The sequence below is a fragment of the Triplophysa dalaica genome, chromosome 9 (assembly GCF_015846415.1).
Source record: "Triplophysa dalaica isolate WHDGS20190420 chromosome 9, ASM1584641v1, whole genome shotgun sequence".
NCBI classification, from domain to species: domain Eukaryota; kingdom Metazoa; phylum Chordata; class Actinopteri; order Cypriniformes; family Nemacheilidae; genus Triplophysa; species Triplophysa dalaica.
Window position 1 is genome coordinate 609,411 of NC_079550.1, and position 121,468 is coordinate 730,878.

A 121,468-nucleotide genomic window follows, 5' to 3' on the forward strand; every position below is an offset into this window, starting at 1 on the left:
AGTGGGGGTGCCAGAGCCGGCATCGAAGAGTACCGAGGCTGCTGGGAAACAGACGGTGCACAGGGTCTCGACGGCCGGAGGGCGGCCAAGTCAGGGCGGGGGAGAATATGTTTGATAGCCTCTGTCTGCTTCTATACTGTCGAGAACTGATGCTCGACAGTATCACCGAACAGCCCCCCTTGCGAGATGGGTGCCGTGCTCAAAACCGAGGTACCACGTATCCAGCCGCGAGCGTTGGGGAAGAGACAGTGTGTTGCACTGCAACCCAATGCTGATGGCGGCCCGGGAAAGCATGGCTTACATTTCGACGTCCGCTTCTTCCTGGGCAACACCCCGTAAGGGAGGGAGCTCCGAGGAAGCGTTGGAGTCGGATGCCAGTAAATCACCCTCTGTTGCTGAAAGGGACATCTCATAATCATCACGCACCATTTCCGAATACATGGTTGAGGAACAAGACTGGGTGGTAAAGTCTCTTGGGGAATGGTCAGACGAGCGAGAGTGGCTGACGGATTAACGCTCACAGTAATCATCATATCAACCTCGCTGCTCGCCATACCAGATGGCAGGGCCATAGCCACTGCTGTCACAGAACGGGAAGCAGACGAGATGATGGCTGGGTCTAGAGGGAACACAGCCACCCGTGACAGAACGTCTGAATTGTCATCTGCCTACAGTGCGGGCAGGACATATCCACAAATTCTGCGTGCTGGAAACCCAAACACTTGACGCAGACATCGTGTCTGTCCCCCTCCTAGATGAGTGTGTTGCACCGACGAGAACAGGGGACATGCCAAGCTGGAGAAATGAGCTCTTTTAGAGGAAAAAATCAAACACATCTGGAACTGCCGAGATGCCCAGGGGAAGTCACTGCAGGAAGGGTCAGTCCGCGGCACCACGTCATAAGAATCTGGCAGAAGTGTAGTAGAAAACACTAGTTCTGAAGTTGATCATGAATCGAAGGCTTCGAAGAACAAAATGTGAATGAATAGCTGTTATGTGAACGCCCCTTAACTGTGATCGCTTGTTGCTCCCTAACTCTTTGTAAGTCGCTTTGGATAAAAGCCTCTGCTAAATGACTAAATGTAAATCTAGAAATGATATTTACTTTGATACTTAATGTAAATGTAAATCTTGTAAATCATATGCACATTTTAATACTGTAAATAATATACTTCAATTAAACAATCAATGTTTCATCAATGTAAATTGTATAGAGAAAGTGTAGAATAATACCTTTTGTATTTTATACCATATTTTGTCTTTATTTGATTCTTCATCTGTCATTTTAATTCTAATGTATGTTAATCTGATTTGCAACAATGAAAACTGTAAAGCAGCAAACTGAATCAAAAGTGCTTTGTAAATTGTAAAACACAGGATACATGAAAAATCAAGTGAAGCTGATATTGATAGCACATAGCTCACATACCAAAGATCAGGTAAACTGTAAACATACTGAATAAAATGCAAAAGATTGTAAATGGTTCCTTCATGTATGGAAGAATATGTTGGAATGGCTGAAGAAGAACTGCTGCTTAGCTCAGTCCAATGGCTAATGCGATGATGACGGTGATTAGACAAACAGCCACACAAGCCCCTATCAGCATCAATTTCTGTGAGGAGAAAACAGTTTTCTATTCAATTCACACTATTTGTTTTCTGTATGCCTTTAAAATCACAAAACACAGCATTAATTTAGTTGTAAGGGGTCCCTAAAACCCTTTATACACCACGGACCTGTTTTGGGTTTAAATTTTGTCTGCGGACCTGGGGGTTGGGGGCTTGGGGAATTAGGGTGGATATGGCACGACAGTAGCGTTTTAAGGGATGTTTGCGCTGGAAAATTCTTAGTTTTTCAGAAGCCTGAGGGGGTGATGTCAAAACCATATGTTTCAGCCCTTTGCAATCCGATCCTCTTCATAAAGCAACACTAATGATTCGCGACGTACATTAGCAAATGATTCATTGAGCAATTTCTGTGCATTTCTTGGATCGATAGTGTTTTGGAAATGCGCTCAGACTCTGTGAAATCGGACGCGCTGGAAGTGAGACAGTCCTGGTACAAAAGTGGAAGCGAGGTTGTCTGAGTCACGCCCACTTCTGTATGTAAATGTGGATTGTGGCCCTTAGAGGGCAAAACCCACGATAACTAATATAGTGCTTTTACGCAGCTACTTTTCCAGAAAAACTTGTCCAAGGCCCCGTCCTGGGTTGTGACCTGTTGTTTCGGGACACCTGCTCTTTGTTATACTGTAACTTTAGTATTTCGCACAAAGAATGTGATGGCAAATGGTACACAGAAACTACATTGTTTTCCAAACATGTTACTTTTCAATCCTGCATATGAAAGATGCCTTATGCCATATTACTCATCGCGATTGTTTGACCTCATGGGGGTGATTTCAGATCACCTCAATTATTGCACATCTCTCTAGAAAACAAAGGGGGGAGCTATACATCCACCGCTCTGTCGTCTGCGTGGAAAACAGTGCTGTTGTTTTAGCTCACGGGTATCATCTGACTCTGAGTGGTACAGTATCCGCATTTAAAATGGATCTAGTTTCAAAGCAGAATACGATGGCACTGATCTGGAAATATTTTGGTTTCAAACCAGACGAAAAAGGACAACCCAAAGACATTGATACGACAATGTGTCGTTTGTGTAAGAGAGTAATAACCGCAAAACACTCTAACGCCACAAACTTACGGACCCACATGAAGTCACATCCACTGAATTTGCCGAACTGGTGAAAACATCACCGACCACGCATACTTCTCGTCAATTGCCTATAACGCAGGCTTTTGATCGAACGACTCCGTTTAAACGAGACAGTATCAGATGGCGCTGCTTAACTGACAGTGTAACGCGATATATTGCAAAGGAAATGCAGCCATTCAATACGGTGGAAAAAAATGAATTTAAAGAAATGCTGCAAAACTTCGATAAGCAGTATGAACTGCCAGGGAAAACATACATTTCCAAAACATTTATACAGGGAAGTGAAGGATGCTATTCTCCAGGATTTGATAGGAATTGACTTTTTTTGCAGCCACTACAGACATGTGGTCCAGTACTAATATGACCCCTTACATGAGCTAAATATGTATTAAGTGTATTTATATTTAGGGACAACTTGCAAAAGATTACCTTAAATAATGACAACAATGTGTGAAAATGATTTCATCAATAAAGAAAAAATATGAGAATTAAATGCCAAAGCCATAAAACAGACAATTAGTCAAAGCCCCAAAACAGACAATTAACTGTTATAATCGCCATTATTTATTAGACAATTAAAGCAGCAGTCCACAAGTTCTTTTGAGTAAAAATTGGCTAAAACTAATTATTGAGCAAATACACGAAAGAACAGAGTTTAAAACTGTGTCATTAACCTTGCTGGATTTATCGCGGAAAGCTTGAAATAATGGTTTGTGATTTGCCCTGTCGGGTCGTCTTTCCCGGAGATCCTTGTATGATGTCTTTCATCTTTGCGTAATTTCGTCAAATTCCAACACAGAATGAAGAGGATCCGGCTGTTAGCCAGCGCGTCGATGCTGCGAGTGACAGACGATTTATAAATGTGAACTCACAACTGCTGGGTAGGATTTCATACAAAGTTTAGTATTATTTATTGCAGCGTTTATTACTTTTACTTTTAAATGCCAAGCAGTGTTGACATCTGGGGATTCATCATTCGTGAAAAACAAGAAGGAACGAAATGATGACAGTTTACAAAGAAACAGGGAATGTGAGCAGACAAGTGCGAAAATTAATATTGGCGAGGCATTTCAAAGGTGGGGTGAACTCTGTGATCTGAAAGGATTGTAAACAGATGCAGACATGGCTTTATTTCTTCGGAACAGGTTAGACATTTCAATATTTGAATAGGCTACGTTAGAAAACACAAAACCGTTGCGCACTTGTTGTGTTAACACAGACGGGAACTGTTTCATCGGTTGTTCTTTCTCTGTTTGTTATGATCATTATGATAAATGTAATTTAAGACCTTTTCGAACGGGATTAGTATTATCTGGAGACCTCGTGTGATTTAGAAATTAGGCCTACGTTAATTCACCTCCCCACATCTGTATTTCATGTGGCGTGAATTAGCGCGGATTTACAGAATTAAATCCCGGATCTGATGGCAAGGCTAGGCATATAGTATATATAGTTGTATGGTGTATAATGATTTATGACCGTGCCTGTCAGCATTTGAAACCCGCGTTCGGGGATCTTCTATGCGGTTCCCTTCACGTGAGTTTCCATGAGAAATAACAAAATGACCCAGCACAAAATATATCAAACACATGCGCACAGCACTCCTTTGCTCTATTTTACTCTGTTTGTGTTCTTATTTTGTTTCGTGTTATATCATTTGCCATGTTATCTTCTGTGTTTATTATGCGGGGTTTACTCCCTCATTTTCTCAAAACAACCTATTGATTTATAGTGTGTTGCTCTGGCCTGTTGACATCCCCAAATGCATTTGAGATATCTCAGCCTGGATGAAGAAATTCTATTTTGAACTGAATAAGATTATTATTGCTTGGCAGCTGTGAGACATGTCATATCTTGAAAATCATCTGGAGAGGGTTTATTACGCTATGATTGCCCCTCAGTACATATATTATCTTCTTGTTCCGCACAATGTTTCAAGATCTTTACGCTCTTCTAACTTTTTGTTCCTCATTCACGTTACAAAATGAAAGGTGATCGGGCTTTCTAGGCGGCTGCTCCCAAGACTTTGGAACAGTCTTCCTCTCAATATTAGATCTTCCCCTTCTGTCTCCATTTTCAAATCTTCCCTAAAACATATCTGTATTCTGAGTGTTTTAATTGAAGGTGTTTATATCTTTACATATGTCTTTATAGATTTGATCCAGTGTGATAATTTTGCTTCTGCTTTTAATTTTCTTTCTTTTAAATAGTATTTTAATATATCTATGGTTCCAACTTCCATTGTTTGAAATGTGCTTTATAAATTAATAAACATAACTATAATGAGAAAGAAGAGACTACCCCTAATCCAGACAGGCGGCAGTGATTCAGTCATTGGCTTTCTTCAGGCCTGAAACTGCCTTCCAAACGTAATCCACTGAGTGCTCCACATATTTTATCTATCATCTCCAATCGGAGATAGAAAGCAGCAGAAAAAGGGAAAAGAAGAGTTGAGTGGATTGGCTGTGCTGTGCTGTGCAGTTTCTCACCGTCCTGTTTGTCTTCTTCATTTTCACTGCTGCTTTGGTTTCTTCTTTGGCTTTCAACACATAATCCTGAGCACTGCATACATTCTTCTCTATATTATTCATTAACTCGCCCTGCAAGACAGAACAAATGCGATAAAACAATGTGTTTATATTGAAGTCATGGTCGAACATTAAATATAATTATGACACATGATTTTGTTTTGGTAATGAAATTGTGAAATTAACCAAACAACGAAAACAAATCATTTAATGTCAACACAAAGTGTCATAAATATATCTCACAAGAGAATAAAGCAGACACACATGTTGGAATAAAGAAAATCCAAAAACTGAAACCACAATTCAAACAGGTGATGGATCAGATTATTGAAAGTTTAGGATTATCTGACGTGTCATTAGTAATATCAAAATATCATTTACTTCAATACAGCAAAGCAGAATACAGCGCCACAGTACTCAAGAGAGTGTCTAAAAATGTGCTTGCGCTATGAAATGCAATTTACAATGTGAGATCAACAAGAGTGCATTTAGCATTGAATGTCGGTGATGCAATGATGCAAAACAATTGACACCACAGGTTGTAATGTCTACTCTTTCATATATGTTCATCTTCAACACAATTTCAGACATGTGCTCTGACCTGACTCTCAACCAGCATCATCATATCCATGAACATGTCGTGCAGCTCTCGCAGACTTTTCTCCAGCCGGATGATCTGACTGTGTCTCATCTTCATCTCCTTCACAGCCTCTTCAGTCACACTGGACTCTATGATGACCTGACAACATTCACGTCGTTGAATTATTGCTGTCAAAGGACTATCACGAGTAGTAATAAATGGAAGTGGATTTAGTCATGAGCGCAAGATGAAAAGGTGTTGCTCTGTAGAGTGTCTTGTGTTCGATTCTCAGGCTGATGAAGTCAGTAAAACTGTTTGGATCAATCGCTCTGGAACAAAGAATCTACCAAATGAATAAACCATGTAAAAACACAATGTTTTGTTTAGGGCTGGTGTAATTTTTTATTCACATTTTGTTTTGCGTTACAAATGACAGGTATATCATTTCTCCCATATCCTGCTGATAATGTATGCGAATAGTGCTTGAAAGTAAGGGCACTATAGCGATTGATTAATTTGTTTACTTAGTCCACAAACTTTTATGTATGGTCATCTGTCGGTTTCTCCACAGCAAGAAGTTGTGTCGTATTTAAACACAATTTCAGATATTTGCTCTGACCTGACTCTCCACCAGCATCACCATATCCATGAACATGTAGTGCAAAATTCAAATTTGCAAAGGTCACATGTACAACAACCAGCAGTATCCCCCCCACACACTTTCTTAATGGGGGCTACGCCAGTGGATGTGTGGATAGAGCCCAGAAAAGATCCATACCTGTGGATGAATATATAGCATGGAGAAAATGAATGAGAGTTTACGCTTACCCCTGACGTGAAGACGGATGGATTGTCACTTTCCAACATGCTCTCCAGCTCCACATCGTTTGTATTTCGTCCCGCTGAACAAACGAGAGCATACCGTTAACAGCTGCTCACTTTTACAAGACTTCATGTCACGTAAGCAAAGGTGTATATTTGTTTTGGAGTTGAGAATATCAATGTATTTTTTTATCCTAAATGACATCTTTTAGCAAGCTCCGCCCATGAGTGTGTGCGCGTGTGTACTCACTGATCTCCAGCTGTCTCTGGATCCGTCCTTTACAGCGCTCCCTGTAGTCTGACTGCGTGGCATTATACTCGCACATCACTTCAACAAATTTCCGTGACAGGGTGGAGTGCTGTCAAACCAGCGACATGTTGTACAGATGTAAACAGAAGAAGATCTGTGTTAGCGATCTTACCTGTGTTTCACGTATCCTCACATTCACGGTCTCCTCCTGCTCTACACTCTGTTGCATAACTGCAAGAACAACAGAAAACAATACAGAAAAATAAAGAAGAGCATGCAAAATAAACCACCGTGGCTCTTGTTTGGCAGAAGAATTACATACACCTAATGACTTATTTACCAAAAAAGAATCTAATGTCGCAGGTGAAAAGAGAATATAAAAGACTGTGAGGATTTGAGTTCACCCTGGTATTCAGACATGCTCAACCTGATTTTGCCAAGTGGTTGATGTCCTCAGGATAACTTATTTTGTTGACCAAAGGAAAACATTTTTGTAAATAAAACCTAAACCCACACCAAACCCCTTCCCTAACCATAACTTACCCTAAAATCAGAGTGAAATGATAAATGAAAAACAATGGTCTGAAGGACCTCATCCTTGTGAAACTTAAAATAAACTAAACTTATTTCTGAAATCTGATTGATTTAAATGTTGTCTCAGGGTCAACATGATGTTGTCCTAAGGATATCAACCACTTGGCAAAAACAGGAGAGGGGTTATACACATCGTTGACATGTATATGAACACTTGACACTAGACACAGTCCAGACATTTGCAAGCGTTAAGCTTCAGACACATGACTGAGACTGATCTGTGCAGATATGCTGCAGAGTTTGAGACGCTTCAGGAATGTCAATCTGAAAGACTTCCAGCATCATCTTCACTACTGACACTACTGAGCAGAGGTGGAAAGTAAAAAATTACATTTACTTGCATTACTGTATTGAGTAGGTTTTTTGTGTACTTGTAGCTTTTAAAATCTGTAATTTACTTGTACTTAAGTATGATTTGTGTGATGTATTGTACAACGTTATATTTAAAATCACATCCATGACTGAGTAAAAAAATAATGAAAACATGGCAAGGAAAAAAGAACGCGGAGTAACACTGGAACTACTCCAGTGAATAATGGGTTTGAGTTTGCACCGATACCAGAAGAGCAATGGCGACAGCGAAGTTAAACTTCAGCATAGTGCACATATAGGTGCATTCTAAACTGAAACCCTATCGAACTCTAACTGCTGAAGACAATAAAGTAAACCCCTGGCCATATTTAAGCAACGACTTCAGTTTTGAAGACATGATTATGGACACTGTGCAAACTAACATCTTATAAAAATCTTAATGTGCAAGAATGTAGAGGTAAGATAAATAATATTTGTTTAAATAATGCTCATACCCTTGTTGCATTGGTAACTAATAAGAAGTTTGAATTGTATTTGAGTATAATATTTGTGATGTGGATGAGGAACTCACTCTTTAACTTGAAGTGTACTTTATTAGCCAGCGTCTTGATGTCTGTCATCAGCTCCTCTAGTTCAGCTTTTGTTTCTGTTCCAAGAAGACAAAGAGACAAAGACCTCATGCACACAGTCATTATTTGTGTTCATACCAAGACTTGATATTTGATGATGTAAATGTTCATTACAAACAGGATCGACTCTCTTTACAGAGGCACAAACATTTATTCCCTAGATTAATCAAGTTTTATTGAGTCTAACGCAGTTTCCTTGCTTTGTTTGTGTCCGCTGAGTCACGTTTTGATAGTTGCGTTTGTTTCGCGTGTTATTGGGAAATATTGGAAGGCGTGTCCAACGCCAGCTAAAGAATTTAAACAGTTGTTCTAAGCCCAGTTTGTGGGAGGAGCAGTTTGTTGCAGCTTAAGAATCAACTGAAACTCGTAAGTGTAATTGATTAATCGTGTCTTATTGAGTCTAACGCAGTTTCGTTGCTTTGTTCACGTCCGCTCAGTCACATGTTGATAGTTGCGTTTGTTTCGCATGTTATTGGTAGATATTGGAAGGCGTGTCCTGCTGAATTAAATTGCGTGATTTAAACGGGTATAACAGTGCCGTCTCCAATAACTACACTTTCTCCCACAGATCTCTCCCTTGATCTTATCTACACATGCTATTGCTTCACCCATCACTCCCAGGTCACACCGCTGCACACGTCGGATCATTTCCTCATCACTCTTAAACTCGACTTAACTTCTCCAGACACTACACATGCTTCCCCACTGGTCACATTCCGATGCAAGCTACGATCACTCTCTCCCTCCCACTTATCCTCTGCAGTCTCTGCCACTCTCCCTCCCCCTAAACAGCTCTCTCTCCTTGATGCTAACACCCCCACCCACACCTTTTGCACCCTAACCTCCTGCTTAGACATCTTATGCCCTCTTACATCTAGGTCATCTCGTGCATTTCCTTCTGCCCCCTGGTTATCTGATGTTCTCAGTGAGCATCCTGCCACTCTCAGGTCTGCTGAGAGAAAGTGACTCAAATCAAAAGAACCTACCAATCTCTCTCTCTATCAGTCTTTTCTCTCTTCCCTCTACTACCACGCTAAAATCAACAACTCTCCTGACCCTCGTACCCTCTTTAAAACCTTTTCTGCTCTTCTTTACCCCCTCAACCTGCATCGGACTTAACAGCTGACGTTTTTGAATCGTTCTTTGTAAAGAAAACGACCACCATCAGCAATCAATTCTCTGCGCCACCGTCTCTTGAACATGCCCAATCCCCAATCTTCTACCCGACTATCTGCCCCCTAGATCCCATCCCCACTCATCTCCTCCAGGCCATCTCTCCATCGGCTGTTCCCTCTCTGACTCACATTATCAACTCGTCTCTCACCACTGGTACATTTCCTACACTCTTCAAAGAGGCCCATATTACCCCACTACTAAAGAAACCTACTCTTAATCCTGCACTGTTAGAAAACTACAGACCGGTATCCCTCCTCCCCTTCGTTGCGAAAACTCTAGAACGTGTTGTATGTTACCAGCTCTCATCCTTTCTCACCCGGAACAACCTCCTGGACAGAAACCAGTCTGGTTTCATTCCACTGGGACTGCGCTGCTCTCTGTCATTGAAGTCCTGAGGCTGGAAAGAGCTTCCTCTAACTCATCTGTTCTCATCCTACTAATCTATCTGCCGCCTTTGACACCGTTAACAATCACATCCTCCTGTCCACCCTCAAGGGTATGGGGGTCTCCGGAATGGTACTACAATGGTTCAGGTCTTACCTCTCAGGGAGTTCATTTAGAGTAGCTTGGAGAGGTGAGGTGTCTGAGTCCCAACATCTCAACACAGGTGTGCCTCAGGGCTCAGTGCTTGGTCCATTGCTATTCTCTGTATACATGTCATCCCTAGGCTCTGTCATTCGGAAACATGGCTTTTCCTATCACTGCTATGCGGATGATACACAACTCTACCTGTCTTTTCGGCCTGACGATCCGACTGTTTCTGCACGCATCTCAGCTTCCCTAGCCGACATGACCTTTCCTATCAGAGCATGCTACACAAGTCCTAGTACAGGCTCTGGTCCTGTCCAGACTGGACTACTGCAATGCGCTACTGGGTGGACTTCCAGCTTGCACAACCAAACCTCTACAGATGATCCAGAATGCCGCAGCAAAAGAGATATCTTTAATGAACCGAAGAGAGCACAAGTCACTCCTCTATTCATTAAGCTACATTGGCTCCCTATAGTCGCTCGCGTCAAATTCAAGACTCTTCTCTTCCCTACAAGACCACCAGTGGTTCGGCACCACCTTATCTTCACTCGCTAATGCAGACATATGTACCCGCCAGATCCCCACGCTCTGCAAACGAACAACCTCTTGTGGTGCCATCCCAAAAAGGTAAAAAATCTCTCTCACGTACCCTCTCCAGATCGGTTCCACCTATGTGGAATGATCTGCCCTCTGCTACAAGAATCTGCAGATTCTGTAGACATCTTTTAGAAACGTCTGAAAACTCACCTCTTCCGTCAACATCTGACTGATCAGTTCTGACTTCTATTTCTTCTCTACTCTATATAATTTTTTTTTAAAAACACTAACTTAGCTTTGTATACTGTGTTAGGTTATATGAGACTAGTCTTCTTTTTCTATTGCACTTTTGCTTTTGTTGTACTTATGCTGTCCCAATTGCTTCCATAGCTTACCCCACCTGTAAGTCGCTTTAGATAAAAGCGTCTGCTAAATGACTAAATTTAAATGTAACTCAATTTCAATTGTTTACTGCTGCTGACAGCAACATGATCTACTGTAGCTCAAAAACTAATTCAGCAACACCAGCAAAGGAATCCCAGATTTCTTTCCTGTCCAGGCATTGAAAGAAGAACGCTTGGATAAATCATATCAGAATGAGGTGACCCTTGGAGACTTTTGTCACATTAGCTATGTGAACACAAAAAGATATGAACATGATTCCTATAGGTTAAAGGGTCAGACAAAAAAAATTGTCACACTTGCCTGCTTCACGGTCAAAAATGACCAACATAGGAAATGAATGGGAAACAAAAAAAATATAAAACGCAGAGAATCTTTTGGTGGTTCAAACTACAAATCAGCCACTGTGCAGAAAAAAAGTGCACAGCAATCGAGCGGGGACACTCTAAAATATCATTAGTGCAAAATTGTCACCCATGCACAGACACAATCGCACACACACACAAATGAACTGGTAAGGCTGCAACAGAGCATATTTTGAGAATATTTTAAAGAGTAAGTAGCATATGATTTTTAAGGTCCTACTTTGGCTTATTGAGTGTCCAACAACAAGTATATGTACATAGAAGGTGTAAAAACACTATTATGTCATAATAATAGGTAATAATTCTTACCTTACTTCTTGACTGACTGTAAAAATGATTCGTTCCGCGATTCATCTGTCTAATCCCCTCCTATCCGCTAGCCTAGTGTCATGTGATTGGTCAGATGGTGTAGTCTGCTGTGATTGGCCAAACCCGTTTGTAATGAGCAAGGCGGGACCAGAGCAAGTGATGATAATGAGTGTCAGCTGTGTTGCACAGGGATTGGGTCTCTTTGGAGGAGATCGGAAGCATAAAAGGACAAGTGACCAGAGAGTATGTAACATAGGACCAGGCCTTGATTTTATGTTTTATTATATTTGTGTGACCGGCAGTCAACCGAGTGGGAACTACTGGCATTTTACTTTCGTTTTGTGGTTTGTTTATTTTTTATTAAAAGTTGTTGAACATTCGCAAATGGAACACCTACCATCATTGCTGGATTACGGTTTACAGGTTATGTAATATATACAGTGTATAGATAGAGATGGCGGGGATTTTACCTCACCGAATTGAGCCCGAGTCTAACGAAGAAACATCTGAAGAAGATAGTAGATAATAGTGAACCATATTAGATGGAACACTTAAATTAGATAGATAAACATACTGTAACACCCCAGAAATAACGGTACATGTTAACGTTAGGGTTATGTGCATTAGCTAAACACAGACATAAGGTACACAAATATTTCTTGAAGTTCAGACAAAATAAATAGTCACACTTACAGGTTGTGATTTGGTGGAGCTTACATGTCGAAATAAGGAAAGTATTTCCCCCTTTCAAGGATAGTCTTTTAACATATCCTGCAGTGAATGCGCCAATATTATTGAAGCAATCTTCGGTGAAATAACGTGCGCACAGTTAAACCCTGGGATTATACTCCTCTGGTGTCATTCGAAAATGAATTGACACCATTGTTTCCTCAGAAGTTCTTCCTTTGGTAATTTAAATAAGACGCACTTAGTTTCACAATGTAGAACACAGGTTTTAGACAGTACACACATCATGAACGAGCAACAGTGTTTTGGGGGAGGAGAGAGTGAAGTTTTCGCGGCAGTCCCAGTAGGCGTCTAGTGAAGTAGATACGCGGCAGTACTCGTTCACGTCTCGTTTGCTCGATTCAGAGTCGACTTTCTTTTTTCCAAGCCAATAACTTTGTTATTTATTAAACCTTCGGACTTACAACTTGGCAGACAGCTTACTTTCAAACACGGCAACGTAACACACTGGATGAAATGTAATTTTCATGATCTAATGCTACTTACTCTTTAAGTAAGGGATAATGTACATTCAGCTGGTTGTTATCCCGGAAATAAGCCCTGACAGTGTGATCAGGTGTCACACTGGAAGGGCTTATTTCGGGATAACAGCCGGCTGCTTGTACATTACCCTGCTTAATACATGGCTACTTGCCACATGAGGAAAAAAACTGAACATGAAATGTGAATTTGAAATATTTTATTAGCTATTATTTACTGAATGCAGACCTTCAGCGAAGAAAAGCTGTTTACTTTCGGTTTTAAAGTAACGACATTCAAATGTCACGAACATTTAATTTGGTTTAATCATTTATAAATATAATGTCATATATGTGATTAAAAGACATATTTATATTTAATTTTGTTTACTATTAAACTCCACCTGATAAAATAGTTAGCAGTATCCGGGTTCCTGGGTGTTATTCGTTTCGAGCTTTTGTTATCTGAGTATATGTGAAAAGGCATGGACAGAGAACCCAAGTGCAGACGAGGTCAACACAAAAAATATTTATTTGAATAAAACACAAAACAATGACCAACGAGGGGTTAAAACAGCAATGACAAAGAGATTTTAATAACAGACTACACAGGAACGTAAACTAATTAAACTAACACAATATTTAACAAAAACTCAAACTTGACTCTATGAAAAGGAACACGACTCACTGTCACAAAAGACATGAAATGCAACGAACTAGCACAGGACAGAAGACACAAGGGCATAATAAAGGGAACCAAATCAAGAGGGGAACTGGTGCGGGGCATGAAATCATTAACAATCAATAATGAGGAAACAAGGGAGCGGGACAAAGAAGAGACCTGAGAGATTGCTTTGCATGTCAATACCAACAATGCATGTCTCTCTCGCACTAAACAAAAGGGTTGGGGTTGATTAATAAATATAACAAACATGAGGGGGGTGGGGAAACAAAAGAGTCCAAGGGGCAAGTCCAAATGTGTTGGGGCTAGGTGGGGCAGTCCGTGGGGGGCAAAAGGTGGGGAAACCAGAGCTGAGGTGCCTGCTAAGGTAACTGCTGGGCTGCTGTGTGGACTGCCAGCAGGATGCCCAGCTGGAGCACTGGCGGAATTGCCGACTGGATCACCAGCTGGACAGGTTTGGAAGCCTGCTGGACATGTCTGGATGCTGGCTGGATACCGGCTGAACTCATATACCCCGTTAAGATGTACAACTGTTTCTGTTTTTGCTGTGTAGCTTACGTTAATGATAATAAACAATACTAAGTCAAATCGAACACATTTCTTTTTTTTGGCGTTTATTTTCAACCAAAACTGAGTCCTAGGTGCTGTTGTTGTTTTTTCTTTTCATTACTTTCATTGAATGCAATTCATCTCAGATGTGGTTTGATGCATGTTCAAATAAAGATTGTTTAAATGTTCTCCGGTCTTGTTTTGTGTTGATTCTTGCCCTATAACAATTCAAATGAACATTGAGCAGGAGATAGGTGTTCATGGGTGTTTTCCCTGTGAGTTAAAATGCCATTTAAGAGAAGGGAGAACTAACAACAAAATTTAAAATTTTTACATATTCCCCATAAAAGGCTTTGCTTCTAGTACTTAGACAAACACACACACACACACACACAGATTCAACTATTTCCATTTTATAAATGCATAAACACATGCAACAATGCATTAGACGTTGTATGCGTTATAACAATGTATGTTCTCTCTGGATGATCAATCACAAGAAATTAAAAAGTTAAATAAATAAACTGAAATAACACAAATTAAAACTCAGATATATCTAGATTTTGATAAAAATACAGATTTTGCAAGAAACTGCTGGCACACTCAGTTCATGTTTTATGTGTGTTTAGGTATATGTTTGCACAGGAATATGTTCGCACAAATTTTCATGATTCCGCTATCATGTCATGTCTATTCTTGTTCTTGGAGCGGAGTCATGGCAAAGCCTTAAATTGTGTGGAGGGAGAGATAGTTTCCCTAGGGGCCTTCTATACTCTCTCTCCGGTCTGCATCTTTGTTCCCGCCCCCTTGTTTCCTCGTTAGCTTTCCCTCAGTGTGTAATCCCCGTCACCTGGTCCCAGCATATTATCCTTTGTCTGTCTCCCCTTTAAAACATCCTCGTGTTCATTGTCCTGTGCGCGTTTATTGAGTATGTTTATGAATGTATCAGGAATATTATTGGATTTCCTTATATAGCTGTTTCTGTTTGTACCTTGCCGTGTCTTCCAAGTTCATGCCTTCGTGTATAGTAAGTGTTGTTTAGTGTTTGTATTAAGTGTTTGTTTTCTTAGTTTAGTTAGTCCGTGTCCTCGTTTTAGTTAATAGTTTATTCTGTTTTGTTTTCCCCCTCGTGAGTTTTGTTTTGTCATTTTGTAGTGTTCTTGTATATTAAATATTCTGTTTAATCCCTTACCATCGTTCCGTATCTGCCTGCAATTGGGGTCTAGGTAGAAACTAACGTAGGTAGTTAGGTAGAAAATAACGTTTTCACATGTACATACATTATTAATACTAAATTAATCTCCGTTAAGGTCTGGCACTGTGCTGCCTGCCAGTCATAGCAAACTCAAATTAAGAACCAAGCTGATTATAAACCTATTGAAGTAAGGTTGAACATGTAAAGTTATCCCCAGGTGATAGAGCCATGGGACATTGTTGGAATGGATTTAGTGGGAAAGCTCACACCAACCGAGGATGGTAATCAATACATCTGTGCAATGGTAAATTACTTGTGGTGTGAGGCTTTCCCACTAAAAACTAAAAGTGCAGAGGAGGTCACAGACCATATTATTAAGCTATTTTACAAATTTGGTGCCCCAAAAAGGCTGTTAACGGATTGTGGCGAGTCACCCTTGCGCAATCAGCGTCACCAGGGAAACGGACGAGACACAGCTGCCGATCGTCAACTCGCCAATCAACTGGTCATAAAAGCCAGCGTGACAGAAGACATGCTGAGCTACGACGCCAAGGCAAACGTGAGTTAACCCATGTGTCTTATGGCCCGCAGGCTCGGACGAGTGACGACCGAGGTGGACGGACACGCACCTGGGCACGGAGGTCATGAAACACTGAAGAATATTTCCAGACACACTCCCATGCCAGGCATCCATCCACCCACCAGACGGCACACAGAGCATTCTCACTATTGAACACCTGAATAAAATCTCCCCTCTGGGGCAATAAAAACACCTTTTGTGTTTGTGTCGTCTATCCACCTGCTACAGGATCAAGGCAAAGAATTTGGGAACAAGGTAAGGGCTTTGATCACGGCCACTATATACTGTGGAAGACAAAGGGTTTTTGGGACTCGTATCACAGGCTGCTATGTTTTATAATATTTTAATTACTAATACTCATTTGTTAATTCATTACTCTTTCTCTTCTCATAATTTGAATAATTGATATAAATTGTTAAATATAGTTACTGAGAAAGCTTCAAATAGCTCCTGTAATCGGTGATCGGTATCAGCCGATACAGCTTTCAGTGATCCAGGATCGGTGATTGGCCCCAAAAATCCTAATCAGACCACTACACCATACCATCCTCAAACAAATGGACTGGTTGAAAATCTCAATGGTTCAATTCAAGGGTATGAAATTGACATTTTGTAACTACAGTAGAATAAAAACCTGGACAAGTAGAAGTAAGACATGTGAAAATAGAAGCATGATAAATGATAAGATAATGGATTTTGAGCTTGATGAGGTAGAGAAGGAAATCTTTAAAGATCATGAGCGTCTCCTTAAAGTGCCTGCATTGAAAAGAAAATCCATTCCTGTGAAAGAGCTAATGAATCTAAGAAAAGATGCAAGATGAAATCAATACACAAACTTCTGATTCAGAAATTAAGCAAGAAATGTCTGAAGCCTCCGCTGAAGATAATGAAAGGAAAGATGACAGTTGCTAGAGTTTAGGACGATTGAAGGACTTCCTACAATGTGCAAAAGGAATGAGAAATGTTGAGGTGATCAAGTTTTTTACTCTCTGTTTGTTGACTCAGCAAAAATCCTAATGTAACAAAATGGTGGAAAATGTTTGTCGAATCGGTTAAGGAAGATTCTGCAAGAAGAACGTGCTAAGAAAACACAAGATGATTCACAAGACTTATGCAATTTCATCATGTTGTTTTTTCCTTTTACATGAAAAGACAATGCAGAAAAGCAGAACGCATATGGCGGAAGACAAAACTTGTAGTCCATTATAACATCTACAAAGACAGCCTACATGCTTTTAATATGGAACTAGGCAAAGCTAGACAGACTTTCTTCTCAAATATTATAAACAGTAATTTAAACAACACACACACTCTTTTTGCTACTGTAGAGAGACTGACAAACCCGCCAAACCAGATTCCCAGTGAAATGCTCTCAGACAACAAGTGCAGTGAGTTTGCCTCTTTCTTCTGTGAGAAAATCAATAATATCAGAAAGGTGATCAGCACATCCTTGAGTTGCCCTGGGGTTAGACAGATAATCAATCCACCTGAGAAAGTTGTTACTATGTCTGACTTCAAAGAAATTGATGGCACAATTTTGGAAGAAACCGTACAACACCTTAAAACATCAACCTGTTCTCTTGACACACTTCCCACATCATTTTTCAAAAGTGTGTTAAACAGCTTAGAAGCAGATCTTCTAGAAGTGGTAAATGCCTCACTTCTCTCTGGGAGTTTTCCAAACTCCCTGAAAACTGCAGTTGTAAAGCCCCTCCTGAAAAAGAACAATCTGGATAAGACCATATTAAGCAGCTATAGACCGATCTCAAATCTTCCTTTCATAGGCAAGATCATTGAAAAAGTTGTCTTCAATCAGCTGAATAAATTCTTATGCGCGAATGGATACTTTGACAATTTTCAATCTGGTTTCCGACCACATCACAGCACAGAGACAGCGCTCATAAAGATAATAAACGATATTCGCTTAAATACTGATTCAGGCAAATTATCAGTGCTGATACTACTCGACCTCAATGCTGCATTTGACACTGTCGATCATAACATACTTCTTGACAGGCTGGAAAACTGGGTGGGGCTTTCTGGGATAGTCCTAAAATGGTTCAGGTCATACTTAGATGGGAGAGGTTATTATGTGAGTATAGGAGATCATAAGTCTGAGTGGACATCCATGACATGCGGAGTCCCTCAAGGCTCAATTCTTGCGCCAATCCTGTTCAACCTGTATATGCTCCCAATGAGCCAAATAATGAGAAAGAACAAAATTGCTTACCACAGCTATGCAGACGACACACAGATCTACTTAGCTCTATCGCCTAACGATTACAGCCCCATTGACTCCCTGTGCCAATGCATCGATGAAGTCAACAATTGGAATTGTCAAAACTTTCTTCAATTAAACAAAGACAAAACTGAAGCAATTGCATTTGGAAACAAAGATGAAGTTCTCAAGGTGAACGCATACCTTCACTCTAGGGGTCAAACAATTAAAAATCAAGTCAGGAATCTTGGTGTGACACTAGAGTCAGACCTTAGTTTCAGTAGTCATGTCAAAGCAATAACCAAATCAGCATACTACCATCTGAAAAATATTGCAAGAATTAGATGCTTTGTTTCCAGACAAGACTTAGAGAAACTTGTTCATGCTTTCATCACCAGCAGGGTGGATTACTGTAACGGACTCCTCACTGGCCTTCCCAAAAAGACCATTAGACAGTTGCAGCTCATACAGAACGCTGCCGCCAGGATTCTGAGCAGAACTAGAAAATATGAACATATCACACCAGTCCTCAGGTCTTTACACTGGCTCCCAGTTAAATTTAGGATTGATTTTAAAGTATTATTACTGGTATATAAATCATTCAATGGCCTAGGACCTCAATACATTGCAGATATGCTCAATGAATATAAACCCAACAGATCACTCAGATCACTAGGATCATATCAGCTAGAAATACCAAGGGTTCACTCAAAGCATGGCGAATCTGCTTTTAGCTATTATGCCAGCCGCAGCTGGAACCAGCTTCCAGAGGAGATCAGATGTGCTCCTACAATAGTCACTTTCAAATCCAGACTCAAAACGCATCTGTTTAGCTATGCATTTAATGAATGAGCACTGTGCCAATGTTCGTCCGACTGTCTGTACTGTACTGTATTTTACTTTTATAAACTGTTTTAATTACACTTATTTCGTTTTATTATTTTAATTTCTTCTATGTAAAGCACTTTGAATTGCCACTGTGTATGAAATGTGCTATATAAATAAAATTGCCTTGCCTTGCCTTGCCTTTACAGCTTTACTCCCTCATGAGAAGTACTTTCATATTGCTCCTCTAAATGTTAATGGTATGAGCCAGTATTCCATCGATGCCTTTGACTGTATTTATAAAAATGTCCTGTAAGAGCTTAGAAGAACCCTATCATTTAGCCACTGCTGTACAAACAGAGACCCACCGGTGGCAAGCCGCTGGTGGCCTGCCACCAAAAAAAAGCTGGCAGACCAAGAGTATTTTTACATTGGTTGGCTTGCCGACAGTGTCCCAATGGTGGTCTGTCTGTGTCTAGCCGCTGAACCTCTGCCGCCCAGTTTGCCACTGCTGTACCAACAGAGGTCAAGCATTGGCAAGCCACTGGTGGCCCACCACCAAAAAAAAGCTTGCAGGCCGACATCATTTTTTCATTGAACGGTGTCATGTCATGTCCTTCTTGATCTTGTGGCAGAGTCATGGCAAAGCCTAAGGTTTTATGTGGAGAGACACATTTTGACACTTACGGCCTACTATACTCTCTCTCTCCAGTCTCATCTCTGTTCCCGCCCTCTCGTTCCTCGTTTATCTCTCCATCAGTGTTTCATTCCCGACACATGTCCCTTGTTAATTATCTTTAGTTAGTCTCCCTATATAATGCCCTTGTATTTGCTGTCCAGTGCTCGTTTGTTTTTACTTGCATGTCGTGTATTGCCTTGCATTGTATTGCCTTAGTTTTTGTAGTTTAAGTATCTTGTCTCCTTTGTTTTTGCCCCCTTGTGGGAAGTCTTTGTTTTGAGTTTAAACCACCTTAGTTCGTTTTCCCCAATGTTGGTGTTTTTTTATTTGCATTTTATTAAAAGTCTTGCTTGTTTCTCCATTCCGCTGCCTGCATCTGGGTTCTTCCCCTGCGATACGCAGATCTGCTAATTTACAGTGTGCCAACGGCGGTCCGCCTACGTTAAGCTACTGAATCTATGCCGTTTTGCCCCCCAAAATCTGCCGGTGGATCGCCGGGTCATTGTTTGCTGGGATGTTAAAATCGATGCAGCTTTATGATTTAATCAAACTCAAAACTATAGACATCATGTTTTTACAAGAGACGCGTAGCAAAAAAGAAGATGAAGGGAATGGCTAAAAGACTGTTTCAGTATTAAGACTTCTTGTAGTGCTGGGGTAGCTGTGTTGTTTTCAAAAAACTTTCTGCAAATGTCTTGTGATGAAATTGAAAGAAAAGAGGGTAGCGTACTTAAATTAATAGTAAGGTTTGAAAATGTCACTATAGAATTGATGAATGTTTATGCTCCTGTTAAACGGACTGAAAGAATGTATTTTTTGCAAACGATGATGGTAATGATATGATATGATATGATAATCATAAACAATGTGTTATGGACAATTACTTGATGGTGATTTTAAATGTACATGTGATGAAATTGCTAGGAATTATAATGAACCTCATACACCTTCAAGACGCAATTTGTTAAACATCATTAAAACATAAGAAAGGCAAAATACTTGGGCTCACGTGCAGGACCATTGTGTTTCATTAGCAAGATTGGATTGTTTTTATTGTTTTAAACATCAAAAGCATTTTTATAAATCTTGTTGGATATGTCCTGTTGGTTTTTCTGATCACTCAATGGTAGAAAGTTGTGTATTTATTAAATCTGTAAAACATAAAAGTGCATATTGGCATTTTAATAATGCATTACTTTTGGATGCTGCTTTTGGACAATGTCTTTTTTTCTTTTAGATGGGATTGAGAGTTCAAAAGACCAAATTTGTCTTTGCCAGGTGGAACGAGCTGGTCACAGCATAGATTAAAATATCTTATTTTATGGTTATGAACATTTTTTTGGGGGTGATTAAGGAACCAATCAGAAAAACTGGGAGAATATTTGTAAAAATGTTGATGGAAGACTGGAAATGTTTATTGCCTAAAATGTCATTTAGTGGAATGGCTTTGATAATTAATAATGTGGTTGTCAGGGTTTGCGTGGGAGGAAGAACCCAAATGCAGGCAGCAATACAGGGGGGTTAACAAAAAACACTTTAATATACTTTAAACACATTAAAAAACTAAACTAAAATTTAAAAAACTTAAAACTTAAAAAAAAATAACATCCCACAAGGGGGCAAAAACAATAAAGATTGGAGAAATTTACAAAAATGAAGGCACAACTGAAAACAGAGACATTCAAGGGCAGGGCAAGGTAATCCAAAAACAAGGCACACAAGCACAAAGACATACATGTTATACATGCACATGAAGTACATACAAGTATAACAAGTGCGTACAAGAGCGTACAGATACATACAACGACCGAGCACAGGACAATAGACAGAAGGATGTTTTATAGCGGAGACAGACAAAGGATAATTAAGAAGGACCAGGTGATAGGGATGAACACTGAGGGAAAGCTAACAAGGAAACGAGATTGCGGGAACAGAGACGCAGACTGCCGAGAGAGTATAGCAAGCCGATAGGATCACTATCTCTCCCTCTACGCACAACCTAAGGCTATGCCATGACTCCGCCCCAAGACCAAGAATAGACATGACATGATAGTGGAATCATGATAGTGGTAGCATCCTCGCTGTGGCAAAGATTATCGGTTCTAGAGCATCCTCTTGGGGTTTTTGAGGAAATACAAGTTAAAATGATCCATTTTTTCTAGGATATTTACACGGGATGCCCAGGGCTGTGCTATATGTCCCGAAGGAAGAATGTGGATAAAGCATTGTAGATCATAAGAGCAGGAAAGCAGCCTTTAGGCTACAATTTGTTCAGATATTTGTATAAAAGTCAAATGTGTCATGGAATGTTCTAGATGCTTGTCTTCTTGGTTGGTGGGTGGGGATTCTAAGGTTGGTGGGTGGGGATTTAGGAAAAATCTCTTCTGGTCAGACCTGACCTTCTGATTTGAAGTTAATTTCTCCTTTTTATCAAAGTATGAGAAGAGCTTGGTTTCTGGTGCTTATCCTTATAAGATAATTATAATAAATCTGTAGTATTCTCTACACTGGTTTTTAAAAGAACCTCTGATGGATGGAGCGCATTTGGATTTTTGTGGCAAGACAACAACTTCTGAAACGGGTTGTGGTAGATACCGACATTCTAAAAACGAATAGTCTAATTGAAGTGGCTGATAATCAGGGATGGGAACCGAGAACAGGTTCTTCTTTAGAACCGGTTCCCCGTGAATCGATTCCTTGGAACCGTTATCGTACCTGCTTAACGATTCCGCTTATCGGTTCCGCTCGTTGCAAATGTGTCACGACGTCATGCGTGTGTGATGTCATGACGTCACACACACGCTGCGTTATTTTGGTTACGTAGCAAACATGTCATCGAGGCAGAAGCGATCTAAAGCGTGGTTATATTTTACAAGAAAAGACGCCAATGCGGTCATTTGCAACAACTGTAAAAGTTTAATTTCGGCAAAGGGAGGAACTACCTCCAATATGCAGAAACATTTGGCCACACAGCACGCAATTCATTTGCAGGACTGTCGTGTGTTTGATACACTACTACTTAGTGACACAGCAACAACAAGTGAGTCAAGCAGCAGGGGAGCTAACGAGACATCATCTGTTATTAATGCCGAAGGTAACTTCTCTATTAAGTTAATGTGAGCGCCATTTCATTATGTAAACTTTTACTATATGAATAATAATCTCCATTGTCAATCAAATTTAGATGATGATGATGACGGCCATCAGAGTCTGGCTGGCTCAGAGGCTGCAGCAACTATCTCTCGTCGTGCACCTCTAGCTACTCCGTTTACAGAGGCAGGGAAGAATAAAATGACCGAGGCGAGGATAACGAATGTCACAGAGCAGTGACTAGGTTTGTGGTAAAGGGTTTGCATCCGTTTGCCATAGTAGATACCTCTGCATTTCGGTAGGTTAATTTGCTGTATTTTGTCCAGCATCATGTCTTTTCAAATGAAAATAAATGCATGACCAAAAGTTACATGTTTTTATGTCAGTATAGTTCTGTTTTATTAATTCCTAGTCCTACCATATATTTTCTGCAGTGAGATGATAAAGACTCTCAACCCAAAATACAATGCCCCAAACAGAGACAGTTTAACAAATCATCTGATTCCTGCTTGGTATGGGGTTGAAAAGAGCAATCTGATCACAGACCTGAAACATGTCTCACATGCAGGCATCACAGCAGATGAATGGACTAGTTTCAGTCAAGACCACTACCTCACCGTAACATTGCACTATGTCAGGGAAGGTCAGAGTAAAGAAAAAGTCCTCCAAACCAGAGCAGTGTACAAAGCTCAAACAGGGATAGCTGTTGCCGAGGAGATTGATGGGATCCTGGAGGAGTTTGGAGTGAAAGAGAAGGTGGTGGCAGCAACTGTGGATAATGCAGCAAACATGGATGTAGCTGTGAAAACGCTAAATTTAATCACGTTTCCATGTCCTGCGCACACACTTAACATTGGAGCTCAGAAGCTGTACAACTGCAATACAGTTTCCAACTGGGCAGCAAGGATTCGTTCTGTGATCGTATGGATGAAGAGATCCCACATGGCTAAAGTAGTCCTGAAGGAAAAGCAACAACTCCTCAGTAAATAGTGATAGGCCTACTGTTTAAATACTGTACTTTAATTGCAAGCTAAAGACATCCAAATTGTAACATATACATTAACAGATAAGGATCAATTAAAAAAATTAAAGTATTACAATATTATATTGTTTAATGTAATCTCATAATTGTGTGTGTGTGTGTGTGTGTGTGTGTGTGTGCGTGTGTGTGTGTGTGTGTGTGTGTAGAGCTGCCCCAGCACATGCTCATTTTAGATGTGCAACAAGATGGACAAGATGGAACTCCCTGTATTTGATGATGGAGAGATTTTGTGAACAGTTTCCTGCTATCCAAGCTGCAGCTATAGACCAACGGCTTAGAAAGCCCATGGAGAAGGAGAAGTAAATAGTGTTTGAAAAAAATTAAAATTACTTTAAAAGCCATTAAAAGGATTATGTTGTTGTTTAGCCAATATATATTTTTTGTTTGGTTTATGTTTCAGACTGGCCAGAATGGGCAATGAGGACCTCAGGAAAGCAGAGGAGTTTGTGCTGCTGATGAGGATGCATTACACATCCACACTTGCTGTCTCTAGCGAAAAAAGTCCAACCTGTGGCCAGATATTGCCCATCCTCCAGAAACTGTGCAAACATTACACAGTGCAGGCAGACGACTCTGCATTCGTCAGGAGCGTCAAGGAGAACATCTGGAACAATCTTTCCAAATGTTACCAGGTACAGTCACTGTCTGACATGTAATGATGAATTACTTAACGAGTCATGACAATTAATCATATACACTAATGGTTATTAATTGTCGTTCACATTTTCCTCTAAATTTGTGTTGTTTGTCCTCCATTTTAAACTTAAGGATGATGATATCCAGGCATTCCTGGAGGAAGACACTGTGTTAGATCCCAGATTTAAATCTAAAAACGACAGGGATGAAATCTGGGATAGGGTCAGGGCATCAGTAGTGGCAGCAATTGAGAAGGTATTTGAATTTGACAATGCCTTTAGCATATATCTGTTGTGAGACCCTTTCTTCTTACACTGTAAATTTCTTCTCAAGGTGTCAGAGCCAAGAGAGACACAGGTGCATGCAGATGAAGAGGATAGAGAAGAAGAAGATGAGAACTACGTAAGTTTATTGTAGCTAATTGTGATGAATGATGATAGATGGCATGGATTATTATTACACTATTTCATTTAAAACTAAAGCTTGTGGTTATGTCATTATTTCAGAGGCCACCTGTAAAGCAGAAAAAAGAGGACAGCCCTAGAGGAACTTTTCGAAGAAGAGGAGAGCAAGTTGCTTTCCATGCAGCAGCAGCCCCCTGTCTCCACAGCCCAGAGAGTGGAACAAGAAATACAGTTTTATAGAAGCCTTCCCTCCATTCCAACCAAAGACAGTGCCAGTTTCTGGTAGCGGAAGAAGAGTGACACATTGCCAGTGTTGTCAGCTCTAGCTGAGAAGTATCTCTGTGTCCAAGCTTCCTCCACCCCTTCTGAAAGGGTGTTCTCCACTGCTGGAGATACCCTAAGTCCAGAAAGATCTTGTATCCTTCCTGAGAGGGCAAACATGACCATTTTTCTTCACAAAAAATGTTAATTTGCCTAAGTTGATAGTTGTGGTCTTTACAGAAGACTTCTTTTTATTGTGTATGTCAGTTGAGTTGAATATTGTTTCAGGTAGAATATCCCCAAAGGCACTAGCTCTTCCTTGACTGTTTAGTCTGTGTTTTTCATTTTTATGACACTTAAATGGCAGTTTCATTTTTTTTTTGTCTGGACAAATGCTGAATGTGAATTCTATAGGTCCCTGGACTTTACTTTGTAGCCTAATTTTAGGTTTGTTCTAAGGTTGCTACACATAATTTGTGTATACTCTGAGTATCTGCTGTGTTCTTTTCAGATATTAAAGCGAGTTAATACAAACAAACAAATTTGTACTTATTCCCTCACCCAATGAGAATCGATAAGAGAATCGATAAGGAATCGGATCGATAAGCAATATCGATAATGGAATCGGAATCGTTAAATTCTTATAAATTCCCATCCCTACTGGTAATGCTATGGACAATACTATTGTGGTTGCACAGAAATTGGATATAAGATCAACAAGGATCTTCTTTTGGAAAGATTTTGAGATAAATTGAGTAAAGAGGATTGGATTTTTATCATTACGAACCGTCACAAATGCAATGGATTGCTTTCCAAGTATGTTGATACCAAGACTATCTTGTAAAGAAGGCCTAACAGAAGTTATACTTCCTCTGTCAATTGAGGAAGTTCAACCTACCACAGGAGATAATGACCCAGTTCTACTCAGCGGTCACTGAATCTGTTCTGTGCTCTGCAGTAACCGTTTGGTATGGCTCGGCCACCAAATCAGACTTACGAAGACCGCAACGGACAGTTCGTAGTACTGAGATGATTATTGGTGCTCCTTATTATTGGTACAAACACCAGGACTTCCAGACACAGAAGCAGCTTCTTTCCCCAGGCAATCTCCATCCTAAACATATAACTGCTCCTTAAGAGCAATACTACACTTTCACTCCTCCTATAGTGTGCAGTTCCTTATTATATGTTTATTTTATTTCTACATGTATATGGGTCAATGACGTGACATGTATTTTTTGTGTCCAAATTCATTATTTTCCTAAAATGAATTTGAATAAATACATGTCATATATCAAATGGATCTACAATATGTCCTTTATAAGAAACCCTTTTCATTTTATTGAAATTCAATAGATTTTTTGAGTTTTGGTGTTTGAAAGACCAAAAATGTCAGGTGGTGTGTACATACAATCTGTTAATATGCATATTCTACTATAACTACTAGAAGCTTCCAGCACCAAAGAAAATTATTTGTGTGTGCATTCACACTTGGCAATAAACCTCTTGTGATTCTGATCTTCAACATGGAGAACTCATCAGCTACATCAAAGGGTTTAAGAAATATGGTGTTTGATTCAATGGGTGGCATAAGTTTGTATCAAGTGTATGTTAAAATGATAAATAAGGAGAAATTACAATGTGTGGATAAGCCTTGGAGAGATCATTTAAATGTTGAGGATGATATTAAGCCTTTTTGGGGTTTTCGTTTACAAGACGAGAACCCCTGTAAGCCGATCTAGGAGATAGAAACTCCGGCGGGTGGCTCGAGTCCTGGGGATTCCAGTTCCGGTGGTCCAGAGTCAGGTGGACTTAAGAACATGATCATACTTCTGTTAATATGCGGTTTGTAAGCCAGCTCACACGCGCTGCACGTGACAAATAAAAATAGTGTGACCATTTTTATAAGCCGGGTGACCGGCTCCAGAGAACTGATGGGGACCTCGGCTGACCCCGCACTTGAAGAGTCGGACGGGGAGTCCCACGACTCCCTCTGTCCGTGCCTGCCACGGAGGCTAGCGGGAGGTGGTGCGGTGACATCGGACGAGGTGGAGGGTGCAGAGGGCGAGGAGAGGCCCACGACCCCAGTTTGCAGGGTACGGCCCTCGGGGATGGTGGCCAGCGGGGGGGAAACCTAGGCTGGACTGAGACCCTGGGCTCCGGCCGATTCATGGCATACCTGATCAGGTCCGTGAAGCCCAGCGGTCTCTGCATCTCCCAACGGGCCAGTGGTTGGTTGAGGCCGCCATTGAACAGGACCATCTGTTCCTGCTCAACGTGGACCATCTCCCCTGCCGTCTCAAAGAATCGGTCAGCAAACTCCAATACGTCGGAGTGACCCTGGTGTAAACTGCACTGACGATGAACCTGGATCGATCACCTTGCAATTACTAGGTTAATTAATACCTGATCTAGAGTCCATCCCAATTCCCAAAGCTGATGTTTCATACTTTGTAGATGGATCCAGTTTCAGAGATCATTTGGGAATTCATGCAGGATATGCGGTAATACCTCAACAATGCATACAGCCTTGCTCTGCTCAACTAGCAGAATTTAAAGCCCTCATAGCTGCGTGTCAAAAAGCAAAAGGACAAATAGCAAACATCTACACAGATTCAGCATATTCACACGGGGTGTGTCATCTATTTGGATCAGTATGGAAAATATAGCTTCAGCGCAAGTTCTGCCAGGAAGACTCAATCCTGTATCACTCACTACCAAAAGACACCCAATATCCATCTTTATTATAACCATATATTCTGTCTAATAAATGTTCAATACTCAACATTCTCCTCCCGATTCTTACTACTTAGTCATTAGATAGATATTGTGAGCTGTATCATGAAACAGTATTCTGCGAAATGGTACGTAAATAACGTATCAAAGGGGGAAATGAAGATATTTTTGAATAATTGAAGAATAATGTATACAATTGTTTACTATTATGAAGTCATTTCAAGAGTTTCTTATCTGGGGGGCCGAATGCTAGTTGATACAAAGGACCCTATGTAGGCTGGGGAGGAAAATACATCTGTTTAACATCATATTGGGGGCCTCAGAGGACGTGTGTGTGTGTTAAGCACACTTTATAAGGGCTTCTCCAAAAACGGAGAAGAGAGTGACATTGCAATCCTACTCCATTAATTAAGTGGTTTTCGTATCAAAATTCGATACTCAAGAATAATTCTTCAGAACACGCAAAGAAAATTCACAACAAAACGTCATATTCAGATAGGAGAGAGGAAGTGGGGAGCAGGCATGTGTCAGTGGTTGGGGCATGATCAAGAGGCGGCGGCACAGAGAACTGACTGCTGGTGGTGGTCATTTTCTTTACGAAGAAAGATGCAAAATCTTCAGCTGTTAAGTCCGATAGAGGTGAGGGGTTGGCGTGCAAAGAGTAGAGAAGGTTTTAAAAAGAATATGAGAGTTAGGTGAGTTGCTGATTTTAGCGTGGTAGTACTGAGTTTTTACAGAGGATACAACAGCAGGGAAAAAAGAGAGGAGAGACTGATAGAGAGAGAAGTCAGTAGGTTCTTTAGATTTGCGCCACTTACTCTCAGCAGACCTGAGCATGGCACGATGCTTACAGAGAACATCAGATAACCAGGGGAAAGAATGGGATGGAAGAGATGGCCTAGATGTAAGAGGGCATAAGCTGTCTAAGCAGGAGTTTAGTGTGGAGCAAAGAGTGTCTGTTGCGTTTTTATTGTCCAAGACAGAAAGCTGTTCATAGAGAGTGTTCGTAGGTTGCACCAGAATGTGACCAGTGGGGAAGCATGTGTAGTGTCTGGAGAAGTTAGGTAGAGAACAAGAGTGATGAGTAAATGATCCAACGTGTGCAGCGGGGTGACCTGGGAGTGATGAGTGGAGGAGTAACATGTGTAGATATGATCTAGTTGATTAGCAGACTTTTGGGTTGCTGAAGTGGGAACTCGCTTGAAGTCAAACGCCGCAGTCAGCCTGTGGTTTTTCAAGGTGGAGGTTGAAGTCTCCAAGTACCACCAGAGGATTACTATCCACGGGGAAGGATGACAGAAGGGTATCCAACTCCTCCCAGGAAAGGTCCAAGCTGACCTGGGGGACGACAGATAACTACAACATGAGTTTTAACAGGGTGGACAACGGTAACAGCATGTGACTCGAAGGAGATGTTGTCACATGAGGGTGCCAGCTGTTTGAATTTCCAGTCGTTATGGATAAGTAGACCGGTTCCTCCACCCCTCCCTGATAAACATGGGCTGTGGAAGAAAGCGTAGTAATTGGAGAGGGCAGCCGGTTTGGGAGTGTCCTCTTGCTTGTTTCCAGGTTCCAGTAAGTACTAAAAGAGAAAGACCAGAATGTTCAGCAATAGCTGTGATGAAATCTGCTTTGTTTACAGCAGATTGGCAGTTCCATAAATCAATGGGAAATGTAATTTAGGTAGATGTGGATGCTGAAAGAGTGTGCAGATTATTAACAATGCGTGATACAGGTGATTTACGAACTGTAATGACAGTAGGAAATTGGAAACACATAAACAAAATGGAGAATAAGGAATGTACAATGTACAAACAACAACAAGATAATAAATAGAAGTGCCAAAAGTTAATACTGAAGTGCAATGCTCAAGTGCCTTTTTGGTGGCCTTGTTCGGTGGAGTCGTGCAGGTAGAGTCAATTGTCTCCATATACACAATATACACACGTAATAAACATATTACGTTGTGTTTTGAATGTCGTGAGATACGTGGTTGACCGGACTGCATTTGGAAGATCATCCCACCAGCAAGAAGTAGTGAAGGAGAATGAGCTGGAAAGTGATTCAGTACCCTTTTGTGAGGGTATTACAAGGTGCAGTTCATTCACTGTGTGCAGGGCTCTTGATGGGGTGTAGGAGTGGAGGGAGGACTGAAAGTATGACGGTGCAGAGCCAGTGATGGTCCTGTAGGCAAGCATTAGTGACTTAAAGCTGATATGGGCAGCAATCAATGGACAGTTGACAGAGATGAAGAGGTGCATCACATGAGCTCTCTTAGATTCCTTGAAGATGAGCCATGCTGTTGCATTCTGGACCAGCTGGAGTGGTTTGATTACCTTTGCAGGAAGACCAGCAAGAAGAGCGTTGCAGTAGTCTAACCTAGCAAGGGCCTGGACAAGAAGTAGTTGAGTAAAAGTATGACATTTGCTTTATAATGTAGTGAAGTACTATTTCCAAAGTAAAAAGACTCAAAAGGTACAGATTAGTGGTGGGCATTGATTATTTTTTGGAAGTAATCTAAATTAATCTAGATTAACATGGCTCATTTGAATTCTGCCGAAGGCATTCAGAATATGTGTGCTACCCAAATAATGACTAAAAGTAAGTCTTTGAGAACGGGTGTCTCAAGCCAGGTGGCGCATTAGACCAGGGGCTCATCTCCTGTTTCCAAAATGCATCACAAACTGCTTGAGAAAGCTGTTCTACTATGATAATTGGTGATGAAAATAAATTATGTTCAATAAGATGTACTTGTGTTTACTTCCGCATTAGCTAAGGCAGTGGTTCTCAACTCTGGCCCGCGAGATCCATTTTCCTGCAGAGTTTATCCCCAACTCTGATATAAAACACCTCAACAAGCTAATCTGTGTCTTTACAATAGATGCGGTCAATTTAATGCGGCGCTGCGCAAATCTGTCATCGTATGACATTTAAGTACTGCAAAAGAGATTCAAGTCCAGATTGCGCGGCACGCATTTGAATCGGTCTCGCAGTATTTTAATGCGATATGCCATCTGCGCAGCCGAACATTAAATTGAACGCGTCTGTTCATGATTTCACTGATTAGCCTCTTCAGGTGTTTTATCAGAGTTGGTGCTAAACTCGGCAGGAAAGTGGATCTCGCGGGATTTACATGTTAAGTCAATGCAAAGACGTGATAGACCTACTTGCGGTGCGAATCGCGCGAATGAAGCCCTGGTCATGAGATGATGAGGCGGCGCGAATGATGGGAATTGCACGAATTGCACAAATCACGCAAGTTGAAAAATCTCGGTTTTCGCCTGGTACAGTGCAATTCAGCTAGGTATACATCCGCGCTAAAATATCAAGGTGAAAGTCATCATAGCTTTCGTAGTATAGACCCAGCTCCCAACCCAACTTTGAGAATAGATTAACGGCGACATTTTTTTTATCGCGCGATAAGAGTCTCATGTTAACGCAGCACGTTAACGCCGTTAACGGCCCACCACTAGTACAGATACTTGAAAAATGTAAGGAATTAAAAATACTTAAGTACTGTCGACCTCTGATTTACTTTCCGTGTAGTTTGTATGGCGACCGTTTTGTTATCAAAAGTGTGCCTCGAGATCATCGCATTCTGCACTGTGCTTTAAAAAAACATTGCTGAGTGCTCAGTCTCGCGTTACTAAACTCATAAATAAATTCATAGCCCCTGGATCTTAATAGTACCTGGGTACATTGGGCCTCCTTAAGTGATTTAACATTATAAGGGTAGAATTTTTGAGCATTGTGTCAAGAAGTGTGGAAATATGTTTAGAGTTTCCATCAAACCAATCCTGAATGCTGTTTCGTCTAAAAGCAATGGTTCACCCAAAAATGAATTTAAAGCCATATTTTACTCATTATCATGCCATGCTATGTATATATGACATCTATATATGCCATGCTATGTATATATGATATCTAACACAATCTATTCATTTGAAGTAACATCCTTGAAAAATTCAGCAGAATCAAATGTTTTTTTCTGAGGATGCAACACATCTCATGACAAGACCTGACGACTAAATCTTACATCCCTAAGAAACAACGATAAATTTCTGCTAGTTTATTGCACAACGGGTTTAAAGATGTATTTATTTCAAGGTGTTTGTTAATGCCCTCATCATCTCCATCCAAGCATTCAAGTTGATTGTGAATCGTCTGAGTCTGTCAGTTTTTCATAGATTTCTCTTTGTGAGTTTATAAAAGAAATTGATATAGTTACTCTCGTCCGGAGTTGCAGATGCCAGAATGGTGGTGTGTTTTCTCTTGATTTCTTCTACTTTCTCAGCCAGCGAGTTGATGAATCCTTGAATCTCTTCCACCTGAAAAGGACACAAAACTTTTGAATTGGGGATGTAACGGTTCACGGAAAAATTCTGTACACTTCAATTAACTCGTCACGGTTTTAGACGCGTGCATTGTTTGGTCCTGTCATGCGCAGTGTGACATGCTATTTTTTCAATTTGGCACAGTCAGAGGCGAATGTACATGTACATTTACATTTAGGCATTTGGCAGATGCTTTTATCCGAAGCGACTTACATTGCTTTATCCTATACATTTTACATAGGTATTTGCGATCGAAACCACAACCTTGCGTTTTTAACGCAATGCTCTTACCACTGAGCTACAGGAAAGCAGACTGTACCAGCTTAGTTGCCATGTCAGCTTATAATACATGACTTTGGGCTTCTTTTTCTGTCAAGTCGCGTTAACAAATCACGAATCGCGGCTTGCGGGCTTGTCAAAATAAATATGGTCGCTTCATGGTTTTCTTCAATGCATTCAATATCACTCTTTGATCACAGTTAGGCTTTCTGGAATGCATATGGCGTGAATACTTCAAAGACAAAAAATAAAATAAAAAACGGGTAGTGGTCTAGCTTTTGATGAAACCAGTAACTTTGTATTGGCACCTATCGTATTATTGCTCCAAAATGAAATATCACGTATTGCTCTCTAAACTCTTTGTAAATCCCTTTGGATAAAAGCGTCTGCTTAATGATTAAGTGTAAATATGGCGCTGTGCAGACCGATCTTTTATTTTCAATATTTGGCATGTTTGTGTGCTGCTGCGCTTCCCTCTGTGTAAAAAAAGGGACAGCGTGTTGTGGAGCCGCTCAGAGGCATTTATTCTACTATCGTGCTCTTTAAATTACAAAAAATTATATCTATTTTCAATTCCTTAAAATAGCAACGCTCCAACAATGTGGCTGAAAACACCTCTTTTTTAGACCAGCATGCCCAGGGACGCACAGCTAACACCTAGAATAACTAAATCCACCAAAAAGGGGGTCGAGATTTCTCATACATAGCACCTAAAATCTGGAATAGCCTTCCTGATGCAATTCCAGGGTCAGACACACTCTCCCAATTTAAATCTAGATTAGAGACACATCTTATTAGCCAAGCTCTCACTTAAAGGCAGGGTGTACGATTTCTGAATTACGCTTGTTTAGACAAAGTCGGGTTGAGTACCAAAACAACCTTGTAGCCGATCAGCAATAAGGTTCACAGTCCACAGGATGGACATAAGTCGAGCCGAAATCTGACAAAAGCGAAAGATTGGGGTGTGTCTGCTCTGGTGATTTGCCCATCCCCAACCCGATATTACGCCAGCTACATCAGAAAATCCCGTCCCGTCCTCCTGGGAGAGCCTGGAGACTAACTGACCATCCCAGCTCCATCTCAGGCAATTCCATCACCACCCAAGAGAAAGGCGACCATCTGACCATCCCAGCTCAGGAAATTCCATTACCAAACCAAGAGCAAAGACGGACAACTCGTCACAATAATGCAAAAGTTACAATACTTGGTATTTAATGCTAAACTTACATCACATGTCAGCAGTTTGAAGTTACGGCTGCATCAGTGGCCCTGATTGGAGGTTGCTGGGTGGGTGTTTGTGGGGAGTGGGGCGCTTGTTGGTTGTGGCTGGGGGAGGTTTCATTTGTTGGGGCTGTGTGGGTCTGGTTTGGTCTTGTATAGTGGTAGATGTCGGACAACAGAGGATTAAAGTTACATTATGCCATTACTATTTTTCCCTGGGTTTCCCTCTGTTTTCTGGTGACGATCGCGGACTGGGACTGGGTTGAATGGTTTTCGGCGAGTGGGACATCCTGGGTAACGGGTGGTGGGCTCTCCCTCTTCTTCGTGGATGTTTGCTCGGTGGCTTTTGGTCGGGATTATTTATCATTGGAGTTTGGTTTCCTCGCCACAGCAGGGCAGTGTTGGCTTGCTCACAGGGAGACTGGATCTATTTATTTATTAGATATAAATTATTAGAATGATCACGTTGTTCAGTAAACACCATGCACTGTGCTGTGTTTTACCTTTCTGTGTTTTTCTGTTTTCCTGATTTGCTCCTGTAAAGCTGCTTTGGAACAATGCACATTGTGAAAAGCGCAATATAAATAAATTGAAAAGAAAGATCGTGGCGCAGGACGGGAAATTGTGAACTGCTTTGGGCTGAAACTAGCAAAAACACTTGCGGTTCGGCTTGCGCCGTATTGTGTAGAGTGTATGATAGGGCTCAAAGCTTTCTTTCCAATGTTTCTAAAAATAGGTTGCGTACCTTGTCTCACTCAATGTAACATTATTTAACACTATGATAATTTAATTTCTTGAATAACTTAATCGACGTATAAAATTTAACATGTAAGCTCTTTACACAGAATGCAATGTGGGGACACAAATGAGTGCAGTAGTGTTGCTCCCGCAGGAGCCTTTTTCTGTACTCCGCACTGCCACAGTAGTGCCTCGCTTCACAAGAGCCTTACCTTCCTTAATAACCTGCCACAGCATCGCTCGCTACAAGCAGAGCCCAGTCCTCTTCCCTCGAGGCCACTGCAGCTTCTCCTACCGTCGCTCCTTCAGGAGCCTTCTTCTTCACTCCGTACTGTCGCAGAAGAGTCTTTCCCACAAGAGTCTTTTCTAAACTCCACACGGCCGCATTAATGTACCGCTCCATAACTTCCTTCCTCACACCCACAGCAGTGCTCGCTTACGTAAGAACTTAACTGTTAAACAGACTGCAAAGGGACAACAACCTCAAGCCATCCTCTTTTGGGGATCACATTGTTCGGGCTGCTGTCCCACGATAAATGCATCTTTTAGGGGGAACGACCCGAGTTCGGGCACATACCGGGCCCGATGTCCTCTGCCCGAACATAGGGCAAGCGCTCCAAGTTGGGAGGAACTACCAAGCTTGGTGCCCTCTCCCCGGGACAACATGCCAAAATACGCATATTATCTATCATTTTTCATCCATACTTATTATCTGCAAGCTTTTTCGTTTTTGCATTACTATATTTACACCACAAGTGCGCAGTATACAGTGAAATACAGTGAGCGCTTAACAGAGCTATTTCAACCTCATCAGAACACATAAAACAATTCCATACAACTTGCAGCACTGACGCTGCACATCATTATCATCATTTAAATCATTTCTAATGATGTGTCCCAAGTATTTTATTTTATACACCACTTTATCCCCTTAATAAAATAAAGGAAAATTTAGCTTTAAGTCCTCTTTTTTATATTCATTCAACTCTATAAAGAGATCCTACATTTATTAAACAGAAGAGGTGACAATATTCCTCCTTGGTGTGATTTGAATAGTTCAAACTTGTGGAAAAGTTTTTCATGAAGGAACATGACGTCATAGAGTGCATTCGAATTTAGTTTCTACCGCGTATGGTTCAGAAGTTATGATAAAAAATGTATGGGAAACTTTGGAATGTTTGTGGCACTAGAGGGATTGAGTTAGAGACCATCCAAATTTGCTACAGTAACATATTAGGCTGTTCTCTATCTGTGTGCCAAATCTCATAAATTTTCTATGTCCGGTTCTATGGGCTGCCATAGACACAATGGAGGAAGAAGTTATTTAATAAATGCTATTTTTATTCGTTTTTTAATAGTATTTTAATAAATACTATATACTCATATTTATTTAACATATGTTGTTGATATAATATTCAGCTATCCACATTCCCCTCCATAACTTGTATATAACACAGTATAATTTTTATGTAGCACATCTGTACATACAATATACTGTCCTTTTTCTAATGTGTATTGTCTCTCCCTGTATTGTTCCATTACGTATTTTCTTACGCTTTGTTACCTGTGCACTGGAAGGTTCTGTCACTAAGACAAATTCCTTGTGTGTCCATGCACACTTGTCAATAAAGCTCTTTCTGATTCTGAAGAAGAAAGATAACGGATACAATAAGGATCTTCGCCCCTTTGGGGCTTGACCCCTTATAACACAAATTTGATTGGTAGCGCATGTTTTATTCATAGCCAATTTTCCAATGGCAAAGGCCACCTCATCAGGTCTGATAATCACACCATTGTTATTCAGTACGTGATCAACTTCATATTCCTGTCTCTCAACACAATTAAAAATGAACCCATGATGTAATCTCCATAATTTAACTCGATTCTCCTCCAGGATCGGGGTCTAGCCGGGGTCAAGTCCGGTCCAGCAGCGCCGGCACCCTGGCAACTGATAAAGGTAACATCTCACTCCTAGTCCTGCTTGACCTTAGTGCTGCGTTCGATACTGTAGACCATAAAATACTTTTAGATCGTTAACACAATTATAAGGGTGTTCAGGGAAAGGCACTGCAATGGTTCAGATCTTACCTATCAGACAGATATCAATATTTCTATTTAAAGGGGGAATCGTCAAATCTAACACAAGTAAATTATGGATTAGGTCCCCTGCTTTTCTCCATATACAGTTGAAAGAAAAAGTATGTGAACCCTTTGGGCTTACTTGGATTTCTTCAAAAAATGGTCATAAAATGTGTTCTGATCTTCATCTAAGCCACAACAATAGAGAAACACAGTCTGCTTAAACTAATACCGCACAAACATTATACGTTTTCATGTTTTTATTGAACACAACATGTAAACATTCATAGTGCAGGGTGGAAAAAGTATGTGAAACCCTAGGCTAATGACTCAAGAGCTAATTGGAGCCAGGAGTCAGCCAACCTGGGGTCCAATCAATGTGATGAGATTGGATGTGTTGATTAAAGCTGGCCTGTCCAAAAAAAACACACACCAGTTTTGAGTTTGCTGTTCTGAAGAAGCGTTGTCTGATGTGAACCATGCCTCGCACAAAAGAGCTCTCAGAAGACCTACGATCAAGAATTGTTGACTTACATAAAGCTGGAAAGGGCTACAAAAGTATATCTAAAAGCCTTGATGTCCATGTGTCCACGGTAAGACAGATTGTCTACAAATGGAGAAAGTTCAGCACTGTTGCTACACTCCCTAGGCGTGGTCGTCCTGTAAAGATGACTGCAAGAGCACAGCGCAGAATGCTCAATGAGGTGAAGAAGAATCCTAGAGTGTCAGCTAAACACTTACAGAAATCTCTGGCACATGCTTACATTTTTGTTGACAAATCTACAATAAGGAAAACATTAAACAAGAATGGACTTCATGGGAGGACACCACGGAGGAAGCCACTGCTGTCCAAAAAAAACATTGCAGCACGTTTGAAGTTTGCAAAAGAGCACCTGGATGTTCCACATAACTACTGGCAAAACATTCTGTGGACAGATGAATCCAAAATTGAGTTGTTTGGAAAGAACACACAACGCTATGTGTGGAGAACAAAAGGCACAGCACACCAACATCAAAACCTCATCCCAACTGTGAAATATGGTGGAGGGGGCATCATGGTTTGGGGCTGCTTTGCTGCCTCAGGCCCTGGACGGATTACTGTCATCGATGGAAAAATGAATTCCAAAGTTTATCAAGACATTTTGCAGGAAAACTTAAGACCATCTGTCCGCCAACTGAAGCTTAACAGAGGATGGACGATGCAACAGGACAATGACCCAAAGCATAGAAGTAAATCAACAACAGAATGGCTTCAACAGAAGAAAATACGCCTTCTGGAGTGGCCCAGTCAGAGTCCTGACCTCAACCCGATTGAGATGCTGTGGCATGACCTCAACAGAGCGATTCACACCAGACATCCCAAGAATATTGCTGAACTGAAACACTTTTGTTAAGAGGAATGGTCCAAAATTTCTTCTGACCGTTGTGCAGGTCTGATCTGCAACTATAGGAAACGTTTGGTTGAGGTTATTGCTGCCAAAGGAGGGTCAACCAGTTATTAAACCCAAAGGTTCACATACTTTTTCCACCCTGCACTATGAATGTTTACATGTTGTGTTCAATAAAAACATGAAAACGTATAATGTTTGTGCGGTATTAGTTTAAGCAGACTGTGTTTCTCTATTGTTGTGGCTTAGATGAAGATCACAACACATTTTATGACCAATTTATGAAGAAATCCAAGTAAGGCCAAAGGGTTCACATACTTTTTCTTTCAACTGTACATTCTGCCCCACTGTTTTAGCTTCCACTGTTATGCAGATGATACTCAGCTTTATATCTCATCAAGACCAGATGATTCCTTCAAGCTATCCAAATTGGCAGAGTCCATCGAAGATACAAAACATTGGATTACTACAAATTTCCTTCTTTTGAACTTTAACAATACGGAAGTATTATTTATCACACCAAAAACACGTAAACAGAATATCTCCAATTATAACATGCAAATTGAAGGCTTTACTGTAACTCCAACAAATACAATATGATCTAGGCGTTATATTAGACAGCAACCTGTCATTTAAAAATCACATCTCAAATATCACAAAAACAGCCTTCTTCCACCTTAGAAATGTTGCCAAATTATGAAATATTTTATGTGTTGCTGAAAAGCTTATTCATGCATTTGTGACCTCAAGACTTGACTATTGTAATGCTCTACTTAGTGGTTGTCCTGTGTCGTCAATAAACAATCTACAGTTAGTTCAGAATGCAGCCGTCAGAGTTCTAACCAGGTCAAGAAAATACGATCACATAACCCAAGTTCCCTTTCTGTCGGTCTCTCGACGTTGTGTCGAGAATGACAGATGGGGTTCGCCCTTGAGAACCAATCAACTCTGACTACTATAGAAAAGGCCAATGAAATTTGGCGAATGAAATTTGCATGCCAGGCTCCGCCCTCGGATATCTGGTATAAAAGGAAGCCGGCGTGCAGCATTCATTTACCTTTTGTTCTTCAGAGCCTTCGCTCATGACTACGAACAGAACGAATTCAACGAATTCTTCTTCTTCTACATTGCCGGATCTACGACGTGTAGCAGCGGATCGTCCCTACCTGCAGTGACCTTCCCCTGGGCGTCTCGGCAGTTCCGAGGTGTGTGAGATTTTATCTAAAAGTCCTTTTCAGGACTGACTGAGCATTCTCCAGCGCGGCTGTTCTCTTTGGTGCGGCAGGGAATGGGCACGATCGCTGCATTAGGTGTGTGGGCGTCCAGCACACTGAAGCAGCGTTCGTTGACACATCTGCGCGCACTGCGGGCAGATTGTCATTTAGAAGTAGCGGTCACGGGTGGCTGTCTTCCTACGGGAACCAGCCACCATTTCGTCTGCTACTCGGGCTGTGACATCTGTGGCTACGGCCCCGATGACCACCCACGTTAGCAGCGTTAGTGATATGGGGAACTCTGCGAACGTAAACCCGCCAGCTAAGTGCTCACGGGCCGATCGCACCCCGATTCGCTGCTCTGAACGTTCCGCAACCGGCGGTGGCATACCGTCCGGATTCTCACGCACACAGGAACGATGTGTGACGTAGATGAGATGTCACTCGCAGCATCGGAGGGAGACTGACATCCGACTCTGACGAATCCGAGCTCCACCCCCAGTGGTCGAGTTAGGAGGAAGCAGAAATGAGGTCATTCATGCTAACCCGGGTTTCCGGAGATGAATGAGGAGCTGTGTAAAACTTGGAGCGCTCCACTCACGGACCGCTCCAGTAAAAACCAGCTCCACCTCCCTTACTTCCCTCAATGGTAGGGCAGCCAAGGGCTGCCTCCTCTCTCTTCGCCATGGCCTTCAGGTCCGCCAAGGCCAGGCGTTGAGAGAGCCCCACAAGGGTAAGGCCGACCTGGGTATAATGCAGGATCTCCGTGCCACCGCTGACAGCGCTCTACGGGCGACTAAGGCGGCGGCACGGGCCCTGGGTCGAACGATGTCCACGGTAGTGGTCCAGGAGTGACACCCCCGGCTATACCTTGTGCAGAAGAGTGACACCAAGGAAGTCCGCTTTCTTGATGCACTCATCTCGCAGGGTGGGTTGTTGGTAAACACCGTCGAGGGCTGCGCTCAGCAGTTTATGACGGTGAAGCAGGCAGTGGCAATTAACCACATTTTTCTCACCGCAACTAAAGGCCTCCGAGATCTCACGTGACGTCTGCTTACCTGCAACCCAGGACCCCTTCGACATCGATTCCGGTTCCTGTGCCCCCACAGGCGGCACCCCGGAAGCAGAGGTCGAGGGGGAAACCCTCCACCCCGTCAGCAAACTTCTCACGAGAAGGGACTCTGACGGGAAGACTCCAGGGAGAACAACATCGGGCCCGAACCTTCACAGCCACGGCTCTGTTCGGTCGGAACGAGACGACTCCTGTCTTGTCGCCAAGGCCGGGACCTTTTCAGGGCCTGGCGCCCACTTACTCGCAGAGTTTTTCCGTTCTCCCCGGGTGTACTTGCAGCTGATCGCACACTCCACTGGACTGTGCTCGGCGAACCGACCTCACACCCTGGCGAGGTGTGAGGTCGTACACATACGACAGCTGTCACCCCTCTTAAACCGACAGTGCGTACCGTTGTCCCGCCAGGCAGGTAATAAGGCGGAGCCAACCTTCCCTCCGGGGACCCCCCGCGACAGATGGTTAGCTTCGCCAGCCGACGAACCACCCCCTGTTGTAATGATGAAGCAGACTGCCCCCTTGGTCACCCTGTACAGTCCCTGGGAGCTCGAGAGCTGCCCACACTGTCTCGCTGGCTAATGCGGGTGGTCCGTCTTGGTTACTCGATTCAGTTCGCCAGAGACTCTCCCAAGTTTCAGGGCATCATCTCTCCTTCTGTCAGAGGCAGGGACGCCTCCGTACTTTGGGTAGAGGTCACCACCCTTCTGGCGAAACAGGCATTGAGTTCGTTCCTCAAACCAAGATGTTCAGTGGGTCACGACCCGCACTTCATCATTCCCAAGAAAGACGGCGGGTTGCGCCCCACCGGTCTGCGTACCCTGAACAAGCACCTTCACAAGCTGCCATTCAGATGTTCACGCAGAAGCGCATCATGACATCTATCAGGTGTCAGGATTGATTCGTGGCAATTGACCTGAAGGACGCTTACTCCAATGTCTCGATCCTCTCGACACCGCCCGTTCCACGATTCGCGTTCGAGGGGTGGGCATATCAGTACAGAGTCCTCCCTTTCGGTCTGTCCCTGAACTATCTCGACCACCTTCTTATCCTGGCACACTCGTGGGATCTGTTGTGTACACAAAGGGACCTGGTGCTCCGGCATCTAGATCGATTGGGATTTCAGGTCAACCGAGAACAGAGCAAACTCTCCCCAGTGCAGAGCATCGTCTTTCTCGGTATGGAACTAAACTCTGTCGGCGCAGCTGTCCGCAGCACGCGCCCAGTCAGTGTTGGAACTGGAGGCTCCTGGGACACATGGCATCCTCTGCGGGGATAATACCCCTCGGGTTAATGCACATGAGACCGCTTCAACACTGGCTACAGAGTTGAGTTCCGAGGACAGCGTGGCACACCGACAGCAGGCGCATGGTGATGTCGCCCTGCTGCCGACCCACCCTAACCCCTTGGTCTTCCATGACCTTCCTCCGGCGGGGTTCCCTTCGGGCAGATTACGAGGCACGTTGTGGTGACGACGGACGCCTCGCTGCAGGGGTGGGGTGCAGTGTGCAACGGGCACGCAGTAGCGGGGCGCTGGACGGGCCCCCGTCTGCGCTGGCATGCAATTGCCTAGAGTTGTGGGCTGTGCAGCTTGTGCTGAGAAGGCTCCGGCCTCTAGTGCAGGGCCAGCACGTGTTGGTCCTCCGGGACAGCATGACAGCCGTACCGTACATCGCCAAGGTGGCGTACGCTCACGGCAGCTAACACAACTTGCCCGACGCCTCCTCCTGTGGAGTTAGCAGGTGATCCGCTCCCTGCGGGCCACACACATCCCAGGCAAACTGAACCATACAGCCGTCGCGCTCTCTCGTCAGTATACGCCTTGCGGAGAGTGGCGACTCCATCCCCGGTCCAGCTCATTTGGGTGCTGTTCGGACAGGCACAGATAGACCTCTTTGCCTCCCGCGACACCACCCATTGTCTGCTTTGGTACTCCCTGTCCGAGGCCCCCCTCGGCACGGATGCCCTGGCGCTCAGCTGATGGGCGGAAGCACACTTTCATCCCCAGGAGCCTCCTTGCACAGACACTGTGCAAGGTCAGGGAAGAGGAGCACCAAGTGTTATTGGTTACACCGTACTGGTTTAACCACACTTGGCTTCTTAGTTGATGCTCTGGACAGCGACTCCCCCTGAACCATTCCCCTGACAGAGGACCTGCTCTCTCAGGGGAAGGACACGTTCTGGCATCCCAGGTCAGACCTCTGGAACTCCCATGTCTGGTCTCTAGACGGGATGAGAATATCCTGAGATGGCTACTCCCCCTATACGGCAGAGACCATCACCCAGGCTAGGGCCCCATCTACTAGGCGGTTACACGCCTCTAGACAGTGCCTCTTCTCGTCCTGGTGTCTTTCTCAACGAGAAGGACCCACTGAGGTGCTTGACTAGGATTGTGTTCCCCTTCTCACGAAACTGGAGACTAACATCTCCCCTACACACTGGAAGTGTATGTAGTCACTATTGCCACTCATCCCGAATCAGTTGATGGAAAGTTTCTAGGGCAACACAACCTGGTCACCAGGTTCCTAACGGGCGCGAGAGGGCGGAATCCGCCTCATCTCCGCTCCATACCCTCTTGAGAGCCCCTCGGAGGTTCCGATCTTCCTCACCTGAGTAAGACGGCCCTCCTGTTTGCGCTCGCTTCCGTCAAGAGGGTAGGGGACCTCCAAGCATTCTCTGTGTCCCCAGATTGCCTTAAATTCGGCCCTGGCAAACTGTCACGTTATCTTGAGACCCAGGCCCGGATGCGTGCCCAAAGTTCCCACTTCTCCCTTCGGGGACCAAGTGGTGGACTTGCAGGCACTCCCCACTGGGGAGGAAGACCCAACCCCATCCGTGTTGTGTCCTGGACCGCACGGAGAGCTTCAGTAGCTCTGACCAGCTCCTTGTTTGTGTTGGAGGACAGCAGAAGGGGAAGGCTGTCTCCAAGCAGAGGCTGGCGCACTGGTTCGTGGATGCCGTTACGACGGCATTCCGATCTCAGAATCTCCCATGCCCATTTGCAGTGAGGGCTCACTACACAAAGTTTAGCCACCTCCTTGGCACTGGGAGAAGCGCCTCTCTAGCAGACATCTGTAGAGCTGCGGGTTGGGCTACGCCCAAACACCTTCGCAAGGGTTAACAACCTTCGCGTAAACCCGGTGTCAGCCCACGTCCTGCATGGCGACATCTAGGAGTGGCATCCGGGGGGGCGTATGCCTGTGAAAGCATCTTCCCACCCTCCAAGAGGTTGGGTCAGTGTGCTATCTAACCTTTTCTTCTTACCCAAACACATGGCTAAGAAAATTGGTACCTCACCAACCTTCCTTCTTACCCAAACACTGGTTAAGAACAGGCATTCCATCCATCACTAAGCAAGCACCCCCTGGGGGTTGGCTGGGTAGAGCAGCCTTCCCTCTTAGGGCGGGATACCATGTGACCTATCACAGATAGTTCTTACCGTCCTGGTGCTATCAGACGCAGTAACACCCCCCCGTGGGCTGTTTCCGTCTGCTATACCCTCATGACAATGGTTCCCACACATGGTAACCCATGAGCTTCCTCAGGTGGACCTCCACCTCGCGGTTAACTACCCAGTCCACACGTTCCATGCGTTCTCCTCCAAGGACGAGACCATTTATATATCTCCACCATATTCCTCCCCACGGGTAGGAGGTGGCCTCTGCAGCGCTTCTCTGATTTAGAGTTGCGCTCACCCGGTGTAAACCCGAGCCAGACGGCCTCTCGCCAGTAGAGAGCTAAGGCCCCGTCCGTGAATGGTTACCGGTCAGGGCTGTACCCATCTTTCTCCAAGAAAGCTCTGGGAACCCCCGACCACCACACTGGAAGGTTACAAGTTTCACGAAGCTTCGAGCTGACACACCCATGCTCGTTACCGTTGCTTCGCTGAGATTGTGACGCGATACAGCGTTGTGGCGTTTTCCATAGGCAACCCCATCTGTCGTTCTCGACACAACGTCAAAGACCGACAGAAAGGGAATGTCTTGGTTACGTATGTAACCTCAGTTCCCTGATGGAGGGAACGAGACGTTGTGTCCCTTATGCCACAAACACGTATCGTATTCTGCTGCAGTCGTGAGAGGCTCTCAGGCTCTTCAGAACAAGAGGTAAATGAATGCTGCACGCTGGCTTCATTTTATACTGGATATCCGGGGGCGGAGCCCGGCATGCAAATTTCATTCGCCAAATTTCATTGGCCTTTTCTATAGTAGTCAGAGTTGATTGGTTCTCAAGGGCGAACCCCATCTGTCGTTCTCGACACAACGTCTCGTTCCCTCAAACAGTGAACTGAGGTTACATACGTAACCAAAACGTTTTATCATCGCTTCACTGGCTACCCATTAAGTATCGTATTGATTTTAAAATTGTTTTAATTACTTACAAAGCCCTGAATGGTTTAGCCCCAACCTACTTAACAGAGCTTCTATCACATCACAACCCATCACGCTCTCTATGATCTCAAAACTCTGGAGTTTTGACAACACCTAGAATAACAAAATCCACCAAAGGGGGACGAGCTTTCTCATACGTAGCACCTAAACTCTGGAATAGCCTTCCTGATACTATTCGAGGGTCAGACACACTCTCCCAATTTAAATCTAGATTAAAGACACATCTTTTCATCCAAGCTTTCACTTAATGCATAGTTAATGAACAGCAGCTACGCTAATTATTCTCTTTCTGCCTCCGCCTCGGGATGCCAATCCTGAGGTAGGGAGAGATTCTGCCAGATCCAGGTGAACCTCATATACCCATCCCCAACTAGAGATTGGCCATATGGCCCTCCCGGCTGAGCCTGTTTTTTTTTCTACATTAATCAATCATTGGAGTTTGTGTTTCTCGCCACAACAGGGCAGTGTTGCTCACCGGGAGACTACATCTATTTATTTATTAGATATTATTTTTTATAATGATCTTGCTCGTTCTATAAACACCATGCAGAGAGCTGTGTTGTACTTTTCTGTGTTTTTATGTTTTTCTGATTTGTATAGCTGCTTTGGAACAATGCACATTGTGAAAAGCGCTATATAAATAAATCTATGAGACAAGCTCCTGGATGACAAACTAACAGGAGAATTTTACGTCAGTTACCAACTCTTACCATTTCCAGTTTAGTAAGCATGAGGAACCCATGTAACTCAGTGTCTCAAGACTCTCCAAGGAGGAACGAGAGAGGCGTAGTAGGCAACGCATATGTTTCTACTGTGGAGAGGCAGGTCATCATAGTCTGGGATGTCTGCACAAATCACAAATCAGGGTAAATATTGAACATTTTTCGTTACTCAGCAACAAATCATTCAGTGTACAGGTGTGTGTTTAAAGACTGATACTCTGTCTCTTGAATTGACAGCGATGATTGACTCTGGGGCCCCTCTGAATTTAATTAACAAGGAGATTGTCACTAAGTACAACATTCCTACTCAGCCATGTAATCCTCCAATCAAGATTAAAATCATTGATGACACCCTTATTGGGGAGGGGATTACCGATCAGACTAAAACTCAAATTTTCTAAGTAGGCCTGCTACATCAAGAAGCTAACTCACCCAAACAGGAAATTATCCTAGGGTTTCCCTGGCTCTCTGCCCATGACCCTGACATTTCTTGGCATCATGGTGAACTCACACATTGGTTCCCCTTCTGCCTACAGAACTGTTTCCCCACAATCCCACACCCATGTATATCCAAGAGTATAGAAAGCTGAAAGACCAAAACAACCATGAACATCCCAACCTACTACAACGACCTCTCTGAAGTATTCAGCAAAATCAAAGCCACGCAATTACCGCCATGGGCGCCGTAAAGGAGTGGAAGGTTAGGATGATTCTAAGGGCCCAGGCTGATTAAGGGCCCAGAAGAGCAGACCCCCTTTTTATTTTCCTATTTGTAGGGGGCCCAGAAATTTTGGTTTCCATAGGGCCCAGAATTTCTGGCGGCACCCCTGATTACCGCCACACCGATCCTGGGACTGTGCCATTGCTCTTCAAACCACTTCAGCTGGTTCAGAACGCAGCAGCACGCCTCGTCTTCCTACAGCCCAAAAGGGCTCACGTGACTCCCCTTTTCATCTCTCTTCACTGGCTACCGGTTGCAGCCCGTATCAGATTCAAGTCACTAATGCTGCCTACAGGACTATCACTGGATCTGCACCGGCTTACTTCCACTCTCTCCTGCACTCCTACACCCCATCAAGATCCCTGCGTTCAGCAAACCAGCGGCGTCTTGTATTGCCTTCCCATAAGGGCAGTAAATCGCTCTCCCGCTCTTTCTCATTCACAACTCCTTCCTGGTGGAACATTCTTTCTATCTCTGTCTGTTCAACCACATCTCTCACAACATTTAAAAAACAACTTAAAACCCAAATCTTCTGTGAATACTTGACAAAAAAAAAAAAAACACTAACTCTTTCTCTCAACAGGTAGTGGTCTAGCTTTTGTTGAAACCAGTAACTTTGTATTGGCATCTAATGTATTATGGCTCCTGTATGAACTATCGCTTATTCCTCCTAAACTCTTTGTAAGTCGCTTTGGATAAAAGCGTCTGCTAAATGTCTAAATGTAAATGTAAATGAAATGTAATGTAAATGTAAATCACAATCCCATGCCCCCTAAAAGTAAGATTTATCCATTGTCCAGGAATAAAAGTCAAGCCATGGAGGAGTATGTTAAGGAGGCATTAGGCTCTGGTTTCATTCTTACATCCACGCCACCCACTGCTGCAGGATATTTTTTGAGAAAAAGGACAGGGGACTTCGACCCTGTATCGATAACAGAAATTTCACAGTAAAATTTCACTATCCACTCCCCTTATTCCCATCAACTCTGGAACAGTTACGAGAAGCCACTATCTACACTAAACTAGATTTCAGAAGTGCATATAATCTGATTAGAATTAAAGAAGGTGACGAATGGAAAACAGTTTTCATCACTACCCAAGGTCACCACGAATACCAAGTCATGCCCTGTGGACTAGCCAACGGCCCAGCAGTGTTCCAATCATTCATCAATGATTTTTCAAAGATCTACTCAAGCGTTTTGCAGTTCCCTACATCAATAAGATATTCCAAGACTGAAGCTGAACATATCGACCATGTCAGAACCGTTGTTTCATGCCTCCTGGAAAATCAATTTGCAGAAAGACAGAAAAATGTGAGTTTCATGTGAGAACTTAGGTAACAGTTCTTTTAAATTATATCTGGTGGTGTTTCCTTGCCAATTATGAATGATTTTATTTTGATAAAATGTAACTGCCCTTACTTTACCAATATTTAGCCTTCATTATTAGATAATCCACAGTGTTTTTGGACAAATGGACAGATTTAAGTATAATCATTGACAAATAATGCCCATTTATTCTTAGAAAAAATGAAGATGAAAATATTTGAGAATTGCCATTAAGAATATTCCTAGGAACTTTCTGTAATTAATCCTAAAAAAGTTATTATATTTTCTTATATTTAAATCCTGTAAGACGGAGGATGTGTACTGGTGGTGATATTGTCCTTCAGGTTGTGATCATAGTTTGTAACTTGTCTATGTGATCCTGTATAAGATAGAGGAGTTTCATACACATAGTACCCTATAGGCTAATATAAACTTTATTGTGCACATGTGTTTGTATGAGTGGGCTCCGGGCCTGCCCCTCTGTGCATCATTTGTCATTTATCAAATAAGAAATACAGCTGATGGAAAATGAAGATTCATCCAAATGATGATGTGATGAGTCCCCCAACACATTTCATCAATCTTTTTTTTCATCGAATATTCGGAGTCAAAATCACGCTTGAGAACTCGAAACAATCGCAGAAAAACATTTTACCTGTTCAAAGAACTCATCCATGTCAATATGAACAGGCACGTGAGTGTTCTCCTCTGGAGCGTTTCCCTGAGAAATACAGATGACACATGAACACACTTCTACCCTTCATTCATGTGTACTCTCATATGCTGTAATATCTTTAATGCTGATTATATTCTATCATATTTCATCAAATCTTAGGTAAAGGGAGAGCAAGAGAGAGCAGCTGCAGGTAAATGAGTGAATCAATACATGAATCTCAACGGGACTGAAAGTGTCTTGTGTCTGTTTGTTCAGTGGTCAATGATTGTACTCGGATCTGTAAACAGTTCTGAATCAGCCAGAAAATAATGTCTGTCCACCACATAAGCTTCATTTATTCATCACCTCAAAACCTAGCATTCAGTTCATAACATCTTTACATTTCTGTTTGAGGAGAACAGTCTATGATGATAAACATGATTTGTTACAGGCTTTAAAAACGAATGCTTAAAGAACATCTCTACCATCTGATTATTGACTCTTGAAAACGATGTAATTACATGATGTGTTATCACGCCTATGTTTGTCTTACGTATGAGCAACATTTAACAAGAAGTGAAATGATTAGATTGTTCTTACCACTCTGAGTTCTTGCATGCGATCCTTCATGTTTAATCACAGCGGGTGAGATAAGAGAACCCTCGTGTCCACCGCTCAGTTATCTCAACCCTCCGCGTCACGTCACCCTTTCATTCGCTTATACCTGTTCCAGGGACTTCAGGCTTTGTGTTTCCTTTTGGTCTGCATGTGAATTACAGTGTCATGAGTATGTTTGATTAAATCCTGCTGAAAAACACCTGTTCCAAAACAGAGAGTCGCATGATCCACATAGCCTTAAGATTGTTTCAGGAAGTTATGTCTTGTTTTTTTCTTTTACTTTTTGATTCATGATTCAAATGATTTGAGTCTTTAATTTTGTTTAAAGTTCTTCACAATTTGTCTGTTTAGTCCAAAGCTGTCAAACTCAGATCTGGGGGGTGGCAGCTCCGCACAGTTTAGCTTCAACCAGCTCCTGCTCACACCTGCTTGGATGTTTCTAGTAATCTTGAAGATTTTGATTAGCTGAATCATGTGTGTTTGATTAAAGCATGACCTAAACTGTGTAGAGCGGCAGCCCTACAGGAACAGAGTTTGACAACCCTGGTTTAGTCGCAGCTCCATGCGTTACTAGTAACTTCTTGGAACTATTGAGAGGCTCCATGAACCCAGGCACGCAGATGGCACTGGGGACGGGTGCGACATGACCCCCTCAGATTTCGATCCGTCCCCCTCACTCTCCCTAGGAAAGGTGAGAAAATCTGTACATCTGAGGAATAACCCATGTTTCCGCTACGTACTGCACATTGGTAATTAGCCTCTTATTTTGCCTTCAGAATCGGGTCGGGGATGACGCTCAATAATAAACTATCGGTCTGCATTACTTTGTTCCCACGTTCTCAAAACATGCTGTTCTGTTGTCAATAAACACACACGATGGTGGTGCCCCCAACGATTACGTTCTCTGTGCTCTCTGTAGCTGTGTCCCAATTTGGGTGTTGCGAAGGCTGCATTTTAAGACAGATTGTGTCACACCAGCACGACTGAAGGCTGGTAAGGCTTTCCCGATTCAAAGGTTGCTTCAAAAGCAGCCAAAAATGTGACCTCGTGAAGAACGAATCTATCCTTCACAGCTGTGGATATCCTGAGATCCATTGCGTGCCTGTAACGGCTTTAAAATTTTTAATAATCATTCAAAACTTAAATAAAACATATTTTCGTGCAACATATAGGCCTACTGTATTTACACTCTTGTTCACCTAGACTTAGGGTTGTGACGGTGGCTGTTGTTTACCAATGGACAAATCAAGCGCGGTGCCGCGGTGCTTGGGAAATATATATTATTTATATAAATATAAACCAACCTTGGCTTTCCTATTCAGATTGCCATAAGAAACTTTTTTTTCCAACCCTTTGATTGAAAACTAACGTGTTGACAGTGTCCAGATTTAGATCTGTAAAACTGCACTAAGTGCGCGTTCAGAAGATGTGCACAGAAGCGCAAATGAATAGATGTTACTGTTAAAATGACAATACAAGTGACTATAATCTATATATTAACTGAGAATATATCGAAAAGCTTCTCTGTATGCTCTGCCTCTTGTGTAAAACTATTCCACGAAATTCCGCAGATTTACAAGAAAAATAAGCGCAGAATTAAAAAAAGTCAGCAGATTAAGACTGACCATTAATAAACTATCAGCAGATGAAGGTGCCTGTGAAGTACAGACCAGTAATAAGCTGTAAATACGCAGTAGTCATAACTTAGAGTTTATTTAATTTAAATTGAGTATTAATGCGTTTTATTTTCTATACCAGCTTAACTTCCCGTCAAAGAAATTGTGTTTTTTGCGAAAAATCAAGCTGAATTTTTGTTTTTCATTGAGGAAAAACAAAAAAGGAGCCGTTTTCTTACTTTTCAACTTTAATAAAAAAAAATGATTACATAAATTTATGCTTTATGAGTGCTTATTTCTCTACAAAAAACTAGATGGGTTGAGCAGATTTTGAGTCTGATAAAATTATATTTTTACTAAGGTTATCAACAGATTAAAGTTTTTAATCGCTCCCATTGTGCGATTAATCGCACACTGAAATTCAACATACACTAATTTTATTTAACATATTTATTTTAGTGCTGTGAATCGATTAAAAAAATTTACTAACTATTCACACACAGTATTTATGTTTTTAATTATACTTTCACATTCTACAATTTCACATTTTATCTCCAATTTAATGTAGAAACATCACATTTCTTTAACAGAATCATTTTGTGAATGAAAGCCAACAGTCTAATATTGTTGGCTTTGGAACTGATTCTACTCATCAAACCCATAATAATAAGTGTGCCCTTCCTACCTGTCTAATAAATTAAGTTCTCAAAGACTTTAGTGTTGACTGCTAAATACATGAAAAACAGCAGAATACTCATTAAAGCTACAAAATGTTTCAATCTATACTGGACCTGTCAGTACAACCAATCAAATAGCGCCTAAATAGTTTAAAAAGGCCTAAACTATTTAAAAATAGTTTTTTTTCCATTCCATTTTCTACCGCTTATCCGAACTACCTCGGGTCACGGGGAGCCTGTGCCTATCTCAGGAGTCATCGGGCATCAAGGCAGGATACACCCTGGATGGAGTGCCAACCCATCGCAGGGCACACACACTCACTCATTCACTCACGCACTCACACACTCACACACTCACACCCTACGGACAATTTTTCCAGAGATGCCAATCAACCTACCATGCATGTCTTTGGACCAGGGGAGGAAACCGGAGTACCCGGAGGAAACCCCCGAGGAGAACATGCAAACTCCACACACACAAGTCGGAAACGGGAATCGAACCCCCAACCCTGGAGGTGTGAGGCCAACGTGCTAACCACTAAGCCACCGTAACCCCCTAAAAATAGTTTAAAGGCATTTATATGAATATGAGTTTGATTATATAATGAAGACAATGATGTCAGAAAAAAACATGTTGCGTTAAATATTTTTAACGCGTTAATCTGAAAACATTAGTTCATAGCCCAAATTTTTACATACCTAAAGGATTATTAGGAACACCATACTAATTCTCTGTTTGACCCCCTTTCACCTTCAGAACTGCCTTAATTCTACGTGGCGTTGATTCAACAAGGTGCTGAAAGCATTCTTTAGAAATGTTGACCCATATTAATAGGAGAGCATCTTGCAGTTGATGGAGATTTGTGGGATGCACGAAGCTCCCGTTCCATCACATCCCAAAGATGCTCTATTGGGTTGAGATCTAGTGACTGTGGGGGCCATTTTAGTACAGTGAACTCATTGTCATGTTCAAGAAACCAATTTGAGAGAGAGAGAGATCCACAGAGCCCTCAGATTGTTCCAGGAAGTTATGTCTTGTTTTTAAATGCTTCATTTCTTCTACTTTTTTATTCAAATGATTTGCGTCTTTAAATTTGTTAAAAGTTCTTCACAATTGGTCTATTTAGTTCAAAGGTGTCATTCCGCAGAAAAAATAAGCCCAGAATTAACAAAAATCAGCAGACACGAGTAGTGGCCGGTGTCAATTTTCCACGGTTTTATTCTGACGAAAACTTCTGAAGATGAAATTGAGATAAAACTCGACACCAAGAAGATTATCATTAAACAAATTACAGCAAGTGTAAAATAATTTACGTATGTCTAATTAAAAATAAACTGTGCTTCATTGAAAGGTTGATCACTGTTTTTATTTGATCAGTTAACATTAAAATGTAATTCTGATCAAACTCATTGAGCAGTAAGTAAATCACATAATGTACACAATGGCCAGTGAAGCAAAAACGTTTATGATTATGCTCCTGCTGTATGAACATCTTTAATGTATCTTTAAACACTTCAGTCATTACAAAGGTTTTGCTCATCTCCTGAGACAATACAACTTCATCACTTCAGAATACATCAGGATGGGTTATATTCAGAGCGACTGAGGTGACACAGCTGAAGGCTCAGAATCGAGGTCTTCTCTGACGGCCCGTGTACTTTGTGTCACCTCTCACTTCCCTACAGACAGGAAAAACACCAAAGCTGCAGATCACATGACAAAATGCAAAACAGTATGAACTGTTCAAAAACACACTTTGCGAATGAGCCGCCTGTCTGAGCCCAGAATTAATTTAAGGTGAAAAACAAAAGACAACTCTTCAGAGTTCTTAAAATATGAATAATAACCATATAAAATGATGAGTGCATTAACAACAGTGTTTAATGTCTGTGAAACCAGGCCCTGATTTTTTTTGAAGATTTATTATTTTTACTTTAATAATATTAGTAACACATACACCGAGGTGAATGATATTTAAAAGAATGTCAGACATACTTTCCCTGTCGGCGTCGCCGTTGCTTCTTTTCTAAGACCCAGTCTTTACTCTTCTTCACTGATTTCCCCTTCAAATTCTTAAAACGTGACCTTACAGACAGATTGAACAAATCACAATAATGCTCCATGTGCTACTTACACAGTTGTTAACCCAAACTAAGAAACTTCTTCGTTTTCATTTCCAAGTTATACTTGTGATGCACAGAACACATGAACTAACATTGACAAAGATGAATAAAGTGGGGGAAAGTGTTTACCTCTGTGCTGTAAACTGAGCTTGAGATGATAAACATCTGTCAGTGGACTCTGAATCCAAACCCTGAAATAAAACGCAGTAGCTCAGTGGTTAGAGCGTGGCGCTAGTAACATCAAGGTCACGGGTTTGATCCCAGGTATTGCACATTATCAGAAACAAATATATAGTATTGTGCAATGTGAGTGGCTTTGGATAAAAGTGTGTGCGTGTACACACCTTGGGTAAAACACCTGATACTCCAGCAAATAAACACAGGAAAAACCTTCACGAGACATAAAGATTACAATCAGCAAATATATCAAATATATCTGTGCTGAGCAACAAGAAGGAAAGAGACTGACGGCTGGAAATACTTTTTGGCTTTGCTGCTGTTGGGATAATCCACCACCATCCCACCGGTGAATCCTGCCTTCATGGCCTGAGCTGTGATCAGCTCCAACTGTGGAGAACAACATCATCATCATCATAATTTTGTCATCATACAGATTCTGACAATGATGGTGCATGAACGTGCCGGCACCACTGCTCAGCAACACTATATACAGACCTGTTCCGAGTTTTCAGGATAAATCTGGAAGACAGCACGAGCACCTCTTGCCTTAAAAAAAACCCCAACACGATCAAGGTGAAAAAGGGTCCAGATGTTTAATGACGGAGCAGATGAAACGTGTACTCACCAGCGAAGAGTAGAGCGTGCTGAAGAAACGGTAGAGTCTCTTCGGAGGACTGTGCGTTTTCTTGTCTGCATTACACAACCACTGCAGAGCTGAAATACTGACGGCACAAACATTCACAATCAACCCACACAAACATATCCCATCAAACCATGAAGACTTGACGTCAGACAGACCTTACACAGCCGTCAAATGTTCCCGCGCGGAAGGGCATTCCTTCACCCATGTCTCCCAGCACCAGATCTCCTTCCACATCTCGATCTAAAGCCACATCTGAAGAACACACATGCACAACACTTCATTCTAATTCTGCTCCATCGCACATTTTGGACACTTCTAGTCTAGCGGGATAATCTCTGTTGTGAATGTCCATCCGGGTCACATATTAGAAACACAAGGAACATTTCTACTGAAATATGAAAAGAAGAAGTGGAGGAATATGAAGGACACACAAGTTGAAATACAATAGGAAGTCATCCTGGTGCAGTCGTCATTGGATTTTTGTAACGCTTTCACACTGCCAGTGAATAATGAGCTAGAATCAGAATATAGACCCATACGGTGTCATGCGAACAAGCAAAATAAGACCACAAGGCCTTACTTCAGTGGAAAAGAACAATGGCCAAAATCAAGTATCCAAAAACAGAGCCCAACACTGGACAGCGGGACAAAGCGAGAGCAGAATTGCGTGCCGACGACAAAGTCAGAACTTTCAGAAGGGTCTTTGCATGCCATCCATCCAGCCCCATCTCATTTCCTTCATGAACAAGATGAACCGGGTCATTCAGTTGGCTCTCCAATGAGACGACTGATTTGCTTATTGCGTTCATGAACGAGATGTACCAGATCACTCTAGTTCAGACTCAATTGCTCAGTACATTTTACCATTCATTACTCCCCAATCATTCTGGAACGCCATTGGCTCGTGCTTTAGTTTTGCTTTTAGACAGGAAGCTGCACCTTCTGCACATACAGCAATTCTTTCTCAAGAGATTTCATTGAACAGCAGATCATTCAGCTTATCCGCCATACGCTTCATGACGGTCAGTGTTTGTGTGTGTGTGTGTGTGTGTGTGTGTGTGGAGTCTATTTACCCAGCATGGCTGTACTGATGTCCACACCAACCCAGTAGTGACCCACTTCAGTTAAATAATCTCCACTGAGTCCAGAGCCACAGCTGAAAATCATTGTAAACATCATATTAGACAGTGAAGACAAGAGCGTATGTGTGAATCAAACTCATATATATACACACATACCCAACATCCAGCAGATAACACGGCTGGTCTTCTGGAAGACACAGGAGCTCAACGGCACGTTCTGACATCTGCGTCTGGATCTCGATCATACGAGAGCTACATAACACACATTTCAATTTGTATCTTTAGCGCTTTTACAAAATCATGTTGTTGCAAAGCAGCTTTACACAATACATAATTTATATTACAAACAGATAATACAGGGTAAAAACAAAACTAAATGTAAGATACTGTGATCACAACACATGTCTATTGGATTGTAATCAGAGAGTCACATCTGGGTTTTATTATTGTGAATTATACTACAGATGAATACAGATGGACTCAAGAGAAGTGCTTTAATAGCAGCATGCTCACTGTGATCATGTGTGAATTAACATCAGTGTATTATCATCAAGGGCAGGGCATTAAAACACTGGTGTCTGTTTGCCATGTTGTCATCACTTACTTCTGCGAGTACTTTTTGGCCTCCTCCTCGTTGTAGAACTGTAAAAAAACAGCACTGCTGGTATTATTGTTAATATCTCGATTTGGATGTTTTAACTAAAGAAAAAAATATGTACATTTTCCTTCGTCTAGCATTTAGACAACGTGAATACAACCTAGCAAGCAAAGGTAACTAGCAAAAGCAAGAAAGTGTCATCACACGTGACATGTGTAAACATCCGCAATAGAGAATACGCATTATAAACTTATTATTAGAAAAAAACAGCATATACATAGAAACGCTAAGGTAAACATATTTAAAGGAGCAGTTAAGTTTCTAGGTATAAGTGAACAGGGTAATGCAGTGTAAGTCCGTTTTAAATGTGGCGCACACGTCATTACTCACCACCTCAGGTGGACCCGTGTGTTCAGGTCTACGACAACTTGAAGACATGTTGATATTTACCCAGCAAAAAATCTATAAAAAAAAGACAATGTGTGTTGTTAATTCATATCACACAACACCCACATGCACGGAAGCGCGTGGAGCACGCTGATGGCGTCATCTTCAGGCGACAACACACACGCACCCGGCACACATTTACGCACAACGAGTACAAAGCCACGTTTAGCATTGTAATACTTAAACATCATTTAAACAGATGAACGGCTGGTTGAAGTTAAATTGGTTCAAGCTTTTTCACGCAACTATGACAGTTTTTGGTTAATAAAGACAGCAACTCTTTGTATGACATTACGTGCCCTGGGGTATCTGCAGGTCGGAGAACTGGGCGTACTGAAAGTCAGGGGAGTGCCGAAACGAAAGCTGCCTGTTCAACATCATCTTAAACGCTATTGATTTATCACTTAAGTGGTAATAGGATAATAACCTTTAGTTTTTGTTACATTTCATAATGGGCAATAATCTGATGAATCTATTAGTTTCGAGACTAATAACTATACACAGCCTGTCTGAATGTGTTTATTAGTAAAAGTCATGGAGCACTTCCTGCGTACTTTTGACTGAATGTTTTCCCTTGTGCAAAGTACTTCTTATCCTTTACAATAAAAATGTTTTGTATTTGATCAAAAATGAAAAAAATCACATTACCTTAACCATATTTAAAATGAAAACGAGAAGAAGTAGGTGGTAATGTCATATTACGTTTTATTGTAAATGTAAGAGGAAGGTACAGTGGATGCAAATATTGGATTTGAACTATTTATAAATAACTGGAACTGCTGATAAGTGTCTCAATCAAATGTGGATTACAATTACTAAATAAAGGGTGGTAAAAAATGTCTCTACAATAATAACACTAACAACTGCACTAGCGTTTAATAAATTCAAAATAATTTACTTTCCTTGGTGTCGTAATGTAAAGTGCATTTCTACCGTTTTAGTACAACTATGATTTAGTATGATTTTAGTATATGTAAACAAAAACATGCAAAAGGCGTCGGAGAGAGGCGCGTTTGTGCACAGCACGTCATCGAGGCTTACCTTTCAGTAAAAAAAAAACATTATACAACTTCTCTCGAAACATATAATCGTTGTAGTTTCAACATTACTTTGAAATATAACGGTTGCTTTTCTGAAATAAAACCTGAAATAATTAACCTTGACGCACAAGATAAATTGATATATAGAACCTGTTAAGAGAATTCTTCCAAGGTTTAGAGATGAAATTGAGATTCTTGTTCTTTTTGCTCAAACTCTGATGAAACGAATCTTATTTTGGTCTTATTTACAGGTTTTGGAATGATGTAAGTGTTTTTAATATGTGTAAGATTCTGCCTAACTTTTCAACATGTATGAGATATATCATATTTGGATATTTTGACTCAGATCCCACAAAAAAAAAATGTTTTTTTATTAATCAATTTTTTCTTAATCAAATGTTACATTCATAAATAGTATATTTTAGAAAAACACAGGTTTACTATTTGAAAATATACATTCACGTATGATCTGACGATCTGCAAACTGAAAAGCTGTAAGAACTGTTAATTTATTTCTGAATTTGACTTAAAATTAACTACATAATGTATGTTACTATGATTCTGTTCTTGGCAGCAAAAAGAAATGCATCCAAAATCCTCGCCAGGACGCATCCGGGAAAAATGGCACGTATGGTCAATTAGTCTTGATATTCATAAACGTTAAGTGAAATTATCTGCATACAGTAAACAAATCCTGCCATATCGGAAACAAGCAAACACTCATAACTTCACACGTCCACAAAACGATTAACTTTTTGCCAGGATAGGTTCTATAAAAATATTTGGTCTAAATGATATTTTCGATGATGCTGGAGAGTTGTTGGATTACAATGTTTTACCCATAAAAATGTTTTTTGCATGCCATCCAAAGCAAATTACACAGCACCCAGCAAACATTTAGACCACTGATGTTTGCGCATAGAATGCTAAACCAACGGCAGGAGGTTAAGCCACCGGTGTGCTCGAGCCGCCATCTTGGTGTGCCCAATTGACATAGGCATCATTGATTTTCAGTCAAAATAACCATCTAAAATAACCCGTTTTGCAGCAAACCATGCGCACGATTCAGCTTTATTTTACACGTATGTTTGAGTCAATTGTTTTCCAATGTTTATGGTTATTTTGGGCAGAATAGTGATCTATAGAAAGTGTTAAGGTGAGAGTTTATCTGTTCTATGGTTAAGGCAGGTATAAGTTTAATGTTTAGAAACTAAACTTCATGACTTTAAGAACATACACAGTCTATATTTATCTGTATTTAGAATGGTAAGGGCTAGGTTTAGGGTCTCGTCCATCTGCTGATCTGTTATGTATGCTACTGTAATGAAGATAACACTCTTAGAATGGAAAATTCCTGACTTTTTAACGACCCTAACCCTAACCCTGACTTATCTACTCCTAATAACTCAAAACAATAAACATAACATTTTGTATTGTGGATGTGGAAACGTTTCCTGTTTGTAAACAAGTCAAACTCTAAGAGTACAAGCAAGTAAGAAAATGCATGTGCACGCACACAAACATACACATGCACTTTCATACGATAATACTAAATCTATGTGTAGCTTGTTCAACTTGTTGCGGTACCGCAAGATCCGACAGGTGGATGGCATCAAATAACGCAAGAGCGATTCGAAAGCAACATTTTATGGAGCAAGTAGGGGTTAAGGTGCCTTGCTCAAGAGCACCTCAGTCATTACCCGCCGGCCCTGAAAATCAAACCCGGAATTTAATTGTATTGTATCAAAGCTGCTATAGGACTTTTACTCAGATAACATATCAACATTGCATTAGGAAATGCAAGAAAAGAAAGAAGTAAGGGTCAGACATATTTATTTTGTTCTCCTAGAGGGATAATATTGGGTGTGGGAGGGAAATATCCTGTTATAAAGTCATAAGTTATAAAGTAAAGTTATAAAGATGTGGTTTCTGAACTTGTATTTGTACAGTCTAGCAATTTGGCAACATGATGTTCCAGATAAAACTACTGAGCTTGAGACAGAGCATTTTCAAAGTTGTAAATTTCTATGTAAGCACCGTTTTTTATCTTTATACAAAAAATATATATATTAACACTGTTTGCTTCAGCTTTACTTTAAATACTTAAGTATATTATTATAAAAAGTACTTAATATCTGTTACTTTAGACTTTTAATCAAGACTAAAAGGTTACTTTCACCTCTACCAAAGTCATTTTCTGAAAAGACATAATGTACTTTAACTCAAGTATTGCTTTTAGGTACTTTATTCATTGCTGCCTACCAACTTATACGTATCATCGTTCCTTTGAAAACTATCCACGTCTGTCACATTGACAGAAAAAGACTGTCTTGCTGAAATTAGGCAACAGAGCTGTCCAATAGATGTTAAACAGAAAAAATGGTAACATCATTCATTATGTTTACAAGGTCTTTCTTATTATATAGGCTTTTCTTAAAATATTTAATATATTTTAGTGGTTATTATATATTATATATTAAATGAAACGCATATTAACTATATATCATTACGCAAAAAACAGCGGATATCTGGTTGTAATGATATCATAAAAGCTGTGTGCAGGGTACTCATTAAAAACTCAACTAATAAATGTTGTGTGCTGATGTGTTATTGTTGTAAGTCTTAAGCGTTTCTTTTAAATAGATTAAATGCATTTATTTAAAAAATAAATCAAACGGCTTAAACATTGGAATTTAGCCTGATTATATTTTGGTACTATCACAGCGTATTCAAACGTCTCATTGCAACGTGGAGATTTTAACACCTAAATAAAACGTGTAACAAAAGTTACTGTTTGGCCTGGTTTCATTTTCGTGATGTTTACGTTTTTTAATGAAACTACCATAAGAAAACATAGCCTACCACTTTGGTATTTTTTTAAACGTTTTTAAAACGTTTCATTTTGGTTGCATATTTTTTAATTATAGGGTGCTGTTTTTTTAAAAAAACGTTGTAGTGGAACATTACCTAATTGTAACCTAAATGTAACATTGTTATAAGTTGAAAAACGTTTTGTGTTTGCTGGGTACCTTACATCTCATTGGTCAGTTCATGTCACAGTGTTGCCGGAAGTAGCGTTCAGTTATAGCGACTGAGGTCATGAGCTATGTAAGAAGCAAAGTCTCCGCCTTTAAAACGCTGCGCACGGGCGCGTGGTCTCCAGGAATATTGTTCTGCGATCAGTGTGTCATGAGGAACACAGACATGCGCCTTCACCTCAGAAGTTACTGCGTGTTTCTGACAGGAACACGCGCTTACAGTCGCGGGAGAGACTCTGACCCGTCAGCTTCACCCCACAGTAACCGAACCGCGTATTACGACATCCTGAACATTTCCCCGAACGCGACGCAGGCGCAGATCAAGACAGCCTATTATAAACAATCCTTCATCTATCATCCGGACCGAAACCGCGGCGACGATGCCGCGCGACGCTTCGCTCTCATCGCGGAAGCGTACAGTGTGCTCGGTAGCGTCGCCCTCAGGAGGAGATACGACCGTGGAGTACTGACGCACACTGACGCGCAGGCCGCCGGGCGACCATCATCATCACCCCGGCACCAGGTGTCTCGACGCGCGCCGGACGCTTTCGTGAACGCTCCCTTCGACTTCGACGCGTTCTACCAAGCTCACTATGGCGAGCAGCTGCAGAGAGAGAAACAGATGAGACACAAACGAGAAGAATTTCAGCGTCAGCAGCGGGAAGAGTTCACGAGATGGAAAGTGAGAAAATTGACTGAGATGACAGTGGGATTTCTGCTGCTGTCCGGAGGAGTTCTCTTCATCAACTTAAGATCAACTTAAATCATCATTGTTATCAAATCTCCTGAAACGAGTTGTTTTCTTCTGTAATATTCGAGTCACTGTCTCGTGTTGGACTAAACCTCGTTTTTTCAAATCCAAGAAACACATTTTATTTGCCAGAATGAAAATCTTTGATTTCTGCTCTTTGTATGTTTCGTCTTTATCTTTGCTGTGTCTTTATAATCCTAGCTCGTGTGTTGTCATCTCTAACAAGCCTCGAGATCGAGAAGAAAGGACAGGGATGAATAATATTCCTAAAACATCTAAAGCCTCCAGCCTGATGATGCAACCACAATGAGCTGGGCCATGCCAGCCATGTAGGGCAATTCTGTATTGACTAGACACACCTGCCCAGACCGTAATGCCACCACCCCCAAAGGCTTCTGTAATTACCTTGTTAGAGAATACCATGCTATGCAATAAGTACTTAAACAGTGGACAAATTAAGTTCATCTGTTTAGATAAGAGTGCATTCTAAAATTTCACCCGAAAGTCTAATATCCCTAACTTAAGTGTATATATAAAAAAAGACAAAATTTCAAAAGCTTTTGTTTTTCTCCAGCTGCTTTAAAGGAGTCAGAAAACACATGACTGTCACCGTTCCATCACTGAATCTCTCTCTTCATGCACTAAACTCCATTCATTTCTTAATTGTTCACCCGTTTTATTCACAGACGTATAAAGTTGTACATGAGGTTCATCATATTATACAAAATCTTTCAAAATGGTTAAACGCTTCATTATTAGCATAAAGCAGGGGTGTGCAACCCCACTCCAGGTGAGCGACCCTCCTGAAGATTTCAGCTCTAAGCGCAATAAAACACATCTGAAGCAGCTCATCAAGGTGTTGAGGGTTGCTTGATGATTACAGACAGGTGTGCTGGAGCTGCGGTCTGCGGGAGGGTACTGTAAGCTCTCCACAAGCAGGGTTGGAGATCTCTGGCATAAAGGTTTTTACAATAAAACCAAACTAATAGTACACAACAAATCATGAAGAGAACTAAAGAACTACAAACGTGTGGAATGAAATTGTTTAGTTGCTTTAAAACCGTTTTGTATTTCCACTCCACTACACAAAATAATAAATGCATGTGAGTGAATGAAAATGGGAATCGTGAAGATGAGAGCTCATGACTCACTGCTTCACCTACAGTCTCTCTTATTCAATCTTATACAATCTCTCACAAACTGTCTCTATTGTTGTTCACACGGACGGCGATTGTGGGTTGGGTTGTGGCAAAGACGGCACTTTCAGACAATTTAGCACAGATCGCCTAAAGAGAGGTTTTTCAGTTGATGTGAAAGATGGGGTGCGTGGTCTCATGAAGACATTAACTATGCAAATGTCTTAAACGTCCTGATGTAAATTTGAATCATTTTGGCCACAAGTATCCGAGTGCTGAGGATCATGATGAGAATCGTGACAAAGACAGCATCTGATCCGACAAAGGATTCATTTGATGCTTACGGTTTCATAGAAGTGATAAAATAGTAAACTGACATGAAAATTTTGTGTGCTCCCATGAAAGAGTTTGAGAAAGGATATATTCATCTGAATCAAAAATGAAGACATTTAATGCCCACCTAACAGAATTCGATAAAGAAACGTATAAAGCGGCAACATGAACGCAGCCTCAGCAACTCAAACTCAATCATAACCCCACGCTTGAGACAGGATCAGCCACGGATGTGCTGCAAGCTTCTCCACTAGATCGAGAAACTACGGTTGGTTTGTACAGTTTGCCGTGTCACTTATGATGGATTTATTTTTCTCTCTGACTCTGCGCAGCACCAGGGCTAAATCCTTGCGAGGGGAAACGCGTCCCACTCACAGTAGAGCCTGACAGAAGAAAAAAAAGTGTTCTCTTTGGTCCCAAACAGCTTCTCTGATCTAAGGCCTACACTCGTCTCTCGGCAGCACAAAAGACACAATAGACACAATTTGCTGCAATATACAGTAATTGTCACCAACTGGCGACCGAGCTGTTGAAATACACTGACCAAAACAAAAACAGACATTCCGGCACAGAACTCACATTTCAGAGTGGAATAACAATATGACAAACCAATATATGAACTTCTACGATGAATGCCTACGAACATACTAAGCTATTTTGTTTTTAAGTTTAAGATTTGATTTAATGCAGTAAAATTATTACATATCTCTCCTTTAATGTGCGATCGTCATTGTGATAATATCTGCTGAAGCTCACCACGCTATTAGAACGTGATAAATGGGATTGTGAGACTAAAGCGCTGCAAGCCGCTACTTTGTCAGGGGAGCACTGTGGGTGTGAGCCAAATGCCATCTTAATCTTAATCACCTCCTTATGAACGACGGACTTGGATGAAGCCCGTCTCCTCTGGGTGGTGGCCCGTTGAAGGTACAAGGCTTCCAGGCTATTTCTCACCAGATCTTCGTCAGCTCCATACAGCCTCGGAGTGTGGCACATCCTTTTAAAGTCAGCTCTCTGTCCAACTCGCCCGCCTGAAGCCTTAAAGGAGATAGCAGCCTCACAAACTGGTGTTCCTTCAGACATTTGTTGAGGGACACCTCTGTTTTCCTGTTGCACCTGCTCCACTTACATCTCCAGATTACAAATCATCCATAAACATATTCCGTTTATTCAAAAGCTAAAGGACGCTTTAACATCTGTGAGATACCAGCAAGCAAATCTATTCTCAGCCTTTGAGAAGTCAAACACTGCAAAACTAGAACCTTCATTTCACAAAGATCTATCGACTTCAGGGAAACAGAAACAAGTTCAGTGAGGTAATGCTACAACATTTTAGTCGGGTCTGTTGTTCATGACATGAGAAAACATGAGGAGATCACGCGTACGTGATAATACCACAACAAATCATTAACAGATTCACAAACAAATGGCTCAAAAAGATATTCTTTCAGACCTTCAAACAATTCTGCCGAAACGCAATTGACACGTGCTTTCATTCCTCTGCCAACAACTTTTTCCTTGAAGTTTTTAAAGTACTGTAAGTGATCAAATAATCAGCCACATGTGTTGACAAAAACTGTTTCATAGGGCGTATTAAGCGCTGCTAAAGGCTTATGACGAAGAACAAAGAACCACAAATTCAAACTGCATTTTATCTGCAAGCAGACTGATGCAGAGTTTGATTGACAGCAGATGTCAGTAGAAGGAGTACTGGTTCTCTACAGCTCGAGTCCGCCTTGAGCCGTCGGTGTCGTGGAAGTCGTCAGCACTGCCACCAGCAGCTTCCAGGAGCCTTTCTGCGCTGTTACTGCGACTGTGGAGACCGCTGGCGGACACCATACCTCCTGTGCTCGGCTGAGCCATCGGCGACGACGACGAGCTGGATGACAGCGTTGCATCTGTGGTGGCAGTGACACCGGACAGCTGATGTGCTGATTGGCTCAATTCAGTACGACAGACAGGGGCATCCCGCAGGGGTGAGGACACATCTGAGGAGATGACAGGCAGGTCAAAGTTAATAAGGCTGTATATGAAACAGTAGACAAAATGCTGCATTTGTGTTATGAGTTTAATGTGTACTCTATTCTTTAGCTGCTTGACACTCTGTCTCTTGTGGGTGATTGTGAAAATGAATTAGAATTCAATGAAATTAAAAAAAGTTCATACAAATTTAAACAATCTTGGTTTTACTCAAATTAGCTTTGAACACTAGGGATGGTTACAATCATTGATTCGCATCGGTTTATCAGCATAAATTTTAGCAATGCGATGCATCGATTTATCCATCACAAAGGCTACAAGTATACACCATTGCTGTTACCGTTAAAACCAATACAATTCCCATAATAACCATTAATCCATAAAATATTCTATTGTGTTTTGGGGAACGTTCTATAGTTTTTTTCCCTGCAGGGGTACAATTTAAAATTGCATAGCATCATGCTTTTTAAAATTGCTTTGAATCGCATTATACTGTATGTTGTGTATCGTATCGACCTCAGTATGGACATGCACATCCCTAATGAACACTACAGTTTATAGAGACTTACTATAGGGCCAATCTACCACTGGTCACTGACAAAACACTTTTTCCACCTCTGAGAAAAAAAAATGATCAATATAAAAGTACAAAAATATTATACTCAAATACAAGTCCTACTACTTCGGTAATTTTACTTGTACTCAAGTAATATTCTATCAGTCAAAAAATCTACTCAAGTAAAATTTAAAAGTAGTTGTTTAATTTTCCCAAAGTTAAAGTTACTTTTAGCTCATCGATGTACAGCTGGGGACATTTTCTAGACTCCATTTCTCTTTGATCTAGCTCACTCATATAACTCTAGTAACATTTATAAACAAACCCTGCAGTAACTGAAGAGAGACGGACGGGTAAAACACTTCAAACAACACAACCATTCAAGTGGTGTGATTTCTGTATGCCACCTTTCTTTTCCTCACCAGCAAACTACAACAAAGTCATAGTGCCTGATTTTATATATTTAAACGGGTTAAAAGTATACTGCAACAAAAATAATTTTGCAGAAATATATAAAAAAATCATATAGCAGAAATGTTAACTAAACCATTCTTAAATCAATATAAATTTTCTTCAGAAGCCAAATTAAGCCTAAAAAGAGATATTAACCCTTATTTTCCTGACAATTATCAACGGTACACACTGCTAAGTTTCTTTAGCAAAACCACGTAAAAATGGTTCCACACAGGATTCCACATTTGTGCGTATTGAGAGTGAATGTAATGATTGACAGTCGTTACCGTGGACACATTTTGCTGTTGATCGCAGTGAACAAGAAACAGAGCTAATAGGCCCTTTTCACATGACGTAACGCATCTTATGATCTGCCGCGAAGCAGTGTATCATTACTTCCGCTAGCGCCTCAGAATGGAGTGTACAAAGTCCCTTGTACAGCTGCCACAAATACGGCTAGATGATGTACAACGTTTTGCAGACAGATTTTTGTTTACGACAAGACCAAAGCTAGATAAAGAATACAAATTCATAGTTTTTTTCACTGTTGTTAAATTCCAGCGCGACAATGAAACGGAAGTTCTTCTTCTTCTTGTTTGTTGCAAGACTGATGTTTTGATCAACTGCTTTGCGAAAAGGCAGAAGTTAAGTTACATCATTGTGAAAAGGGCCTATTAAGAGTTTAATCTGTTTGATACGTATCTGCTGTTTTAAGCCAAAGACTGGTTAAGTGAGGTAATTTTAACCAAACACAGACAGAGACGCTGTGTTTAGTTTATGTTCAGAGCTTCACAGCGTGCTCTCGCAGGTCTTTTGTTATGAAGCTACATATTCATCCTATAGATAATAAAGTGAACAGTTGTGTAGAGTTTTTTTTGATGCCTTATTAAATGTGTCAATGTGTAGGTTTATTTTGGGGGTTCTCATTGTTCTTTTCAATGATATGATCTAGCAACATTGTCCTTTTACAGCAGACCAGTTGAGTTAATGAAGAGAGAGACATTTGATGCACGTTTAAATATTTCATTAAAGTCCGGCCATCAGAGACATTCAGAGCCGGTCCCGTCCGGCCGTCTAGAGGCCTTCCAGCCGGTCCCATCCGGCCTTCCAGAGGCCTTCCAGCCGGTCCCGTCCAGCCTTCCAGAGGCCCTCCAGCCGGTCCCGTCCGGCCTTCCAGAGGCCTTCCAGCCGGTCCCGTCCGGCCTTCCAGAGGCCTTCCAGCCGGTCCCGTCCGGCCTTCAAGAGGCCTTCCAGCCGGTCCCGAGCAGCTGTGACCCCATGTCCAGGAAGCCCACCCCTCCTCCCCGGTTATAGGTTGGCGCGAGGTCGCGCCTTCCGGGAGGGGGGAGTATTGTCTCATTCCCGTTTGTCCCTTGCTTGTTTTTACCTGTTCCTCATTATTAGTTGATCCCCAGCACCTGTATATCCCTCGTTATCTGTTGTATTTAAGTTCTCCCCTTGATTGTATTCCTTGTCCAGTATTGTGAATGTTCGTGGTGTCGTGTGTTTCCCGCATTTCCTTGTGTTCGCCATTTAATTAAAGAAAACCTATTTTGTTATCTGCTGGTTTGGAGTGTTCCCTGCACGAACCTGTGACAGTTAGCTTGAATATGCGCAAAAAAAAGGTTAATGTTATGTGAAAAATAACTTCACTTGTTCCCGGGGTCCTGATTAGGTGGGGATACATGATAGGTTTTTAAAAGCATACCCAAACTATAATCCATACCAACAAAAGACAATAGTTTATAATGTGTGTGCTGCATATACAAGCATCTTTGGTGATCGTTTCTGTGAAGTCTGCTAGTTTTATTGTCTTTAACTACAACTGTCGTTGTTTTTTCTGGTGATAGTGTGTCAAAATGTCAGATTAGGTCCTCCACTCTGTTGATTCTGGCACTCAAAAGCAGAGCAAGATGATATTTTAAACTCCTTATGTAGCCGACTCCGTGCTGATTTGTTTTGGCCTCCTTAAGTTTTCCTATCTTGTTTTACCTCCACCAAAAGGGGTCTATAAAATGCTAGTTTGCACAGCATCCATAATCCTGTCTTGAAGCTGAAAAGCCAGGGGTCTACTTCATTGTCTTCAGCATTCAGAGTTTAATGGGGATTCACCTTTAGGACAGTTGCACTACCGAAGTCTAACTTCTCCATCACTCTTCTGGTATTAAAGCAAACTCATACTTGCGGCCATTATTCACTGAAGTAATTAGCAGTCTCGTTTTTTTCCTTGCAATGATTTCTTTTTTTCTTCTTCTCAGTAACGGATGTGATTTTAATATAACGAAGTACAACACATCACACAAATCATGCTCAAGTAAAATTACAGATTTTAAAAGAAACTTAAAAAAGTACACAAAAAACAAACTCAATACAGTAGCACGAGTAAAGGTAATTTGTTACTTTCCACCTCTGCTTTTTCTAGAGAATGAACAACCCTAAATATTAAAGATATGGATGATTATTTACAAAGTAATCCACTAGCAGATTTTTCACTCCAGTATTTTTGGGTTGGGGTGTTAAAATATGATGGGGGGGTTTCCCGGACAAGGATTAATTCAAGCCAGGAATAGGCTATAGTAAAATTAGGTTATTTTAGTCGTTTTAAAAAACTCTTCTGAACTTGACACTTTGCGGCCTATACAGCGTATACCTTTATAAAATCTTGTTTTACATAGGCATAAGGTCTTCACCATATTAGAGAAACAGAAGATTCTGACATTCATCAGTCACCTATTTTTTCATATTCTCTTCACTTTACCTTTCAACCTTCATATCCTTTAGCATTTTAGTACCACTTAATAGTTGTTAGTTTTCTTGTATACCTTTTGTTTTATTAATTCTGTGCCGTCACACCTGTCTTCCTTGTGTTGATAATGCAGTAAAAGGCTCTTCAAATTGAAAGCTGGATCTCACAAAATCCTTCAGGCGATTTACTTCCTCCAATTGATATAATTTTTCTTTTTATAATGATCTATTTGGATAATTTTGACTGTTAGGGTGAAATTCTCTAGCTGAGGGAGTGGTCATCTGACACACGTGACGTGACTCACAACGCCTCTTGTGTCTGGCATCCTACACCATTGGTGCTAGTGTAAGGATCACTACACGGGTTTCAAAGTGCAAGGTTTTGAAAACATTGCCATAATCGTCTCCGTGTAAAAGCAAAACATGCATTCGTGCGTGCGTGAATGCAGAAAATTTTATAACAATGTTGTGTGTATGTTAAAGTTTTCAGAAAAGCAAAGTTTTCAAAGTTTTCTGTTTTTGATGATGTAAACATGGCATTAGTTTATGCATGTGTAAACTGTAGAATTGTACTAGAAAACCAAATGCTGTATGTACCTGCATACAGCTGATATTTTCGCATCGCTGCCGACGGCTAGTTTGTATCCTCTGACACTTGCTTCACCTCACATTTGTTCTTGGTCTTAATATTAGTATATTTTAGTATCGTTACCTATCACTGTTGTTGCCGAATTATTTATAACTTTATATTCTAAACCTATATTAATTGAAACGTAACGCTGCTAGCATAGTATTAGCGTGTTAGCTTGCCTTCTGTCTAAACTGTGGAATATCATCTCCCTCTATTTGTCTTGTGTGCAAACTGTTTCTCTTTTTAAGCGTATATACTAAGACTCATCAAGCAACCTTGGTAAGTTAGGATTGCACTTCATACCCGGTGAGTTATGGCTTCTATTCCTATTGTTGTTACTTGCACATCATGTCATATGTTTAGATTAGCCTTCTCAGCGGCGAGGGTTTTACATGCGATAAAAGGTGGGAAGTAGTTAGGCTGACGGAGAAGATCTTAGAATTAGAGTCTTGCATCCCACCTTTATTTGAGGATAGTAAGAGTGTTAGGAGCGTAGAAAACACTTTGGATGCAAGCAATGTTAGCGCACACAGCTCGGTTCCGGTTGAAAATCCCCTGCAGCTGGGAAACTTTTTGACCGTGAGATGGCATAGTCGCAGGACAAAACATCACTCAACCGTTCCGATTAAAGTCTCGAACAGGTTTGCCCCGCTCAGTGACGCACCGACTGAGAAACCTGCTGAAAGTGCCCTAGTGATCGGTGAGTCTATTGTTCGGAACGTTAACATAGAGGCACCAGCCACCATAGTCAAATGTTTACCGGGAGCCAAGAGCGCCTGACATCAAGTCAAATTTAAATGTAATGGCTAAGGCTAATCGTAAATTCAGTAAGATTGTTATTCACGTCGGCACAAATGATGTTAAACTCCGTCAATCGGAGATCACTAAAGATAATATTAAAGAGGTGTGTGAGCTCGCAAGCACGATGTCAGACACTGTAATATTCTCTGGCCCCCTCACTGCTTACTGTGGTGATGAGATTTATAGCAGATTATCATCACTAAATGGCTGGTTGTCTGAGTGGTGCCTGCAGAATAAAATAGGTTTTAAAAATAACTGGAAGAGTTTTGAGGGCAGACCTGACCTGTTGAAACAAGATCGTCTCCATCCCTCCTGGGATGGGGTTTCCCTCCTCTCTAGAAATTTGGCACACAGTCTTGCTAACGGCTGACTACCTGGGGCCCAGGTCAGGAAGGAGACAGAATGGCTTAACCAACTGTCTGCTTGCCGTCTCACGTTACGGAATACACAAAATATACAACATGTAATAATCCCTTCTCACAAACATCATAAAATAGAGACTGTGTCTGTCCCCCGGATTAGCAAACATAAGATAATGCGTAAACCTCTTGAAAGTAATTTAATAAACGTTAAACAAATCAAACATGAACAAAATACAGATAATCAAAGGTTATGACTCGGATTGCTTAATGTTAGATCTCTCTCAAATAAAGCACTTTTTGTTAACGATTTGATAACCGATCATAAAATAGACATGCTTTGTTTGACAGAAACATGGCTAAAGCCAGATGATTATATTACTCTAAATGAATCCGTTCCCCAAGATTATTACTATAAACACGAGCCTCGTCTAAAAGGTAGAGGGGGAGGTGTCGCTGCACAATAATTATTTTATCACCTCTTTGAAGTCTAATTTTAAATACAATTCTTTTGAAGTCATGGTACTTCACGTATCAACAGCTAATACTATGGACAAAACATTTTTTTAAAAATGTTCTAGCTATTGTATATAGGCCTCCAGGGCACCACAGAGATTTTATTAAAGAATTTGATGGGTTCTTATCATAACTAGTACTGGCCGAAGATAGTCCTTGTCGTTGGTGACTTTAACATCCATATAGATAACGATACATATGCCTTGGGAATGGCTTTCAAAGACACTCTTAACTCCATGGGCGTTAGTCAACATGTGTCAGGACCCACTCACCTTCGTAATTATACTTTAGATTTAATACCATCTTACGGTAGAGTGAAGACATTTCGGATCATTATCTGATATTATGTTTGCTTCACTCGCCTACGGCTGCAAATCAAACTCCTTGTTACAAATATGGTAGAACGATTACTTCAACTACCAAAGATGCGTTTCTCGACAATCTGCCTGAATTGTCTCAAATATCTAGCATGAGTAAAAACAATGACAATCTTGACATTACTATTGAAAATTTTAACTCTACCTTCTCGGAAACATTAAACACAGTTGCTCCCCTGCGTTTAAAGAAGATTTAAAATGGCAGCCCAACACCGTGGTATAATGAACACACTCAGGCTATAAAGAAAGCGTCCCGTAAAATGGAGCGGAACTTTAAGAAAAGCCTAGGTTTTTATTGAACACCGTGGCTAAATAACAAAAAATAAGTCGTCAGCGACATCAGATTCTGATTATCAGCATAACAGTGATGAATTTATGAACTACTTCACAAGTAGAATCCAAGATATTAGAGAAAAAATTAAATCAATGCAACCATAAGTGAAACCCGCTGAACAAACTAACTACAGCACCCCTAAGGAGAAATTGCAATTATTTTCTAAGGGAGATCACGATGAACTCTCTAAAATCATTAGATCATCCAAATCAACAACATGCGTGCTAGACCCTATACCTACAAACTACATTTACATTTAGTCATTTAGCAGACGCTTTTATCCAAAGCGACTTACAGTGCACTTATTACAGGGACAATCCCCCTGGAGCAACATGGAGTATTGCTTGAGCTAATTTTACTTGCTCAAGGACACACTGGTGGTGGATGCTGGGATCGAACCAGCAACCTTTGATTTACCAGTTCAGTGGCTTAACCCACTAGACCACCATCTCCACTAACTACTGAAAGAGATGCTCCCAGAATTTTTAGATCCACTTCTTAGTATTATTTACTCATCTCTGACATTAGGACATGTGCCTAAAGCCTTTAAGGTGGCTGTTATAAGGCCCTTTGTCAAAAAACCCAAACTCGACCCAAGAGAACTAAGGAATTACAGGCCTATATCGAATTTACCTTTTACATCTAAAGTTCTTGAAAAAGTAGTTTCAACTCAGTTATGCTCCTTCCTCCAAAGGAATGACATTAATGATGAATTCCAGTCTGGATTTCGAGCATGTCACAGTACAGAGAGTGCTTTGATCAGAGTTACAAATGATCTGCTTTTAGCGTCTGACCGTGGCTGTATTTCGTTATTGGTGCTGCTAGACCTTAGTGCTGCATTTGACACCATTGACAACAGCAGACTCCTACACAGACTCGAAAAGTACGTCTGCATTAACAGAATGGCATTGAAATGGTTTAAGTCTTATTTATCTGACCGTTTTAAATTTGTAGCAATAAACAATGAGGTGTCCCGCAAATAGCACACATCCAACGACAAATTATATACTTGTTGCATCAAAGAGTGCAGAACAGTACTCTACTCTCAGCCAGTCTTGTCTTTTGTTCCAAGGTTACCGAAGGATGCAGTTCATGCCCAGACCTGATGGCAGAGCTGAGAATGGGAAGCGGTGACCTGACAAGAGCTGTGATAAAGGACGCGGCAGCTTGACACAATTTTTCTACAACACTTCAAATGCTATTAGATTGTTAATGATAATCTTAAATCTATAATTTATCTTATTCGTAAGTTTATTTATTTTTTATTTAGCCTTGTTGTGCAAGCACTGTTGAGCTTGTGCAGAGGCAGCATCTTTTGCCAGAGGGGAACTGGAATCCCCTGGTTGGGCCTGGGTTCTCCTGAGGTTTTTTTTCTCGATTGGAGTTTTGGGTTCCTCACCACCATTTGCATATTGTTTTGCACTATTTGCCTGGCGGGGGGGGGGTGGTTTAGAATTTAGACATAATTAATATTGCATATAAGAATTTATAGTCCGTTTAATATTTGACCTGTGGTTCTCTCTCCTTTATCTCAAATGTGTGCTTTCACTGTGCGTGTGTGCGAGTGTGTTTGCGTGTGTGCGTCTATGTCAGTGGGTGTAAGTATGTATGCATATTGTGTGTGTGGAGCATTTGTATGTCTGTCTTTTGTTGTTTTCACCTTTTTCTTGTTTTTACAGGTATATGACCTTAGTTGTTTTTCTTGTATTCAATGTGTCTCATGTACAGCTGCTTTGTAACAATGAAAATTGTAATCTTATTTATCTTATTTATCTTCTGTCATGGAAGTCTATGGCCGCCCCTAGAACGGTGAATGGGAAAGTTGTGAAATTTGACACGCACATAGAGACCAGTCTGAACGGGTACCATGGCAAATCTGGAGTCTCCAACCCCCACTCCATAGGGCCACAAACAGTCCAAACAACCACATACGGTTTTGTCTGTAACATTCCAAGAAACAGAATTCATTCCATCTGAACCCTTTGCTCATGCTGATTCGAATGCACCGTATGAGGATTAGATTTTCCTGCCATTTTGAATTTTTCAAAAATAACTACTTCAAACTCTGATATGCAGCACCTGACAGCAAGTTATTAAAAGATTTTAGATCATCTAATCGGTTCTCACAAAGCACGTCTGTGAATTCGCCGACGAGCATGCCACAAGGGATTTGATGCTGTACCAAACTTTTATGTATTTACACAAATCTTGGTACATGTCATCGTAGTGATGACCGGAGGTAACATACACAGTTTAGGCACAGTGCCACGTGGTGGCTATTTTTGCTTATAATTTTAGAAAACTTGGTCTAAAATCATGAAAATGACTTGGCATGACTCAAGGAATTAAGTAAAACCAAAGGATAGATAGCTATATTTGTATTTAAAGTCTGAAGAAATGTAAAGAGTTCAGATGCATTTTCCTTTGTTTAGATCTGGATTTAGCAGCTCCTGATGCAGAGGTTGATTTTTTGCAAAAACCTCTAAATCCACCTCTTTGGGACAAAACATAGTAAACAGTTGCAACTTCACTAAAGATCCAACACTGTAAAAGGTTAAATCACAATCAATTCACAACTGAAAAGTGGACAAACATCTTTAAGCAGGGGTGGGAGGGCCGGTAAATCCATAGCCAAACCAATGTTCCATTCCCATGTATGAATGAGATCTGCGATTATTTAATAATACTTCCGTATTAATGTTTATTTATTTTGATTTAAGTTTGTTAAATGTTGGCCGGTTCCCGCCTCCTTCCTTCCCTACTTTGAACTATGTTACATTGGTACTGCAACTCCAGAGGAAGGAGAGACAAGCTGTCTGAGAACCCTAGCTGCCTAGGGGCATCGCGGTGCTGAGAAGTTCGGGCAGTGCGGACGAGGGACATCCGCCAACGGCTGCCCGAGGTGGTTGTGCTGGAACGAGATGAATCGGCTGGGACAGAGAGCTCGCTGCCGTTCTCCTGGGCCGGGGTGGCGACCGTCCAGGAGGGAGCGGAGGAGTCGTCGCCGTTGGCCGTGAGGCGGAATCCTGCTGTCAACAGCCATGAAGGTGAGAAGCAGGAAACGGGGGCCTCGCTGCCAGCTGCCCTCAGTCGAAGGAGCCAGCCGCCAGGAGGCGGATCGAGCTGTCCACGGAGCATCCAGTACCACCGCATGGTAACGCGAGGAAGAGCTTCTCGGCTGGCTGAGGACTGAGAGACAGTGTGTCGGGGAACCGGACCAATTTTTTTTCCTATCTCCCCTCTCTCATCACTGTCGCTCCTGGTGCTCCCGTCTCGTGGGTGCATACTCCCAGGCGCTGTGGACGCTGGTACCCCCGGCCTGTAAGGGGCGATGGGGGTATGTGGTGAAGAAGGCGGGACAAGTGCCGTGAGGCTGGGCCGGTGGCGTGAGTGATAGTTGGAATCAGCTGTGCGCACACTGGTCCCACATATCTCACGGAGGAAATCAGAAGCATAAGAGGACGAGCGACGGGACTTCTGACAAGAGAGGACCGGGCGCGGACATATGTTTTAAGTTTGTATTCATGTTCTTGTGGCCGGCTGTCGACTGTGACGTGGCTGTCGGCTTTTTACTCAAATGTTGTTGTCTGTTTATTTTGATTAAAAATATGTTTTTAATGTTCGCCGGTTCCCGCTTTCTTACTTACCAACTTTCAACTGTGTTACAAACATCATTGAACATAATGTTTTCTTAGTAATGGTTGAGTTGAGACGCATCAACTTGCTCTCAACCATTTATCTATACGATTTTATGTTTGAGTCAGTCTTTTCACCAGCGAAAATAAGGATGCATGCATACAGACCGCCTTAAATGGAGTATGTGTTTGAATTTCTGTCATCTGGTGATGCCATATTAGCTCAATTTAGATTTGTGCTAATTATGCTGAAACCTTGTGTGGTAGTTTTCAAACTCTTTGTTTATTAAGAATAATTGCTTAAAACATAAAAATGAGAATAATTGCATCGTGCAGCCCGAGCAAATCCTTGTCTTTTGTCATAATCCTCCTAATGTTCTTGTGGGCTTGAGTGGCATTGTATGTACTGTTTTTAAAGAGCATGAGAGAGAACAAGTATCACTATATTTATTTGCTGTTTTCAGTTCTGACAGCTTGAAGCTTTGTATTTAAAGTGTTTGCTCCGTTTACTTTTCTTCACATGTGACTTTAGGCCGGTCATAACACAAATGTGGTTTTGAGTATTTTCATGTAGTGCCATACAGCCTTCGTTGGCCAATCAAAACGAAGCATTCAACAGCCCGTGGTGTAATGGATGTTAATGTTGAGCGTGTACATGATTAAACAAAGTGGTCCTGAGTAAATGAGAAGAGACGTTTTTGAAAGTGAACAGCAGTAAGGAGTGTGTGTGTGGGCATCAGGATACCTGCAGACGTTCGCTGGACTTGCACATATGATCGTAGCGTGATGTCCGTAGAGCCGCCAGACTCCAGAGGTATAGGGTTTGTGTGAAAATGTCTTAACATGTCTGAAACATTCTGGAACCACAGATGGTGCACGTGACACTGGCCGGTTTCATTCACAGACAAGCGCAGGTGCTGCGAACACAAACATCATACATCATCTCACATATACACAACCCAAGTGTCGACGTTTCATGACATTCATAAACAACGTGTTACATAGCATGCCTTCTGTATCTGCACACGACGAGATCACGGGTGATTAATCAAAGAAATCTGTCATGAGTTTCTCTCATGAAAGCAGAATGTTTATGCTTCGCATTTCCATACTGGTGAATGAATGGAGTCAACACACCGACGAATACATCGCCGTCATAGCATTAGATTAGTATCACTTCATGTGTTCAGCACCCGAGTCACATTTGTGATATATTCATGGTGCTTTTCTTCTGCTTGAAGCTAGAAATACCCGCTGTTACCAGTACACCGCACGAGTAAGAGCAGCGTGAACACAAACCTCATGAGCGTGATTCTCAAGCGTGACAGAATTTTGTCTTTAAAACATGTTCACTTTCAGCTGAATCTCATGTTTCTATTCTGTATGTCACTCTGTGCTTCAGTAAAACACACAAAATAGAGAGAGAGACCTTGGCTTTGCCCTGGAAATTAAAGGTGAGGACGTATTCTCCAGGTCTCGTCTCACTCTGACGGATGACGAACAGACCGTGACTGCGAGCGCCGCCGGCGAGGACGAGCTGAGCAGCACGCACCCGCGACAAGGTCCCGTGGAACCATGGGTAACCGGCCAAACTGCTCTCTCCTTCTGTTTCTCTTGGGCCTTCACAAGGACTTCCTAAAGCTCACATTACAGTCAAGGACTTTAAGCATTCTGTCGGAGAACAATAGGAACACTGATATTCTTGTCAAAGAGTTGTGTACATACCTGATGTGTTGTTGGCGTTGGCGTTCCGGGCATCGGGCGACTGTAAAAATCTCTCTAAGGGCACGTGTGAGGGGTGCTGCGTGACTGGCATACAGTGATCACGAACGGTACTGCCCCGGTGCGATCCTGAACACAAACACAACCTATAGACCTCGAACTCACAATATTTCATAAATACACTTTGACTATCATAACATGCCGTAAAATTCTTGTTTTGTTTTCCGGGGTGTTTTGGCTTGCAGTTATGAGTGAAGGGGAAAACTTAGCTACTGCAAACTTATACCGGAAATTTCTATTCAATCTTTTTGTTTTATGTAAGTACTTTCAGCAGGATATGATTTTCGACAAGAATGAGTTGAACATGCTGGTCAGGAAGGGAGATGATTTTAAAAAAGTGGACCGTCAATATCTGAGATGTGAGGAACCTCTGCCATGGTTTCATGCAGAAATGGAAAAGGGCTTTATGAGAATACAGTAAGAGTGAGGGCTTTTCTGGAGTCCTTCATGAACAGAAATCAATGAAACGAAAAGTGATGGTTGTGAAATCTAAAATAGGGCAAAAGAAACACTTTTGGAGGAGGAACAGATTTGGAAAATGTTATTGAATCGAAAGTGAAATCTAAATAGAAACATAGAGGCGGCAATGACAAACTTTCATTCTATTGTTCATGTCAAAATGGCTAATGACAAATAAATAAAACACATGTTCCAGTTCATCAGTTTTGTGCTTCAACATCACACCCCCAAAATTGACATCATCTTTGAAAAGATGAGGATATTTATAAAGTTGAAAGGTCACTTTGCTCAGTAGTGAGCGGCTGAGATCATGGTGTAGAAAACTGCAGGAATATCACACACAACTTAACAATAATGCCCGCTACGCACTTCTCGAAGAAGCAAAGTTCTCAGGTAAGTTTTATTAATATATTTAAATAATCATTGTTGTTTTGATGTTCTTTAATATGCCGTGACACCTGATTGACTGGAATGCATTGAGGTCAGATGTAGAACGCATATAAACTCTGACTTTAAGAGGACGCCGCCATGAATGTGTATGGTCCTGAGTTGGAAGGTGCTGATTTCATCCCTAATGTATTTTTTCGATTAGCATGATGTGTTGCAGAGCTGATAGCTGGGGGGAGTGTAATTTGGCCACAGAGCCTGTATTGAATAGATTGTTTGTTGTTTCCAAGTAGGCTTGCAAAAACTTTATATATTAACCAGAATCAAAAAAGAAAGCTCTTATTTTAGAGAGTTGAAGTTGCAACAAAGAAAAAACAATCCTTCGATCCACATAATAAATAAATGCAGCTACTGATACAGAAAGGAAAGGATTGTTTGATGAAATATACCAAGAAGGTTCTCAGATCATGGCCCATTGCAAAACTCTAAATCCAGCGTTTTCCATACAATGCATTTACTAGGGCGGTCTGCCCAGGTATATTTATGGGCGCCCAAGCATATTTGCGGTCGCATTTTTTACATCCATCAGTGCTAATGACAGTATCTTTGATTGAATAACTAGTGGATAAACAGCGCTTATGCGTCTTCTCTCCTTCCTGACTTGTTTTGTGTGAGTGGAGCGTGGCCACATTTGCGTCCTCATCTTTCGTGTCGGCATGCACTCTCTCTTCTGATGAGCTCCATTTGTGTGTGTATTTCTCGTATTTAACTGTCACTTGCATTTATAATGAAAGAAGCATTCATAATACAGCAACACATTCTCTTTATTGTAGATGTCTGTATTGTGATTTTGTCCAATGAAGTTGCGTTTATAAATCAGAATATAAGCAGCGATTAAAGTAACTGCTGGTGGCATCCCATTGTAAAATACAGCCATGTTCAGACTTGACTTCTTTTTTGAAGCTGCTAGCATCTGTTTTACATTATAATCCTATGGTCTAAACATATGTTTTCAAAGCTTACTATTGACAGAGACCTGTCGTTTCCATAACAACATGTGAGGAACGTGATTGCTCGAGAAGGCTCATGCTGGAACATTTAAATGGTGGCCGAAACACCCGTTGGAGTTTAGTTTTGTATAAATCTAAGTTTAATTTTGACTTTAAACTACTTCTGAGTGCATTTCTATCGAGAAATTAGTATTGTAGTTTTTAAATATGTGATTAGTGATTGCAAAGACGCTCTCTGTTTATTATTCAAATAGACTTCTGTTACACAAATCTGCTAAGTAGTTTGTGACGTCAAAAAAAAAGATTTCAGTGTTCAGGGAAAAACGGAAATCATCTAGCACCTTAATCCAGAGTCCTTCAATTCTTTTATATGAGGCTGGATTGTAAATGTCTTAAACGGCATTGTGAGTCGTACAGTATCATGACGTACCGTCAAACAACATCTCACAGCTACAGGAGGACACCAGTGAGAAATCTTTGAGAGGTTGACTGTGTGCACATGACGCCAGCTCAATGTCATCTCCACTGTCCCTGTAACACACACATTATTCATGTTACAGGGTCAAAGACAAACAGGAGGAGCCCCTTTAAAAAGTGTGATTTACCCAGGATCTATGCAGTCCTGAATATCAGCAACCCATGAGTTCTTCTGAAGAGAATCAATGGTCTCCAAAATATATTCAGCACCGTTTTCTACCTGCAATACAAAACACAAAATCACAATTTGTCTCAATGAACTTCTTGAAAATGCAAGATTTCTTAAAAGATAAAGAAAGCACGATAGCTTTTCATAAACTGCAAAAAATCTGTCATTGAAGACTGTAAATTGTTTAGATCCTCAGTGCCTGACTGAGCCCCAATCACATTACTGTCCTTCACGTTCACTGCAGCCTCAGAATTCTGGCCAGTTGGTAATAAAAAAATCTAAATAAACAGCTGGAGGCAGATCCTTTTCCTACCTAGCGCCTAAACTCTGGAACAGTCTTGTGATGTAGGAAAGGCAGATACACTCGGTCAGTTTAAATCTAGATTCAAAAACTCTATCAAGCATTGCCTACACCTCACTTCACTGCACCAGACTCAAAATCCCTTACAGGATTGTTAGGACGCACTAGTTAGGTTTCCTGTTGTGTTCGTTTATACTTTTTTGTTATTTTTTGTTTGTCCGTTTTTCAAGGTTCATTGTTTTAGCTAAAGCTTCGTTAGCTTATACAAGTTTAGCCTGTCAATTTTTTTTTCTCCATTTATTTACATCATTGGAGTTTGGTCTCCTTACCCCTTTTGGTCGCTGCATGCTTGCTCACTGGGAGCCTGCAGACATCAGGTTTGAGGTTTTATACTCCTTGTAATGTATTATTCAGACTAAAATCATAAAGACCTCCCCAGGAATGCTAACTGCAACCCCTGATATCTTTGCAAATTTTCTTGATCTGTTGATAATATGTCTAAAGTATCTCTAGATCAGGGGTGTCCAATGTCGGTCCTGGAGGGCCACAGTCCTGCAGATTTTATCTCTAACTTGGCTTTACACGCCTGTTTCGGCTGAACGCTGTTCAGGTGTGTTTGATTGGGGTTGAAGCTAAACTTTCCAGGACACAGGCCCTCCAGGACTGACTTTGGACACCCCTGCACTAGCTGATCTTTAAGACTTGCAAAAGCATCATGAGAGTTGAACACTGTATACAATTCCTATGTGTTTGTATGTGTTTGTGTTTGTGTTTGTGTCTGTGTATGCATTTGCTTTTTCCACTTATCCTCTCTATTTCATATTACTTTTAAGGTTCATCCTACATTCACTGCGCGTATTCAACAGACTGCTTAAAACTGCAACTGCAGTTACTAATGACAGTGCAGATGATTTGTTTAAACTCCTTTGAGCTGATTTATTTAAAAAGTTGAAACGTTTTAGTCACTAGCCAATATAAAAGATCAGTGAAACATTCAAAGCTCAGTAAACCACAAGAGAACGGAGGATGTGAATGTAATAACACTGGTCCATTTAGTTGGCAATTGTTGGTTGAAAAGTTGAAAAGGATAAAAAGCTTCATTTGATTTAAAAACATTTCTGTTTGGTTGAATCAAGTAATTTTTATATAACGTAATAACGGTCATTTTAATCTAATATTAATATAATATAATTAAAACTTTTAAAAGGTTTTAATATGTAAAGTTTTTGGTTAAGCCGCTGTAAGGTACAGTAGGCCTACAAGGGGCTATGTGTACAAAACATGGATGGCACCGCCTCATTTTGAGACAGGAAAAACCCTGGTAACAGAGTTAGAGATGACTTTACCTTCAGCACAAATGTGTTGTCTTTTTCAGGCATCTCCAAAGGCATTGTGGTCCTCACCTCCACAATAGCAGATAGAGGAACACTCACTTTGGGTTTGGAAGACTACAAACACAACACAACAAAATCAACCACATTCAAATAGACACATTGAGCCAGATTTTCTCAGCAGGGAAATATATTGTGACAAAATCGCTGATGGTAGTAACAACTTTTCAGGTCTAATTTTTACTGCATGTCTGTTGTAGATCCTGGCAGTCGTTTTTTTAAACTAAAAGGGGTGTCTGTGCTGACGCAAGCTGTAAGTTTATGAAAGCAAATATATAAATATATAAATAAACCATAATCCTAACCCTAAACAAGAAAGTACGACCACATACTCACTTGTGCAAGCTTTTATTAAACCAACATTTGACAAAAAGCCTTCGTCAAGGTAAGCGTTTAGTTTATCTGGCCCATTGTATCTTCCTAAATATGTGTGAGCTGCCTCTCAACTCAACAAAGCCCGCTCCTGCACAACTCAACATAACCCGCTCCGGCACAACTGAACAAAACCCTCTCCTGCACAACCCAACTAAACAAAACCCGCTCCTGCACATCTCAACTCAACATGACCCACTCCTGCACATCTCAACTCAACATAAACTGCACACATGACCAACACACAGCAGATCGCTTCACAGAATGGGAACACCTGTCATTTAAAGAGATCTGAACGTTCAAAGTCCTTTTATGACAAAACTAAAAATATATACCTAATAACTAAATATTTAGCAACAGAATTAATTCTAAATGAACTGAAGGACTTTGCTGATGTGTTTTTTTTACCTTCGGTGGGATGTAGAACTCCAGTAGAAACTTCTCTACAGTGTCTGTGTAGGCAGTGGTCTTCCTCAGCAGTAACCTACATTTCTGCCACTGTGCTGGCCCAATGCAGTTTGTGTCATCAGCCACCATGTATCTAAGCATACCCTCCCTCTGGATCTCCAACAGCTCTGCTTTGTGGCCCTGAGAACCCCGCGACAGCCTTAGCTTTTGGCTCCAGTGCTCCGACCCCACCACCTCCGCTCCATTGGTCCTCCTTGAACTGGTCATGGGGTCAGGTTCAGGAGAGGCTCTGCGGTGCCAGATCTCTTTTACCCCGTCGACCACACTCAGACTCATGTTACGAAGGGAAAATCCCTTCTTGAAGCGTGCTTTGCGATGGATTGCAGACAAATCCTCCGAACTTCTGGACTGGCTTACAACAGCCATCTTCTGAGATGGCGTTTGCGGTTCCTGTCCACTGGCTCCAACCCCTCCACTGTCCATGCTGTCCAGTGATTCGCTAGATGCCCCCACGTCTCTGCAGTGGCTGTAAGGCAACGGGCAGCCCTGAATGCCAACAAAGGGCACAATGCTGTATTTGGGTGTCGAGGTGCCACCGGGTGAGCCAGGCCCGGGAGTTTCTTCTAGGGTGGCAGAGAAGCAGGTTATGAAGTGCTGGGCAAAGTGATGAGAGAAGCTGGCTTCAGCGCCGGGTGAGTCGTAGCACGGGTTCTCGCTAATAAAACGCTGGAACTTGTATGCAAAGTCAGCAGCAGAGGCTTGAGCGTGCAGCTCGCAGAACTCCTTCCAATCCGGAAGCGGGTAGGAGGAGTGCTCCGGGCTGCTGGAAGCCCTGTCACCATTCATTACTGGTCCATGCCAATGTCCTGAAAAACCACTGACAAACAAACAAAAATAACATGCAAATAACATTTCTGTTATAGCCTTTTTGTTCAGGTCATTAATTTATTGTCTCTTATACAATCATTCAGTGTTGTGAGTTGTGAAGCAGTACTCAAGTAGTACTCCAGGGGCCCGTTTCAATAAGGAAGTTCAACCAACACCGAGTTAAAATCTGAACTCTGAGTTGATTTACTCAGAGAATCGCTACTCTGAGTTTTCAGTTTCAGAACAGCTGATTTGAGTTAGTTCAATCAACCCTGAGTAAGTTCACTCTAGGTTACGCGCGTTCAGCATGGCGATGAAAAGCCATTATCAATTGAGTGAAGATAGCACGATTCACCATGGCAACGGCACGTGACAAAAAGCGCTCTGTTCATTTCTCGCCAATCGAATTGAAGGTACTGTTACAAGCGTAAGGTGAATATTAAGAAAAAAAGAGCAACACAGCCGCAGCAGCAAAAGAAAGAGAGTTGGTATGGGAGAAAAGTGCTTCACTTGTTAATGCGCCAGTTTATATGTCAATCACTTTTATATTTATTTTGTTGAAACTGTGAAAATGCGAATTATATTTAACTCTCTCGCTCTCATGTAGGTGCTATCCTTTTGCAATAAAAAGATCTTGGCAGCAGCTGAATATGAAATATACGACGGCGTCGTAAAAAAAAAAACATTTCGAGAATAAAGTCGAAATGTTACGAGAATAAAGTCGAAATATAAAGTCAAAATGTTACGAGAATAAAGTCGAAATATAAAGTCAAAATGTTACGAGAATAAAGTCGAAATTTTACGAGAAAAAGTCGAAATATAAGGTCGAAATGTTACGAGAATAAAGTCGAAATGTTACGAGAATAAAGTCGAAATGTTACGAGAATAAAGTCGTAATATTTTGAGAAAAATAACAGAATTTCTAGAAACAATGGATGTGGAGGATTTGGTTAAATCCTACTTTAGATTATGATTTAGCAATAAGGAAATTCTTTGTATTTTGGCGCATCATCACGGAGTTATAATTAGTAAAAGGACACTGCAGCCGTTATGTAGGAAACTGAATTTATTCAGAAGAAAAAATCTGACATGAACTACGAATTAACTCACTGATTCAGATGACGTGCTCAAACATAACTTCAACTCTTAAACTACAACCTTCACGAAAATAAAATACGTATTACGACGAGTTTATTCTCGTAACATTTCGACTTTAATCTCGTAACATTTCGACTTTAATCTCGTAACATTTCGACTTTAATCTCGTAATCTTGAATTTATTTTATTTTTAACGTGCCACTAAAACGCCGTCGTAGAAATACAATAACATCATTTATTCAGGAAACTTTAAAGAAATAAAATGGTCTTGCTAGTAAGATGCCTGATTGGGAAATGTTAAATATACTTCTTAAACTGGCCTTAAAAGTTAAGATAAAACGTCCAAACGGGGCCTCACAATTCTCTCCCGACATAAATATAATTCTCTGCGAATTAATGCAGCTTCCTCTTCTATGGGTTCCTAAATAAACGGACATGCCATTTTAAGTTCTGTGTGACTAAATTGAGCGCGATTAGGAACACGAATCAATAAACAAATGACGTATGTAATTTCAACACCGCTCGCTTTCACTTCGAAAAGGGGGAGGAGATTGTAACAAACCCTAGGTTTGCGGAATAAAACCTGCTCCCGACCAGGTTAGGTTCACGGAGTAGGTTACTCTGGTTACTCACTCGGAGTATAAAATACCTCGATTTCTGAAATGGGCTTGACTTACTCCGTGGTCGCGGGTTTGACATACCTCGCGTTCTGAAACCAAAAACCCTGAGTATTCCGTTTTCTGGGGTTGACTTACTCTGAGTTTGCACTTACCCTGCTTTCTGAAACGGGCCCCAGGAGGGCATACAGCTTTGAAAGTGCACAACGATGTCTGGGTTCACTTTTGTTAACTTGACGAAAAAACACAGTCAAGTGCAAAATGTACTGATCCAAGCTGCATCCAAATCTAACAAATCTACAACAAGTTTGATTTGTTTTCATCATACATTCTTTACAACACATTGCAACGCAATGCTTTCCATCCTGCATAAGGGTGGGAAATGTCCTATTGGGCAATTAAACTGTGCTGAAATAGTGGGATTATAACAACTAGTCCTTTTAAGCAAATCTTATCATGATGATGTTTGACAGGTGTTGCTTTTTCAAATGCACTTTATAAGCAGCTCAGACGCGCTCTGCTTTTAGATAGTTAAGAAATTATGCTCAATCACAGAGCGGCGCTTTCAAGGACAAGCTGCACATAAAAAATATACGGAGCAATTTAATAACAGCACTAGGCTGCTCAATTAAAGCATATGCTGATTTAGTGGACGGCACTATATTCAACGATAAAAAACCTGCCTTACTTTGCCTACAGGAGTGGGAATTGATCTTTACCAACAGCCCTAATGCACATATTCTCGATCAGGAATTGTATTTTCTTCATCTGCCAGATACTGAGCAGGCCAGCTGTCTCGAAAAAACACTCTCACACCTGAATACTGGAATGTAGCATTTCAAAATAAACTTTTCTAAACTTTGAACACACAAGACACTGTACATATTCACGGTGATGTGCGGGAGTAGTTCTGTCATGATTTACTCACCCTCATATCACTCCTGAAGTGTGCTCCTTTCTACACTCTGTAAAGCAAAACAGAAAAATGTAACAACAGAAGCTTTCAGCAAAACAAACAGAAATCATCATCCTTCTTGAACACATTCTCATGTAAAATATTGCTGTGAATCAAGGACAAAATTTATGTCCCAGCTGCATTGTGAATGGTTCACTACATGCCGTTTGTGCTAGAGGAATAAAATAAAAAAATCAAATTAAAACATCACAACACATCAGTCCGTTTAGACATGTCGTGCCATATAGTGGCTATTCTGCATTGCAGAGCTTTATCATCATCTGCAGTAAGAATGTGGAGTTATCATCTTTACTTTGGGACTTGTATGGGTTGTGTCTGTGATCACTAGGGATGTAAGGATTTATTATGAGCCGGTTAAAAATCGATTAGAATATGTGATGAATCAAGCCGGTTGGCGATAGCTATTTGAATCACAATACATGTTTTGAACAGCAGGTGCTGCTGTGTTTACTGTAAACTAGGATCAGTGGACATGCTGATTTTTATTTAAAGGGGTCATATGGTGCAAATACGTGTTTTACTGTATCTTTGGTGTGTTATAAGTTGCCCATGCATGTATTAGACGCGTAAAAGTACAAAAATGAAAGTGTTGGAACAAAAGATGCATTCTATCTAAAAGTCAACTCTCTCACCCAGACCTGACTGAAACACCACACCCCCACAAATCTATGTCAGTTTGTGGTACGACTTGACTAAGACCGCCCAAATGTATACGCAAAGTAAGGTTAACTGGCCAATCATAGCACACCTCGCTTTTCAGAGCCATGAGCTTTGAAAAATATCTGCACGTTTAGATTAGATTAGATTAGATTCAACTTTACTGTCATTACACATATACAAGTACAGTGTAACGAAATGTAGTTTAGGTCTAACCAGAAGTGCAATTAGCAAGTGCAGATATACAGTGTGAATAAATACAGAATACAATATTAGGAAAATACTATACAATGGGCATGTACTATGAAAATATAAACAGAAGGCTATATTCTGTGAACATTAATGTACAGGTGGTTATGAACAGATAACAATATAGACTATACAATAGTGCAAGTGACTTGAGTGTGCATTAGTTACACACATTAGCTATTAAAGTTACAGTGCAGTACATGAGTTGATGCGGTTATTAAAGAGGAGATTCGGTAATCAGGAGATTCAGACATGCATGGTATATGAAAACACAGCGTTTTTGAACCCTATATCGTGTATACACATTGCATTACATCTAAAACTAACCATAATAATAGTTTAAGCCTTGTGACCGTATGACCCCTTGAAATAATGTAATAAAAGCACACACATAGTTTAAGTTTGTTTGTTTATGTGGGGCAGATAGGAGCAATTAACTTAAGATTGGCCTTTTTTATCACTATGAATTTTTTTTTTAAAACCCTGCTCTAAGAGACGTTGCCAAATGTGCATGTGTTTTACTTTAGTTTCATTAGCTTATTAATGGAGTGATACAAACAGTGAAGCGGTTCCATTGGCTTATTGGTAGAAGAATATTACATACCTTAGAACTACTTAAAACCTTAGAACTGCAAGTGGATCAGCTTCTCTGCCTGGTTTCTCGTCATGGTTACAGATACAATGAACCCTCTGGGCCTCTTGCTTTAGGGGTCTCACTTGGTGACAGAAGCCTTGAAATGTAATTCTGTTCAATGATATTTGTTCTTTTATTTAGCATTTTGAGATAATTTTATGGTACTAAATTTTAAACTTTTATCCACATTGAATTTTCTTTTTTTAAATTTCATCATCATTTTTAAACGCAAATAAGGACCATCTGGTAAAAAAAAAAAAAAACATGAGTAATGGCATGGTGTAACAATAGTGTGTGATCTTGTATACATTATTTATGGGGACACAAATGTGTGCAATGATGATGACGTGTATAACAACATAAACATTAGGCACACTTTCCGCTCTGCATACAGTGGATTTAGTTAATGGCTGAAAATGACGTGTCTTGTCTTGAATACTTGAAACGTTTATTTAAAGTAACTAAATTTTGCTAACGTAACGCATTATTGATTGCACGATAGAACATTCTTCGAGCCTCTGACCAATGTGGCAAACAGATCAGGTTGTCTGTTCACGATCACCCTCCGATTCCCGGCCCGGACAGAAGGGGAGACCCACGGATTAGGGTTCACAAACACCGGGTTTATCAAAACCGCACACTGCATTCACCAGCCTGTTTGCGACGGCACTCCGGAGATGGTGAACAGAGGGTTGTGTGGCGAGCTGCTTTTGACGAAAAGTTCTGGGTCATCTTTTAGGATGTCATCCACAAAACTGATTTGACTTCACCTGACCGCAGCATCTTGGAAGTTTGTGATAAATTTTGTCGCATCTCCATAGGATCAGTGATGTATTATCATGACGTATGACAGTGTAGTAGTGGTGTCCCATTTCTTAGGGGAATGTTTTTAGCCCTTCCCCTTTGGAAAGGGCCGAGGGGTAGGTGAACGGGTATAAAATATAATTTGGCCAAGATTGACTTTCATCTGTTCATTTCTGCATTTTTTTCTGTATTTATTAATTTCTCTATTAATTTATACACTTTTTAATAATTTCTCATTTTACATAGAAAACTGCCCAGCCCGCCCGCTCGCAGGGGGTGCTTGCTTAGTGATGGATGGAATGCCTGTTCTTCACCTAGTGGGGGGAAGAAGGGAGGCTAAGTAGCACACTGACCCACCTATGGGAAGGGGGGAAGATGCTTTTGCAGGCATACACCCTACCGGCTGCTGTTCCTACATGTTGCGATGCAAGAGGCGGGCTGATACCGGTTCTACGCGGAGGTTGTAAAACCTTGTGAAGGTGTTGGGAGTAACTCAACCCGCAGCAATGCAGATGTCTGCCAGAGAGGCGTCCTGCACCAGTGCACACGAAGAGGCTATACGCCGGGTGGAGTTAGCTCTCACTGACAGTGGGCTACGTCGTTGTGACGGCGTCCACAAACCAGTGCGCTACTCCCTCTTTGGAGACAGCCCTCCCCTTCGGCTGACCTAATAAATAGACAAAGAGCTGATCAGCGCTCCTGAAGCTCTGCGTGCGGTCCAAGTAGTGGCGGTAGTAGTCCAAGACGGATGGGGTTGGGTCTTCCCCCGTGGTGGGGAGCGCCTGCAACTTCACCACCTTTTCCCGAAAGGGAGTGGCGGGAACTTTGGGCACGTAGCCAGGACGGGGTCTCAGGATCACGTGAGAATCACCAGGTCCGAATTCTAGGCAATCAGGGTACACAGAGAATGCTTTTAGGTCCCTTACCCTCTTGTTGGAAGCGAGCGTCATCAGGAGAACGATTTTCATCGTTAAGTGAGGAAGAACGGCCTCTCAGAGGGGCCTAATAAGGCCCGCCAGGACCTCAAGGTCCCAAGAGGGTATGGAGCGATGAAGAGGCGGGTTCCGCCTCTTGCCCCCTTAGGATCCTAATGATCAGGTCGTGCTGTCCCAGAGACTTTCCAGCAACCGAGTCGTGATGAGCGGTGTGTACATAACAGATCTCGAGTGTATGCCATGATAAGCCAGTCATGGAGATAGTGTAGTACCCACACACCTCTCTAATTGAGGGGAGTGAGGGCAGCCTTCATGATCTTTGTAAAGACTTGTGGGGACAGACCGAAAGGGAGGACTCTGTACTGATATGCCTGACCCTCAAAAGCAAACCGTAGGAACGATTGATGACAAGTAAGCGTTCTTCAGGTCGATTGCCATGAACCAATCCTGACATCTGATAGACGCCACGATGCACTTCTGCGTGAGCATCCTGAAAGGCTGCATGTGCAGGTGCCTGTTCAGGGTATGCAGATCTAGGATGGGAAACAACCCCCACCTTATTTGGGGATGATGAAGTACGGGCTGTACATCTCAGCTAGAGGGACGGGCTCGATTTCCTTCGCCAACACGGTGGCTACCTCGAAAGTAGTATGGAAGTATGCCTGACTCTGATCAAGGTAAGCGCCCAGGGACCGTGACAGGGGGACGTTCGATGTCTGGCAGATCGGATCTCTCACCGTGGGGATGCAGCTCAACGCACCGTCGATTTGAGAGTGCTGAGGGCTGCAGAGTATACTCTCCGTTGCATCTCGCCATGACGCAACGTCGGGTTGTCGAACATCGTTGTGAAGAGGGTGAGAGCGGCTGTGAAAAAGTAATCTCGGTCTCCCTGGGGTCTTCCCATGAGGGCCGCTTCTGCTTCTGCCGCGGCTGCTGATGGGGTCGTGGTCTCCTCTTCAACATCTTCCGGTGGGGCACCTGAGTGGGGGGCACCAGACACGGAAGGCGTCGAAGAGGACCAGGCCTGCTGGAAAGCACACAATGCCCTGGATCTCAACGGCCGGAGGTCGGTCGAGTCGTGGCAGGGAGGATATGCTTGATAGCCTCTGTCTCCTTTACTGTCGAGAACTGCTGCTCGACAGTATCACCAAACGCGAGATGGGTGGTTTGAGGAGGCAGACCTTCTTGGCGTCACTCATCTACTCATCACTCATTAAGGTTCGGCCAGAGGTGTCATGACATGAGTGTGGAAATCGTCCGACCAACAGCCCGCACAGTCACCTTGGTCGCCCGTGAGCGAGGTCGGTGGCGGTGCGGAGTTCCTGCATAAGCGCTGGGTCAGTCTTGCCCTCGTGGAGCTCTCAAACAGCCTTGGCCTGCAGGATGGCCATGGGGTGAAGAGAGGGGGCAGCATGGCCCTCAGCAGTGTAAGCTCTCGACACCAGAGATGCTGAAAACCTACATGCTTTGGACGGAAGTCTAGATCGAGAACTCCTCGGTGCACCGAGACGGCACGTTCCACCTGGGGGACATCAACGTATCCTCTAGCTTCCCCACCATCGAGGAAAGAATGGGCGACAAAACAATTTTGACGTGCACGTGGCGAAAAAGGGGACGTTTCCAGGTGTTACGGAGTTCCTCATGCACTTCCGGGAAACATGCCAATGGGGGCGGGTGCGGCTCGGAGCTAACGGATTTAACTCTCACAGTAATCCTCACATCACCCTCGCTGCTCGCCGTAGCGGACGGCAGGGCCGTAGCCACTGCTGTCATGGAACGGGAAGCAGACGAGGCGGTGGCTGAGTCCTGTGGGAACACAACCGCCCATGACGCAACGTCTGTATCGTGAACCACCCTCAGTGCGGGCAGACCTTATCCACAACGGCTGCCCCAGCCTGCTGGAAACCAAACACTTGAGGCAGCCATCGTGTCTGTCCATCGTTTTAGTAACTGAGATGGTCTCTGTGGGATCAAAATGTGTGCCATGAATGACTGTATAAATAAATGAGTTACACCACCTGTGCTTTAAAAGGGGGAGGAGGTGGAAAGAAACTCTGAGTTTACCAAAGAAAACCTGCTCCAGACCAGTTTAGGTTCACAGAGTAAATTACTATGGTTACTGACTCTGAGTATAAGTGACCTCTCTTTTAGAAATGGGCTTGAGTCATTCCGCTTTCTCGTGTTTGAAAAACCTCACATTCTGAAACGGAAAATACAGAGATTGCCTCATTTCAGGGTTAATATACTCAGGAGTTTTCACTAAACCTTCTTTCTGAAAAAGGCCCCTGAGAAGCAGACAAAAATATCTGCGTTGTTTTAAGCACTCCCAGGGTGGTGAAGATGGCAACACTGGCTCTCCTGCGATTTGTGGATAACTGTCATAAAAGGAAATGTTGTGATTTCCTATTTAATGGACATTTCAAATAATGATAGTTGTTATATTGACTGCTGTCCAGTCATGTACCTACTGGCTTTTGAGACTATCCGGGTAGAAAATACCCTATCATTTATTGATTTTGATGTTTTTGAAAAAAAAGAACGTCATAAGTAGACCTCATACAACAGTATGAAACAATAAACAAGCCCAGTTCATCACACCTCATTTGTTGTCAGTTCTTTTTTTAAACTCAATATCAACTTCACCAACATTATAATGGGACCTTATAATATAATTAAAAATAAGATTTTTCTTTTATTTTGCATTTATTGTTTATATGAACAGGTGACAGACGGTGTATCTGTGCTCGTGGAGATCAACCATCCTGCAGACCGCAGCTCCAACCCAGCTTCAGCACACTCGTCTGTAATGATCAAGTGACCCTGAGATGAGATGGACCAGGTGTATTTGATTGGGAGTGGAGCTGAAGTCTTCAGGAGCCAGATTGGTGACCACAGCTGTATAGAACAGTGAACCTCTTGTTTGTTTTGTTTGACTTGATATAAGCTGCGTTCTATCACAACAGTCAGAGCATCATGTCTGTGACTAAAGTTTGAGTCACATTACTGACAAACATGGATTATACAGCGAGTATCTTTCATTTCACACAGAAATCTAAAACAGTTCACTATGTCTAACACACACAAGCTCACATGGGCTGCTCTGTCGGGTTTCTGTATGGGATATGGTGACGCGTCTCCAACAAATAAACAAACACACACAAGTATATATTGAGCTCACGTGACTTACAGTGATGGTATACTATGGTACTCATTGTGTTAATGTACAACAGTGTTTGTATGCTACTCCAATGCACATCAACTTAAAACCGTCCAAAACATGACTTCACGGACAACACAGCGCAAATATACGCGTCTCTTTCGCTGTTGTGTGTATACAGTACACATGCGTCTGTCATGTGTGTTGTTGAACCTCTGAATGAATGAAGGCGGTGTGTGTGTGTGCGCGCGCATGAGGCCTCAATCAATAACACAATGTACAGATGATGAACAATGCTGCCGATGAGATGTCGGTCTCACACACCTTACGGTTAAATCATTGCAATATAAACACATTAAAATATATCTTTACATCGCATATTAAATTTGAGCGGCGCGTTCATGGAGAATGCGTCTAGCGGTTTATAAACGCCTCACGTGAACGCGCACGTAGAATCAACTCATGCTCACCTCCTTCTTCGCCGCATCAGCATCATCTTATTCTAGAAGATTCACTCACATCTCATCGCTACATGAGCTCTATAAATTCCGACAGCACATCATCTCCGTGTGTTTGTGTGTGTATATGTGTATATGTTATTATAGACACTTTATGACACGAAGGATACACAAGAGCGCATCTATTCATCAGCCTGAGCAGCCGCTCTTAAAGGGGCAGTGTCCCCATCTCTTATTGGTCCTTAAATGGGACACGTCATGAAGTCATCATTCTGTGCAGGTGGATGATTCACAGCATCAGGCTATAAATAAACACAGGCATCAGATCTCACGCGTATTTGTTGTATTTCATTCAGTGTTCGTTAATGGGGCGGTTTCCCGGACAGGGATTAGATTAAACCAGGATTAGTCTTTAGTTAAATTAGGATATTTAAATCGTTTTTAAAAAACTTCCTTTCCAAAAACCTCACTGATGTGCATCTTCAGACAAAACAATCGCACAGATATATATTAAGATATGTCAGTGTAAATTGTTGTCGATCAAGACTAGTCTTAAACCCTGTCCAGGAAACCGCCCCTAAAAGTGTAAGAATAAGCAAATGCTTATGATTAAATCTCACTTATAATAAATGCCGCCCTGTCCACCTGCAACCCATCCCATGAACATCTATTCCAGAAGGTATAATCTAGTCAGAGTAGCTATACACACCGTGTAGAACAACCAGTTCCCATTTAGTTGCAAAATAAAAGTGCTTGTTCATCTTATAAAACACCCCTTTGGAAAATCATATCAGGGAAAAACAGGTTGTGAACTTTAGATGATCTTTGTCATGCTGAAAATATGCCAAAATATGCTTACACACAAATCTGACCATCCCATACAAAAAACCCAAGTGTAATCATTTATTTGTTTGTTTGTTTATTGTGTATTTACAGGGACAATGCACAATTAAAAGTAATTGCAGCAGAGTAAGCTAATAGCTAATTTACATCTGCTGTCCCTGGGCAGGTAAACAAATAAGATAACATACAGCATTGTATATACATTACATAAACATCACAATACATATATCCAGAAATGTAAGATTTGTAAAAAAAGAATATAGAAAACATGGGGCTCACAACACAGTCATTAGTTGTTGCAAATTTTACTTAGATAGAAACCATTGCTTTAGATTAAACTTTGTATCTACACAGATCCTTGTCCAGGCTCTTGTCCTGGCCAGACTGGACTACTGCAATGCACTACTGGGAGGACTTCCAGCTTGCACAACCAAACCTCTACAGATGATCCAGAATGCTGCGGCAAGAGTTATCTTTAATGAACCAAAGAGAGCACACGTCACTCCTCTACTCATTAAGCTACATTGGCTTCCCGTAGTCGCTCGCATCAAATTCAAGACTCTGCTCCTGGCCTACAAGACCACTACTGGTTCGGCACCACCTTATCTTAAATCGCTAATGCAGACATATGTACCCACCAGATCCCTACGCTCTGCAAACGAACGACGTCTTGTGGTGCCATCCCATAAAGGTAAAAAATCTCTCTCGCGCACCTTCTCCGGATCTGTTCCACCTATGTGGAATGATCTGCCCGCTGCTACAAGATCTGCAGATTCTGTAGCCATCTTTAAGAAACGCCTGAAAACACATCTCTTCCGCCAACATCTGACTGATCTGTTCTGACTCTTTTCTTCTCCACTCTTTTCTTCTCTACTCTTTTTCTTCTCTACTCAACTAAAAAAAAAAAAAAAAAAAAAAAATGTATGAATGAGTGAATGGTTACGTATACTGTGTTAGGCTATATGAGACTAGTCTTCATTTTAATTGCACTTATGCTTTTGTTGTACTTATGCTGTCCTAATTGCTTCCATTACCTACCCCACTTGTAAGTCGCTTTGGATAAAAGCGTCTGCTAAATGACTAAATGTAAATGTAAATGTAAATGTATCTGTCAATGTTTTGGACGTTTGTATGTAAGGAGTTCCATAACCTCACTACTGTCTCTAACTGAGAACGCTGTTTGACCAAAGGCAGTTTTTCTGTACTGCGGTAATAAATCACCCCTAGCAGATGCTCTTGTCCTACCGGCACTGCCGTTATGGCCCAGGCATCCCTTAAGAGGAGGGGGAGCAAGGATTATGGATAATTTTGTACATCAGGCGTACATCACTATAAAATACAAAATTATCCAAATTTAAAAAGTAAAACTTTTTCAAAATGGTACAATAATGAAAATCCCTTGGTTTTTTGTCTGGCACTTTCAAAATTTGTTTATAAATAGACTACACGGGCGTAATTATGGTCGCACCTGCCTGTGACCAAGTTGTTATACAATGTGACATATGAGGTAGAATCAAAGCACAAAAAGTAATGCAGCTGATTGAGAAAGTTGGTGCCTGATGTTTTTAAAATTATGTAGATTACATTTAACATTATTCAAAACCCTTCTTACTTGCTTTTTAAAAGACAATATTTGTAAAAGTAAACATTCAAATTTCAAGTAAAAAATTGTAGGCTGATCAGTGCTACAGTAAATCTCTTTAGCATTGTTGTCCTGATACTGAATAAATTCAAAATATTTCTATAATGGCTAAGAACTCGGCTTAGCCAATCAGAATCAAGGACCAGAACTGACGTTTTATAATATGTATTCAGTTCTTAGTTTATGAATAATTTTTTACTTACGAACTGTACAAACACTTTAATGGGCGCATGTGTTTGTCGACCACATTGAGGATAAACAGGCTCACATCTTCGTTCATGTGTGTGTATGACCTGCATTGTGTTGGACTTTTTGATGGAGAAAAAGTCTTCTGCATTAAAGTCTCGTCAATTCAATCCTAATGGCTGCCAAATTATTAAGTACTTTTTTTCAACCACCTGCCTTAGTCGAAATCCATCTATTTTGTGTGCAAAAGGGACAAACAAATTTTTGTAATTATAAAAAAATGTAGTCCAAATTTAGCCTCAAGATCATTTAAGTCATGACTGCAAGACAAAGATGTCGTTCCCTCAACAACATCTCATGGCCACGACACATTAGTGAATATTTTAATGGCCATGACAAAACGAAGTAAACCCCAAAAGTCCCTTTCTGGACAGCGTAGTTTTGTGAGTCTGTCAGTAGTGTGTGTCTGTCACATGTTTGCAGCCTGTTGTCTATTTCCTCTAGATTTTACTAAAATGAGTTGTGCCTTTTATTTTTTTATTTTCTGTTTGTTACACAGAAATGATGATAACAACAATAACACCACACAAACGTTTCCTGGAAATTTTAATAGAACGTTTCTAGAGTCCAGACATTAGCATATAATATAGTGTAGACTATAAAAATAAGGGAAATTTAACTTTCAATTCAATGGATCCATTTCATCATTCTCTTACTGGCATCTGGGAAAGAGACATCAGAGAAAAACAAACAAGAATGATGATTGAGATGTTTTACTTGAAAGATTTGACAATACTAGAGAGAAATCAAATGAAACCATGAGATTCCACAAATAATGCGTGTTATATTAATAACATCAAATCATTTAAACATCCTGACAAATAAATAAAAAACCCAGTATAGATCCAAAAACCACCCGCGGTCCCAGTAACAATAAATGAAAGCAGACAAACACTAAACCAAACTTAATCAAGTTGATTTTTGCATTTAATGGTTAAGAGACGGCTGTTGATTCACTGCCAAACGTCTCTGTCCTCATGGAACTGGTGCAGGTGATCCGAGTACCTGTGGATAGAAACCACACAGATAAAACACACTCACACATATGCAGTGATTTCTTTCTGTCAGGAAGCTGAAGAACTCACTTCTTAGCACAAAATGCAGCACAATCCCGGCCGATACTCTCACTCCACGCGGCTTTATACAGCACCTGTAAAATCATCAAAGAGACTCAAGCATATAGCAGGTCATGTGAGTTATGACGTGTTGTGTTGTGTTGTGTTGAGTCATGTTACGCACCAGGAAGATGAGACAGTGCAGCAAGAGCGTGTAGAAGAAAGCAACTGTTCTGGCCGTCTTATTAGACAGAATGACACGACCCTACAAACACACACAAGCATCAGCATTCCTCACATCTAAAGTTCACCATCTGATTCCTGACTGGAGAATATTGTTGGTAACATCTGATAAACTTCAAGATGAATAAATGATCACCAATGCTAAAACACAACATTGCTTTATTTGCAGATTCAAGTGAAAAGAATCTAAAAAAAGAACATATTCTGTACGTTAAGAAACGTCTCCATGGTTTTGTGTTAATTCAAATGGAAGTCAATGGAGTTCAGTGTTGTTTGATGATCAACATTCTTTAAAACATCTTATTTTGTGATTGGCAGAAGAAAGAAACTCATACAGGTTTAAAATGAGTAAATGCTGAAACATCGTGAATCACACATATTGCTTTAACCGGTCAATCTAACTGAAGGTGATGAAAACCTCAGAGGAAAGATGATCATTACATACACTACATGACTAGAGATGTCATCATCTGCCTCTTTCTGTCAACAAATAGACCCAAACATTTGAGATGAAATGTAGACATAACAAAAACTTGAGTAATTATCTCAAGTTAGTAATGATGGTTTTGGATGGAACATATTCTTTATGTTTTACAGAAATCTGTGGATTCACAGTACACACCAGACTGAGTGTGGCTTTGTCCCAGGGGCTGAGGTTCTGATATCTTCTGTGACGCTCCTTCGGTAAAGAAAAGAAATAAAAATCACATTTAGTCATCACATATACAGTCGGTGGGCGGCCGCTTGTACAGAACAATTACCTCACAGCAGTTTTGAGTTTCCAAACATTTCTAATCAATTCTTGTTTTTCTGTCTGACTGGAACAAACTCTACATCTCGGTCACGCAAAAAAAAATAATAATGTAATGCATGTATTCCAGGTCTTCTGGAAATTAACACACGTTCACCTCAGTGGAGTGTTTTGGGTGACGTTATTCACAAGCTTCTCTTTGTTATGTCTGATCTCTGCTCCTCCTGACGGCATGACTGTGGTTTGAATCAATGTTTTTTATCTTTACTTTAGCACAGTCCACATGTTGTTAACGGCTAAATCAAACCACTTGTGGTTTCTCTTGATGTGATCAGAAGCAAACTTTAGTGGACTGTTCTGGAGCTTCTGTCTCAGTCCATGATAAATCACATTGGAGTGTCAACACTCACACTTTGTCCTCTTTGTTCTTCGCATTGACCATTCTGAGCACAGCAGCCGCTTTTAACAAACCATCACCAAAATCTCTCATTTTGTTGAGAGTGTCTTTAGATGCTACTTCACCAATTCTGGGCAAATCAGACACACGCTCGAGGAGAATAATGAAAAGTCAAAATGGCAGGAAAATTTTCATGGCGAAAAAAGAGGCCACACAGTGCACAGGAATCGTCATAAGACACGGATTCAGAAGAATTTTTGCTCACCAATTTACAGTTGCTCAGTTATGAGCCAAAATGTCTAACAGTGCCAAATTTCTATGAGCCACAACAGATGCAATGGCGGATCCGGAAGAGAAAGAGTAATAAGAAGACTAACAGAAACAAAGAGCAATGAGAGTTGTGTGTGAGGTGAAGTTCTTACTCTTTTACTGAAGGACGTGAAAGGGTCGAGTCTCTCTTCATACTGAGATGAGTAACGCATAACTGTATCATCACTGTCTCCCGCCTGAAACACAGCAGAGTTTATATGGACTGAATGATAATACTACTAATAATACTAATGATCGAGATGATGATGTTGTACCCTGCTCGGGAAGCTCTGTAGGAATTTGATCTTCTCGTAGAGTTTGATGTTGTCAGCACGCATGCTGTCCAGCTCGCTCTGCAGTGACTGTAAGGTTTGCTGAAGTGAACCGTTGGCCTAAATGAGATGACAATAAAAACAGCATCAGCATCCGTCCGCTCCTCAGATGAACATGTTGATGAAGATGATGAGGACGACTCACGGCCTCCAGCTCCAGATTACGCGAGCGGAAACGCTCTCTCTGACTAGAGATGATGGTCAGGAGAGAATCCATTTGACCCTGAGGAAGATTTCCCTGAGGAGAACCGCTCGCAACTCCACGAACAAACAAACAAACAAACAACTTCACAAAGTGTGTGAGAGAAACCCGAACGCAACATAACCATTCCAAAGACTTCACCTTCAGACATTTCGGGTCCTCAAGAAGACCATATTACGACATCAGAACTGATCTAAACACAATCTACACAGCTCCGGTCAGTTTACCTGAGAAGAGTGATGTGGCTTCTTTGACAGGTTCAGGGACGACCAGCGCACTGCTGTCTGCACCCTACAACACAAACAAAAAACACATATAATTCCTTATCACTGTGTAGAACCACGGCTCATCCTGACTTTGCGAAACTGGGGGTTGAAAACCCTTCTTCCACTTCCTCCTTTTAATTTCCAAGAGCTGTCACTACTTCAGCTATTTTTTGGAGGGGTTTCTGACAGTAAAGAGAAGTCTGTGTGATGTGAACCTCAGCGTCGGGTCGACTCTGAATGCTCTGAATTGTGCTGAGATCTTGCTCCAGCTTCACGATGAGATCTTTCTGATCCGAGCTGATCTTCACCGCTGCAGAGAACTCCGTCTGAAGAGACCCATAGTGACCTGAACACACAAACACACAGTGATCAGTACTTGTGTTGATCTGATTAATGGAAAAACTTGGGATGCGGTTACTCTTTAGCTAATTACCAGTTACCGTTCTCAGCCTATTGCCCAATAAAGTTGTCTACATGTTTTCTGTTTCTTTTGTCTGTTCCGTTTTATAACCAAGACACGTCGTCTGATAAAATCACCACACACACCTTAAAGGGACCGTTCATACAAAAATGAAAATTCTGTCATCATTTACTCACTCTCATGTTTATTCATACCTGTATAAATGTTCTAATTAACACAGAGAAAGATATTTTAGTTTCCGGAACATCCTTGACTGCTATAGTAGGAAGAATTAAATGCTAGTCAAAGGTGTCCCAGAACTCTTGTTTTTTCTAAATTCTTGAAAATATCTCATTATGTGTACAACAGAACAAAAAAATACGATATATTTTTCCTACTATGGTAGTGGAGGATGTCACAGAAATGAAAATTATTAACATTCCTCCAAATATGTTTCTGTGTGTTCATCAGAACATAGACATGTATTCAGATTTGAAACAATCTAAGGGGGAGTAAATGATGAAAGATTTTTCATTTTTGGACGAACTATCCCTTTAAAGAGCGGAGATGTTGGTTCTATTCTTTCACACGGCGCGTACACAGCCTCGGTCTCTGGAAATATGTAATATTATTTACAGAGGAACTGTATTCGTGTTAATAACGTTATATCCAAACAGTGGATAACAGTCACGTACGGTGAAGTGAATGTGCTGCTTCTGCCTGCCACTCACAGACGCTGAGAGAGACCATCCATGCACTGGGAAACCATGACCTTGAGCAAGCAGGGTAGTACTGACCACATTTTCCCACAGAGAAAGTTTATTAAATATCATAGGTTTGTTGTTTTGTGTCTCTTCTGAACAAAAGGGGTCAGAGAAGTGGCTCAAACTAGTGAAAGAGTTGTTTTGTAATGATGTTTTGGATGCGCAGAAACAATAACCCCAAAACTACACGTTCAGTAATGCAGGACTATTGTTTTTGTTAAATAACCATTTGACAGGTGATATAACCATTAACCCTAACCTGTTGGCTTAAAATAACTCATTTAACCATCAAAGCATGTACTTTTAGCATTAATAAGTTAATTTAATGTGGATTATTACAGAAAGTGCTAGCCCACATAAAAAAAAATAAAGTACACTCGATTACTTCCCAAAAGTGAACTCTGGTATGCTTCAAAAACAACAATTTTACTTTAGTAAGAGAAGAGTAGAGAGAAAAGTATTTCCTATAACATAGTCCAGTACACTACAGTTGACGTTAGCGGACACTCGATTACATCACTCCAGTATTTTTCATGTGGGTGAACTTTGACAGAGTTAACAGGGAAAACAACAAAACACGACTCACTTAACGTTATCTCATATCTCGTGCTCATGAAACTGTGATTTCTGCCTCTAGAAGTGCAGCGACAGTGAAATCACCCTTAAAAGAGGGGTTACTCTACGGAATACTAGTTGACTCTAGAATGATGACAACAAGCTGTGACAACAATAACACTGTGGTTGAATGTGACTTTCACATGTATGTTAAAGCGGCCCTGCAACGATGTGTCATGCATTCTGACTTCTTAAGAATGTTAAAGGTCCTGTCTTCTCATGCCTAACATGGTCAACCTGTCAAAAAACGAGTTGGCTGTATATTATTTCGTATTTCTGTGCTCGATACACTCCCCCCGCGATCCTACAGGTTTCGGAAAGTTTTTTTCAAACATATAAAACTGTTTCGCAACAACTTTTCTTATTTCATTATTGGACAAAATTCTCACGGAAAAGCATGTGGCACGGCCACAGTAGAGAAGGTGAAGGAGAATGCGCAGACGTCACTTTCACAGGTACGGTCATATATAATTTACCAACATACAACTATAGGCTATGCAAACTATACGCAGAGCCATCACATCCGGGAAATAAGTCAGTAAATTTGAGTAAAATCATCCCGTGCGAATGCGTCACATGAACTACTGATGTATGGAGGTCATTTATAAATCACAGGAGGTCTCCAGATAATACTGATGACCTGCGCAAACTGTGAATGATGCTAATGTGTAACCTAACGTTACGTCTCCATCCTAATTCACAGAAGCATACAACAATGCAAACGGCTATCCAATCAAAGCAGTGGGCCCATTAAAACCGAGCGTTCAAAACCAGTGTAGAAAATGGCCTATTGCTTATTGATTTTGATGTTTTTGAATGTAAAAATCACGCGAACGTCAGAGCCGTTTCAAGCAGAAAATCCTCAGCAATGGTTTGAAACGATGAATGTTTCACAGACTGACAAAGCTGAGATGAGACTCACCGTTCAGTTCAGTGTTGGCGATACGCAGTGATGCGTTCTCAGACTGCAGACTATGATTCTTCTCCAGTAGAAGCACTTCTAACGGCTTACACCAATCCTGCAGGAGAACACATATCATTCACGTGAGCAACTTCCTGTTTGTCTTACAAATACTTAAAGAGTTGCGTGTACCTGCAGTGTGGAGCCGTCACACGGACCGAACTCCATGGACTTCAGAATGCTGTCAAATCCCAAACAAATCAGGCGGTCAGGATGAGAAGATTTGAGGTTTTTCATTTCAGGTGCAAAGTGACAAGAATTGACCGCTGTGAGCAGAAGTCAAACCGAACTCACACAGCTGTGGATCATCTTTAGCCGTGTCTTCTTTCTTACCTGAGCTCTTTCTTCATCTCATCATAATCCGCTTGTGTCTGAAGCTTCTCTCCGAGTTGCTGGAGAAGAGAAATTAAGCTGAACGCTTGTGAAAGAATGCAGTAGACATAAGTAAAAGACAGAAGCAGACGTCTACCTTGAGCATTGTGCTCTTGAGCTCAAGTTGTTCTTGTAACTGACTGATCTGTGTGGATGACTTTTCTCTGAGACAGGAGAGGTTGGCCTGCAGTCTCTGAACGTCCTCCACCAACTGGATCATCTCACGCTCTTTGGCACTGAGCTCCGCCTCTAGACTCGGCCGTGAGCCAATATCTTCACACTCGTCCTGCTGTGGCCAACACAAACCCTCATCCATCACACGCGTGCAATAAACCAACAGAGGACCTGTATGAGTTTCTTTCTCAAGAGAAGATATTTTGAAGAACGTTGGTAAATGAAACCCATTCACTTCTGTTGTACGGACACCAAACCAATGCAAGTTAATGGGTACCGCAGTTGTTCGGTTACCAGCTTTCTTCCAAATATCTTCTCTTCAGACAGGTTTGACATGAGTAAATGATGACAGAATGTTCGCTTAAACATGTTCCAGATAAATGTGATCTATACACTTCAAGTCTACTGAGATGCCATGTGTCGTACCGTGTTTGGACTGGTGTAGATGTGTGAAGTCAGTTGTTGTCTCAGTGACGTCACTTCTCTCTCAGCAGCTTCACCTCTCTGTGGTGAACATGGAAACAGTTTTACACACGGTTCACTGCTCAGAACACGGTTTATATTCATACTGCGTGTGTGAAAAGGACATAATGCACAGATGAAGAGAATCAAGAGAATAGCACTGTGCTGACAAAAGCTAGAGGTGAACATGTCACATATTCAGTAAAACACCCTGCTGCTCACAACACGCTGGAAAATAAGTCAACGTGAAAGAAACTGAGGACTATACTGCATCTATACAGACTCCTTCAGTACAAATCATTCAAAAGCTGTAACATCATGGGAAACTGCAACCATACCTCCACCTAACCTCCATGTGTTTGTTTCGTTGATCACCTGTGAACTTTTTTCATTTGAGATGTTATTATTGTCAAATTTGGAGTCAATTTCTTTTAAACGATTAAAATATTATTATTTGTAAATTACAATGACTGCTGTATGTGGAGAGGCACATGTCATTGTTCTATTAAAAGAAGTCTAAATTGTTTCCTGGATGGAATTTTACATTGGAGAAAAACACACTATTGGTTGATCACTTTGGAGGAAGTGTTAATGTCATGTACAATAGGCTTATTTTGATTGAATAGACTCGTGTGTAACTTTCATTATTAACAAACACACTGCTTGCTGTCATTTCAAATTCGTTGAAAGTAACATAACAAAATGTGTTATAAAATTTGAAATAACACACCGATGTGTTTCTTAACACAAGGCACAAGTGTTTTTTCACAGTGTACGTGTATTTTGATGTTAGTATGCTTTAGTTACGGAGACAACAATTTAGAAAAGCCATAGCGCAAAGAGACGAACACAACAACAACAACAACAACAACAACAACAACAAAAGAGCTGGGAGAAGATTTACAGGGGAAGACTGGGACCTCTCAGAAAAACTTTGAAAGCCTTCATCTGATGCTGGGATTGAGGTAAAAATGAATACTAATAATGAAATAAAGAGGTTAAAGGTGTTAAGATTAAAACTTAAGTTGCAAAAAGTACGATAGTGGGCTTTTGTGTGCTGCATATTTAAGAGTATTTTGATAGATCGGTGATGTGTGCTTTGGCTTGGTTTTATGAGGAGGCGATACAGTATACAGTGGTGTTAAAAAGAATTTGCCCCCATCCGGATTATTTGTTTTTTTGCATATTTGTCATGCTTAAACCAGAGTAAATATAAAATGCAGTTTTTAAATGATGGTTTTATATATTAAGGGAAAAAACAATCCAAACATTTCTGACCCTATGTGAAAAGTAATTGCCCCCTTGGTAAATCATGAATGAACTGTGATCGATTGAATAACTGAGTTAGATTTCACTAGCCACACTGAAGCTTAAATACTGCCAGACCTGTTGAATCAAGAAATCACTTAAGCAGAACATGCCTGTCAAACTGAAGTAGTCTAAAAGATCTCAAATAGCAACACGTCATGCCGCGATCTAAAGAAATTCAAGAACAGATGAGAAACAAAGTAATAGAAATGGCTTTATAACCCTTTCTTGCCTGATACATTTCTAAGGCTTTGGGACTTCAGCGAACCACAGTGAGAGCCATTATCCACAAATGGAGAAAGCATGGAACAGTGGTAAACCGTCCCAGGAGTGGCCGGCCTGCCAAAATGACTCAAAGAGCACCATGACGACTCCCAATCTCCTCTGTGATACGAGACCGGTGCGTGTACAGCTGACGCTCACTTTCACTTACTCACCGGCCTCGACTCGCGGTCTCGTCCCGCCTACTTCATAAAATCAGTTGTTGCGGCCAAGGGTGGCACAACTAGTTATTAGGTTTACGGGGCAATTACTTTTTCACATAGGGTCAGAAATGTTTGGATTGCTATTTCCCTTAGTAAATAAAACCATCATTTAAAAACTGCTTTTTATATTTACTCTACTCTGGTTTTCTTTGTGTATATAATTTTTTTGATGATCTGGATCATTTAAGCATGACAAATATGCAAAAAAACAGAAAAATCTATAAGAGGGCCACTGTATGATCAACATCAATAAAGCACAGAATCCTTCTCACTGCTGAAACAAGCCCACGTCATCTTCACACAACACGTGTTCATTCATCCGTCATCATGCTGATTTACCTGATTGGCTCTCTCTAGATCAATCATCACCATCTCGATCTCATCAGCCCTGAGAACCAATCCACAAAAGACATTGACTGAAACATTTCAGAATCATTGAAAACACTGAATGCATTTCACTTGCTTAAAGTTTAAACAGAGTTTCATAAAACATGGTGTAAAAAAACAAACCTAAGAAACTACAAATTTGACATTTGACACTTACTTTGCAGTTGACTCTTCATCATATTTAGTCTTCAGATCAAAAAGCTCTGTCTGAGTTCTATCAAGTGCTGCAAAACAACACCAACAACGAAGCAATATAACAACAGTGATGTTGTACTAAAGAAGCACAGCCGCTATTGGAAGTGCAAGCGTGTAAAACACCCCAGTTAGCAAATGAATGAAGAGAAATACTGTGAGGTCATGTCTCTCCAGCAGCTCTGAGAGTGTTTAATATGAGCTGGAAGAGCGGAGGATGGAGCTGAGACTTTTACCTGTCTGAAGACTCTGAACTTTCACTTCAGCGTCCTGAAGCTTTAACAGCGATGACTCCTGAGACTCCTGAAACCTCCTGCACAAATCACAACACACATTCATCATCATCAGTGGAAATCTATTGACATGTTTTTGGCTTTCATCACAGCTGTAGCAAGGGAGAGAGTCAACAACAGTGGACGACAACAGACTGAATGATGATACACTTCAGAGCTCCTTCCATTCATTCATGTAGAGTTGTGACGGTATGACACTTTCACAGTAAATATATCAAAACTTTTTTTGAGTGGATGCAGCAAAATCGTGAACAAAAATGGTCAGAAACCCAGCTAAGCAATTCCGTGAAAACGTCAACCTTACCTTGAAAAAAAACTAGTTTTGAAAGCATTTGTTTTAATTTTAGTGCATGATTTTTCGTAGTCAGTGCCATTTTTCCAGGATTGTCACATCCATAACACTACATATTCCTCATAAATGAGCACATGAAAGAGTCATCCCTTCTCCATTTGTTTGGTATAATTGTTTCAGGTTTGGGCATTTTAGTTCACAGAAATCTGTGAAGTATTTACTGCATTCACAGCATTTAATTCCAAAATGATGTTTACATTTTTTTGCTTCTGCTTCATATAATGGGTCCGCTGTTCGAAGAGTTCAAAAAGCACAAAATTCCAAAAAGCAGCTCCTGGCGACGTTTGGTGAAGTGACTCTTTTCATAAATTTGAACGTCATTTTTTATAATATAAGCCATACTGTACTGCCTCAATACTCCCTTTCTGCAGGTGGCGCTAAACATGCCATCCGCCACCAAACACTACAAGAAGAAGATTGCGATTGAGTGCAGAGGCTGCATATTATTAAAAATGATGTTCAGTTTTATGAAAATATCAAACGATTCGCTTCACGAAATGTCAACATGTCGCCAGCAGCCGCTTTTTGGAATGGTGTGCAACTCTTAGACAGGTGGACCCCATAGACTCCCCTTATATGAAGAAAAGAGGGCTACGGATTTTCCAAACAATCTTCTTTATGGTTCTACTCAAGAAAAAATGACACCTACATCTCGGATGGCCTGTAAATAAACGAAAAAATTTGGGTTTTTGGCTAAACTATCCCTTTAATGACTTTAAATTTTCAGACAGTAGCTGTGTTCTTAAAATCAGTCAATGTTAAGACATGAGTATCACTGTAGTTTTCACCTGTGTGTCAAAAAAATGCAGTTAAAGATGACATAATGCTGTATGCTAAAGACAACCCTTGATTTCATTCTGTGCGATCAGTTTATGAATCAAACTGCTGTGATGTGATGATGTATAAAACCGACCTCTCTTTCTCAGCATAATCTTTGTGGATCTGCTGTTGTTTTTCCAGGGCCAGATTCTGTGCCTCGTTCTTCATGGTCTGTTCAAACTCGCGGATCTTCTCCTTCAGGTTTTTTATGGTCACTTCTGTCAGACGGCAAAACACACACACACAACTGGTGTTAATAAACTCAACACACTTACACACAGTCTGTTGATAGCATCGCGTTAGCTTTTTACTTCTGACGATTGTATTTCGGCTTCAAAAGTAACAAATGTTGTGTTCATTTGTAAAGATGATCTTGAGAGACAAAACCTCTAAACATCATAAAACAGATTGGCCTACAAAACGATGTCATCTCTGTGGCAGTCTGTTTGAAGTGCTTCTTAACTGCAATCCAGAATTTTACAGATGTGTCTCTCCATGAAACACCTGATTCAACTCAACAGCTGCTCCGTGTGTTCATCTGCAACATTCTGAGAGGAGGCCCGAGGACATTTTTTTGAGGTTTTGACTTTGCAATCGCATCTTCTTAAGCTTCAAAGAACACAAAAGCTTCATCAAATCATTACCGGTTTCATGTGTTCTGAAGGCATACAAATGCGTTCAGTGAAAAACAAACGTAACTGAAAGAAAAGGCACAGCTCAAGATTTTCCTCCAATAATAGATAACAGTGTCTGAATCTTCGAGTGTGTGTCAATCAGCTGTGGATTGCTCAGTGGTCTTTAGGGACTCCCCTCGGGCCAGTTGACAGAACTTTCACTTGCATTATCGGGCCATTGCTGTATCATCACGAAAAATAATAATTTGCATGTTTCTAAGCCTTGCCTATTTCAATATTCTCAAGACGCTAAAGACAACTCACGGGCTGTTTGAGAAGACACATCTCAGACAACACCCAAAATATTGCATTAAGTTCTCTTCCTCGTCTTCTTACTCTTACATGTCCATACACACACCATTATGGGAAAAAAGGCCCATGTCCTTGTAAAAGTAATCGATTATGTCTTAGATTTGAAAACAAATCAAACGTGTAATAGTGTTTTAGGGGTCCAACAGCATAATAACAGCATCATAAACATCTCTGTTTTTAACGTTCATCAGAGGACAAAGACAAAAAAACACTCGCAGCTCCTGAGTGATGTAAACAACACACTTTATTGTTGCTTTATTGCCTGAAGCTCCAAGTCCATTATTGTTTTTATAAAACAATTAGCACACAATACAAATATTAAAGCAGGTAAGCAAAAACAAAGATAATATATGAATAAGTATGGGGAGGAATGCAACCCTCAGTATGGCCGCTTTAGCGAAGAAAGACCTGCCTTCCAGTAAAAAGATCCAATCGTCATTCAGTAAAGACTGATGATTCTCAGGGGGGCGGGGCTCTCGTGAGGCGTGTACGCATGTGCAATAGCTGAAGCGACTGTAACAAAGGTGATTTTTAGCGCAAATTAAGCTTAACAAACTAAAGTTATGCTACAGTCTATATCAGGTTTAATCACCGATCGGAAATATGCTATTTAACTGTGATCAATGCCAGCGATTTCACAAATATCTACCTTCCACTATTCAAAGAGACAGAACTGTTGTATTGCTAGGACGTAAATAACTGGCCAGAGGCGTTGCAAACATGGCCGCCGAGTGGCAGGACTTCAGTAAACGGACATTGGTGATACACAGATTTGTTAGATGAAGTGGTCATAGCTGTGATTTATTGATCAATCAGAATCGTGGACTGGACCTAAGCCTTTTGTAAATGAATAGCTTGAGAAGACGTAGTTACAAACATGTCCATTTTGATTGAGAAGGTCAAGGAATATCATATGGAGGTTTGAATGACATGAAGGTTTTTTTGCGTTACCCTGATTCTTGACGTCGGCAAACTCTTTGTTGTATTCGTCCAGTGTCTCCCGCAGTTTCTGGTTCTCAGTTTCGATATCGTTCATCTTCTGAACCTTCAACTGCAGCTGCTGACACAACTCCAGCACTGACACTGGATCTGCACACACACATGAAATCTTCAGTCAGTTAGGGAGCTTTGGATGTTCCGTGTGTGATGCTTAAGTATCAACAGCATTCGCTCGCTCACCTGGCACATCGATCAGTCGCTTATAGACACTCAGAAAGGCAGATTCTGCTTCTTTACTCCTTGTGCTCAATGCATCAATCTGAAACACACATACAAACACCGGTCATACATCAAGTGACATTTCTCTCTTTTCATTGTGCTCTGAAGACTCATTCATCTCATTCTTTACGAGCTTAATGTGAGTCCTGCAGAGAGTTTCAGTGTTTACATCACTTCTGTAGATCACTGTGTTGCTAAAGGAATAATTGTGTTGAACTGATGTATCGCAGTGGGTAAAGAGACACATGACAGCATTTATAACAAGGATATGAAAAGGACTGAAAGCTGAAGACTTGTGTAGATAAGGGTCAGAGCTTGAGCACAATGTTCATATTAATTCAATGATATTAGTCACCATGGGTTTAACTATCACAGTAAGTAATGCTGGGTTATTTACAATATAACAATGTGCGGCGATGAATATACGTGATATAAGTCATGACCGTTAATAATGTTCCGGTTACTGAGGATAGGATACTGGCTATTTAACATATTATTCCATTTCATTTTATATATACAGCCCTATATATATATATATATATATATATATATATATATATTTCAGGCAAGAGCAGATGTAGCCTCTAGCCAGCGACAAAAATGTCTAAGAAACAAGAAATGTGTGCCGTTGTTGGATGTAAATTAGAACATAAAAATAGGCAAGGGGGTAGACCTTTCCGACGTGCCAGGGATCGTCCCGCTGCGACCCTTGCGTGGGAGTTATAAACTTTCTAAATTCCCAGGCGGGACGCAGAGAACTCTCGAGACGATGTGACCCCTAAGTCTGGAGCTAGAGCTCCCGGTTGCCAAAAAGGTTGAGAAATCGAAGCTCCTGTACCTGGGGGCCCAACGCCCGAAAGACCAGGCTCCGGCCAGTCACCTTCCGCATAATGTATCTCTGGGTCGCGGCGAGTCAACGCGGGTCTGTATAGCGTGTGTTTTGCCCAAAATTTTTTCTCAAGAGTGGATCAGTACCAGCTGTTAGAGATCAAGCTTCATCTCCGGAAGAAGTATAACATATAGTTTTTGAATCGCCTTTTTTAAAATAATGTGTTTAGGATATTAGCAGCTGTTTTTTACATGTTTGCGCCAAATCCTGAGACTTTACATTGGTTCAAAGACAGGTGTTGTGCCGTAACGTTACTGGTAAAACGCATCACGCCCATCGGTTCAGAAAACTTGTGACCGACATCATTTCTGTAAAGCTTGTTCATTAAAACTAAAGAAAGTTAAAGCAGTGTACTTTTATTTATTATTTATTAAAAAAGAAAAACTGAAATATGACTGTAGCGAGGAAGGCGTGGCGAGAGCCGTCATACAAAGGGGCGGGGCCGGTGGCGTGAGTGATAATGGCTATCAGCTGTGCGCACACCGGCTCCGCATTTCTGACGGTGGAGATCGGAAGCATAAAAGAACGAGCTGACAGAAGGTACGTAGAGAGAGGACCGGGCCCAAACATGTTTGTATTTGTATTTGTGTTATGTTCGCCGGCGGTCGGCCGTGAGGGGCCGCCGGCTATTATTACTTTATTAAATGTTTGTTTAAATGTTTGCCGGTTCCCGCCTCCTTCCTTCCATGTCTGAATCTTATTACAATGACATGGTCCTAAGTATTCAGACCCTTTGCTCAGTATTTAATGGAAGCACCCTTTTGATTTAATACAGCCATGAGTCTTTTTGGGAAAGATGCAACAAGTTTTTGACACCTGGATTTGCAGATCCTCTCCAGTTCTTTCTAGTTGGATGGTAAACGTTGGTGGACAGCCATTCTTAGGTCTCTCCAGACATGCTCAATTGGGTTTAAGTCAGGGCTCTGGCTGGGCCATTCAAGAACAGTCACGGAGTTGTTGTGAAGCCACTCTTGCGTTATTTTAGCTGTGTGCTTAGGGTCATTGTCTTGTTGGAAGGTAAACCTTCGGCCCAGTCTGAGGTCCTGAGCACTCCGGAGAAGGTTTTCGTCCAGGATATCCCTGTACTTGGCCGCATTCATCTTTCCTTTGATTGCAACCAGTCGTCCTGTCCCTGCAGCTGAAAAACACCACCACAGCATGATGCTGCCACCACCATGCTTCACTGTTGGGACTGTATTGGACAGGTGATGAGCAGTGTCTGGTTTTCTCCACACATACCGCTAAGTATTAAGGCCAAAAAGTTCTATCATGGTCTGATCAGACCAGAGAATTTGTCACCATCTTGGAGTTCTTTAGGTGTTTTTTAGCAAACTCCATGCGGGATTTAATGTGCCTTGCACTGAGGAGAGGCTTCCGTCGGGCCACTCTGCCATAAAGACCCAACTGGTTGAGGGCTGCAGTGATGGTTGACTTTCTACAACTTTCTCCCATCTCGCGAATGCATCTCTGGAGCTCAGCCACAGTGATCTTTGGGTTCTTCTTTACCTCTTTCACCAAGGCTCTTCTCCCCCGATAGCTCAGTTTGGCTGGACGGCCAGCTCTAGGAAGGGTTCTGGGCGTCCCAAACGTCTTCCATTTAAGGATTATGGAGGCCACTGTGCTCTTAGGAACCTTAAGTTCAGCAGAATTTTTTTTGTAACCTTAGCCAGAACTCTGCCTTGCCACAATTCTGTCTCTGAGCTCTTCAGGCAGTTCCTTTGACCTCATGATTCTCATTTGCTCTGATATGCACTGTGAGCTGTAAGGTCTTTTATAGACAGGTGTGTGGCTTTCCTAATCAAGTCCAATCAGTATAATCAAACACAGCTGGACTCAAATGATGGTGTAGAACCATCTCAAGGATGATCAGAAGAAATGGACAGCACCTGAGTTAAATATATGAGTGTCAAAGCAAAGGGTCTGAATACTTAGGAATACTGAATACTTGATATTTCAGTTCCCTTTCTGTCGGTCTCTCGACGTTGTGTTCGCCCTTGATCAACTCTGACTACTAAGAAAAGGCCAATGAAATTTGGCGAATGAAATTTGCATGCCGGACTCCGCCCCCGGATATCCGGTATAAAAGAAAGCCGGCGTGCAGCATTCATTTACCTTTTGTTCTTCAGAGCCATCGTCTCATGATTACAAATCCAAAGATTCTAAATCTACAACTGCACTGCCGGATTTACGACGTGTTTCCAGCGGATCGTCCCTTCTCCAGTGACCTTCCCCTGGGTGTCTCGGCGGTTCCAGTGGTGTCAGAGCTAAATTTTAAACAACAGTCCTTTTCAGGGCTTGAAACTCTACAGCGCGGCATGTCCCGCTGTTCTCTTGGGTGCGGTACCCTCATCGAGGAGGGGGACGGACATGATCGCTGTGTTAGGTGTCTGGGCGTCCAGCACGCCGAAGCAGCGCTCGTTGACACATCTTGCCCGCACTGCGAACCCGCCAGCCAAACGCTCACGGGCCGCTCGCACCTCAGCACGCTCTTCTGAACGTTTTCCATCGGGTGGTGGCACACCGTCCGGATCCTCCTCCGCGCATTCGGAAACGGACCGCGGAGCGGATGAGATGTCTATCGCAGCATCGGAGGGAGAGCTGCCATCCGACAAAGAAGAATCCGAGCTTCCCCCCCCCCCCGGGGGGCAGAGATCAGGAGGAAGCAGAAGTCTAGATGTCGGCAATGCTCCAAAGGCACTGTTTTCGACCCCCAAGCGATGCTGCAGAGCCGTGTCAGCCAAGACAGCTCCACAACATCAAGAGACTTGAGGTACTCAGGGCGGATCTCATCCACCCACGGTGCCCTGCCACCGAGGAGTTTCTTGACTACCTCGGTGACTTCAGCCCGGGTGATGGATGAGTCCGCCTCCGAGCCCTCAGCCTCTGCTTCCACAATGGAAGACGTGACGGCGGGATTGAGGAGATCCTCGAAGTATTCCTTCCAACGCCTGATGATATCCCCAGTCGAGGTCAACAGCTGCCCACCTCCACTGTAAACAGGATTGGTAGGGCATTGCTTCCCCCTCCTGAGGCGCCGAACGGTTTGCCAGAATCTCTTCGAGGCCAACCGATAATCCTACTCCATGGCCTCACCGAATTCCTCCCAGGCCCGAGTTTTTGCCTCCACAACCACATTAACTAATATTGGCAAAAAAATTATACATAAATGTAGATTTCTTAAACCCCTTCATTTTTTGGTGTATTTATGAACAAATTAAAGCATTTTTCAAAGGCCTCAAAAAGTCAAACGAGGAGTCTAAATGCGAGATAACTTAAACTTGGGACAAATTTAACGACTAGCTAAAACAATTCCACGACTGGACTCAACACTTTTACAGAGTTTTTCAGAAATGCCTCAGACCACTACACCACAATTTTAACAACTCTTGAGTCAGGACTTAACATAAAATCTATTGATCTATCTATCGACATTGCTCATCAAGGTCAGCGTTGTTTTGTTAGTAATAAAACCGCATGGTGAAGCTGCAGGATGTTCACTTGTTTCTTTTTTCCCAATAAATTTATATGCTTTTGGTTTTAGATTTCAAGCATGCATAATAAAGGTTAAATGAATTGGTAATGCAAACAATAGTAAAGCGAGTAGTTTATTATTTGTAAAAGTTAAAAAAACATAGTATTCAACTATATAATGCAGTATGCATAGGTCCGTCCCAAACTGCACCCAAAACAAAAACTTTTGAAAGTGGACAAGAAATTCAGGGTGTACACGACTCACCCCTAGATTTTGACATGGAGAAACGTAATCCGCAAAAAAAAAGAGGAAGACATGATATTACATATTTAGATATGTAAACTGGAGATGGTGGTCTAGTGGGTTAAACCACTGAACTGGTAAATCAAAGGTTGCTGGTTCGATCCCAGCAGCCACCACCAGTGTGTCCTTGAGCAAGACACTTTACTCCATGCTGCTCCAGGGGGATTGTCCCTGTAATAAGTGCACTGTAAGTCGCTTTGGATAAAAAAAAGCGTCTGCCAAGTGACTAAATGTAAATGTAAACTGTAACCTTGAAAATGGAAATCAGAAGTGAAAAATAGGTTATGAAGAGATCACTGCTGCGGGCAACAGCGAACCAAACTCTGGCAGAGGTTTGTAGTATTTTTTATTGGATATTAACGTCTTGTTTTAAAATGTAAACAATATTAATCTGACTTCAGTTTTAGAGAACTGTGAGTTACATTAATGTGTAGGTGTAAATTAGTCCCTACTGATAAATTTTTGCGGCGCAATCAACTGTATATTAAATGTGTAAGTGTTTTTTATGCAAAAAAATGTAGGTAAAGAGACAATGGTCTGTGGCGAGGGAGAAAGTGAGATGCATGTTTCTAAACGGGATCTAATGCTGTAAATCTTGCATTTCCGGCTGCTTAAGTGAAGCACACACAGTTTTATATTTACATTTACATATATCTACATTTCTCTTTCAGATCTATCAAAGGCATGGACCAAAACAGCTGTCTTATACCCCACAACGCCAGGCAATCTCCAGCTTTGACCCATTGCGCGTCTTCCACCCCCAAGCATACATCGCACAAATAAAAAAAACATTAAATCCTGCGTTTTGTCTGTTTTTATTAGAATGCATATTTGTCAAATAAACAAGCTATCGTCTTGCAAATAGGGAAACTAACCCATTGCATATAAATATATAAGCCTATTGTAGCAATTTTTTTTTTACTTTTAATTGTGCATTATAATCATCGTAAATTATTTAATTAGCCTAAAATTTCATTAAAGATTTTTTACACAAAAGCATTCCTTATCTTTGTAATTTCAATCATTTAAAAAAGCATATAATTAGCCTAGAAAAGAAAATACTTTTCTTGATGTAATGATAATAAGAAATCGCATTGGAATCTATTTTTATACTTTCTTACTAAAAGAAAAAAGTTAATGTATCTTTTTATTTGTCATTATTCCTTATCAGTTATCAAAAGGGTTCTTAAAACTTGGGTACACGAGCTGTGACATGTCGTGAGATTTGAACGTGGCAACCGCTCATGTCCATTTTGATAAATGGCAAGTTTTGCGTGAAAACGACCATACACCCAGTTTTTGGTCATAAACTCATTTTTTATAAATGAGGCCCATTATGTATTTAAGCTTTAATGTTGAAGCTTTACTGTGATAACCATAGCCTATAAATGTCTGTAATTTGTTCTTGAAGTGGCACCTTTTTTTGTCCAGCTACAACATGCTGATTTTCATCAAACTTATTAAATTGGTAATATCACATTGTGTGAATGATTGATGTAACAAGCGAATATTATTTTTTATTGTGATTTTTTATCATCTCTCATGTGCAATAGAAGACAAAACAAACCTTTAACTTCTTATGCTTAACTATCCTATTTCTGATTAACGACAAATAAATTAAACCCCAAAAATGGTGTATTATTTTTACTTGTAAATATTGTAAAAAAATAAAATTTGTTAGGGTGCTTTTATCATCAGTTAAAATTAAATTCATGTTCTGAATAAATTATCATATTTCAACACAGTTTCACAGAAAGGCAGATAGATTAACAGTTGGTTTTGCAACAAGCTCAAAGGCTAATATGAGCATTTTGCCAACTTTAACGTTCAAATAAGTTCTTATGCCTTAAACGGCACAGAAAAGTTAAAGGAATTAAAGTTACCATCAATTCTTACTCCCTTATTGTTGTCCAACTTGTATTGGTGTTCTTTTGTGGCTAGAAGTCTTGTATCAGGCGCCATGTAAGGTGACGTACCTAGCTCAGACGTAGTTAGTACACGGATATTTTTATCAAATTTTAACATATGCCGTTGTAATGTCGCCGCCAGCAGACGTTCCTACCATGACGTCGCCGCCAGCCTTTCGTGTGCATCCCCTTTCAAATCCGTTCATAACTCCACACAGACTGACGGCAACGAGAGGGTAGGCTGCTCCTTCTTCTCCTGTTTAGGCTTCGGTTTGGCACATTTCAACCGCCATACTCCGAAGCCTCAGCACAGAACGTAATCACTAATGTCAGATCATCAAGAGTTTGATTAAGACAGGGGTGTCCAAAGTCAGTCCTGGAGGGTCTGTGTCCTGCAAAGTTTACCTTCAACCCTAAACAAACACACCTTAACAGCTAATCAAGGTCTCACAAAGCAGACTAGAAACTTCAAAACAGGTGTGCTGAGCCAAGTTGGAGCTAAATTCTGCAGGACTGTGGCCCTCCAGGACCGACATCGGACACCCCTGGATTAAGAGATGAGAGAGAGAGAGCGAGCGAGAGACACTCACCTCAGACTGAAAACTCTTCAGCAGTGGAGCCACAAGTTTTCTGAGATCCTGAAAACATTTCCAACATCAACATTATAAAACTGATGTTAAAGGTACAGTGTGTAGCATTTTGAAGGATTTATTTACCAAAATGTAATATATAATACAAAACTATGTTGACGAGTTGTGAAGAAATACCTTACAAAATGAACCAAAATGTTTGTATGACCTTACAATGAGCCATTTTATGTATATACACCGCGGGCACACCCTTACATGTAATTTATCAATGTGCACAGCCATGTTTCTATGGTAGCACTGCACGGACAAACTGAGCGTGTTTCGTAAAAGGAAGGATGCACGGGACTAGTTCTTCTTCTTCGGCTGTGTTTTGGAGGCAGCTTGCAAAGCCACTACACAGAAGGATCAGCAGAAGAAGAGGAAGAAAAATAACAAAATTTACTTGTCGTGTTTTTTATTAGAAATAGAAACGGCTATTTGTTGCAGAAAGTGAAATTTGTGCTAATGGCGGACCGCGGACCACACATACTCTGCACACGAGCCGACAGAGCGGCAATCTGTGTCGTCAAAAAATTGAAAATACGATACAGCAAGGCCAAGTCGAGAGAAAAAAACGGCAGAAAACCCTGAATAAACATTGGCGTGGTTCTTTTCAAAAAGGAGGGCACTGAAACAGGAAACAGGTTTGCTAAGCGACGCCGAAGTTGCCAGCTTTCTGCTGGACCGGTAAGTTTGTCTAATTTCCACAATATAAGTGAACTGTTTGTTTGATAGCTTTAGCTAATAGATGAGCATGATCATCAAGTGAAGTAGCGTTTTTCCTTGTAAATTTTTAGCACTTTGTAATTGTATCATAAGTCCTTGTTGCATGGCCGTGTGCAAATCAAGTTAGAAATCATGTTTACAATCATAATTTGCATAAATCGGGTGTAAGTTATATCATAATACTGCTTAGCTTCCACATCCTCTCTTGTGCGGTCCTCGCGGGTTACGTTAGCGGGTTACGTTAGATTGCAATTATCAACACCACCGATAATGGCCGCCATCACTTACGGAACACTTTTGTCCTGTGACGGCAACCGTAGCTTCTCTAATGGGAGGGGGAGGAGGGTAGCGGAGCTTTAGGTTGCAATTTCCTACATCGCCAATAGTGGCCTCTGAAACTTACACACAGAACCTTTAAGTGCGGAAAACAAAAATCTTACGGTTTTTATTGGATGATTTTATCTTTGCTATTTATTTCCTGGTTTTAACACGCACGGGCATGGACACGAACGCACACACATGCAAGCACGCACGCACACGAACACATGCACACAGACACGCACAAGCACACACACACACAAGTGTGCACGCAAGCACACTAAAAGGGACACAAACGCATACACAAACGTGAAAATTCTCGCACAAGCGCATACGCACACTGTTACATACACATACACAAACGCACATAAAAACACACTCGCAATAACAGGCTCACATACGCACGCACAATAACAGGCACACACACCCAAAAACAAAAATATATACACATATGCACAAGGAACAGTTCACCCCAAAATTGTAATTATGTTATGTTCCAAACTTGTAAACATGTCTTTGTTCTGTTGAACACAAGGAAAGATTTATGGAAAAATGTTATAATCATTGAATACAACAGAAGGGAAAAAATATTGTATAATTATTTTTGTACTGTTGATATTGCAGCACCTTTGACTACGATTGTAATTTTTCCTATTATGGTAGTCAATAATGCAGAATGAAATGTCCGATGCTAACATTCTTCCAAATATACTTCTTTGTGTTCATCAGGTTGCAAAAATGTGAGGTTGAGTAATTCATAACAGATATTTTCATTTTTGGGTGAACTACAGTGTCCCTTTAACACGGTTAATAATGAAATGTAAGAGTTGTGTATTTGTGAGCTATACCTCTGGCGTGCTCTTCTTAAAGTGTCGGCTCTGCTCAACAAGGTTTTTCCTGGACTGTTCGCTGTCATCCTGTCTGCTTGCCAACAGTGTAGCAGTGCTGTCTAACTCTCTCTGAAACACACAACACACATCAATAACTGAGTGTCAAGCTATCTCTGAAACACACAACACAACAAAACACAACAATAACTGAGTGTCTAACTCTCTCTGAAACACACAACACACATCAATAACTGAGTGTCAAGCTATCTCTGAAACACACAACACAACAAAACACAACAATAACTGAGTGTCTAACTCTCTCTGAAACACACAACATGAAACACAAAACACATCAATAACAGAGTGTCTAACTCTCTCTGAAACACACAACATGAAACACACACAACACACCAATAACAGGTTGTCTAAATCTCTCTGAAACACACAACATGAATCACAATAAACACATCAATAACAGAGTGTCTAACTCTCTCTGAAACACACAACATGAAACACACAACACAAAACACATCAATAAGAGAGTGTCTAACTCTCTCTGAAACACACAACATGAAACACACACAACACATCAATAACAGAGTGTCTAACTCTCTCTGAAACACACAACATGAAACACACACAACACGTCAATAACAGAGTGTCTAACTCTCTCTGAAACACACAACATGAAACACACAAAACACATCAATAACAGAGTGTCTAACTCTCTCTGAAACACACAACATGAAACACACAAAACACATCAATAACAGAGTGTCTAACTCTCTCTGAAACACACAACATGAAACACACAACACAAAACACATCAATAACAGAGTGTCTAACTCTCTCTGAAACACACAACATGAAACACACAACACAAAACACATCAATAAGAGAGTGTCTTACTCTCTCTGAAACACACAACATGAAACACACACAACACATCAATAACAGAGTGTCTAACTCTCTCTGAAACACACAACATGAAACACACAACACAAAACACGTCAATAAGAGAGTGTCTAACTCTCTCTGAAACACACAACATGAAACACACAACACAAAACACATCAATAAGAGAGTGTCTAACTCTCTCTGAAACACACAACATGAAACACATACAACACATCAATAACAGAGTGTCTTACTCTCTCTGAAACACACAACATGAAACACACAAAACACATCAATAACAGAGTGTCTAACCCTCTCTGAAACACACAACAAGAAACACACAACACGAAACACATCAATAAGAGAGTATCTAACTCTCTCTGAAACACACAACATGAAACACACACAACACATCAATAACAGAGTGTCTTACTCTCTCTGAAACACACAACATGAAACACACAACACAAAACAAGTCAATAAGAGAGTGTCTAACTCTCTCTGAAACACACAACATGAAACACACACAACACATCAATAACAGAGTGTCTAACTCTCTCTGAAACACACAACATGAAACACACACAACACATCAATAACAGAGTGTCTAACTCTCTCTGAAACACACAACATGAAACACACAAAACACATCAATAACAGAGTGTCTAACCCTCTCTGAAACACACAACAAGAAACACACAACACAAAACACATCAATAAGAGAGTGTCTAACTCTCTCTGAAACACACAACATGAAACACACACAACACATCAATAACAGAGTGTCTAACCCTCTCTGAAACACACAACAAGAAACACACAACACAAAACACATCAATAAGAGAGTGTCTAACTCTCTCTGAAACACACAACATGAAACACACACAACACATCAATAACAGAGTGTCTAACTCTCTCTGAAACACACAACATGAAACACACACAACACATCAATAACAGAGTGTCTAACTCTCTCTGAAACACACAACATGAAACACACACAACACATCAATAAGAGAGTGTCTTACTCTCTCTGAAACACATAACAGACGCAATAACACTAAACGCAAAGAGTACTCTTAATAAAGGCCAATACTTTGTTTTATGACATGTTAAAGCATTTAATGAATTATTATGGGATAAGTGAATTTAGAAGCGCTATGTGGAGTAAAGTTATTCGACTGTAAACTAACCTGAAGCTGTTGCAAGTCAAAGCGCTTCCAGTACTGACACACCGACACCACACTCACCGCCATCTTTAAACACACATACACAAAACTTACGTCATCAGCCCGTCTGCTTCCGGCTCAACGCGCCACGCCCAACGCAAGAGCAAAGGACAGTTCACTATGTGCTGATGTATGGAAGCATATGTGGTGCAAAATTCAATTTGCAATGCAATATTCAAAATGGCAATGCAATATTCAAAATGGCAATGTATTTCTGTATTTAAATTTACATTTTCCATTACACCACATGTGCAAACTTTGGTGCAAAAGGAAAATGAAAATTACATTATATTATTTACATTTGCCATTTCCAACAGCAGTCTTAATGTGTAATGTGCATACTTTTTAACGCTCTTTAAGTTGCAAAATTAAAATGAAAATGCATTACCGGATTGATTATACATATTTAAGATAGTCAAGCAAAACTGTAGCAAAAAGAAAATTCTAATGTCTTTTTCCCTTAATGCATTAACATTAACAGGCTGAACATTTGGGATTGCATTTTCATTTACACACAGCGCGTTGAGTGGTGCAAAATTCAATGTGGACTTGAAAATGCATTTCGAGATGACCACGCCCCCACCCCGGTACAGCGTCATTACGTAAAGGCGGAGCCAGCATCGCTATTTGCTAGTTAGGTGTGTTGTTTTGAGGTGCGGAAAACACGTTCGACTGCAGAGATAATAAAAGCGTTAAATCGCTTGCACATACACGTTTTCATCATAAACACGTTCAGTATTTGTTGTCTTTGTTTCAGAATGATTATGTTAAGATATTGACTGTTTTTGTGGTGCAACATTTACTTAACTTCAGGAATCGAGTTATTCAGTGGATCTGTCACAGCCTAAACTGCAGCATCCGGATGAATCAGAAACCAATGTTAATTTTCGTGAGGGCAGATCTCCACTTTGACAATGTTTATGTGTATTTGTGCATAATCTCTCCCCTTACACTTTCTCCAGCACGAAAGAAGCACAGTACAGAGGTGTATTTCACGTGGATGTATCGCGTTTGTGATTGTACTGTACAGTTACTGAACAGTGGTCTCACAAAACGACAATTTCTGAACAATTGTATGAAGATATTGTGACAAAAAAGACATTAATCAAAATACTGAATGTGTTCATGATGAAAACGCGTATGAGAAAGTCAAGTGATTATAAGACATTCAACAGGCGAGCTCACCGCTTGATAAGGCAGAAATTCTAGAAATGTAGCTACTAGTTCTATCGTCTACAAAGACGTACTAATCTTAAAAAAAACACCCAAGTAATTTTTTTATTTGTGCTCAAATTCGTGTGCATGCAATTTAATGTTTTATCAGCTTTGCAGCCGCACATCCATGCCTTTAACTAGCGATGCTGGCTCCGCCTTCACGCAATGACGCTGTACCGGGGTGGGGGCGTGGTCAGCTCGAAATGCATTTTCAAGTCCACATTGAATTTTGCACCACTCAACGCGCTGTGTGTAAATGAAAATGCAATCCCAAATGTTCAGCCTGTTAATGTTAATGCATTAAGGGAAAATGACATTAGAATTTTCTTTTTGCTACAGTTTTGCTTGACTATCTTAAATATGTATAATCAATCCGGTAATGCATTTTCATTTTAATTTTGCAACTTAAAGAGCGTTAAAAAGTATGCACATTACACATTAAGACTGCTGTTGGAAATGGCAAATGTAAATAATATAATTGAATTTTCATTTTCCTTTTGCACCAAAGTTTGCACATGTGGAGTAATGGAAAATGTAAATTTAAATACAGAAATACATTGCCATTTTGAATATTGCATTGCCATTTTGAATATTGCATTGCCATTTTGAATATTGCATTGCCATTTTGAATATTGCATTGCAAATTGAATTTTGCACCATATATGCTTCCATACTGATGAAGATGAATCAGTGGCTCACTTGTTTTTTACATGTGCATTAACGAGGTTATTTTCTACGACGGCGTTTTAGTGCCACGTTAAAAATAAAAAAATCCTAGATTTCGAGAATAAAGTCGAAATGCTACGAGATTAAACTCGTTAGTTGCTAGAAACAATGGCTGTGGAGGATTTGGTTAAATTACTTCAGCCGGGGTCCGAACGCGTTGTGGCATATGGATTAAAATGATAAACTGAAGCAAACATTGAAATATTGAAATAGAAAACAAACATTGAAATATTAAAACAATGCTTGAGTACAAAAATCTGATTGCATCAAGCGTATAAAAGCCACAATCCTTAAGGACTTTTAAAAATGAACTAAAGAGGTTTTAAAAATGACTGCTGGTGTTTGCAAGGCTTCCGTAGAACTAAGAACTAACTCAGATGGTT

The 121,468-nt window shown here is 41.2% G+C and overlaps 6 protein-coding genes across 12 annotated transcripts; 2 read left to right on the forward strand and 4 right to left on the reverse strand.

Annotated features, from left to right (window-relative positions):
• Positions 1–1,220: 1,220 nt before the first annotated feature.
• On the reverse strand, positions 1,221–48,715 carry stx1a (syntaxin 1A (brain)). Of its 3 annotated transcripts, none has more exons than XM_056756404.1 (11): positions 48,593–48,684; positions 47,993–48,058; positions 45,277–45,411; positions 32,085–32,184; positions 8,377–8,451; positions 7,072–7,130; positions 6,900–7,008; positions 6,656–6,729; positions 5,849–5,986; positions 5,209–5,319; positions 1,221–1,613 (listed from the first exon to the last, which is right to left on the reverse strand). In XM_056756404.1, exons 3-11 carry the CDS (start codon positions 45,295–45,297, stop codon positions 1,536–1,538), a joined length of 765 nt encoding a protein of 254 aa, XP_056612382.1. In that variant the 5' UTR covers positions 45,298–45,411; positions 47,993–48,058; positions 48,593–48,684; the 3' UTR covers positions 1,221–1,535. The 3 variants fall into 3 exon arrangements, 2 of the variants coding, with proteins under 2 accessions (XP_056612382.1, XP_056612381.1); XR_008907451.1 differs by lacking the exon at positions 45,277–45,411 and adding an exon at positions 3,394–3,555 and having other exon boundaries at positions 1,519–1,613; positions 48,593–48,715; XM_056756403.1 differs by lacking the exon at positions 45,277–45,411 and having other exon boundaries at positions 48,593–48,715.
• On the forward strand, positions 23,990–24,953 carry LOC130428404 (uncharacterized). The gene is made up of 4 exons (XM_056756405.1): positions 23,990–24,118; positions 24,220–24,451; positions 24,588–24,710; positions 24,789–24,953. Exons 1-4 carry the CDS (start codon positions 24,033–24,035, stop codon positions 24,870–24,872), a joined length of 525 nt encoding a protein of 174 aa, XP_056612383.1. The 5' UTR covers positions 23,990–24,032; the 3' UTR covers positions 24,873–24,953.
• A 3,382-nt stretch (positions 48,716–52,097) lies between the features above and the next one.
• Positions 52,098–60,191, reverse strand: bud23 (BUD23 rRNA methyltransferase and ribosome maturation factor). Of its 2 annotated transcripts, none has more exons than XM_056756540.1 (13): positions 60,052–60,191; positions 55,921–55,992; positions 55,537–55,574; positions 55,089–55,184; positions 54,924–55,006; positions 54,006–54,102; positions 53,833–53,929; positions 53,703–53,753; positions 53,509–53,594; positions 53,372–53,417; positions 53,157–53,218; positions 52,900–52,989; positions 52,098–52,583 (listed from the first exon to the last, which is right to left on the reverse strand). In XM_056756540.1, exons 2-13 carry the CDS (start codon positions 55,966–55,968, stop codon positions 52,529–52,531), a joined length of 849 nt encoding a protein of 282 aa, XP_056612518.1. In that variant the 5' UTR covers positions 55,969–55,992; positions 60,052–60,191; the 3' UTR covers positions 52,098–52,528. The 2 variants fall into 2 exon arrangements, with proteins under 2 accessions (XP_056612518.1, XP_056612517.1); XM_056756539.1 differs by having other exon boundaries at positions 60,047–60,121.
• On the forward strand, positions 60,117–60,958 carry dnajc30b (DnaJ (Hsp40) homolog, subfamily C, member 30b). The gene has a single exon (XM_056756541.1). The coding sequence runs from the start codon at positions 60,117–60,119 to the stop codon at positions 60,816–60,818; it is 702 nt and encodes a 233-aa protein (XP_056612519.1). The 3' UTR covers positions 60,819–60,958.
• A 499-nt stretch (positions 60,959–61,457) lies between these two features.
• On the reverse strand, positions 61,458–92,063 carry LOC130428468 (SH2B adapter protein 2). 3 transcript variants are annotated; one of them, XM_056756537.1, is made up of 11 exons: positions 91,883–92,063; positions 86,487–86,627; positions 84,929–84,965; positions 81,419–82,295; positions 80,594–80,695; positions 78,906–78,997; positions 78,731–78,831; positions 76,388–76,513; positions 76,092–76,303; positions 75,408–75,579; positions 61,458–64,263 (listed from the first exon to the last, which is right to left on the reverse strand). In XM_056756537.1, exons 4-11 carry the CDS (start codon positions 82,262–82,264, stop codon positions 63,971–63,973), a joined length of 1,944 nt encoding a protein of 647 aa, XP_056612515.1. In that variant the 5' UTR covers positions 82,265–82,295; positions 84,929–84,965; positions 86,487–86,627; positions 91,883–92,063; the 3' UTR covers positions 61,458–63,970. The 3 variants fall into 3 exon arrangements, with proteins under 3 accessions (XP_056612515.1, XP_056612516.1, XP_056612513.1); XM_056756538.1 differs by lacking the exon at positions 86,487–86,627 and having other exon boundaries at positions 76,092–76,297; XM_056756535.1 differs by lacking the exon at positions 86,487–86,627.
• Positions 92,064–95,130: 3,067 nt separating this feature from the next.
• Positions 95,131–119,171, reverse strand: cux1b (cut-like homeobox 1b). 2 transcript variants are annotated; one of them, XM_056756183.1, is made up of 23 exons: positions 119,109–119,171; positions 117,037–117,147; positions 115,106–115,153; positions 107,906–107,984; positions 107,678–107,815; positions 105,835–105,958; positions 104,513–104,589; positions 104,242–104,308; positions 104,037–104,085; positions 101,869–101,946; positions 101,366–101,554; positions 101,230–101,288; positions 101,029–101,077; positions 100,858–100,954; positions 98,372–98,502; positions 98,118–98,181; positions 97,834–97,946; positions 97,632–97,748; positions 97,470–97,553; positions 96,522–96,578; positions 95,841–95,921; positions 95,687–95,751; positions 95,131–95,606 (listed from the first exon to the last, which is right to left on the reverse strand). In XM_056756183.1, exons 1-23 carry the CDS (start codon positions 119,169–119,171, stop codon positions 95,555–95,557), a joined length of 1,992 nt encoding a protein of 663 aa, XP_056612161.1. In that variant the 3' UTR covers positions 95,131–95,554. The 2 variants fall into 2 exon arrangements, with proteins under 2 accessions (XP_056612161.1, XP_056612160.1); XM_056756182.1 differs by having other exon boundaries at positions 101,366–101,557.
• Between the last annotated feature and the right edge of the window lie 2,297 nt (positions 119,172–121,468).

Coding starts and splice junctions, on each gene's coding strand:
- stx1a (XM_056756403.1), bottom strand. CDS start 48,622: ATGAAGGATCGCATGCAAGAACTCAGAGTG. Junction 48,059..48,592: donor GCATGCAAGAACTCAGAGTG/GTAAGAACAATC, acceptor TGTATTTCTCAG/GGAAACGCTCCAGAGGAGAA. Junction 32,185..47,992: donor TGGATGAGTTCTTTGAACAG/GTAAAATGTTTT, acceptor TGTCCTTTTCAG/GTGGAAGAGATTCAAGGATT.
- cux1b (XM_056756182.1), bottom strand. CDS start 119,171: ATGGCGGTGAGTGTGGTGTCGGTGTGTCAGTACTGGAAGCGCTTTGAC. Junction 107,816..107,905: donor GCGACTGATCGATGTGCCAG/GTGAGCGAGCGA, acceptor GTGTGTGTGCAG/ATCCAGTGTCAGTGCTGGAG. Junction 104,309..104,512: donor AGTTCAGAGTCTTCAGACAG/GTAAAAGTCTCA, acceptor GTTGTTTTGCAG/CACTTGATAGAACTCAGACA.
- dnajc30b (XM_056756541.1), top strand. CDS start 60,117: ATGAGCTATGTAAGAAGCAAAGTCTCCGCCTTTAAAACGCTGCGCACG.
- LOC130428468 (XM_056756535.1), bottom strand. CDS start 82,264: ATGAATGGTGACAGGGCTTCCAGCAGCCCGGAGCACTCCTCCTACCCG. Junction 78,832..78,905: donor CAGGACTGCATAGATCCTGG/GTAAATCACACT, acceptor TGTGTGTTACAG/GGACAGTGGAGATGACATTG. Junction 75,580..76,091: donor ATTTCCAGGGCAAAGCCAAG/GTCTCTCTCTCT, acceptor TTGTGTTCGCAG/CACCTGCGCTTGTCTGTGAA.
- bud23 (XM_056756539.1), bottom strand. Junction 53,418..53,508: donor AACAGCAGCAAAGCCAAAAA/GTATTTCCAGCC, acceptor TGTCTCGTGAAG/GTTTTTCCTGTGTTTATTTG. Junction 52,584..52,899: donor CGGCGACGCCGACAGGGAAA/GTATGTCTGACA, acceptor TCCTGTCTGTAG/GGAAGTGAGAGGTGACACAA.
- LOC130428404 (XM_056756405.1), top strand. CDS start 24,033: ATGATGGAGAGATTTTGTGAACAGTTTCCTGCTATCCAAGCTGCAGCT. Junction 24,119..24,219: donor AAGCCCATGGAGAAGGAGAA/GTAAATAGTGTT, acceptor TTTATGTTTCAG/ACTGGCCAGAATGGGCAATG. Junction 24,452..24,587: donor ATCTTTCCAAATGTTACCAG/GTACAGTCACTG, acceptor TTTAAACTTAAG/GATGATGATATCCAGGCATT.